This window comes from Clavelina lepadiformis, chromosome 4 (genome assembly GCF_947623445.1).
Source record: "Clavelina lepadiformis chromosome 4, kaClaLepa1.1, whole genome shotgun sequence".
Classification (NCBI taxonomy): Eukaryota; Metazoa; Chordata; class Ascidiacea; order Aplousobranchia; family Clavelinidae; genus Clavelina; species Clavelina lepadiformis.
This window is the reverse complement of record NC_135243.1, coordinates 17631668-17748880: the sequence shown is the minus strand read 5'-3', so window position 1 is coordinate 17748880 and position 117213 is coordinate 17631668. Positions and strand designations below refer to the sequence as shown.

The 117213-nt window shown below is 36.3% G+C and overlaps 11 protein-coding genes, 1 long non-coding RNA gene and 1 pseudogene across 23 annotated transcripts in view; 5 read left to right on the top strand and 8 right to left on the bottom strand.

Annotated features, from left to right (window-relative positions):
• LOC143451436 (U4/U6 small nuclear ribonucleoprotein Prp31-like) overlaps positions 1-3205 on the top strand; it is a 5855-nt gene extending 2650 nt beyond the window's left edge. The window contains exons 7-10 of the mRNA XM_076951976.1: positions 177-299; positions 1979-2194; positions 2372-2537; positions 2918-3205. Coding sequence (XP_076808091.1) covers positions 177-299; positions 1979-2194; positions 2372-2537; positions 2918-3048 — 636 coding nt within the window. The 3' untranslated portion in view covers positions 3049-3205. The remainder of the gene's footprint in view (positions 1-176; positions 300-1978; positions 2195-2371; positions 2538-2917) is intronic.
• Positions 3206-7953: 4748 nt separating this feature from the next.
• On the top strand, positions 7954-10318 carry LOC143451980 (uncharacterized). Its single transcript, XM_076952773.1, has 3 exons — positions 7954-8430; positions 8680-8862; positions 9150-10318. The coding sequence occupies exons 1-3, from the start codon at positions 8005-8007 to the stop codon at positions 9942-9944; spliced, it is 1404 nt and encodes a 467-aa protein (XP_076808888.1). The 5' UTR covers positions 7954-8004; the 3' UTR covers positions 9945-10318.
• Positions 10319-17434: 7116 nt separating this feature from the next.
• LOC143452253 (uncharacterized) lies at positions 17435-19376 on the bottom strand. Of its 5 annotated transcripts, none has more exons than XR_013114974.1 (7): positions 18905-19376; positions 18698-18821; positions 18529-18620; positions 18342-18447; positions 18147-18224; positions 17832-17907; positions 17435-17572 (listed from the first exon to the last, which is right to left on the bottom strand). It is a non-coding gene; the product is annotated as an uncharacterized LOC143452253 (long non-coding RNA). The 5 variants fall into 5 exon arrangements; XR_013114972.1 differs by having other exon boundaries at positions 18147-18261; positions 18905-19333; XR_013114973.1 differs by lacking the exons at positions 18529-18620; positions 18698-18821 and adding an exon at positions 18822-18867 and having other exon boundaries at positions 18147-18261; positions 19009-19359.
• Positions 19377-25681: 6305 nt separating this feature from the next.
• LOC143453012 (uncharacterized) lies at positions 25682-27597 on the bottom strand. The gene is made up of 4 exons (XM_076954162.1): positions 26828-27597; positions 26585-26783; positions 26299-26494; positions 25682-26142 (listed from the first exon to the last, which is right to left on the bottom strand). The coding sequence occupies exons 1-4, from the start codon at positions 27595-27597 to the stop codon at positions 25682-25684; spliced, it is 1626 nt and encodes a 541-aa protein (XP_076810277.1).
• A 1699-nt stretch (positions 27598-29296) lies between these two features.
• Positions 29297-29902, bottom strand: LOC143453011 (general transcription factor II-I repeat domain-containing protein 2-like). Its single transcript, XM_076954161.1, has one exon. It carries the CDS (start codon positions 29900-29902, stop codon positions 29297-29299), a length of 606 nt encoding a protein of 201 aa, XP_076810276.1.
• A 1319-nt stretch (positions 29903-31221) lies between these two features.
• LOC143452932 (uncharacterized) lies at positions 31222-34942 on the top strand. Its single transcript, XM_076954091.1, has 9 exons — positions 31222-32299; positions 32387-32530; positions 32845-32901; positions 33535-33570; positions 33862-33948; positions 34012-34074; positions 34168-34256; positions 34559-34685; positions 34811-34942. The coding sequence occupies exons 6-9, from the start codon at positions 34024-34026 to the stop codon at positions 34904-34906; spliced, it is 363 nt and encodes a 120-aa protein (XP_076810206.1). The 5' UTR covers positions 31222-32299; positions 32387-32530; positions 32845-32901; positions 33535-33570; positions 33862-33948; positions 34012-34023; the 3' UTR covers positions 34907-34942.
• Positions 34943-47653: 12711 nt separating this feature from the next.
• Positions 47654-51707, bottom strand: LOC143453010 (major facilitator superfamily domain-containing protein 6-like; annotated as a pseudogene).
• A 3711-nt stretch (positions 51708-55418) lies between these two features.
• On the bottom strand, positions 55419-61740 carry LOC143453460 (major facilitator superfamily domain-containing protein 6-like). 3 transcript variants are annotated; one of them, XM_076954800.1, is made up of 11 exons: positions 60327-61740; positions 60109-60195; positions 59773-60021; positions 59567-59649; positions 58876-59080; positions 58488-58645; positions 57309-57391; positions 56941-57109; positions 56545-56725; positions 56136-56260; positions 55419-55997 (listed from the first exon to the last, which is right to left on the bottom strand). In XM_076954800.1, exons 1-11 carry the CDS (start codon positions 60358-60360, stop codon positions 55968-55970), a joined length of 1404 nt encoding a protein of 467 aa, XP_076810915.1. In that variant the 5' UTR covers positions 60361-61740; the 3' UTR covers positions 55419-55967. The 3 variants fall into 3 exon arrangements, with proteins under 3 accessions (XP_076810915.1, XP_076810912.1, XP_076810913.1); XM_076954797.1 differs by having other exon boundaries at positions 55421-55997; positions 56102-56260; XM_076954798.1 differs by having other exon boundaries at positions 55421-55997; positions 56102-56260; positions 58876-59077.
• Positions 61741-67924: 6184 nt separating this feature from the next.
• Positions 67925-71861, top strand: LOC143453547 (splicing factor 3B subunit 6-like). Its single transcript, XM_076954928.1, has 4 exons — positions 67925-68075; positions 70235-70353; positions 70515-70653; positions 71416-71861. Exons 1-4 carry the CDS (start codon positions 68046-68048, stop codon positions 71503-71505), a joined length of 378 nt encoding a protein of 125 aa, XP_076811043.1. The 5' UTR covers positions 67925-68045; the 3' UTR covers positions 71506-71861.
• Positions 71862-71952: 91 nt separating this feature from the next.
• On the top strand, positions 71953-73551 carry LOC143453545 (DNA-3-methyladenine glycosylase-like). Of its 2 annotated transcripts, none has more exons than XM_076954924.1 (3): positions 71953-72322; positions 72430-72572; positions 72686-73551. In XM_076954924.1, exons 1-3 carry the CDS (start codon positions 71974-71976, stop codon positions 72902-72904), a joined length of 711 nt encoding a protein of 236 aa, XP_076811039.1. In that variant the 5' UTR covers positions 71953-71973; the 3' UTR covers positions 72905-73551. The 2 variants fall into 2 exon arrangements, with proteins under 2 accessions (XP_076811039.1, XP_076811040.1); XM_076954925.1 differs by having other exon boundaries at positions 72699-72862.
• LOC143453546 (PITH domain-containing protein 1-like) lies at positions 73307-77279 on the bottom strand. Of its 2 annotated transcripts, none has more exons than XM_076954927.1 (5): positions 77008-77279; positions 74215-74311; positions 73931-74113; positions 73710-73818; positions 73307-73514 (listed from the first exon to the last, which is right to left on the bottom strand). In XM_076954927.1, the coding sequence occupies exons 1-5, from the start codon at positions 77009-77011 to the stop codon at positions 73413-73415; spliced, it is 495 nt and encodes a 164-aa protein (XP_076811042.1). In that variant the 5' UTR covers positions 77012-77279; the 3' UTR covers positions 73307-73412. The 2 variants fall into 2 exon arrangements, with proteins under 2 accessions (XP_076811042.1, XP_076811041.1); XM_076954926.1 differs by having other exon boundaries at positions 74186-74311; positions 77008-77278.
• Positions 77280-81838: 4559 nt separating this feature from the next.
• On the bottom strand, positions 81839-100992 carry LOC143453543 (uncharacterized). Of its 4 annotated transcripts, none has more exons than XM_076954918.1 (8): positions 100827-100992; positions 90518-90665; positions 90094-90263; positions 85962-86084; positions 85609-85893; positions 84928-85115; positions 84420-84516; positions 81839-83533 (listed from the first exon to the last, which is right to left on the bottom strand). In XM_076954918.1, exons 1-8 carry the CDS (start codon positions 100963-100965, stop codon positions 83100-83102), a joined length of 1584 nt encoding a protein of 527 aa, XP_076811033.1. In that variant the 5' UTR covers positions 100966-100992; the 3' UTR covers positions 81839-83099. The 4 variants fall into 4 exon arrangements, with proteins under 4 accessions (XP_076811033.1, XP_076811034.1, XP_076811035.1 ...); XM_076954919.1 differs by having other exon boundaries at positions 81839-83530; XM_076954920.1 differs by having other exon boundaries at positions 81839-83500.
• On the bottom strand, positions 94778-96950 carry LOC143453544 (uncharacterized). The gene is made up of 5 exons (XM_076954923.1): positions 96585-96950; positions 96031-96119; positions 95669-95797; positions 95387-95488; positions 94778-95293 (listed from the first exon to the last, which is right to left on the bottom strand). Exons 3-5 carry the CDS (start codon positions 95729-95731, stop codon positions 95123-95125), a joined length of 336 nt encoding a protein of 111 aa, XP_076811038.1. The 5' UTR covers positions 95732-95797; positions 96031-96119; positions 96585-96950; the 3' UTR covers positions 94778-95122.
• Positions 100993-117213: the final 16221 nt, after the last annotated feature.

The following is a 117213-nucleotide window of genomic DNA, read 5'->3' as shown; positions in this document are numbered from 1 at the left end:
CTGCATTTTTATTTCGTTTGCTTTAGAAGTTTTTCAAACCTGAACAGCCTCCATGAGCTGAAATGTTACTCTGTTTGAGTTCTGAAGACTGTGACTGGAGTTGCTTCTAACACTTTTGTCCACAATTAGTAGTAGCTTAATATTTTGTTTTGTCATGTTTGTTACTGCCTTTGTAGATTACCCTTGCAGCTCGTGTCGACAGTTTTCACGAAAACCCAGACGGCAAAGTAGGATTTGATTTACATGAAGAAATACAGGCCAAGTTTGATAAGTGGCAAGAACCGCCTCCTGTCAAACAGGTAAAATTGCTGTTGAGCGAACGAAAACATATTATATAGCTGATATTTAATGCCTCTTGAACAGCTTAAAATTGGATTGCTATTTTTTTTACTCCAGATCTCAATCTTGTCTGAAGTTTGCATGTAGCTTACCATGTAAAACTTTTGTGCAATTAACAAAGAACAAAGATATGTTTTTAAATGCCATATTAACATTCAACAAAGTTTTCTTCAAAAATGTATGTTTCTCTTCAAACAATGTCTGGCAGATTCGTTAAAAAAAGTTTGCTGAATTTAATTAATATACCAGGACATTGATCACCAAACTCACTCTTTACTGCAGGGCAATCCTGCACCTCACAATTTTATTACCATATTATTAACTACTATTGTTATGTGAAGTTATTATGTTTATGTTTTTAACAATCCTTCTCATGGGTTATTATTATTTTGTAATGTTACAGGAGTTAAACAAGGCGTGTCTTTTTTTACAGCTAAAGTTATGAGTTGATTTATGTACATTAGTTTTGGATGTGATGTTGCTTCAACCTCTATATTCTAAAGTTATAGAATCCCCAACTGTGTGATATTATTATTTGCTACCAAGTTCAAATAATGGCTGCCCAGCAGTGTTTCTCTACCATTCTGAGCCACAGCCTAAATTTTAACATAAAAATTTATGCCTTACCAAATACCTGTGTTTAACATTTCCAAAGTACGTAAGTTATTCTTGTTCAAACCTAACCACAAACTGCATAAAAACATTCAAAACTGCCTGTTACTGTGAAATATCCAATGAAATATTTGTTATCTGAATGCTAAATTTATTTGAAACACTATGCAACTCCAAATCCATTTGAAACACTGCATTCTAATATCCTTTTTACTTTGCCTGGCTATGTTTTTGTGTGTTGGAACAGTAATTATTCAGTTTGTAAATTGCATGTAAACCACTACTGGTATATTTGCAAGGATTTTTTTAGTGGAAAGTTGGCGACGTGTTAACCGTTTCTCATGGATTGTGGTGTGATTGTGACATTGTTTTCCTTTTTAGTATGTGCTATGCAATAAGAACAATGAATAATGCAAATACTTCCACTTCTTATGTATACTTTACACAATAATGTAGTAACTGCTTAACATGAATACAAAAAATGAAATGTTACTTATGTTAACTTATCTTACAGATGGCAACCCATCAAAATATCTTGACAAATTAATTTGGGGTCGTGACCCAGGATTTGAGAAGCACTGTTGTCAGTGTACCCATTAAAAGTATATTTTTGTTTTGCATCTTTAAAAATGCGTTCACAACGTAGAAGTTGATGTTACAATAACACAATTCACAATTCAAGCTGATCGTGTGATTGAAATTGGATTTCAGAATTTTTATGAAAGCTTTGCCGGTTTTTGTATTGCAAGTTTGTGCTTGCTAGTACTGCTGGCATATAGATTACCAGTACTTGATCGCAATGTGAGGGCAAACTGAAGTTAATGAGTGTGATGAAATTTTTTTTATATTCTTTAATTGTAGTTTATACCGTTACATGTTGTTGACTTGACTTAACTCAGAATTTGAAAAAATTGAAAATAATTTCACAGTTCACCACGAATATCTATATAGCAATTGGAAATATATCAACTGTCAAGAAACTATCAAACACGATGTCATGTTTTCTCATCATTGTATGTCTTACTAGGTAAAAGCTCTCCCTGCTCCTGCTGATCCTTCAAGGAAGAAGAGGGGAGGAAGAAGATATCGAAAGATGAAAGAGCGCCTAGGAATGACAGAAATGCACAAACAAGCGAATAGATTAACATTTGCCGAAATTGAAGAAGATGCTTATCAAGACAGCATCGGTTACTCTCTGGGACAGTTAGGAAAGTCAGGGACAGGAAGAATAAGAGCTGCACAGGTTAATCTTGACAAAACTTTTTTAATTTCTTTACACACATGTTTGATGTTTATAAACTATCCGCCGACCAGTTATCTTATTACTTTCTGTCCTAAGCCTTTTGATTTGCATTAAGTCAACCTGTATATTCTAAATTTCTCACATTTAGTTCAATGTTTAAAATATGACCCTTTGCAGGTTGATAACAAAACCCAAGTCAGAATATCAAAGACGTTGCAAACGAAGCTGCAACGCGCAAATCGCGCTTCAGGAAGTTCTACAGCTGTTACCTGGGGTGGCAAGTCAACCGTACGAGATCGTGGTTCTGGTATCGCGTCTTCAGTCGCCTTTACGCCCCTGAAAGGTTTGTTTTGTCTTGCGATGCTTTCATTCAGGCGCCTATCTTAGTTTCACGAAAAGGAAAATCAACACCGACACAAAATCAAAAATATTGGAATAAAGTTATCCCCGGATTAAATAGATCAACAGGATCGTAGTTAATTAGATATGAATGATTAGACATAAAACATGGAAACTTATTACTTTGAATTTTTTCAGGCGTTTTGAACTTACTGCGTTGGTAATATTATTCTGTTCTTCATTTTGAGTTTTTACCCAATTTGAATCAAAAATAATCATTTTGCAATGTAAAATGAAACAGTATTTAGTGCCCGGTACGACGCGCGTCGTTACTGTATTGATGGTATACTTCCACTTTTATGAAACTGTGTGTTGAATGTTTAGGAATTGAAATAGTCAACCCGAACGCGGCAGAGAAGAAGGCAGAAGAAGAAGATGGCTGTAGCACATACTTTTCAAATGCAGCGAATTTTGTTAAACTCAAACCTCGTAATGTAACCACAGGTGGCGCGTGAACTTTGAAGGTGCCGTTAAATTTGTCGAAAGAGATGCCGAAACAGCTGTGTTCAAGTTGGAAGGAGTGCATTCCACCGTTTCGAGGTGGAATGCAAATTTTTGGATCATATTGCGTTGTTTTTCAATTTTATATTAAATAAACTTCTGCATAGTGTACTTAGTGGAAGTTGTATGGACGGTTAAAGCCGCGTAAGGTTATTGGCTACAAGTTGATGCAGCTAAAAGCTGTGCAAAGTTTAAGTTGATCGTGCTAACATTCCTTCCACAATTTTCTCACGCTAGTATGAACTACGAACCCGTGCACGAATTGTTTGGGACATATTTCAAAGGTCCTTTCCCGTTCTCAAGTTGCCGTTGTTAACTCGAGTCGCTCAAATAGAGCAAAACGACCGACTATCGGATAACTTTTCAAGCGTCACCAAACTTCCCGAGACTTGTTGGGTTGCGCGAGTCAGGCGAAGTATTTTTTAGCAGAAATCCACCGGCCCTACTATTCATGCAGCGATGCTTTGTTGAATTAAAAAGTGAACTTAAGGTTAGCGCAGTATAACACACTAGCTTCAAAATCGCAAGTTTTTGAAGTGGTAGTTCATATATCGATGTTTAGATAAAACTTGATATGACAGATTATGAAAGACGAGATAAAGAAGTTGCAGTGTACAAAGTATCGACTGAAAGTCTTTCTCGCCTTGTGCCCAATTGTTTCGGCTCAATCGATTCTACAATATCATGTTCGAGCAACTCTCGTATTTTGTGACCAAAATCGTGTATAATTAAGTTATTATCGGGACCCAAAAAATTGCCTTACCGTGGCCGGAGTTGTTGCCTTTTCTAATGTTTTCAAACAGTTTTTTGTAATAGAAATGTTGAAAATGAATTGTCGCTCGCTAATCGCTATCCATTGACAAATATGAAACCACGATACGCGTTAAATACTTCAAACTTCACGTTTGTGCAATATTAAAATTTCTCCTAAGGCTAAATTCTTTTCATATATGCAAATTAGAAGATAACTAATTGTTGCCTCAACAGTGCAAGTTCATTAACCAATGTAGATACGACGGACATAATTTGTTGATTCAGTTCTAGTGCTACAACTAGTTTTCAAATAAAAACTAACAACTGGACAAAAAAGCTGCAGATTTTTTGCAAGGTATGTATCCATTTGTTCTGACCTCTTGGAGAAAAACGCTGTTCCCAACATTTTGCCCTCACTTCGACGAACAAGGAGTTTATACCAAAAGTAATATCGGTCTCTCTTTAAACTAGACCTTTACCACAAAATGGTGCGCTTACGGGAGTGAAGACTGTTATGAAAATAGAGCTTATAAGTTACAACTACATTGAAAAAATTAGATGCAGTATTCGCATAACAAAATAATCGTAAACACTGGAATAAAACAAAGCACCGGATAAAGCTAACAACCACGTCTCGAGTTAGTACACGTTAAAGTAGACGTCAACTAGATCTTTTCATAAAATTATGTTCACAACACTTTGAACTCATTGCTATAATGATATTATGTTGTTTTGATATAAATAGGAGTCTCCGATGTTTAGGAAATGTTGCGTGTCCAATTTGTAGGTATGTGAAAGGACGTTGCTGAGTGAGGGAAAGGTGATGATTTCACTGTTGTAACATTTGACGAGAAAGATCGCCAGTTCGGCTTTTTCTTGCAATAATTTAGGCAGGATTGTGTTTCACGATTCACAATCCCGGTCACGTTTGCATCTGACGATTTAATTCTGACCAACAGAAAAACTATGCGTTACACCTTAAGCATGCCAAGTTTATGACATGCTGCTATATGTTTGACAACAGGTGACAGGTTCAAAATTTCATATAACGAATTTCCCAAAACAACCTTTCAATAGATGTCAGAAACAGGCTTTTTTGTTGGCATTTCCTTTTTGTATCGCACTACTGATGTTTCAGATTTGGTTGCTTAGTAAAATCGCCCTGTTATGTTTTTGCACATTGTATTCTGAAGAATATTGGTTTACGTTTTTGCTTGTTTCAATTCGAGTAATGTTATAAGGCAAAATAAACCAAGTTATTGTATTTAGTTTCATAACAACAAAATTTAGTTATTTAGCGTTTATTAGGTTTTGTTTCTGAATCGATAATAATTAAATAGATGACACAACCTCAACTACTACAGACTATTAGCAGACCACAACATAAAGCAAACAAAAATCTGGTTCAGCATTTACGAACTGTTAATAAAATCCTGCGGGCACGTTGGTGTTGATACAACAAACGCCAACTCTCATTGGAGAGACTATTTATATCCTTGGTTGAAACGGATGGAGAGGGTCTTGCGTTTTACAAATTGGTTACTCACTCGAAAAGGCATTCGCAGCTACACAGTCATGCTGCGAATGACTGCAGTGTCAAGCACACCTTAGCTTTGTCTAAGTTACATTACAAGTTAGATTTGGAGCTGCAGTGTTTCAAAAAAGCTTTTCGAAAGAAGTTGCCGTTTCAAATATGCCTACTTCAGATACATATTTGTCTAGGTTTGTGGTTAACTTTTGCGGGCTAAGTTTGCCGTAAGAAGCAGCTGTAATGGCATTGATTTTGTAAGCAAATAGCCCATGTTTGTGCTTTGTATGTCATACTTTGTAAATCAAGAAGTACGTTTAGCTTCAAACATTCTGCGAATGAAATAACATATTCCGAATAATTGTGATTTTTTGATAAAATGAATTAATTATTTTTAGAATAAGTATTATTGGATTCAAGGTTATGAAATACACATCTCGGGTTGCCTACATGCGTGTTTGCTCTTAAAGTGAAACTCCAACAATTGTATGTGGAAAGCTGACTTTTAAACTCTTTCCAGGGTTAACTAAACTAGTTTTATAGCCGATTGGGTAGTTGGTGTTGAAATGGTGGTATTAATATTTCAAGGAGAACAATTTCTATGATAAGGCGTCTGTTGAATCGTAAACTGAAATTTCTTAGAATGCAAGGCAAATTTTTTTGTATGTGCTGCGATGGAAAAACGTATGCTCTTAACTGAGAAATCATGGTTTTCTATAATATAGTATCTAATATATTATTCCTATTAATACTGTCAAGTGGTTTTAATTTCTATTCGCATAAACTAAATCTAATAAACTTTCTTGCGTTTGGGAATTAAAAGACTTTATTATTATAACTCAAAGGAAATGGATTACAATAGTGCATGGATTTATCAATTTTTGCGTGATGCCTTGCTAGGAAAAGTACATTGATATTACTGGTATACCTGTCTGATGGCACTATAAACATTGTAGGCTGCACTATCGCTTAGGATTAAGTGACATCAAAAAGAGAATGACTATTTCACCGTTAGTCAGTCAAGTAACCTGTTGGATATGCGGTTAGGTTAGGGAAAAATCCATGCAAGAAGTTGATTTTAGCTATTTAAGGTTTTAATGGAGTTTGATTTGGATTAGAAGCTGGATTTAGGTTAGGTTTAGGTTAATATGTTATAAAATTTAAGTTACGTTAACAAAAAACTGTGAAAAATAGATTAGAACGCACGATTGCTTCTGGTGAAATAGCGACAGCCCATAAACAGTGTTGTTGCTATGTTTGCAATTGTAGACTATAAGTGGATATATAAATATATTGTGTTGCTGAAGGGATAATGATGTAAGTGCGCTATTTCGTATGACTGGACATGATGTTTATAAGAAAACGTTTTGATAAATATCCTTCCTAATCGTAAAATTTTTTCTTTCTTGTGATCATAAAAACAATTAAGCATTCTACTTTGAAAAACACCAAAACATCAAAAAGATCACAGTAGCAAACTTTCAGTTCTACTACTAACTAGAGTATCAATTTTACGATGACGATCCCACGGTCATAATTAATTCCACTAAATAAATAAAATTTATATTAATGTGGTGAAAAGCGTTATAACATATCTGGGCTTCGCAAATAAGCTGACAATCAGATTAAAGTTACCTACAAAAACGATCAGATGAAATTAATCTCCAACAACGCAACCTGCCGATAAACTAGTCACTCTTTATAATTACCTGGTTAAAAGTTTTGCATAAACACAAAGAACGTTGTTAATTCGATGAAAAATTTGAAGTTTTCAAACAAAATTAAATCCAGGAAAAATAGTTTGTTGTATATGTTTCACCTTGCGTTGGTGAAAGAAAACGTCTCTCCAAAACCCCACTGCTGGTTTTGAAAATCGGAAGCAGAAAATTCGTTATAATTATAACCACTCATGTAAATTATTCTATCCTGTGCGTGTTGAAAAATAACTATTTTAAAAGCGGGTCTTCCATCATCGTGAGCAGGCAAACTGATTATAGTTCGCGGAATGTTTTCTGTCAACAACTGCTGACAACCGTTCGTCTTTCATCAACTGGCAGACTGAATTAGTATATAAAGATAAGCTTAAAACTTGAACAAACAGCAACAGGTATTGTGGTATTGAAATTTGGATGAGTGATAATATGCTGCAGTTGTACCATGCCTTGTGTTTATGTCGAGTGTTAAATATACTTTAGCCGGGGCACGAGCTTAAAGGTGGTTATCGATATGTAAAAGCGTATGGGTTCATCAGGCATTTTATTTGATATTAGGTTTTACACAAATAAACATTATTTTTTGTCATTTTTTTTGCATGATTCGTGTTTATAAGATCTTTACAATACATACTGGAAAACGTTTTGACAAGAATATGTGTGGTGAAAATCAATCAAAACAGAACATTGTTTCTGCTATATTAGGCTTACGCCCTACAGTATACAATGATCTGATGAAAAAACTAGATATCAATTTGCACTGCCTATCTATAGCCTATAAACAGTTTTAGTAAATGAATTCATGCGTAAAGTATTTACGACGGTAATGCTTACAAAAACACTGAACCAAAAGATCAAAAAATGTTTCCATTCCTACATTCCAGGTTCAAGCTAAATTATTATTATTATTTGAAATCATGTTCCGGAACACAGTTGGATTCTTTATCCTTTGCCTGTTTTCGTTTACTTTTGCCAACAGAAAAACTTTATCCGAAGGTTTTAAATCAGATTTTTCCGATCACGAAGTTGATCTTCCGATATACGATGGCGACTACGAAAATTTTGCCAAAATTCTGGACGAAGAAATGAAAAAGCAAGATGTAGCTCAGACGTCATCACGTCAGGTTGTGATGAGTGCCATATATGTGGCCATTGCTTTCTTTGGCTTTCTGTTGCACATTTATGCTTTGATATCGACACAAAAGTGTCGCGCAGTCCAATATTCTCAAAGACTTTTCATGCAAAATATTTGCATTGCTTCACTGCTCTTGATTGTCACTCTTGGGTTTTCGTCGTACCATCGTGCTGCCGACCAGTGGCCCTTTGGATCGGTCATGTGTAAGGTGGTGTAATTTTTCATTTCATTATACTTGTATAGGTTAAATTTCTGGAATATTTTGTAGTTATTCGTACACTCTACTTTACGGTTAACGGCGGTAATTTTTAACCGTAGCCTTTTGTATACAGTAGTTTAAGTGTTGTTCATTTACAGTATATCGGCTGAATGATAATTGCCACAAACATATGTGAAGATGTAGCCTATTTCAATCATTGTTAAACAACGTAAAATAATATTTTTATGTTATTTTAAGATTGTCAGCTGTTTGAAGAGCTTGAGCATTTTGGCGCAGTCGTTTTTCGTGACTACTCTTTGCACTGATTATGTTGTTTTGAAAAGAAAACCTCGGTTTGCCGAGACCAAGCGGACCATATTGGAGATATCTGTGCTGATTTTTGGTTGGGTGTTTTCGGTCAGTTTTGCCTCGCCCATATTGGTAAGTTGCGCTTGTTTGCTTACCTACGAACGCGAGGTGTCAGGTTTGCCATGCTTGAAGCGAAAACTTGCTAGACAAGTTTTTTAACGGTTACGTTATTGAACGACAATGAGGCAGAATAACGTTCTTTTGTGGTGTTTTCAACAAATATCCTCAGAGTAGGTGTTGACTATTTTTAACTGAGTTCTCGAGGCATGTTTGTATTTGCTGCGGCATGTTTTTTACCCTCTTTGCTGATATCGTATTGGTGCTTTATGTGTTAACCGTTAAATCCTTACTTGTTTTAGGCCTTTGCGAACACTATTTCATTTGGTGATGATGAGAACCAAACTGAGGAAAATTGTCAGCTTGTTATCGGGGACGATTTGCAGTCAACTTCGGAAGATGTTGATATCTTTATCCCGGTACAAAAATGGAACATTACAGAGAACGAGTATGCGTACGGATATTATGACAGTACGGACATTTTTCAACTTGATGACAACCTTGGATGCAAGTACTATTACAAACGGTCCTATTTCGTCTGGGTCATTTGCGTTTTTGTGTTATCCTACATCGTGCCTCTCTTCATAGCATTCAGCTTGTGGATTGCTCATAGAAATATTCCATTTATCCCCAATTCGATTAGAGGCCAACATAAGAAAACAATTACTAAGAAAACAGCTCCGGACGCTAGACACAAAGTTAACTTCGCTGGAGGTCTTGCGGCTGCGGGAACCTGGGTGTGGTTAATAGCTTTCGGCTATTTCTTATGTTGGTTACCGTTGCACGTTTACCATATTGGACGCATAATTGGACTTGATATAACTCCGAATTCGTGCAACGATTTAAGAGACTACAGCTTTGTCCAGGGAAGCTTGTCATGTATTTTGCTTCCAGCTTTCATCATCTCTTACACAAAACCAAACAGATGTCGAAAAGCGAATGATGGAGCGGGGTCATCTTTGACATCATCTCTGTCTTCAGGCGGTTCAGGATCAAGCCATAAGCTTGCCACTATAAGTCCAAGTAACAGCCACCAAGAAACCAGAGAACTGCTAAGTGGAGATATAGCAAATTGTGCAAGAAAAGCAGAAAATTAACAGAAGAATTGTTGCAACAATGACTTCCATTCAGTGAAAATTGGCTCATTTTAGAATTTGTAAAGCACTTTAGGCAGGATCTGTCATGTAAGCATGATGTACAAGGTTGTGACATTGCAGTAAGAAGGATGAGAGGCACTTGATGGAATGTTGCTCCTAATTTTACGCTGGTACAAAATGAAAGAATTTAATCCTGTTAAATTTCTTGTTGAAGAAATAATTTCGCTTCTCCTTTACACTTTACAACGGTAAAATTCAAGCATTCCTTAAAGCTAAAAGCACGTAAATGACCGAATAAAGATACAAATCAATGTACAAGTTATAAGCTTATACTTTCAGCACGAAATATCAAATATAGACTAACAACAATATGACTTACTTTGTCTGAGCATAACAGCAATAAAATGTTTAAACATTCTAGAAATATGAATGAAGTTGTAAGTTTATGTTAAACCTTTACATTAACACTGTCAGAGCGTGTGACTGTTATGGGTAAAAAGAGTGTTTTGTTGCTGAATTCCCTCATCTTCATCCGCTGTCGATGTATCGCCTATTGCGCTTAACTCGCGATTATTTGTTCTGGAAATTTTACCTGGCCTCTGGTTTTCATCGCCCTCTTCATCTAGTTTTTAGAAGCAATTATTAACTGTGCCAAATTTCTCACAGATACAAATAAGTGGAAGCTCGTTAACTCAAAATTAAAGAGATCAATACCATTTTAGTTATCCGAAATTAGCAAAAATGGCGGAAAAGGATCAGTGACCATGAAAACGGAGCCCATTAACGCAACCTTCGGTAATTTTCCGGACGGTGCCTTTCATGTCCTTCCAGAAGGCCGCGCAAAGGGCCGCACCTCTTCTAGACCGGGTCTCAGTTTGGTCACCGTCCCGACGACGGCGACCCCGCCTTCGGTTTCACTGAGACCTGGCTTTCGCACCGCGGTTGAAGTGAAGGACATCCTTGCGACTGTCTTTCCGGGCACTCTGTGCAGCCGTCCAGCACTCCAAATCGGCAAAAAACTTTGCGAGGTCAGACGATCCCTGATGGTAACCGTTCACAATTGTACGGAGCGAGTAAACCGGACTAACCTAACTAGCCTATACACTTTAACTAAGTGTTTATACAGGGGAGGAGATGTTGCATATGAGTGATCACACCCTTCGATCGGGCAGAAAAATGACAGGTTCCCTACACCGTAGTACCGCGCAAAGATATTAATGTACTTACCTCCGACTACTTACCATTTATGAAATATAAAAAGCAAAAGGTGTAAAAAACAACAAAAATTCAACTTTTAAAAAATTAGGCCTAACCACCGTTTAAGATCAACAAGCACAATGTACAAGTTCTCAAGCAGTTACAATTGTATAACAGGGTGGGAAACAAAATTTAAAAAATTTAGGCCTAATTGTTGATTCAGATAGGTGGGTGTCCAAGTCGAAAATTGTTTTAAATTGATGTTTTTCCAGGAGATTATCTCCCGGTTTTGGTTATGAATCAGGGATGGAGATTGGTATTTTTGAAGTAGTAGGAGGTATAGAAGTTTGGGGGTGGAATCTTCAAGTTGAAAGTTGTTGTTGCAGATTTCATTGTACGAGAGTAAAGTTTTTTTCCCATGTTTTGTTTGGATTGGGTCGGTGTTTCACTGTGTTGGAGACTAAGTTTGGATAGACTTTCATTAATTTTGTTCCGATATTATGTATTGCCCACTTGACGAAAAAGCCGTCTTTATTGTTGTCCGAGGTTATGCGTTTCATTTTATATAGAAAGGTGGCTTGTATCCTGGAGGGAGCATGTAAGATTCCGAGACCTCCTAGATTGATGGGGGAGATCATTTTGTTTCTTGCTAGGGGTTCTAACGTTCTTGGATACCATAAGAATTTGAAGATGATATTGGTAATTTGATTGAGGATTTTGGTGGGCGGTAGGAATAGGGCCGTTCGGTTGATGTGGGGTAGAAAGAGGGAGTTGATTATATATTTTCTTCCGAGGATGGACAATCTTCTCATTTTGTGAAGATTGTTTAATTTTTTGATGGTAAGCAATGTTTTTTCCCAATTGAAGGTAGCGTCGTCGTCCGATTGAGAGAAGGTGGTTCCAAGTATTTCTATGGTCGAGCTTATGGGTATATGTGGGAAGTTTTGGCTGATTTGGCTTTGAAGAGTGTGTGTCGTGACATAGAAAGTTGATTTGTTCCCCCTTTTCCTAGGGGACTGTGAAATATTTATGCTGAGTTGACTTCCTTGTTGTTTTTTGGTGCGTCTTTCCGCCTCAGAGGTTTCAAGGGAAGTTAACTGATTGAAGGTCAGTCGAGCTGTCCGCTCCGGTTGAAGCTGATTCCTGTTGATCAGATTCGGATAGGTCTATATTATTAGTGTTATTGTTATTTTGATTTTCTTTCCAGTTTTCTGAATCGTTGTTGTCTGGTTGAAGAGTGTGCTTCTCGGATTGGGGGGGGGGGGGGGGGGGGTTGTGTTGGTATTAGACACTGGTACCGCTGAGAGCCCGGTCATCTCAGGTTGAGAAGGGGGGTCATCGGTAGGTCCTTGCGAGGGGGTTGATGATGGGTTTTGGTTGAAGTTCTGCTGCGATGTATTCCGTTGACCCCACGTTGCGTTTGCAGGGATGGCTGATTGTTTCGGGGAGGAAGGTGGATTTTTATTTTTTATTTTATTGCAATTTTGAATGCGATGTCCGTAGCTCCTACAATAGGCGCATTTAAGAATAGGTGATCCCGGAAGGGTCACCGATACTGGCTGGCTGTTGATAGTAATTTGCCTAGGGAGCAAATCCTCATTGAGTTGATCTATCTGCAGATGCAGATATTCACTATGAAATTGTGGAAACGCCTTATGAGAGCCGAATTTGAAGCGGCGCAGTATGCCCCAACGTTGGGAGCGAACCAGGTATACAATCTCTTCATCGGGGATGTCGAGAGGGACCGGGTACAGAGTGATGGTAGTTGGTGGAGGAGCCGGTTCGTCAACCCACATGCGAAAAGACGCACCAATTTTTTTTTTTTTTACATACATTAATATATTACAAATTATTTCATGGATATACACATAATTCACACACAGACATCAAGAATTGTGCAATTCTAACACATGATTAAAAGTATTTTCAATGCATTCACACTCGCGTCGATGGCACGTAGCATAGCCTCATGGCCTGAAAGCCTTTGATGTAGTGACTCTATAGCTTCGCTGACGTCCTTGAAGAGTTTTTCACTTCTTGTTAAGATTTCTTCTCCAACAATTTTGAGATTCTCAGACGTCTGGTTATGTGATTGGATATTTTTTACAGCTAACTCGCCGGCTCTTTCTGCATTGGCGAATGCTGCTGACTTCAAACTTTCTATCTCTTCTTTTATTCCACCGAGCCCATTAGCAATCTGGTCTATTCGTCTTCCAAGGTCTCCGAGTGCTTTTGTCCCATCCTTGGCTTCATTGATGACCTTTTCCATTTCACCAGCTGCTTTTTGCCTCCTAGTCATTATTATAACCTTATTCAAATAGAATTTTTTGCATTTCATTTCTCATTTTTTGGTGCAATCAGTTGTCGTTGAGAGTATTTGGTTAGCATTTTCTTAATGACGCCTTTGGAGGCGTCATCAGCTTTAAACGTTATTGAGTAAATTTTCTCTTTGTGGTCTATCTGTGCCATTCCGAAAATGTTATCGGAAATCGATGAGAATGGACTGTCGTCAATAAATAGCTCCATGAAGGAGGTGATATCAAAGGTTTCGGTGACCTCATTGCTGTCGAAGTGGCACAGGAAGGTGCGGGTTTGCTTGAAAAATACCATTGCAGTTAAAATGACGCAGCAGTAATTCGCTGAAGTTGGCAGAGCAATTTATTTGGGAAATTGTGATGATCCCGACAAAATTTAAAAAAAACAGTGGCCGGTTACCAAAGAATTAATTGGGGAAATTGCCATTTCGGGTTAACCGCGTGTTTGGCTAGAAAAGCGCGAAAAACAGCAAAAAATACACTATAACAACAATTTGAAGTAAGTTTGACCACTATATTGAGTTCCGTGACCTAAAAACTATAAAAAGTAGCGCTGAAAAGCGTAGTTAGGTGTGCCACTCGGGCTTAGCCTACTGAGCAGGAAGTTTCACAGAAACACAAATATCTACAATTATGTTAAATTTTAGACAAAGTGTGGGTGGTTTGTGCTTGTGGGTTTGTTGATTTGGTTGCTGATTTGTATTGTACGATTTTTTTTAGGGATGTGCCAAGGAGGGCATTTCTGTAGGAAATGGGAATTCCCTGGTCCAATCTGTGTAGATTGCGATGGTTGGGCGTTTCGTTTGGGATTGGGACATTGTTGGATGGTGTGTCCTATCGCCTTGCAGTGATTGCATTTGTTTCGTTCTCTTCTTGGTATTATGATTTCTACTGGCTTTTCGTTTATTGTTATTTCTTCCGGAATGTTTTCCTTCTTGATGTCTTCAATGAGGAGATGGAGATAGGAGTTGTGAAACTCCGGAAAATCTCTGTAGTGACCAAAACGTTGACGAAGGAGCTTGACCCGTTGTTGTTTTGTAACGATATTGGCAATTTCATCCAGCGGGGTTTCAAATGGAATGGGGTGGAGGGTGACGGTTGTTGCTGGAGGTCTGAATTTTCTGGAGAAAATTTAGGCCTAATTGTTGATTCAGATAAAAAATATATATAATATGTTCAGACCACTTGGGTGTAATATGTGAAGCAGACAGTTAGGTATTAATAATTGAATAGTGTCCGCTACGCGGTTACTTAGCTGCTGCGTGGTCTACGTTTATCAATTTGCGAATATTGCAATGATATCTCAAAGCTGGCAAAAATAAAAAATTGAGCCGGGAATGTATGTATATAATGGTTTTGGAGGATGTGTTGAGAACGGCATTTCTATAGGAGATGATTCCCTGTCCCGTCGGCTCGGATTGTGTTGGTGGAGTTGTTTTTTGGACACTCTTGGATGTTCTGTCCTATTGCTTTGCAGTAATTGCATTTGTTTCGTTTCCTTGTTGGCATACCCTAATTATTTCAACTGGCTTTTCATTGGTTGTAATTTTTTCGGGAATATTATTTTCTTTGATGTCCTCAACAAGGAAGTGCAGGTATGAGTTGTGAAACTCCGGGAAGTCTCGATAGTGACCTAATTGTTGACGGAGAAGCTTGCCCCATTGTTTTTGTGTGACGATATTGGTGATTTCTTCCAATGGTGTTTCAAATGGGATTGGGTGGAGGGTGATTGTTGTTGCTGGGAGCCTTGGCTCTTGCACCGTGATGTCGATTTGAGTTCCATCATGTAGAATGTAGATGGATGAGTTGTTTTCCTGTATATCTTTTTTTGAAGAAGTGCATTTGTTCTGGCTTGAAGGTGATGGAGTAGATTCTTCTGATATGGTTGACCTGAGTTATACCGAAAATTTCTTTTTGTGGCGTAGAAGAATGGTCCTTCTGCCCGGAACAGGTTCATGAAGTCTGTGATGTTGAAAGGATAGTCGATTGGGCATTGTACGTCGAAATGAACGGCCAGAGTTGCGTTTAGCCCTCAACGGCTACTAGCCGTCATTTTGACCGCTTATCCGAAAATTTGTTTTTTATAGGAATTGTCTTGCGTGCTTGCAGCCTAATTATTGAACTAATAGTTGTATGACATAACTCCATCAATTTATCCACCAAAAGTATTTTTATTTCAAGGAATCGGCAAAAATCTGGACAAGAAATTGGAAGATTTTTCACATTTGCGTTGTCGCACATCTAATACACTCAAAAAGCTCCGTTGCGGTACACTTATCACATACGGATTTGCTACATTCCAAACAACGCTTCTTGGTTTTGTTTTGTGTGCAGTTTGCAGCTATTTCACACTGTTTATGCTTCTTGGCAATTCGGTTTTCAAGAGCACTCGGCAGTGTGTGAGGTCTTGCAATCGTAGCGTTGCTGCTTGATCATTCATCGATGTAGTATTCACGTAGTTCTGTAGCAAGCTTAAAGATGAATTCTCGTCTTGATACCTTGTCAACTGTTCGTTTTTTGTACAGCACATAAGCATTGATTCCTGCTAAATCCACCGACGTGTACCTGCCTTGACTGAATACTGCCTGGCCATTTCATCAGCCACGTCATCACCACATTTGGTCTTGTTATAAAATTCAACTGTTTCCGGTTTCTTTTTGTCAGATGTGCCAAAGTCAACAGTATGGTGCAGAGAACTAAGAATGCAAACGCTTTTCTTGGGCTTAGACCGCCAGCCAGAACTTTATGCCACACTGTCTGTTTTGTTTGGCATATATTGGGTGAATCTACAACGAGCTTTAGTTGGAAACAGCTGTTCATCAATCATAATATTTTCCGCAGGTTTGTAACAACTGATACTATTGTTTACAAATCTATTCCAAATATCCGAGATAAGAGCAAATTTGTCAGTTTGCAAACTTGCTGACCTTGTGCTGCGCAAGTCGAAGCGTAGAAAACGCATAATTTCACGACAACGATTTCTCGACATGGTTTGTTAAAAAAAGGATACGCCCCATTCTTTTTTCCAAAAATTATGAAGGGGGAAGTTTTTACCACCATACGCTCCTCGTACATATAGCAATGCTATAAATGCATTCAGCTCACAAAGTGATACCTCCCAGTCTTCATTTCCTAGGACCCTTTGAGCTTCCACATTGGTACACTTTTGAATGTGTTAGACGCAGTGCTTTTCAACCTTTTTGAGAACCATCCGCACATTTTTTTTCGCAAAAATTTCATCCGCACTTTAAACCAACCGAAAATTATTACACAAAAGAAAATGAAGAGACAGAAAAAAAGTGCACAAAAGAAGTTATTATATTCATTTAAGTACCCAAAGTGTAATTTACATTAACAAAGTATAGCCTACTGATATTGTAGCACATATTGATTTGCTGATAGTATCTTTATTTTGTAGTATTGTTTATTTTTGCCCCTTGGACCGTAGGACATGTGCAGGTACGGACGGTAGGCCAACTTGAAAGTAGGCTATGGCAGTTGTTGACAACAAATCGTGCGTTCACTGAAGCCGTAATTCTTTGTTTATTTATTATAACTTTCACCAGCTTTTCTTCTTTATTTATTGTAAATCGGAGTTCCCTTTCATGAACCTCTTGGGTGCGTATCTTTTCTTGGAATGATTTTGAATAAAGTTCTTAAAGGTTTAGCATCAACTAAGGAACATTTTAATTTTGATGCGAAAACCTTTTGTCGCACTGTGTTGTATTGAAATGTACCAAGTTTGTTTGCGGTCTTCCATTGGAACAACTATTTGTCAACTATGCAATTTCATTTTAATGGATTTTTCTGTTCAGTACGAGCACTTTGCAAGCACAAATGGTATTTATGCAGTTTTTTCTCTGATGCATGTAAAATATTTCAACTTTATTTCCTGTTTGCCTCGTTTATAAACTGCTTATCTTAGGTTTCTGTGGATGATGTTTATTAAAAGTTATTTCGAAAAAGAATACAATCAATGTGATAATACAATAATACAACAAATGTGCATATGAATCAACTTTTCTGTTAGTGATGCTGACATGTAAATGTGTTCTTTAAACAGCAACCTTTCAGACAAATCTCATGGCACCACCTTCTACATTCTTCATAGGACACCTTAGAAAACAGTACATAGGATTACTTTTTTGCCATCACATCTCTCAATGTATTTATCCTCAAAAACCTGGAAATGCAAGCACTGTAACCTTTGCACTAATTAATGTTCATAGCAAAATTGATCGCTCTTATAATTTACATGAATTGAATTTCACACTTTCATTAGCTTAATGGATTCTTATCACTATCACATTACACAACTTGTTCAAAAACAAATGCGCCAATGGCACATTTCTGTCATACTTCATAGGAATCATACCCAATTTATTGTGTCTCCATGAAATGATTTTGGTGGTTTTGCAACATCAGACAGTAATTTTCCGAACAACTTTCATCTAACAATGTAATTGAAACATGTCACATTAAGCAACAACCATGCTTTCCATATTATTGTTGTAATTCAGCACAGGTGTATCTAATTATCTACATTACAAGAATGTTCCATTATTGCGTTAGCATTTTGTCAAAATGGTCGACACTATGTACAATGATTTCTAATTCTATGTAAAATAGGAGAAAAGCACTGCAATAGCACCATTAAACCCTAGCTGTTTGAACTTGAAATAATGCTTACCTGTCATGTTGAGCAATAAGTTGCCAAAATTCTCTCTGTACAAAGTACACGATGTTGAATCCGCTTTGAAATCTGCGTCTTCAAACAAATTTTGGCACAAATAACGTTCTGCTTCCTACAACAATTTAATGGTTTAAAAATATTCTGGATCCAAAGTGGATTATAGAAAACTAAAACAGTGTTTTGAAACTTTACCATTAATGCAAGAGGGCCACAATTCATAAAGTCCTTTTGTTCGTTATGCTTTCTGCAGCAGTATCTCCACTCAGATGTTGTTTTTCAATAGTGTCGAAAAAATGATCTATTGTTTTACAAATAGAATTACTTTTTGCATAAATTTATATTTATGAAACAGGCGCTAACATGACAACTACAGTGATACCCAAAGTGTTTTTTTATTCGAGGAATATATTCCATTGGTTCTTTTCCAAACGAGTCATAAACGTAAATAGTTTTAGTGTCATTGCTTTTAACCTGAAAAGTAAAATTGTAATTGGTTAGCAGTCAGCCAGTAAGTTTCCTCATTTCAATATTTATCAAATTTTACTGACCATCAACAACCAGTGGTTTTCATGGACATTCACCACAGTGATAAATGACTGATCAATCATAGCATTGGCCTACAAAAATTTGGCAAAGCTCGTCTTTGAAATGTTGGTGCAGCCCACATCTTACCTGAAATTTGAAATGCGATCCTACATTTCAATTTGACACCCTTGATCTAAACAAACATATCACATACAGTCATACAGACATACCAGTAGTTATGGTTTTTTGCACGACTGCTTCAATTGACTTGAGGTGTCAATGTACAACATCACAACTAAATGTGTCTCTGCATCACAGATTTTCCACTACATACCGGATTTTCCGAATCTTGCAGCCTCAGCAACAGCATAGCTGTATAGGCAGCTTCTAACAACATCCTCATTTCTGCCTAGGCCTAGCCTAGCTTATATACATTTTTCGCTCCCAAGTTCCCAACAGCCAACGGCGAAAAACCAACAGTAAAAAAATAAAGGCTGCCGACGTCACGAACAGCAGGGTGGTATACCGATAGGCAACCACGTGAGTCACGGATAGCAGGTTGCTCATGAAAACCAGCAGGCTGCCATTCGTGACGTCACAAAGACATTTTAGCATGTGCTCAGTAAGCACTCCTATTGCTAATATGAACAATATAAATTTACAGGCACGAAACTGCCGACTCCGACTAAACAAGCTAAGCTCAAGTCCACAGTCCGTCTGCAAAAAAGCTTCAGTGAATTATCCAGTGCTAATTACAGTGCGCCAGGCCTGGTAGTGTATGTAGATTAAATTGCTGTATAACCTAGCATTTAAATTAATACTTCAATGTACGTTATTATTTTGGGAATACAACCCAGACAAGAGGTAAGAAAGTAAGTAGGCTAGATAAATTCGGCCAGATATATATTTTTTCACAACTAACGAGGTCTTCACGTAAAATTTAACAACTTTCAAAACCTCTTCTCAATCTGCTTAACCAGCCTTGCAAACCTATGCTGCCACCCATTGCCAGCATTAGGCTAAGGCTAGGCCTACCTCACCTTGGAGTAAATTTGTCCACTTCACTTCACACGCATATTTCTGAGTTAAGAAGAAAAAATTAAGCCGTGCAGCTATTAAAAATCAATGAACCTACCACATGTTATTAAAATTAGGCTAAGGCTAGGCCAGAGTAAATTTGTCCACTTCACACGCAAACTGCTACCTACCACATGTAACTTAAAAATCACTTGTCAAGGTTTGACATTCACAAAGGCACAAAAACATTGCTAAAAGAGCTGTTCTATACAAATCTGTAAGTATTTGCAACCTTGCTAGCCTAGCCTGCAGCTTGTTCTACGTAGTGCAGATCAACATCAATCCTGTAATTGAAAAGTCGAGAACAAATTTTACCAATTGTTTTATTGTGACAGAACAATGAACCAAATTAACAATGCTTGGTTGTGACAAAAGCACAAGTCCCACAGAACAATACTTCATTAAGATAGATATAAATACTATAGCTCAGGGGTGGCCAGACCTGCTTCATGCTCGAGCCGCATATTACCAATTCGAGCTTTAAAAGAGCCGCAACACAAACACAACAAAAAATACGAATTTATTCACTCACAACGAAGTGTAGCTATTGATAAACATTAGTGCTGCGTGGTGATACTATGAGTCTCCACCTGGGCTTCACCAACTCTTTTTGCAATTATTAGTGTAACCGTAAACGAGACTTAAAACTAGGTCAGCCCTGAGGTACAGCTTCAAACTGACAGTTTACTTAACTACAGTGTACAAGTTAGCAACACTTCTGTACAATAATGTCCTTTTTGGATTGTAATTTGATAATTACTAACGATGAGTCCATTGTTACTACCTGTGATAGAACGCATTGTTTCATAATCTGATCAAACAACTCGTCTAGACCGGGAAAATGCATGTCTAATTCAACAATGCAAATTCATTAAAGAGCCGCAATTAAAGGCTCAAAGAGCCGCAGTTTGGCCACCCCTGCTATAGCTTGTGTGTGCATTAGAACAACAAGATAGATTCTGCAAGAAAAAAATCACAATAAATAAGTTTGTTTGAATAATTCCAAGTCAGAAAAAGTAAAAAATATGCACAATTTTCATCCGCACCGCGTTTGTCATCCGCACTGCAATTTTTTTCAACCGCACAAGTGCGTACCGTCCCACAGGTTGAAAAGCACTGTGTTAGAGCATATGGTTATCAAAAAGAACTTGAAAAGCACCAACGGGGAAGTCTGCCATTCTAACAGCAAAGCGTGATAGACCTGATTGCTCCGTAAGAACATCCTCAGCTGCACGCTTTCCTCGTGCTTCTACACCGAATTCCATAAATTCCCATTGTGTGCCATGTTATGCTGTCTCGTTTTTGATTAGACTTACAGCAGCACCCAAACAAGAATCACCGTTACAGAATGTAGTCGAATGGGATTCTACGTTAGTATCAGCAGATTGTGAATCACCTACTCAGGGGTGTCAAACTCAATCGCACCAGGGGCCAAAACTCAAAACTTATTTAACGTCGCGGGCCGTAAGGATAAAAGTTGATTGAACGTTTCGTGACACGAGTACATGAATTGGAACAGTCAGCGAAACAGCACCAAATTTTTGTTTTTTTTGACGGTTTTGGCTGGGAATAAATCGATTTATTCTATCGTATGATGAGGCAACTGTTGTGCTGCTGAATTGTGCGATTTGTTATAATCTTGTTTCTTGCTTGAAAAAAGTAAGTTATACTGCACAATGATCTCGCGGGCCGGAAATAGTTCAATGTATAAAATAGCATTGCGGGCCAAGTTTTATTGTGAAGCGGGCCGGATGTGGCCCGCGGGCCGGGAGTTTGACACCTATGACCTACATGAACAATGGGTTGTTGTGTATCACTAAGTTGCTCAGTTTCTGCATCGTCTTTCATCTCATCTGAGGAGCAGAGTTCCCAATATTAACACGTCGCTTTCATCAAATTCACTTTCCTCTCCAGAATCATGCTCGGCTATTGATCTGAACATAGCAGAAGCTTGTTGGGCAGTGAAGCGCTTTCGTCTATCAGACATGATGCAATAAATTTGACTAAGTTTTTTTTTTCTCAAGAAACTTATTTCAACTGTGGAACCAAAATGGGTCAGTACTAACTGGACATGTCCACAACTCTTTTATAAAAAAAAGTAATGATCGACTAACTTAGGATAAAGGCGAATTGCCTGTGTGCTCTGCTGCGTTTTCTGCCTGAGAGAGCGGCTTTATGCCAACTAAAACTCAGTTGTCTAGCATATACTTGAGTAAGGCTGCCAGGTGCTCTAGTTTTTTTTTTAGATTCTAGCTAACCTACAAGACTTTGTAAAATAACTCTATGTGTTTTCCACAAAACCTTTCATAATTTGAAATCAACCTCTTTCCTGTACTAACTGGTTTATCAATTTGAAGATGGAGATATTCGTTGTGGAAATGTGGGAAAGCTTTGTGGGAGCCAAACTTATTGTGGCATAACAGAGTACGGGTTTGTTTAAAAAAGAACATTTCTGATTAGGATTGTTGTGTAATTGGGGATTCCCCACAAAATGGCGGGAAAATGGTAGCAATTTAGGCTTAGAGCTGTGGGGTCTAAGAAGCCTTGAAAAGGTACTTAAACGTAGAAAACTCAGGTTTTCTAAATATTACAATGTTAAATCAGCGTTTCCACCAAATTTCAGAATTTGGGACAGGGCAGAACCTGAGTTTCGAAGAAAAAAGGAAAAGCCGGCAAATTTTGCCGGTCTTTTGGGTATAGCTATTATAAGAGCTTTTTGCTAAAACCTGCGTAAACTTTCAGTGAGAAAGTTGTAGATATTCTGTTCATAAAGATTTTAAACTATAATTGGCTGTCTAAAGCTGTCTGATCGTTGAGTTTAGCTAAGATATAGATCGAGACCTGAGGAGCTCGAAAAAATACGTCCGAAAACGACAGATTCTTCAGTTGATCTTATGACATTTAATAATTCGCTTGTGCACTACTCGTGTGAGGTATTACACAATGAACATATCTGTCATAAAGACCGCATATACTGGCGGTAATTGTTTGAATATGAGCAAGGACGATTGATGGTTGGTGATTTGTTTTGCTTCTGCTTCGATGGATGAGTTCTCATTTCTCAAATTTGCGTGACTATGCTGTTAGTTGCTTGATTCTGTCTAACTTATACAAATTATTAAAAAGTTCCCATTTCATTTATTATAACACAAAGGCTTTCGCCTTTGGGCAAATCTTGCTGAATGTTACATCGCGCTCAGTAACACGTGAGACGGTAAAAGGGAAGACCGTAAACATTACAACAGTATATATATGTGGCAAACTAGTTCAAGCGAGGATATTATCTGACGTCATTAAGGAGAACGCAAGTCTGATAAACAACTGAATTATAGGATTCTAAATTAAATTCCAAATAGCTCAAAACAACTCGTGAATCGTGACGTAATCGTCACAATCTTAGCCTTAGGCTGCAATATGCGGCCATTTTGTTGACCAGCAAAGTTTATACGAGATATTACAAGTGGCGTAGCAGCCAGCTGGCGGTTCTGGCTCTGCGCCAGGATGCAAGGGGGCGGAAAATGAGGCTGCACAGAGAATTTTAAAAAAAATGGAGCGATAAACAAGCTAATTTGTTACGATTTGGTCCCGCAGATCAAGGAAACTGTGGAAGGTGAACCAGTGCTGGGCATTTAGAAATGACGTTTAATTGTAAACGTTTAAATGACAGGTTGTGGTTAAATTTATTCAAGTGTTAATTAAGACTCGAAAATGAAACGTGTCAAAGAGAGTTGAGCTTTTTTTAAAAAGAAAAAGAAAGCAAGAGAAGCAGAATTAAAAAAGCACAAGGGAGCTATGCTAAAATTTGTGACCTCTTCTGGTTCAACTCTTTCTTCAACATTACCAGAGAACGATTCAAATGAAAACCCTGACAATAACGCTGAGCTCCAGAGGGATACTGAAAAGATCAGCTTATCAGCAGAAACGCAAGAAACAGGGTCTATCAAAAGTAATACCAATGAAATCAATTATGCATTGTCCGTTATAGATGGAGACGAAGGTGCAAATAACGACGAAGCAGTTGCAGTAGTCAACAATTTGCCCAATGATGTGGCCTCTTGGCCTAAAGTTATAGATCACCATTTGAGAGTTGAGCTAGTCAAAGCAGGACCAGAAAAGTATCAAAACAAGGTCGGCCCATTAGCTTCCAGCAGCAGAATAATTAAAGTTGGAGATTGCACTAAGCTTGAACGAAGAATGGTTCTTTTTAATACTCGAAAACGGTGACAGAATTTTGAGAAGTTGGTTATTATTTTCGAAAAAGGAATCGGGATTGTATTGTTATTGTTCCACTTTACTGGCTATGCTTTATTTATCACAAAATATTTCAATAATTTTTGGCATTTAAATCCACGCATATTTGAGCATGAGAATTCCAAAATCCACAAGAATGCATGGAAAATTGAAAGAACTTGCAATGAGACTACAATTGCAACAAACAATTGACAAGAACATGCAGAAACATATGGATGAAGAGCGAAAAAAGTGAAAAGTAATTTTAGAAAGCGATGTTGATGTGATATTATTTCTAAGTAAGCAAAACCTCTCTTTTCGAGGACATCGTGAAGTTTTTGAATCCAACAACCAAGGGAATTTTTTGAGACCGTGAAGCTTCTGGCAAAATATAGTCCCGTACTCAGCAAACACCTTTCTGATATTCGTATTTCTAAGAAGATGACAACTACTTATCTTTCTCCCACTATTCAAAATGAGCTTATTTTGCTTCTCAGTAAAAAAGTCCAAAATATCGTTCTTAAAGAGGTGCGCGAAGCTAAATATTTTGCGATTATTTGCGACAGTACTGCGGACATATCACATACTGATCAAATGACTCTTATAGTCAGATATGTAACAATCAAAAAAAGTATTGCCTAATTGAAGCAATCGTTTTTGAATTTCTTTCCGTTGAGCGGAAAAACGGCAGCTGAAATTTCTTAATCTATTCTAGATGAACTTGAACTAAACAACTCAGATGCGATGATGTGTAGGGGACAAGACTACGATAACGCATTTACTATATCGGGAATTCATACTGGAGTTCAGCAAAAAATCAAAAACATAAATCCAAAAGCAATATTCGCACCCTGTGGAAATCACACACTGAATCTTGCAGGTGCTCATGCCGTCGGATCGTCGCAATTAAGCGACAAATTTTTCGCCGTTTTAGAAAGATTGTATGTTTTTTTTGCTGCCTCTACGCCAGGACCGGATTAAGCTTTTTATGGGCCTGGGGCTCTATGATAGTCAGAGGCCTATTTTTTATTCTATTCGTTGTACTAAAAACTAACCACAATTGAAACGAAAAACAAATATTAATATATAAACAAAGTATATATTTACTTTGTATGCACACATTCAAATGACGCATTTTCTGGATTTAGACAATGCAAAGCTCTTAATTATGTCATCGGTGTCTATTTTTTGCAAAATGTCGTTTTCGATGCAGAGTATAGCTAAGGAATTCAACCTTTTCTGCCTCATAGACGAACGCAAATGATTTTTTACTCTTTTTAGTGCTGAAAATGAGCGCTCGCCAGAGCAATTAGAAATCATCAGACAAAGATAAAGCTTGAAAACAACCGATACATTAGGAAATGCATGCGCGAATTCATTTTCATTTATGAATTTAAACATCTGAATTTCTTTGCATTCACTGTTGAAATGGTGTTGTTTTATCAGTGTAGAAAAATGAATCATCTCCTCAGGCAATGACTCCTCCAGATCATCTGGATAATATTGAAGTAACGATTTCGCACTTGCTTCAATTCTATCAGAAACGAAAACTTTCTTTGGAGACCGTCGTAAGCTTCTAGTCGGGTTTTCACAGACGAAAGAATTTGGTCAATGATCGGCAGATATGAGTCTACTTTGAATCTGCTCGATGGATCAAGTGATGTGTCTTCAGATTCACCTTCGCTATCCAACCCTACTTTTCATCTTTTCTTTCTTGAAATTTCTTCAGTGTAATGATGACAGCCACTTAATGCTTGACCTCTTCCTTCAAATGTTTGAAATTGGGGTCTGAGAAGTTGAATAAAGTTCTGTAGACCCTGAAGCAAATTTGTTGCCTTATTCAAAGTCATGTTGCTGTCCTGCAGAGCCTGACTCGTCTTATGGAACCGTTCCATTATGCACGACCATACCTCGACTAAAATACCAGTTTCAAGCTTTTTCATCGATGAAACAAAACCCCTGGCTGTTTCTTTAGTTTGATATGTTTCATCATTGTCATCAGATATTGCCGTCAAGACTTGAAGAACCGCTTGGTAACCTTTTCTTAGTGCATGTAGCGCATCATATCGCGCCTCCCAACGTGTATCAGACAAAGGCTTAATTGTTGGACATTTAAGTGGTTTCAGTGCATCAACAAGAAGATTCCACCTGTGTGTTGAAGCTGAAAAGAATACATAGAGTCCTTGAACAAACATGAAAAAACGAACCGCGGATTGGCAACACTCAGCAGCACATTTTCCCACAAGATTCAAGGAATGTGCTACGCAAGGAATATATTCTGCTTGGTGGTTGCGTTCTTTTATTATAGCTTGCATACCTTTATATTTTCCGCTCATGTTAGCAGCGTTGTCATAAGATTGTCCTCGGAGATCTTTCAAACTGATCCCATTGTATTCTATAAACTCCAAAAGTATATCAGCCAATTGGCGACCAGTGTGTCCACGGGTGGGCATAAATTTGACAAATCGTTCCACGGGACCATCAGGTGAAACATCCCGAAAAATTATTGTTAACTGGTTAACATTTGCAATGTCAGGTGTTGAGTCCACGGACACTGAATAATACTTTACTTGTTTTGTTTCGGAAATAATAATATGTAATACTTTTGTTGCAATTGCGTCAATGAATTCCTCACATACAGTCGATGAGAAATACGAAACGTGTCCCTTGCCTTTGTTCACTCTCTTTTGAATATGCTCAGCAAGGAAAGTATCGTATTCTGCCAACAACTCCAAAATTCCAAGGAAGTTACCGTTTTGTGGAGAACCAACCCTCTCACTACTTCCGCGGAAGGCCAGCCCTCTGGATGATAGGAATTTTATCACGCTTAAAACTCGAGCTAATACTTTGCACCAATATTTTCTGTCAGATTCTTTTTGCTCTTCCAAATCTTTGCAAATGCTTCCTTTTTTGCTCTTCGAAAGAAATATGTTGAAAGATAACTTAAGTGTTTGTTAGAAGATTCGTGCCTGGCCAGGTCGCGTGGTGCATGTTTCCAGTCGCCATAACCAACTGATGCCAGCTGCAGCATGATTTTCTCAGAATCAGACGCAAAAAGTTTGCAAAAAAAGCAGTAAAGTTTCTTGGTTGAAGGCGAATAGCACAACCATTCGCGTTTCACTATTTCGCCGTTCAATTGTTCTCGCCAAAATAGCGATTTAGAACAACGCCGTTTAAATTTATCGCCAGTAATACGTGTCTCTGAAGTTGAAAAATCTGCATCAAGATGTTGAAATTCTAAACTTCCTATTTGGCAGCAGTAATCTCTCAGCTGGTCAGAAATTCCTCCCCAGCATCCAACATCCATGTCGTGTTGAATAGTTTCTTTTACCCCATGTGTTTCATCCTCAGCAACATTAGATGACTTGGTTTTTAAATTTGGTTCCGATGAAACAATATTTATATGTGGCTCTGCAATACAGTCACTCGAAGTAGATGGTCGCAAAGCAGTTGCATTAGGCCTACAGGGCGTCGTTTCTGCAATGTTGCTTTTCGGTTCGCTTACAACATCAAAAAAATCAGTCACTTTTTTTGAACCTGCTACAACTTTTTTCAATTTAGCTTCTGCTTCTCTTCTAGATTTCTCCTTTTCCCAACCGCTTTTATACTTCTTCATTTTTATTTTTAAATTAATTTAGCCAAGCTAAAAACAAAACAACTAAAAACAACATGTTGCTATACTCTAGCCTACACTATAGCAACAGCTACTCTAGCTACGCCTAGAGTCTCTAGGCGAGCTAGATTTAGATGACCCTATAGTGGTCTTTCGCTACTGCCTGCATGCGCAATATTGTTATGTGCGTTATTGCGAAATAAACTTGACTTGACTTGGCTACTAACAATCCTGCCTAACAGCCGAGAAAAAGCGATTGTTGCGTCATAGTGACCAGGTTGGGTTTTACAGTGCATGGACTGTGTTTTCAATAATAGCTGGGAGATTTGCATTAGCCTAGGCTACCTTAGTTGTTTCATTGACTTAGTGCAGTGGTGGGCCTACATTTGGGTGTGGACCTGGGGCTGCAGCCCCATCAGCCCCCGCCTTAATCCGGCCCTGCTCTACGCATAGATGGGATGTCCTTCTAAACCAGTGGTGACGAACCCGTTCGCTGTCGCGGGCCACTTCATTAGTTACAGCTGAGTAAGCGGGCCGCACAACTTTTAAGTCATATGACTATGTAGTTTTTTTATAAACGATTAGAAATAGTTTATCAACAATTAGGAACAACAAACAAAAGTAATAAAAATCCCATGCGAATCATACAGTTGAAGCTATTTTATGTAGTATTGAAACATAAAATAACAAAAAATAAAAAGAAAGATTTAATAAAGTTTCTTGCTTAGTGAGATTTTTGGAAATTTTTTCTCTTGACTAAGCGTTCAATATTAGGTCGAACCGACGATGTAGCAACTCTCAACTGCATACTAAGATTTTCGTCTGTTAACCTCGACCTGTAACGACTATTTGTAATGTTCAGTTTAGAAAAGAACTGTTCGCATAGGTACGTGCTGCCGAAAACAGATAACCATTTGAGAGCGAAAGCTCTCAAGTTTGGAAACTCTTCCTTTGTAAAATATACTCGATAAAATTCAAGCAGCGGCTTGTTCAGGTACATCGCTTTTAGCGCGTCATCACTCTGTAGTTTTATCAGTTCAAGTTGGAGCTCAGAGGGTGCAGAAGCAGGTGTAACATTAAAGGGGATAGAGAAGATATCAAGCTCCAGTTGTTTGCTTTTGATATCCTGAAATCTAGCTTTAAAGCTCTCCAAAAGACTTGAACATTCCAAAGCATACTGAGTACATGAAGTTGGATTGTGTTGTTTTAATGTGGGAAAATGTGTGCAGTTGTTATCTTTCAACTGATTTTCCCAAAGGCTCAGCATTGACATGAAAGATTTGATCTTGGAAAACATCGTGTGCAACAGTTGATTTGGCCCTTGGAGTTGTACATTTAATTCGTTTAAATATTTCGTGAAATCTACCATAAATCCTAAATCGCACAACCAGTTTTCATCTTCTATCTCAGTGAGAGGACACTTCTTCAAATTTCTAAATTCAATAATTTCTGGTAGAAGAGAATAAAAGCGTCTGAGCATATTACCACAACTTGTCCAACGAACAGTACAGTAATAAAGTAGATCATCATAGTCAGCATCAAAATCTTTGAGAACTTGCTTGAATATGCGGTTGTTTAGATCCCTTTTTTAATGAAGTTAATACAGTCCGTAACTACCGATATCACATGATCAAACTTCACCGATTTTGCACAAAGGATTTGCTGGTGAATAATGCAATGGCAAAATACCAATCCATCATGTCTAATTCCTTTTGCACCCATTTCCTTCTTCAACAATGATACCAACCCTTTGTTTCCCAACCATTGCTGGTGCGCCATCAGTAGCAACACCACACAGCTTATCTAATGGCAGGTTGAACTTGCCTAAAGCTTGGAGAAGCTTCTGCAGCAGATCCTCTCCACGAGTAGTTCCGTGTATCGACTCGAGAGATAATAAGTTCTCTTCAATATGGAAATCTGATGTTATCCCTCGAAAAAAGATTGCCAGCTGCGCAATGTTCTTGATGTCTGTTGTTTCGTCGAGACACAAGGAGAAGTTAACGAATTTCCCAGCTCTTTTTTTGAGATTATCTTCAATATCTTGTCCCATTTCTTGTATGCGTTCACAAACAGTGCGCCGGGATAAACTCAACTTCTGGAACAAATGAACCGACTTAGGAGCCAACTTTTCAGCTGCTTTTACAAGTATTTCCTTGGCCCTTGTCCCATCGTCATACGGCTTGAACTTGTTAGCGATCATTTCCGATACTTCATTACTTACAGTGAGCACAGCATCATTTGTGCTGCAAAAGGAAGTCATGACACTTTGCTGAGCATGCAAATCTTTCTTGAGTTCTTTTATCTTCATTTTTCTGAGTTCCCCATCCAAGTTTTTTTAACTCAGAGTGGTTGGTCTCGTAGTGACGTTTTAAATTTTCTTTCTTCATGACTGCTAATTCCCTTTTGCACTTCAAACAAAATGGTTTTTCTTTTTTCTTGATAAAGAAAAACATATCAGTCCATTCCTCCTGAAATACCCTTTTCTCATCTGCAATCTTTCTTGTCTTTGCTGAAGACATTGAAATTTGTATTAAATTGTTAAATTAGGTTAAAATTTTGCAGAATAATGAATATTATGTTTAATCTGTAAATTAGTAAAAAATTGGCTTTAAAATGTTTAAAAAAAAATAAATTAGTAAATGCAAATTTTCACCACGCCGACCTGACAACTTAATACAGAAACAGAAATAGGCTAAGCCTAACGTACTTAACTTCAATTAGCCTAACTCAATTAATTAATCAACAACTCAATTCAATCAACAAACTTCAAACTAGGTTGTAGACTTGTAGTCAAAGCTTTTCAACTGACACTTCACAGACTTTACCCTTGCCATGAGAATGCAGTTTTCTATTAAAAGAATCATTCATTATGCTTTCTTTGTGACGTGATAGTAAATTTCACTCGTGCATTTCACGAGTACCGTAGTTGAAAGTATAACTATAAGACAATAGAAGTGTGAAAAAAGGTTTAATTGCGCTCAGCGGGAGTCAGACTCTACGTAACAAAGAATGTTCAAACTTATTAAAAAGTGTAAAACGCATAAGCAACGATACTCTTTTAACCGGTTAACCGGCAGATTTATATCCGGATATATATGCCTTGCATGTATGGGCGTTTGGTGGGCCGCACAAAATTGTTCAATAGGGGAAGTGATTATTTAATGACTTCGAACCCAGGTCATGAAAATTTGAAAAGACGCCACTATTCTAAGGTCACGTTCCATAGGAGCCAACCCACAACTTACAGGTCACATCTTCTACAGGCCACTATTGCAACCCACAATGAAAAGACAGGCCTCACAAATGAAGCCTGGGTCGAGATTGGAAAGGTCATGGCTCGTATATAATGAAGCCTGGGCCGAGATTATAGAGGCCATGGGTTCTGTAGATTGAAGCCTGGGTCGAGTTTGGAAGGGTCATGGCTCGTATAAATTGAAGCCTGGGTCGAGATTGGAAAGGTCATGGATCATATATAATGAAGCCTGGGTCGAGATTATAGAGGTCATGGGTTCTGTAGATTGAAGCCTGGGTTCTAGTTTGGAAGGGTCATGGCTCGTGTAAATTGAAGCCTTGGTCGAGATTACAGAGGTCATGGGTTCTGTAGATTGAAGCCTGGGTCGAGATTGGAAAGGTCATGGCTCGAAAATAATGAAGCCTGGGTCGAGAATATAGAGGTCATGGGTTTTGTAGATTGAAGCATGGGTCGAGTTTGGAAGGGTCATGGCTCGTTTGAATTGAAGCCTGGTTCGAGTTTGGAAGGGGCATGGGTCGTTTAAATTGAAGCCTGGTTCGAGATTGGAAGGGTCATGGCTCGTATAAATTGAAGCCTGGGTCGAGATTACAGAGGTAATAAGTTCTATAGATTGAAGCCTGGTTCGAGTTTGGAAGGGTCATGGCTCGTATAAATTGAAGCCTGGGTCGATATAAGAAAATTGTGAATTCGAATAGAATTGAGACCTGGAGTCGAAGTTAAATATGTTGAATCAGAAAGCAGGAGGGTTAGTCGAGCTCTTTTGCTGTTTTTTTAGGACTGGCAGACTGCTGACGCTGATTATTATTGTTAAAGAAATTACTGTGTCAGTGTGTAGGCATTGAATATTGAAATTTCACTATTGAAATATTTTAAGCCATGGGTTTTGATTGCATTGAAAGTTAGGCTAGGCCTGTATGAGGCGAAATTTTTTTTAGGCAATCTGAAACGAATATTATAGGTTGTAGCTTATAGTAGGATACCGGTACATACTGGTATGTGGTCCCAAAGTTGCATACTGACATAATGTTTTCATTGACTACCGTAACCTGGTTGCCGGGTATTATTTGGGTGATAGGTTAGCTACTTTATTAGTAGTAATAGGCCATACTGAAAAAATGACTGATTTACGGAATCAGCCTTTCTTGTACGAATGATGAATGCTTTTTATATACTGATCAAAATTTTAATATAAACAAATATTTTTAATAAAATACAAAATTATTATACAATCCGATTTTAAATAGATGGAGTCAAAAGAGAATTTCTCTTCGGTGTTTTGGGGCCGAAAAGATGAAATTTTTGAAAAAATAGAAAGCTTTTCAGGAAAAAGTTGTATTTTATGCAATCCAGAAATATCTGAAAATTGTAATTCTTCTAATTAGAATATTTCAGATCATTTTATAAAAAAGCATTTCAACCACGCCGTGGAATTTGAAGTAAAAGGTAGAAAGGGTAAGTGTGCAAGTATTTCTTAATTATCTTGATAATGTATAGTTAGGCATTGTTAGATTATAAAATGTTATGTTTGTATTTGTTAAGGTTTTTCTCTTCCTTGCCGCAAGCAAGAATGCCTGAACAGAAAAAGTGAAACTGAGGCTCGACGAAGTCATTTTCATTGCCCTTTTTGTCTTCATGTGTTTGGTCGGAGTAGGCCTCTAAAACACCACCTCGTTACAAAAAATGGTAAGTTAATTACTTAGTATCTAGTCTATGTATAAACATATTTTTGTTTATGAAGATTTATGAATACTAATTATGACCTGGTAGCTTTTTGCATTTAGTCATTTTCAAATTTCATTATCTGGGCTAACAAATACTGCTCAGTTTTAATGGATGTACTGTAACTCGGACTCTGGAAATGATTCTAATATGTCAATATAACCAATGCTGATATTTTTCTATTTTACTGCACTTATACCTTGTGCAGTATATACAGCTGCCTGGTCAGTACTGATAGTTTTTATGTGGTCATGCTGTAAGAGCTATTTTTATGCCAGGGGAATGTGGATCAATAAAATCGTCCAGCGAAATACAACTGCCATCTACATCAACAGGTATATAAATGTTTTGGGCTAAATATCTTGTATTATAAACATAACTTTTCAGTTTGTAACTGCTGAACAGATAGATTATAGTAATAGCTGGGTCAAGGGTGGGCAGCTATTTTCTGCTTAAGGTCATCTGATAAATATTTAGCGACTGCTTTGCAAAGTCAGGCCGAAAAAGTAAATAAAAACATTTTAAGTTTTGGTTAAAACATTAGTTGTGAAGCACTACAAAGCCAGTAAATTATGCAGAATGCATGCATACTGAAATTATCAGCATCCTCAGATACAGTATGTTATAACATGAATTAAATTCTCACACAAGTTTATAGAGAGACAGAGAAAATTTATTTCACCAAACACTGCACAAAACTTACACAATTGAAAAGACGTTATATGTCTTCTTCAAGGAAGCAATTGGCTCGATGATGTTGTGAGCATGAGCAGCCCTTGTTCTTATAGTCATTATACGCATAGGGCTATACTACAATGTTAACCTGAACAGTACTTAGGCATTTTTGAGAAACCCAACCCTACCCATGACATGTGCAAGCTGAAATTTTCTGCTGATCTAATAATTTTTCTTTATGGAATAGGTTGTATGTAAACAGGCTAAGTGTAGGTATATCTCTTTATCTTTAGGTCATTGATGCGGCACTAGAAGCCCTATGTATTGAGGTATGCTTTGATATTTTCATTTATATATATAACTGTTTCTACTTCACATTAGGAAATATTCCTGTTCACAGCTTACAAATAAAGTAAAATTGAGCAAAAACAATATACTGTACTTTGAACTTGATTTTAGCAGCACAACTGACATGTTGTATTTGAATTAGTGTAGTTAATGTGCTGTACTGTAAAACATATATAAGGTATTCTACCGCCATACAGTTGTTATTGGTTTACTTTGAAATTGTGTGTATTTCACGTTTGAATTCACATGTGGTTTAAAAACTTCTTTCAAAGAATGAGGATTGGAATACTGTTTCATCCCAATATGGTACTTTTTGGTTTCACAAAAGAAGATTTACCCGCAGAAATAGTGACTGGGTATGTTAAAGCCATAATTTGCTCCTTTTTACTTTGACATGTTGTTTATGAAGTTTGTTTTTAGGTACTGCACGTTTCATGAAACCAGTTATAACTATTATAAATACTGGAGCACACTGGGTGTTTTTGGTGAGATTCAAATTCAATGTATTAAGATTATTCGTAACACTAGCTATCTGCCTGACAACTATCACCATGCAGCTACCATTACATTATTTGCAGGCAATTGATGTTGCTAACGCTGAGGTTTTCATATATGATCCACTTGGGAGGGAAAATACCATCGCTCCAACCATTACAACTAATTTAACGTAAGCTGAAGCTGTGATTAAAACATTGGCTTGTAATCTGTCATGGAACGGTGCATGAAATTTGCCAGTGATTGACAAAGAAGTTTTATTACTATTAAGAAATACGCAGGTGGTATACCGTGGACATATAGGATTTTTAATGTAGCCAACAGTGAGTCAATAAGGACATTTGTGCTTTCACAAATAAATTTCAATGTTTGTAATATTATCACGCCTATCACTCGGGCTCACATGAGCTTACATTTCGGGTTCGGTACTTTACAAGTATTTATACTGTACTGATATATTTCAATTCTAAATAGATCCTTCCAGAAGTTTTACAACATGAAATTGCATAAACTCAATGCATCTTACGAAGATGCAAAAGTGGTAATACACAGCCACAATATAAAACAAGATACCCACAGTTGTGGGCCCCTCTCTATCATGGTAAGTGTTCAATCATACAAGATGAACCCCCTAACTCATATCTTGTACATTGTGACAAAATATTATAAACTTGAAATTGCTTCTATTACAGCAATATCAAACTGTTTTGCTTATTTATCTTTTAGTATGCATGTGATCAATGCTGCCGCTGGATCCACGAATCCTGCTCCGCTGAACCGGCAGAAAACGAACAGTTCCTATGCAAACATTGCACAATTTAATTCATGTACTGTAATAAAATTCTTTCCAGTTCTTAACCTGTTTGTGGTACAAATATAAGTCAAGCAAGCGTTCACTGTAAATGATTTATTGAATTGAAGCATATCAGCGGAAAGGAGGGTGTTGAAGAAAGTACTTTTAAACAATTTCCTAACTACAAAGACGTTTATCTGTAAATGTGTTTTCTTTAACTCGTGCAGTCAGGAGACTTCCCAATTGAACGTGGGTCACGTGAATGATTTCACAATCCTAGGAGCAACGTGAAATGGTCTGCATCAAAAATCCTAACATGCAGTAATAATGTATGGTCAAACCACTCCATTTTTATGTTCTTCAATAGCTTACTAAGCAAATCACTATATACCTGTAAAGTACAACTAAGACAGTAGGGTAATTAACATGTGAGGAGAAAAAAAGGAATTGGTAGCAGGCATTTTATCAGAAACACCACAAATAAGTAGTTCAACAATAATTTTATCATGTACTTGCATAATGTATTGTGGTTTTGCATAACTCAACATTCCTGTGGCACTCAATTTAACTTCGTGTGTAATTTGTGGGGCTTAATTTCCGTAATATATGGAAATGTATGATAATTTACTGCACAACGCAAACTTAGTGATACAGGATTTAATTAAAAAACATGATCTATTTCATTTCAAACCAGCCTTTTAGGCATGACCTCTTTATTGTCGATCAAACCTTTAGTAAAAAAACCTGTGACCTTTCCAGTCGTAGGCTACATAGCCTAACCCATGACTTCTGTAATGTCGACCCAGGCTTCATTTTATATGAGCCATGACCCTTCCAATGTCAAACCAGGCTTCGATTCATACGAGCCATGACCCTTCCAATCTAGACCCAGGCTTCAATCTACAGAACCCATGACTTCTGTAATCTCGACCCAGGCTTCAATTTATACGAGCCATGACCTCTGTAATCTCGAACCAGGCCTCATTATATACGAGCCATGACCCTTTCCAATCTCGACCCAGGCTTCAATCTACAGAACCCATGACCTCTGTATTCTCGACCCAGGCTTCAATTTATACGAGCCATGACCCTTCCAAACTCGACTCAGGCTTCAATCTACAGAACCCATGACCTCTATAATCTCGACCCAGGCTTCAATCTACAGAACCCATGACCTCTGTAATCTCGACCCAGGCTTCAATTTATACGAGCCATGACCCTTCCAAACTCGACCCAAGCTTCAATCTACAGAACCCATGGCCTCTATAATCTCGACCCAGGCTTCAATCTACAGAACCCATGACCTCTGTAATCTCGACCCAGGCTTCAATTTATACGAACCATGGCCTCTGTAATCTCGACCCAGGCTTCTGAATTTCAAGCCTGGCTTGCGAGTCATAAATGGATCACTTCCCCGCCTCAAATTGTTTGGCGGCCCGCAGGTTCGTCACCTCTGTTCTGAACTAAAGCATGCGCCAATCGCGCTGAAGCAAGTGATTGATAAGCGATGGAGATCGTCACGCTGCTGTAAAGGCCCTTCACGTAGGTTTTGATGAGATTATGGATGCTCTAGATTTTAGAGGAAGAACGAGATAGCCTAATCTTGTTAAATATTCTGTGGATGCAGTGATCAAAAAATGCACAGAGCTAGAGATTCCAGTTGAAGATCGAAGAGTTCGCAGAAAAAATAGAGTGCCTGGTGAACACGCAGAAGATGCATGCTTCAAGCATTGGACAGATTTAAACTTGAAGCTGAAACTAGGCTTACCGGCATACACCACTTGAATGATATGTTTGGATTTTTGAATCCTCATGCGCTGCTGCAAAGCGAAAGTCACAATGGATTCACCAACGCTTTTAAAAGCACTTATGACGAAGAGGTGAACTTTTTGGAGTTAGCTTTGGAAATTGACAGATTTAAGAGGCTGGTGCGAAGCAGTGAAACCACGTTTGATGGTAATGCTACAGCGTTTGATGTTTTACAGTGGCTAGCTAAATCACAACTACAGTACTTGATACGACACCATATTTATGCTTGTGTCTGAAATTTTAATCTTAACATTGGTGTTTCAATGTTTCAATTGCGAGCTCTGAGAGGAGTTTTTCACAGCTCAAAATGATAAAGTCCTATTTACCTTCTACCATGAATGATGATCGGCTATCAGCTCTATCGATTCTTTCTATAGAAAGAGACCTCGTTCCGAAACTTGATTTTGAAGATATTATCGCTGATTTTGCTTCGGCGAAAGCTCAAAAAGTTCAATTTTGAGGCGGCTGTTGATCTTTTATTTGCCTAATACATTTGTTCTCCATTTTTTGTCTTTTATTTTAGGCCAAGGCTGAGACAGTGAGGCTTCTCTCTCAAGCAATATAGAACTTTTGAGACGCGGCACAATATTTGTAATTATTTTTATTGAAAAAATTGCTTGAACATGAAACTATTTATTTATCATGTGCCACAAGCTGTTGGTAATGTAATGCAAATATTTCAACAGTAATGGACAATGTACTATTCTTTTACTGGAGAGAATCTAGGGTCAGGTAAAAAAACACCCTAATGCTTCAGTCTCTTTATCATCGACTTGTTGAACTGCAGATACCATCAACTTTTTGGTAGAGGACGTCAACTTGCCGATTGGTTCACCTGACGATTTTCATAGGGCGGAAATACTGCTGGCAGAGTAATCACGAGTGAGTGTTCTTGTTAGTGCAATATGTAGGTCAATGTCGAAGTCACTGATAATCTCCAGAGTCTAATTGCTATGGGGTACTACCCAACATTTTTATCACTTACATTCACAGGCATTCCGGATCGTAGCTGCGTATTTTTCATTCAGTACCAACCCCTTTACCTTCCTAAAAAAGATTATTTTGAAAAAACCAAGATATGTTCAATGTTGCATTTCTGACTTGGCAAATGTTTGGGCAGAAATCATGTGGGTCATTGCAGCACTTTTTATTTTTACTAGAAGTGAACATTTTTAATTCTTAAACTACTTGATGGAATGATATAAAAAAAAAAAACAATAGGCGAAATTGAACTACTGACAAGTTCAACATGGCAGGTAAACAAAATACGCAAGGGAGCTTATGACCTGACACCGGTAAAACAATTTACCATCTGCCAGGTGTTCACTCATTCGGAATTAATGGTGGGGCGGTCTAATGTGGCTTAATTTTGTTGAATTCCTATTCCAAAACAAAAGTGACATGTATGCAAAGTACTTCTACAAATACATTGTATAATGTAGGGTTGTGTTAAAACTGTAAATTTCTCTGGAACCACTGCATCAAGTAGGCCTAAGGTCCCTAAATGACTGGTATCCTGTACGGTTTAAGGTAGTGGTTCTCAACCGTGGATCAGGATTGTCCATTGATAAAAGAAATAAAACAACCAATTTTAAACTGATTTAGAACTTTATCACTTTTGTAATTTGCATCAGTGTAACGTAACATGGAGTAGGCCTACATGGTCTACTTTACTACTACTCGTTTTAACACCAGTTGTATGTGAAAGCTAAGAAGACTTTTAACCAAACATTAACGAAATGTTACTGTATAATGGAGTCTAGAAAACAGGAAAGTATTTATGCCTTTCTTTCAAAAGAAACCCAACAGTGAAAATGAAGTTGGTGGTTTTAACAGGACAGAGGAAGTACCCTGTACTTCAGTTTTACAACATGGCTTTAAGCGATCATGCAATGCTGACATGTATTACGCAGAATGATCGTAAGTATTTAGGGTTTGGCTTTACTATTGCTCCTAGCAGTGAAACTGTATCACTGCCCATGTGCTTAGTCTGCACGAACATACTTTCAAACAAAGCAATAAAACCCTCATAGCTCACTCGATATTTTCACGCCCTTCATACCAACCTAGTTAGAAAGCCTCTGGCGCATTTCATAGCTCTACTGAGCCAAACTGAAAGAAAGAATTCAGCATGTGCTTGTTGGTATTTTTGGATTCATCATCAGCTTTGAAAGTGAGCGAGAAGATTTTTTCTCTGTGGTTAGGTTAGGTCATTCCAAAGATGTGTTGATACAAAAGACTGAAGTGACCATCATCGATAAACAATTCTATGAAGGAGGTGATATCGAAATCTTCTGGAACCAGTTTCTTGTCAAAGTGACAAAGTAAAGTTCTTTTTTGTTTGAAAAATACTTTTTGGTATGAGCATCCAACCAGGGTTGGAGATGGGCCGAAGCAGCAGGTTCTGCAATAGGAAATTGAGGTCTGCAAGTAGGAGAATATCATTGTTGTTCACTTGGTCGTAGATTTAGAGTGTCTTTGTCCATGTATAATTTGGATTTGGCCAGTATTTAATTACATTGAAGAATGAACTTGGGGAAATTTGCATCAGTTTTGTTCCTATGTTGTGTTTAGCCCAGTTTGCAAAAAAAACTGTTCCTGGTATTCTCCGAAGATAATCATAGGCAAGAGGGCTATCATAAACGATGGTGATCTATTCCAGGGCTTCCCAAACTTTTTTGCTCGCGACCCCTTTCAAACTTCTGAAGTTTTCCGCGACCCTTCACGTTTAAATTGATTAGCAGTGCGAAATATACCTTTGTCATTAGTGACATTTATTGAGATGCAAAGACTGAATTCAAGCAACCAGTACTCAAAGCCTACTTACTACTTTACACATATGTAGGCCACTGGAAACAAAAAAGCACACACATTTATTCAGTGTGATTGGTGCGACTGCTTTCTGCTACAAAGCAAGTCCAGCCGTGGCTCAACATCTACTAATGCTGGTCTCAAGGCGGTTTTAATGTTGATTAGGCTGGAAAGATATTTTGTTTTGATTGTATTTTGTACTTCGTGTAAAATTGGTATACGCTCTGCGACCCCTTGCGGGGTCGCGACCCCCAGTTTGGGAAGCCCTGATCTATTCTATCAAGGTGGGTGGTAATTTCATTTGGTGAAGAAGGTGTGATTTACTTTATCAAAGGCTTTTGTAAAGTCCAGTTTCAAAATGGCAAGTCCATCTTGTTCTTGTTCCACGGCGGCTGGAATGTTGAGTAGTAGGGTTTCAAGTGATCCACCAGGGATTCCACTTTGTTGGGTTTCCAAAATACTAAGTATTTTGTAATCCATCTTGAGAATGGATATCTGTCTCCAGTTTTTTATTTCAAGATTTAGGGATAAGACGGATGATTGCAGAGCGTTGTGATTCGGTAAATTTGGAGTTAAACTAGCAGTTATTGAAATTTTCTTGAACGAAGGGTGATATAATATCCAAGAAGTTAGATCTATGAAAATATTTGGTTCAGCAGTACCGTGCTCCAAGTAAAAGTTAAAAACAAGAATTAGGCCTAAATATTTGTTAGGGTGAAAAGAAACAAAAAATATATATGTTTTGTACAGACCACTCCGGTGTAAGTTATATAGCAGCTAAGTAAGTATTTTCTATTTCAATTTTAGCGTTTGCAATTTGTGTCTGAAATTTTTCCAGTATGCACATTTCAGAATTGGTTTGCCTGGCATAGTTACTGACACGGGTATGCCGTTGATGATGATTTGCTTGGTTAGAAGGTTTTCTTTTTTGGTCAATTTCTATATGTATGTAGGCTACTCATTTTGGAACTGTGGAAAAGCCTAATGCGATCCGAATTTGAATCGACGGAGGGTGTCCCATCCTTGAGAGGAAGTACGAGGTGAATGACCTCTTGATCCGGGATGTCTAGGGGGAGAGTGTAAAGAGTGATTCTTAGGGATAGGGGAGTTCGTCGAACACCCACATTTGGAGGACAGTATCAATTTTGGTCTGTATAGGTTTTCGTTGGGAGTATATTTTTAAAATTCGTTTGATAGCATTTTAGAGTCATCGTCAGCCTTGAAAGTCATGGCAAAGATCTTTTCGTTGAAGTTGGGTTGGGTTATTCCGAAGATGTTATTAGACAGGGAGTTAAAGGGACCATAATCAATAAACAGGTCCATAAAGGAGGTGATGTCAAATGTCTCTGTAACTTCTCTCACATCAAAGTGGCAAAGTAGAGTTCTCGTTTGTTTGAAAGGAACCATGGTGAAATGCTACAAACACTGCAGCTCTAATTAAAAACCCAATAACCTCTCACCTGTTGAACCAAGCAGTAAATTACCGAAGTCCATTAGATAATTTTTGCAGGAATCGCTATCAGTATCGAAGTCGATCTGTTGATCGCAAGAATTTTCGTTAAGGATTCTTTGAGCTCCCGGAATATGCGACTTGTAGATACATTAGCAATTTTTCACAATTGATTAAAATCCAATTTTATTTTACGAATTTACACAATTGTACATTGTGATGCCAAATAGTTTGAAATAGTGATTACTGATTAGTGATAATATACTTAATCTTCACAAATGTGGTTACATCATTTCTAAAAATACCTTTAAAGCAAGTGGGCCACAACTCAAACTGTCTTGTTGCCTTTCATGTTTTATATGCTGAAACATCCATTTACCCCAAGTGCCACGAAAACATTTGCCATTAGCACATAAAAATTGTAAATAGCCTACACTTACAATATTCAAAAGTTTCATCGTATTCACTGTTTAAACCGTCCATGGACGTTCTCGAAACGACTGCTTTAAACTTATCCTTAAGCCGACCCATGGACGCTTTGTTGCAAACCAACGGATTTAAACCTATTTCAGCAACCGTCCATTAACGATCTGTGGATTGGGTCGTGTCCAGGTTTTATCCGGTCCCCCCTTCTAGTGCAGCTTGGATATTGAGCAGGTTGGTCTCTAGTGAACTTTCGGGGATTCACATTGATGGTTGGCTAGAATGGGGTTTATTGCAAGTGGAGCAATTATGTTTTTAATAGATGTTCCAAGGTGTCAGATATAAATTGATGATTGAGATTGTCAAAGGCTTTCTTGAAATCGAACTGTAATATTGCCAGCCTTGATTTGTTATCTTTAGATTGCTCAATTGCTGCCTGTATGTTAAAATGAATCTTTCGTATGTTTCTTCCCGGAAGTCGTCCACATTGTTGGTTTGGAAGGATATGGTATGAGCCTGTTTTTTTAAAATTATGCTCAGTATTTTGTAATCTGTGTTAAGAGTGATATCGGCCTCCAATTCTTGATCTCCTTTCTATTTCCTTACTTTGGTATTAACGTTATCATAGCCATGTTTTGTGTTTCAGTGAGTTCTCTTCTCATGTAACTGTTGTTATAGATTTCTTGAAATATTGGGATTAGGGTTGTTTTACGTAGAATTCCGAGGTTAAGCCATCAGTTCCGGGAGAATTATTATTATTTAGATTCGGTATTGCTAATTTAATTTCTTCTTCAGATATGAACGGTGGTGTTGTTTCTTCGGTGCTCGTTGTTATCGGTGGAATGGATGATAAATATTCTTAGCATTCTTCCGTTGAGTATTGGATGTCCTGATTCGAGAGGTCTTGGTAAAAGTTGTGAGCAATTTGTTTGATTCCTTCTCCGTGTGTGACCTTTTCTCCTCTGTCATTAATTAAGCATTGTATTTTTACCTGGGTCCATACACTCTGGGCCAGACGACACCCCGGAGGGCGAACTTCAGAGTTTCCAACGGTTTGTCCACTCAGGTAGGCCGCCTTATCGTTGGCGCTAACAGTTGATAGACGACCGAAACGTTTCGCATAAGCCGCGACGCTATTTGATGCCACGGTCGCGACGAGGTCATCTTGTGACGTCAGCACCTTGAAGGCTTGGGAGATCTTGAGGAGGTCGTACTACTTGACTACCGAGGTCACGCCCAGGCCTCCTGTTTCGGGAGAGTCATGGAATACCTCCCTACATGCCCGCTTGGGCAATCGGAACGCCACCTTCAGACAGTGCCGGACAGTATTATCAAACTCCTGTAGCGACCCACGAGTGAACGACCGCAGTCTCAACTGAAAGAACACGGACGGAAGTACAATGGACTTCAAGGCGACGAGCTTTTTGGTGAGGAGTCAAAAAGGATGTGAACAGACGTCGCACCCTCCTTGACGGTTTCCAAAAAGGGGGTATTAGCGTTCATTGCAAAGGAATGATCAGAGAAATGTCTAATCGGAAGGTACGTCGCTTCTTGAATGGTAACAGTATTGTGAGAATTAATATATAGTCTGTCTATCCTGGACGCAGAGTTGGATCGGATGTATGAATATGTTCTAACGTTGGGAAAGAGGTGCCGGTAAGTATCAGTTAAGTAAAATGTATTGAGTATGTCCAATAGTATCTTTTTATCCGTTCTCGTCTGTTTTGGGTTGAGTGAGTCTATATCGTCAATAACAAAATTAAAGTCACCCCCTACAATGATGGTGCTGCCAGTCGAGGTATGCAGAGGTTGTTGTAGGAGATCCAGCAGATTTCCTCGGAGTCTGGAAGCTTTAGCAGATGTCCCGGAAGGAAGGTAGATGTTATATACAGTGATGGTGATATCCTTGATTCGCATAGAAATGTAATGCAAACGATTTTGGTAGATTATAGTGTGCTGCACTGAGGATATTTTCAGGAGGTTGGTATTGATTAATATACAGGTGCCAGCTTTAAAGTATTGATTGGCTTCATCAGTAGCGGGGAAATTAACGAAGGCCTGAAAGTGATATTAACTGGCCCATGCATGAACAGTTTTGTGACATAGTCGATGCGTTTCCTGTAGTAGAAGGAGTTGAATTTATTTGATACTTATGCATGAAGGCAGGTAAAATTTTTAAGGAGGATCGAATCCCATTACAATTGAAAGAGCATACTTTAATCGCCATGATTACGTTTTACAAGAAGCTGAGGTATACGGTTATTGAGTGTCGGTGAGAGAAGTTTTGGGTTTCTTTTGTCCATGTTTAGATTTAACGATAGTCCAATCCAGATTTGTTTCGCTATTTGTTTCGGAGGAACAAGACAGCAATTTCCTCTTATCACCAGATTGTTGCAGATGGTTGTTATGAAAGGGATGATCGGGCTGTGAGATTGGGATGGACAAGGGGTTATCCGAGTCGTGTAAAGCAAGTTCAGCTACAGTTTCAAAAGCGGAAGACGTCGCATCATTGGACGAGAGACAGTCAATGTCATCAGATTTATGAGTGTCTAGGACATCAAGTTGGATATCGGAGTGGATTTGTAGATTGTCTTCTACTCGTTCATCAGTCTTTTGGGCAGGTGGATGTGGTATTTTTGGATGAAAAAGGGGATATGCTGAAGGGATTTGGTAAGACCATTACAGTTTATGGTAGCTAGGGTTAAAGAGTTGTCTATGTTTTGGATTGTAGTCATCGGATTTAATAGTCTGATACAGATTGTTCTTGGTATGAGTGTTTAAACTCGCTTGCCTTTGGGTTTACTCCCATGTTTGGTTTTAGTTGTTGTTTTCTTTGAGGTTGCTGGATGGTGTATGGGGGAACGTTTCCCTTGAGATCCTCTCAGCCTCGGAGGTGTCTAGAGAAGAGACAGTCTGAAAGTCAGATGAGCTGTTGGACTCCTCTGTAGTGGATGGGTTTTGGGTTTCCGAATTTACGATGGCGGTGGTGTCATGATCTTTGGTCATTTTGGAGTTTGTTCCGGTGTGGGGGTTCCTTGTTCTTCTGTCATTGGAGGCGTTGCTGGAGGGTTGGGTTGATCTGTCGGAGCAGTGGATGATGGAGAGGTTTGATTGGGTGTTGTTTGTTGATTACCCCATGTTGAGTTTGGGGAGAGTGCTGAATTGACTGAGGAGGAGGGTTGATTTTTATTTTTTTGCAGGTTTCGATTCGGTGACCGAAGTTTCTGCAGTATGCGCATTTCAGGATAGGAGTTGCCGGAAGAGATATTGATACGGATTGCCCGTTGATAGAGATTTTATTAGGAAGCAGGTCTTCCTTTAGTTTGTCAATTTGAAGGTGAAGATACTCATTGTGAAATTGTGGGAAACCTTTGTGGGAGCCAAATTTGAATCTTCTTAGAATACCCCAGTCTCTGGACTGGACGAGATGAATGATCTCCTCATCTGGGATGTCGAGGGGGACCGGGTACAATGTGATGGTGATAGGTGGAGGAGATGGTTCTTCTACCCACATGGTGAAAGAAGCACCATTTGCTTTGGTTATTTGCTTGCGCATTGAAAATTTTGTCATCATCTGTTTTATAAGATGTTTGGATGTCATGATGTCATGTCATTTATAAGATGTCATGTGCTCGTAGACACCTTCTGTGGGTACAAAACCCTTCTGCTCCCCTGAGGTCGAGATCTTTCCAAAAGCCGTACGTCAACCCATCCGGGCCAGGAGCCGGGCCTACATTGAGATTGACCTCTTGCGCAGTGATCGGTGCTTCATCATTCAGCGTGGACGTGCCAACCACATCATCTATCACCTGATACGTCTGGGTTTCCATCTACTCGGGCATCGCCGGACGGACGTAAATCCATGCGGAATTTATCCTCAGTGACTTGAGGGTCTATTTCACAAATTCTAAATTTTGTTTTGTCTATGTCACAAATTCTAGATTGATTGATTCTGAAAACGTACCTGGGGATAATAGATACATCTTCAACAAACAACTCACGCTCATTTTCGGACCTATTGGAGGCTAATAAAGATTTATATAAATATATACTCCCGACCTCGCCTATACGAAATAGCCTACAAGGTTGTCATAAATTAAATGACTGGTACCTTTCTGGAGTCACCTTACAAGTTTAACTGATTCTACCTCATTCATTAAGCTTTTTGAATTGCTCAAATCACACTTGCTTAGTTCTACTGTTGCATAACGATTTAACTACAAGTTATGCCAGAATGGTGTCGGATTTTTAAATGTAAGCCGGTGCTCAGGAAAGAGTTTTAAAGTAAAGAGATATCAAATTACAGAACGAACATTTAATGTACGAAGTCTCTAGTTCATATAAGAACCCATTAACAAAATCAGCTAAAATGCAGTTTTTTTCAACTAAATTGTCGATATTGGGACTCCAAATATACCTTTTGAGTTAACAAAAAATTCGAGTTAAATACCAACAAGTAAATTGTTTACCTATTGCCTGCATTGTGATCGATATAATTCGTCCGGAATCGCAAATTTGGTTCGCGGTACCCGAAAGCACAAAATAAGAAAATTGGAGTCAACGAGCTTCCTTCCATAAATATCAACGCTAGTGCAAAAAAATTGTATAATTCTTGCATATAACTAACTCACTTGAAAAGGAGTTGCTGCGAAAAAATCTCTGCCCTAGTAAGCCAATCAGAAGATACAAAAAACTTGACGACAGCACCAACACGAACGATACAAAAAACATTTGCTTGCTCCCAAATGCTTCAAAAAGATATCCACCAAGGAGTGAGCGAAAGATGAAACCTTAACAGATCAAACAACTTAATTATACAGACTGACGAACTTTAAAATCTTACGCTGCAACAAATTTTCAGTGACTACAAACACGTCTCAGACAAACGCTTGGTAAACAATATTTGCATTTGGACCTAGAAAGTAATGTACAATTTAACCAATAGAATCCCAACGTCTATATTAACTCGAGCATGGAAATCTCTGACGAATTGTCCTTCTCATTCCACTTATTGTAGTGGGGGTCGTTCTATATACCAAAATGTAGCTGATGTAACTAAGGTAGCTACTAAATACCGAAATGTAACTAATGTAGTCAAGGACCTATATATTCATGAGCCATCTCCCCCAATTTTAGAACAAGAGGGGACCTAACAGCAGGTTAACAAACACGAGAAATAGATTTGGTCAATGAGTGTGAAAGAAGTCCGGTCGCGAGGTGATTTATAAAGCGGTAACTACTGTAGTACAAATATCTAAAAAAAAAATTAATTTTTTTTCATTTCATATCAAAACTTTTGTAACTTTAACTAACTTATACTCTTTTTACTGCGATTACGTATCATATAATTAGAGCTGCATTCTGTAACCGTCAACAGAGGTGGACAATCGGTATTTTGTAAGTATACCATAGATAACTGTACCTAGCAAAACAAAAAACGATAGTGGCGATAGTCGACATTATTTCAAAAAAGTAGTTCCGTACTTTGTTGGTACCGGAACTTTTTGTATAGCGGATTCTAGTACAGTCAGTGCAAGTGCGATTTTTGCCCTTGTTAAGGTCCTGCTACAAGTTACCGCAGGTCAAAACATATGTGAACACTGGACAGTGAACTGCTTTGTTGCGGCTTTATTAGGCATTTGTAAAAAAAAGAATCACAAACGCTATGCATTCAATTATTTTTAAATTACAATAATTTATTAACCTGACCCGAAAAACGTTTCGTAAGCTTGAAACCATCGTTTTCTTGTATCGTTTCATAATGTATTTAGTTCTATAGCGCATTACAACTTCGTTGCTTTATCACTTTGAAATATTTTATAGGTATAGATATGGTATATACATATGCATATCATAGTATATGCATGAACTTGAATACATATCGTCGACTATATGCTTAAATGCAATGTAAATATTGTGCAAATACATTTTGGTATTTTGTAGCTACATCGACTGAGTACATTTTGGTAAATAGTATGGTCCAAGGATCCAAACGTCTATAACTCAAAAAAACTCGAGTATGGAAAATTCTAGCGAAACCGGTCTTCTCAGTTTCACTTATAGTAGTGGCGTTGGCTGTTGCACTTTCAACAATAATTATTGTTTATTTAGTGCTATATCGATCTGACATGCATTGTACAGTACAATGCTTTCCACTTGAAAAGAGGAGATTCCGCTGCACTAATTTTACTAGTTTCAATTGTTTTTACCTGCTGATGAGGTTTGTTAAAATATATTAACAAAAGTAACAAAAACATACCTAACCCATGAGTTGTGGCGTACATTACTGTATTCCCATTGTGGTTGCTTCCAGTTTCTTCGGGCTTATACATACTGTATAAGAACAAGCAACTGGCCACATCAACCCCCAATTGATACCCGGCATAGCTTCCAGAATTATAAATTGCCACGCTTCATTTATTACCGTTAGGACATAAAGAGGAATCTAAATGGCAATTGTACAAAAAAAACATGTAAGAGTTTTAATGCAATTAAAACTTCAGCTATAATTTCACAGATTTATCTCGCATTATGCGTTCTTGTAGTAAAAAAAAATACTTTTGTGAAATATATGAATAGTTTAGGAAATTATACCCTCTTAACTTTACTATTAACAAACTAGTATTTTGTGCCATCGCTTTTTTATTCATCAACCTTCACACTTTATGTTGTTTGAAATTTACCGCAAATATTATTTAGCAAAATAGCAACAAGGACAAGTGACCACATTTTTGTATAAGGAAACCTGATCCAAGAAAAAGTGGAATGTCAACTAATGATCCACATAAAGATGCAATTCCCAATTTTGCAGATGAAGCATTCAATTTTTCTTCTGCAAGCCAATATCCATAACTGAACATATAAACGTTCTCTAAATTTGAGTGGTTACGTATCATGTGAAGTTAATTTTTGCTTAATGTAACAGTACAAGCAGAAACTACAAAATCGTTGAAGCCTATAACACAGACTATATACTAACAGTTGAAACCAAGAGTTACTAGTTATCTGCAGTTAGAGTTAACCCGGGTTGTAGAAAAACGAAAAAAGCTCCGACTTGTACGAAACCGAGCTTTCGAACTTGAAGCTCTTGTGAGTTATAACGTTATAGCTCTTCGAACCTATAACGTCATAATAAACAAACAAACTGATTTCTGAAGGAAGAAAAGTCTTTATCGATCTATTGTTGGCTAGAATACATTCAATGTCTATATGTCCTCGACATGCGTAGTTCTTTGATGTGATTTGTAGTGATGTAGTCTTTCTATAATTGATGTAATTGATGGAAGATTACAAATTATTCTCGGCAGCGAATATTGGTACAATTCATTACTTATCACTTTTGTTTTTAGGTCGAAAAACCAAGCGTTCAGGTGAAACCTGGAGTAAAGCTAATGTTCGTGAATCGTGAGAACACTTAAAAACGATGGCATCCGTGTCGAGGTTTCGGGTTCGGCACACTCCTATTAGTTATTACCTCAAAGTAATGGATACAACAACATTTGTATCAGTTACAGTACAATTATATAACAGCAGTTATATCGCAGATAACATAAGCAGGTACGAAGACAATTCAATTCGGACTTTTTTGCCCCACTAGCCTTTACATTGCCTATGTCCTTATAAGTTAGATTTGTCTAAATGAATTTTTTTCTATGCGTGGTAAATAAAGGTAAATACTTAAGAAAAAACATAACATTGACAGGCTTACCTGAATGATACTGACAATGCGTAGCCATAAAAGAATAAAATCAAGACCAAAAATGAAATAAATTTCTGATTCGTAATAGCCTCCTGTCGATACAGAGAAATCTCTTCTAAGATAGAAATTATTTCCCTTCATTATTATTATTATTATTATTAAAACATTATTTGTAATAAATTATTTATTATTACTTTTACTGCTATTGAAGTATCCACTGAACAACAGAAATGGTTTTTGTTGTTTGTTTTTGAAATGGCTTCCATACCGAGAAAAGAAGAAAACGATAACTTGCAATAATCATAAAATATAGCCTACGCCTCTCAAACAGTACACCTTTGACAACCATTTAAAATCTCACCTTAATATCTAGAAGAGAAATTCGCTCGCTCAAGCGATTGGCAACAGGAAGATTAGAAATAGCAACAGCCGATAGAATCCAAAAGAGCCACGCCCCTCCAAACGAAGGAATGAATTGTACGTTGGATGTAGTGGCATCGGAAAAGAAAGAAAATACAGTACATCTAACAGATAGCAAAATAATTTGACTGAGTTTAACTCGATAGGGTAGTATTATTATGCGTAAAAATAAAATATTTAAGCTATATTGTACACGTTATACTGTCTATACTGTTTTATCATTCTAACCAGAATTTCTTTAAACAGGCAACAGCACACAATTATCCTACCCTTCAAATAACCACTCAGCAAAGACATGGCACCAAATCCTATGGATCCCCAAAGCCTTTGCAGTCCGTATTTATGCTCGTCTTTAGCACCGAGTACTTTGTACGTTGTAGCTTCAATAATTGGTACAGGACTTGTGTAAAATAATGCAGAAAGTGCAATAAGCGATACCAAAATCCAAAATGTCAGGTCATACGGCTCCATCCGTTGCTAAAGTAGACATAATTTTTTTTCAGCGATACTCTTTTATTTTTACAACTACGGCCAAAAATAATCTGGGCATGTGACATTGAATTAACAAGGCAATATTTGGATTACGAAATAGCCATGATGACTTAAGTTTCATTTTCATAAATGCAGTCCCCGCATTATTTCTTTCAGTAAAAGTATTTATAATTTTATACTGCACATTGTAAATGCACATTAATAAAAAATCCTTTTATAGAACTTATTATTTATACAACATATTAATATGCAGTAAGTATGTTTCTGTGTATAGATATTCTTATTGCACCTATAACCACAATAGTTGCACCCGGAATCGGGATGATTTTGTGGAATGAAAATTAGAAGTTGTATTAAATCAGAATTGAAAATTAGAAAAATAAATTTAACTGTTAAAAAATTAAAGAAATTAAATTCAAAAAGAAAATTAGAAATTGTGTACGAATTGCAGAAAAAAAGTTTGATATGAGTCACATAGTATTAAGGTTTTTAAGCGACCAAAATTATTCCGAAGTTAGAAATGTTCATTTCATCTGGCGATTTGTTATCAAGATTTGAGGTTTGAGTCTGAATAAGAAGGATAAATTTGTGAAGAAAAAATTGTAGTGGTTTTCATAAACATGTTAAAACAACATGATTGTGGATTTAAAAGTCTGAACTTAATTTTTTGATTTAGCAACCAGTATTGCGATTTGTGGCCAGATGATGAAGCGACGAGGAAAATTTAAAATGCTTTAATTCTCCCTACGTCGTACATAGACATAACGTCACCATTTTCGAAGAAAAGTGTCGTAGGTTTAAATTTATGTTAAGCGGTTCCGTTTATTTGTGATTTTCGGCGCACCTGTAGCACTTGGCAGAAGATAGCCTGAGCTTTAGGCTATACCGTAAACATAAAATACCTTTTCAAATGATGTCTGGTTGGAGTGTGTTGATGCATTGGTTTGTTGAGCAATAATGTTGAAAGTTTCTACTATCGCTACCTGATTTTCCAACTTTGCTAAATGAAATATTGAGTAATTGTGTGCACAAAATGCCTAAAGTTTTTGTTTACTCCTATATGTTAGTTGAATCAGCCATGTTCAAGTTAATTGTTCAAGCTTTACCTGACTCTACCACCTGGTGATAGGATTGTGCAGGAACGCTTAACGAAGATAAGGATGTGAAAGAAGCTGCAAGCAGCAGCGCTATCAGCACAGTTTTAGGTCGACCCGTTTTGTCGGAAATGGCCCCAAATTCAGGTGAAGCTATAATGCCGACAGAACGATGTACAGCCAAAACAATGCCGCTTTGATGAGTGGACAAGCCAAGATGTCTCATGAACACAGATAAAAAGATCCAAAAGCAAGCTTGACCTATGTAAGTAAATGACTCAGTAGAACTTAATCGAAAATTTTGCTTTTAATTTGTAATAAGCCTGCAAATTTGCGTACCGTATAAGATATAGTGTATAAGAAAAGTAGCCTATACACATGAGGTAAAAAACAGCACCTGCCAAGTAAAAGAAGTACAGTGCTTTGATCGGAAGGTAGACTGTATTTATGCTCAAACATAGCCATAGCTTAGTTGATCCTATATTTAAAAATAACCATGAATTACTATTATTTACGCATAACAATCGTATAGCTCATACCAGCAAAATTCGTCTTTTAATTTCAACTAATAACCAATAACTATATTTTTCACCTTTACCTGGACTTTTGTTTTTATCATAACTTTTCTTCATCACAGTATATGATTTATTATAAACATAAGCAATAAATAAATTATATCTTTAGTTGAGATATACAGTTACACTGGTAGCTCCCTATCCTGATGCAGAATGTCCAATCCAACAACTAAAAACTGCATTTAATTTCCACATGTCATAACAACTGCGATAAGGTAGCAAAACACTCATTCTGTGATAACAAGCATTTGAAGTCAGCGCTAGACAAAGGTGTACCAACATTGTTCAATGATGATCAGCACATTCCGTGAAAAGTCATTTATTAACTGAAAACACACACTCAACAAAACCTTGGAAGTCATTAAAAAAAACAGAAAAGGTAATAGTAAGCAATCAAGTAATAGGCAGTGACAATGTTTATGTTGATTAATGAGTGCCATTAACAACGCGTCATTTATTAAAAGTTATTTAATTATTATTATATATGCACAGGAATTCCGTGAGACACAAGAGATAATTTGACAATTAGCACAAACTGTTTCGTATCTCGCCCCTCGGGTTTTTCGAAAGGTCAACAGTCAACACTATTTCCACGGAAGAAATCGTGCATTCAAAGCTATTTTTCAGTTTCCTATTAACCTAAATTCTTAAACAGTAGCGGATTAAGGTGGGGGTTGATGGGGCTGCAGTCCCTGGGTCCACACGCAAAAAAGGCTCACCGGAATACGTACGTCTTTATAAAAAAATACTGTATGCATTTTTACCACAAAAGTTTGTAGGTGTGTAGTTTGTTTGTCAAATATTTACTTGCTTGACGTACTATCAGGCAAATCCTGTATGGCGAAATGCAAATAAAACATGAAATATTCAAAGCAGACAGTATTAGTATTACTATTACAGTATAAAAACAATAGTTGAATAACGTAGCACCTTAAAAGTTAGTTTGAATTTATTTCTATCAACTTTTGCATACTTGAGTTTGCTTCGTCGGGTGACTATAGGAAATAGGCTTACATAGTTGTTTGAAAATTTTACATGCCTTAATCGTGTTCTTGTATTAGTCGAAGTGATTGCTTTTTCAAAAACCTTGACATTATGGGACATATATAAAGTTTTTCAATTGATTTTTCATTCGCAATTTTACAGGAAATTGTTCGGTGACCGTGGAAATGCAACTATTGCAACAACAACGATATCGTAAACAAATTAAATTAATATCGCAAATATAATACACAGCGTAGTCTTGATTTATCTGAAGTGACTTATCAACACCTGTTCCAAGTAAAAATAAGTAATTGACTGCTAGATATTTTAATTCCTCACATATACAGTTTATAGCTTATTTTGACTTGACTCACTTATTGTAGTTCAGACCTAAGTCTGCACCGGTTATGTTAGTTTTCACATGTTTGCTTAGAAGTAAGAGAGGAACTATAATTTTTAACGCTTAGTTATAAATTTCGTAACCTAAACAAAGATTGCAGTACTTAAAAAATACTTTTTACACTTTACAACGGTAAATTTTGTGCTGGTGTTGGAATTTCTGTGATTTATTTATTGATTCCTGCCTATCTACCTTTGTTATATTTGGACTGAAAACAGTTTTTGCACAACTGAAACTCGGAGATAATTCACTGATCATACGGAGCAAGCCGTCTAACGTTTTCGAGTCCTTGCTACAGAGCGGGCATTTCCTGATCGATTTGGTATTTCCGTTTCCATTCTGTGTTTTTCTTTGAAATTGTCATCGAAAATGGTACAAAGAGTATAGCTATAAATCGTTAATGATCTAGTTATTGCTATTTGCTGTCGTGTCTGCAGAAGATAGACAAAAATACCAACCTATGTATTGCAGGCCCATTTTTACACCACGTTTAATCTCATGATTAGCGATGAACTATCATAAGCTATGAAAAATATCTTGTTTAGGCTCCGTTTGACTTGCATTTATTAACTGCATGTTTGTTTTGCAAAATTAGCTTTGTTTGGAACTTAATTTTTTAATATCACTTGTTTTTTCTTAAATCAAACTTGGTTCGTGGCTTTCATTTGTAGCGTGCGCTGCATGATGAAGTCAGGCCACTAAGCATCATATTGAAGTAGAAGAATAGCTAATACAAGAATTAAACTGTAGAAAGAATTCGTGCATAAGCGCTCACTCCAAAGTATAGAATGTTGAGCAACATACCGAAAACTTAGCAAACAAACACCTTGGTTTATTAAAAACATACGTTAGGCATATGTCAACGAATACTGTAATTAGTTGATTCTAATTAACAAAGAAACAATAAAAAATTGCGTGGGCAGGTAATTCTCCTGCAGTCGCAGTTCAAATTCCTAAACCAATAATAATAGAGGTATAACATATTTTTTTCTATTAAACAATCAAAATTTTTATTATGATTTATAGGGAATGTGTTGATTAAATATTTAAAAAATAGGTAATTTGTATCACATGTTTGGTGAAATACTGTTTGTGAATATTCTGTCTGCATTTTGGTTTATGTTAAATGGTAGAGACAAAATTCCGCCTAGGTCCTTGGTACCTTTTAGCCCCAGGTCCATCACAGTCTAAATCTAGCTCTGAACTTAAATGCCATAACATAATAACCTAAACCTAACCTAAATCTTACACCGATAAAACCTGAAATAGCTAAAATCAAAACATCAATTCACAATACGACGGTCATGTTAATTTTGAGGCTGAGTGTCCTGATCTACGTCGCTGTAACATTGGATACGAAAACCATCACCTCATGATGCAACGTATATAGGGCTGGTTCGTCAAATGTGCTTTCCTTTGAAGAGTTTGAGTTTCCTTTATTGTACAAGTGTATGTAAAGTGAGTTTAATTGGTCTATATAGAGAATTAGTTGAGTGGGTGACTCGTATGTCAATTAGCTGTGGTCCAGCCGAAAACGTTTATTAAGGTGTGCTTGGGAGCATCCGAAACGTTTCAACAAAACTTAAGTAATCTTGTGGTGAACCTGTAAGGCGGCGTATCGGATACGCCGTATCCGTTATCCGCTTAATGCATTCTGAACAATACTGTATGTTAACCAAGCTTAAGGATTGATGTTGATATACTGCATTATTTGTTCATATCAAACGGAATATTGTTTTTTGAACACATTGTTTAGGGAAAACGTTCTTTGAAAAACTAGACTGATCGACAGAAAAACGCAATGCGCGGGTGGTAGTAATAGGTTTAGAAAATCTGGAAGTAATTCAAATGGAACGCGCACTGAACAAAGCCAAAATGTATCACAGCGTTAAAGAGTAAAACAAAAAATATACATCACTATTAATATTGAAATAGTATCAGATCTGCACAGAATGTCTGTTAGAAATAGGGGTTAACTATAACAATTAGCATCAATTCTCTAAACGGTCCGAGTTTTCTTATCAAATCGTGTGGTGATGATGATCCCTGCGCCACTAATACACGATACCATGAAATACAGTATAACGAATATCTTGCTGCACGTTTTAAACCCTCTAGGTTTTACGACTTCTTTCGCATTCAGAGTTTGTTAGTGATCATGTTTTTGTTGCATTATGCTGTAACAAGATTAGCGCCAAGTTATAAACAATTAATTAAACTTTCATGAATTAATTTATTGATACGTGGTCATAGCCCAAGCCTACATAGCAAACTTCACTCTTGTATTCTCAACTGGCCACCAATATTTTGCCCTACCTGGAATTTTGTTCTTGTTGTAATTTCTTTTTTACATTGCAGTATATAGTGTATTTCTGACATGAACAATTGAAAACAAATTTCATTAAATTTGGTTAACGTTAACACTGACAGCTCCATTTCCTGATAAAAAATGTCCAATCCAGCATCAATTATGAGCTATTAATAAGTTCTATACATTTCATACCAACTTCGATAAAGTGACAAAAACACACTGCCAGTGATCACAAACATTTGACGTCGGCGCGCTATAGACATGTGGGCATATAAAATCTGTGCTCAGTTGCTACTAGCAAATGTTTGAACAAAATCCAAAATATTTAGTAACTGAAAGTAATTTACTACACAAAGCCTTGAGATCCATCAAAATAAACAAAAACAGTAACAGCATGCAATTATTAAAATCAAAAGTACACGTGCAAAAGAAATGTATACTGGCGCAATACTGAGGTCAAAATATTGGCACAAAATTGTATCTTTTAGTTTGTACTATCAGAGCGCTCGAGTTTCATGGGTTATAAAGTTTTGCTGCTGTTGAATTTTGTCATCTTCATCCGCTCTATGTGCGCGATGTTCTACAGGACCCAGCTTATGATTACCTGATTTGGAAAGTTTTTTCAGCTCTTCGTTTTCATCGACTTGAACGTCTTGGTGTATTAAAACAATTATTATAAAAGTTGTCGCCCAAATATAAAAGCAATATTTTGTCTTCGTCCAATTTTTGAACAAACAATGAAAAGTTAGAACTCACTGGACAAAGTGTCCTTTTGGAAAAAGACTCTCACCAGCAAAGTAATCAAAAGATACAAAACACTTGATGACAGCACCAGCACGAACGATATAAAAAACATTTGTTCGCTCCCAAATTCCTTAAAAAGATATCCACCAAACAGCGATCCAAAGCTGTATCCTAAAAATACGAAATAATTCAGCTATGCATAACGACAATCTTTAAAATCAAAGTTAGTAGTATATTTTTATTGTTTTATGTCGAAGTTGGCTCCAACGCAGTTTTTAGGTGATTGATTTTAATTTTTGAGCTTGCAAAATCTGTCCTATATGCAACACAGCATACATATCGTTTATGTGGTTTGCTGAAGAATTACCACTGAGCTAGTTTTACAGCTTTCAAACTTGTATACACCTGGTGATGGGGTATGATAAAATATATAAACAAAAGTAACAGAAACATACCTAACCCATGAGTTGTGGCGTACATGATTCCCATTGTGGTTGCTTCCAGTTTCTTCGGGCTTATACATACTGTATAAGAACAAGCAACTGGCCACATCAACCCCCAATTGATACCCCGCATAGCTTCCAGAATTATAAATTGCCACGCTTTAGTTATTATCGAAAGGAAATAAAGGCGAATCTAAAGTGTAAATGTATATTAAAATAACCAGCTTGCAACTTTTTAGGGAAACTGAAATGTCAGTTTTAATTGACACACTAATCGAGTATATCTTGCAAACAAATTGAAGAAAGTTCTTTCGCAAAACATTTGGTGTTCATCTGGAAATTAACACCATTTAAACTTTATTATTAGAACACCATTTTTTCGTATCACTTAATGAGTTTGAAATTTACCGCAAATATTATTTGGCAAAATAGCAGCAAGGACAAGTGACCACATTTTTGTATAAGGAAACCTGATCCCAGAAAAAATGGAATGTCAACTAATGACCCACATAAGGATGCAATTCCCAGTGTTGCAGATGAAGCATTCAATTTTTCTTCTGCAAGCCAATATCCATAACTAAACATAAAGCACAGCATATACAGCACAATACAAATGATATGCAGCTGATATGCAGCTGCCAATATTGGTTTATAATTGCTTTTAAGCTCCAAAGCGAGGAAGATAAAATCAATATTTTGTGGACAGTCTTATAGGTATTTACATAGGCCACTGCAAATGGACTTTAAACGTTTATTTATATTATTGATCAACTAACCTGTATGACAGTGATAGTGCGTAACCATAGAAAAACGCAACAAGCGTTAAAAAAGACACAAATTTTTGGCTTGTAATGACGCCCTGCAAAAAAGACAAACATTCTCAAAAATCAAATCGGATTGGTAAACATTTAAAAGATGATAACAGTTAAAAATGTGTTTAGAGAAATTGCTAAACCAAAGGGTAACTATGTTTTTTGTTGTTGGGAGTTTACATAAAATCTTGTTTCTACAGTGACATTATACAGTACAGTATACACACGTACGTACTTACAAGCTTTGCTGAAACGAGTGGAGTAAACATTAAAATACTGAAGTCGCGATATTCAACACAAGATTTAGACTAAACCCAGTAGAATTGGCACCACATCAATCAATATTTGAGTTAGATTGGTACAATCTGAGCCTAAAACTGTTCAACTTGTGGCTTATTATGATAGTGTTCAATTATGAGAGCATATACAAGGCAAATAAGAGCTAAAATAAACCACGGCAAATAGGGGATGAAATGATCAATATCGGCAGCACAATTATAATTGATTAATCAAACATGGCAACTTCCAGGATAAGTGTTTACAAAATTTACAATTTTGCTGCCTTTTCTTGCTGATTTGCTGGTTTTTGAGTAGCAGCTTTGTTCAGTTCGTCTTAAACTATGATTATTTGGCAACATGCCCCTTCTCTTTCTGCATTGCGCTGTATAACCGTAAAATATTCCTTTCTAAAACAATGACATACGAACAAAGTGTTGGGAATTACGACTCATACGTACTGCAGAACAAATACAAGAGCCAAAACAGTAGAAAAGACTTTTTTATTAATATGGTATAGTTGGTTCTTTGAATAATGAAATATTTTCTACTGTTTTGGTTCTTACAGTATTATCGTTTTACAAATGACGTGCAAGCACACAACACTTTGTTCAAGAAACATGGCATACTAAGCTCTTTGTTTGATACTGTACCTGTTAAAATGACGTCATAATAACATTTCCTCAAGGTAAAAATATTGCTCGAGAATATAGACCTACTGTTCGGTCACTTCCATGGATGCTCAAACGCTTTAATTATGGATCATTCAGAACATAACGTAGAACGACATGTTGTCAATGAAACATACGCTCCCCTCCAAAACAAAAAATGCATGTTATACTTAATTACAACCATTTAAAATCTCACCTTAATGTTTCGAAGCAGAATTGGCTCGCTCAAGCAATTAGCAACAGGAAGTTTAGAAACAACAACAGCTGATAGAATCCAAAAGAGCCACGCCCCTCCAAACGAAGGAATGAATTGTATGTTGGATGTAGTGGCATCGGAAAAGGAAGTAAAGAAATCTAACAGAAAACTTTGGTAAGAGTTTTTATTTTTATTTAGATACTTGAAATGAGTTAGCTCTTATCGCGTAGGTAACATATGGCAGCTTTTTCCTGTTTTTGTTTGTGATCAAGAGATTATGGCAGCCTATACCGTGCGTATTGTCCTGCCTGTGGTTGAACGTTTTTGATTTCACCAGGTTTGTCTTAGGTTATATTAACAAGTAACAACTTTAAAAGAAGAAGACTACCTTTTAAATATCCGCTAAGAACAGATGCAATACCAAATCCTATGGACCCCCAAAGCCTTTGTAGTCCATAATTATGCTTGTCTTTAGCACCAAGTATTTTGTACGTTGTAGCTTCAATGATTGATATTGGGCTAGTGTAGAAAAATGCAGCCACTGTAAGCAGTGATAATGAAACCCAAAATGTAATGTCGTACTGCTCAGTCTGCTAAAGCAAGTGGAAACTCTGTCAGCAATAAAATTTTATCGTTACTGTTAATGGTTTCAAAGAAAAAAAAGGCTATTTATAGTACAGTAAAATATGCCAAGGTTGGGCCAGTAAGATAAGCTCTGTTAGATTGGCAACGCATGTATTTTTATAACAATAACAGTAACAGAAAAATATTACTATCTCAGTACCAATAACTTCAAAAACTCATAATTTCATAATACAGTGAGGATAAGTTAGTTGACGTTTTTCTATGTTTCGATACAGCTATTTATATGCTATTCTTATTCACGATGTTAGTCTTATTTCATCCAATTAAAATTGCATTGGGCAAGAAATCCCTTTAGTAAAAACAAAGATTTTAAATCTACTGTAATGTTTTTTATAACATTGAGCAAGGTCTATGTAAATGTAACAATATGCGTGTATACATATATTACGAAATTATGTCTGCATTCAACTTGTAAAAGTTATAGCTTGAATTACCTTCACTTCGATGGTCAGGTTTTTCATGTTTTCAGTTGTTATGTTATATTTCATTTCCTTCGTATTGTGGGTTTCAAGTCTTACTAAAGGTAGAAATAAAAACATATTGCAATTTATAAAAGCAACACACATAAACAATTTTTTAGAAACTTTATCCAGTAGTCGAACCGCCATGGCTACGCACAGATCTATACAAAACATTTTACCTGACTCTACCACCCGCTGATAGGATTGTACAGGAACGCTTAACAAAGATAAAGATGTGAAAGAAGCTGCAAGCAGCAGCGCTATTAGCACAGTTTTAGGTCGACCCGTTTTGTCGGAAATGGCCCCAAATACAGGTGAAGCTATAATACCGAGAGAACGATGTACAGCAAAAAGAATGCCGCTTTGTTGAGTGGATAAACCAAGATGTCTCATGAACACAGATAAAAATACCAAAAAGGAAGCTTCCCCTAAACAGAAAATGATTGGATACATACTAATTGATTTACGGAGTGAAGGCATATACTAAAAGACCGCAATTATAACAACACAAGCACCTGCGAGGTAGAGAAAGTAGAGCACTTTTAGCGGAAGGTATGCTGTGTTTATGCTGAAACATTGCTTCAGGTTATTTGAGCCTATACCTAAGAAAAACAAAGTTAATTATCAAACAGATTACTCACCACTATAGTAATTAACGTACCAACTTCGTAATTGTTATAGTGCTGCCACAACTTGACCATGCATAAACAGCAATAGCTATTACTCGCCCTACCTGAACTTTCCCTTTCGCCATAAGTTTCTCCCATTACAGTATATGGTGAAAGTGTCTTCTACCAAAAATTACTTATTGATCAAATAAACCACTGACTTAGCCAACTTGTAGTCAGTCACCACTGTAACCTGAAACAAATGTTTAAACCCAGAAGACAAGAGCGAAAAATGAGTCCTTCATGCCAATCCAGTTATACAGTATGAGGTTACCAAGAGCTTTTGTCGAGTGGTTTCAGATATCTGCGCCAGTGTTAACACAACACAGTATACTATGGCAGTGCGGTTATTCCTGATGGGTCGACGTTTTGGCTATAGATGGTTGACGAGAGATAGTTTATCTGACAAAACTTTTCGAGTTACAGTAAACAACTAGACATTTAAAGCCCACAGAATGTGATTCTAAGCCATAGCATGCACAAAGTACGATCAACATTTTTTGCATAAACATACTTTTCGTTTTCAAGCGATTGTTCTGGACAAACTAATTGGAAAGCATTGGTAGCCATTATAGCGAAACTTAAATCTACCCAGGTTCAAGCATCGAGACGTTTATGAGAACATTGAAATCACTCACTGAAAACCGGTTTAATTACATTGATTGCCCGACACAACCAATTGCATGTAAACAAACTTCATTTGCCAATTGGCGGTTTTGTCGTTAAATGCTTTGTCAACTAACAAGTTATCTAACCTAAAAAATCTCGGATAAGTACTGGTAATTTATATTTGCAGGAGTTTGAATCAATTCACAGGGCTCCATTGCTTTGTTAACAACTGTTTGTCGCTACCAACTTGTCACGTTGTTAACATCATAAATTCTGATGACATAATGTAGGCTATCTGTCTTCCAATATTATTTACCTCGGTAAAATCTTATTACTTTGTTGCAAACATATCGCTCAAAATTTATTGCCTTCTTCTTTTCTCCATATTAGGTATGATATTATTAAAATTTGCTAATCTGCTATTTTAATTAAATCATTTATCAATCAATGCGACACCTACTGCTAATTGCTGAAGTAGTGTGAATTAGAAGCAAATACAAATCTTGCTAATTACCTTTTCCTTCTTAGCATATGAACCGTGTTTCGCATAAAGGTATACCACTTTTAGTGTTTCCTTTATTTCTCGTACTGGTCCCGACTTCTTACATATGCTGTTACGATTATATATACCAAAGGAGGGCAAGCTGCGGCTCGCCGACATATTTTTTGTGGCTCTTCTAGCTGAATAGTACTATCCAAATTAAATACTAATTATACAATATTATATATTATATTATAATAACCAAATTGACAAACACTCCTGATTTTGCGGCTCGCTGGTGTTTATAGTTTTCCGCAAGTGACTCTTTCATTGAACAAGTTTACCCACCCCTGATGTATACAGAAGACCTACAGTCTTTCCTTTAATAAGAGAGATGAGTAACCTATAGACTAGATCACTAGAGTATAGACAAGAAGTGACGTTACGCTATACGCGCCACGTTACGCGATTATTGATTGGGAGTGACTATTTCATCGTAAGTAGGTCATGCCGCTTGTTGTGAAAGATAGGCGGAGAGGTTAGGAGAAACGTCATGCAAAAGTGTATTTAAGGTGTTATTGGAATTAGATTAGAAGGTAGATTTAGGTTACTATGTTAAGTTAACAAGAAACTGTGAAAAGTAATTTTGAGCATAGATACTACATTAACACAATATTGCAGGCAAGGTTGTCTACATTAGCATTTGTCACAGTTTAACGGGGCGTTGAGTTCATTTCTTGTTCACTACATAAAGTACTTGCTGATATCGTTTGATCCCTGTAAAAAAGGATCTTATACTTCATAGCCACAATCTGATAAGTCTTGCACAATATATACCAGCACAATAGCACATTATACCAGTAGTAGTTACTAGGGATGTGCCGCGAGGAAGATAATTCGGGTTCGTGCGAACCCGAATATCATGAAGGTCGACACGAACGAATCCCGAATCTATTCGTATTAGAACCAAACAATAAAATTTTATCCGAAATTTGTCAAGTCTTGCTTGTAACATGATGTAATCGATAAACAAATCGGTTTCTTTTGAAAAATAGTGTTTAAAAAACGATTGAAAAAGCAAAATCGTTAAGAAAACGACCTTCATTATAAGTACTGCTGACTCTAGTTTAGCTTTGTCTGGAAACTAGATCATTATTTTTAACAAAAGTCAGTAAATTTATAAATAATATTGTATTCGGATTCGCCATTGTTGGTATTCGTGTTGCTCGAATCTTCCATAAAGGTGATATTCGGCGAATCTATTCGAGTTTGGGTTCGTATCGGCCCATCTCTAGTAGTTACAGACAGAAGCATTTATCACCTCGCCAGACGGAGAGACACAGAAAGAGCCAGATGAGCTTACTACGCTAGTCATGGTGTTTGCAACTCAATAGACATCTTATAAGCAGTGGTATTACTATGTTTTTGATTATGCGTGATATTGAGAAAGTGTACAGCACCTACAATAAAAACCTTTTCTTGTAAACTATATCTGTTGTAATATTAAAAACTTTCGGCTGACAAGAGGTTGGAGAATTCTAACCGCACGCAACAATAGAGTCAGAAAATTAATTCAACAGGTAAATTAAGTTAACATAGCATAAGTTAAGACAGATAAGCTCTGCATCTGCATTAATAAGCTCTGCAGACCTTACCTCGCTTGAACTGGTATAAGAATTTGGAAAACACATACGTCAGAATTCAGACGTCAAAATCAACCAAGATGGTGCAATGTTCGGAGTTCAACAACGAAATATAGCCTACAGAAGAAATTTATGCATTACAAAAAAGTTATGTAAGCATATAAATAAGCGATGCATTCCATTTTCAAAGCAACAAAAAACAGAAAATAGAGAACTGAAAAGAGAAACGCGAAAACTAACTTAAGTAACAATCAAAGAGATGATTTATGCTGGAAGGAATCAATTATTATTTCGCGAGTCTGCAAAGTTAATTTTTATATAGTGAACTGAATACATTCAAAGCAAACGTAAATACCTCGATTATATGTGATAATATTATAAATTAATGTAATATAAGATTGTGTAAGTCTGTAAGACATAAAATTCTCGTCTATCGAGTCAGCGAAGCATAACACTGTGTGACGTATTCGATTACTTCCTGGTTATTGTGTGTGCACTTTGAGTTATTCATTCTTGCTTTTACGATCAACGCCGTAACATGTACGTCTTTATGCTGTTGCTGTCCCAATGTTTTATTTAGATGTATTCGTTCAAAGAAGCTTCAATATAATCAGTATATACAGTTGTCATGCTTGTGTTACAATTGTGAATTCAATTTGAAGAAGTTCAGTATCAAGTTAGACAAATTTGTTGTCACCTTCATAAGACAATAATTCGTTAAGGTGAACAATTAAGTCCAAGATTGAGAAAAGCATACAACGACCTTGGAGACTCATATATCATCAAGCGCAATAAACAATTCTATTAACAAACATTGTAGTGAAGTGATCAACCTTACAGGTTAAGGTACGATAAACAACGATTTCATTACATATTATCAGGCGACTGGAAGCTGCAAATAAAAGTGGTGTTCTGTTTGCTGCTGTGTTGTTCATTTCTTTGCAGGCAATCTAATCGATAAGTAAGTGTGCGTTAAATTGCATTTACATATTGCTATAAACGGAGCAATCAAATTTCACGGTCAGAAGAGAGAGACTCATCAGCCGACAAAGACGATAGCTAAATCAAAGACAGCTATCCAACGTGACGATTTGTGGATACTGCTTAAGTCGTTATGGGGATGATGGTGTGGATTGCTTTTAGGTTGGCCTAAAGCCAAGGCTATTAGTCTTTCCTTTAGACTCCTATAGACAATTGTCTTTGACTCCGTTGCGTTTTCTATTTTCTGCTTGTCTCTTTAAGTCAGCACAACTTCATAAGGTCTAAATTGTTATATTGTCCAAATAGTCGTAGTCAAATCAGAAATAATTTCATCACCGTTCCACATTAGAAATAAACATTTACTTCCATTGAATAATGAGTAAACCAAAATAGTACAACAGATCCAAATTGAAACAGAGAGGTGCTAGCCAGTCCTGAAGAGACAAGCCCTCAGAGACTAGCCAGCCAGCCAGAGCAGAACCATTTGAACCAAGCTTAACCTTTTATATCATACACCTCAACCAATCAGCTAACGCCATGTTATATTTATCATTGCTACGTATGTATGTGTAATATCTATTATTCTTCGTCATCCAAACATTTCATCAAGTACACTTCAAACTTTACGCCGTAAATACAAGGTACTTGAAATACTTATATCTGCGTCAAATATGTCGGTTTAGAATTCCTTGTTTGAATAAGAGCTTAGCACGAAATACGCAGCTTTGCAAACATTACATTATCTAAACTGGAGAAAATACAAAAACTCATGCAAAATGCCAATTTGTATAAATTATTGCAATTATTATCACGAACGCCACATCGTAATAAGTCATAATGACATCATAATTACGTCAAATACGACTGAGCAAAATAAAACTTCATACTATCTTGCATGTTTTAAGCTCTAGGGCAGTGGTTCTTAACCTTTTTTCTATCAAGCCCCCCTTCAATAATGGTCATTTGCCTCGCGCCCCCCTAGATTTTAAATAAGTATCATACTAACAAAATTGCAGTTTTGTCTGTTTATTGTACATATCAGTGAGATACTTGACACTGCTTCTTAGCGACTAGATTTTTAATGCGAGGTTTAACTCCAGAGAGTGAACAACGTAAGTCTCCTTCAACACTCAGCCTGTTTCTGTACTTGGTCTTGATAGCAACGAGAGCAGAAAATGCAGCTTCACTTCAGATTCAGCTTCAAAAATTGAAATTGTTGTAGAGCTCGCGCCCCCCCTGAGAGATGCTTCACGCCCCCCTGGTTAAGAACCACTGCTCTAGGGCTTTGCCATTTTTTCCTGGTCGTTAACTTTTTGTTAACATGTATTTTGTTGTGCTATAACTACAACGGTTAGCAACGTAATTTTCGCTCCGCACAGTTAATGACGAAATATAAACAAAACAATAATACAATACAATACAATATTAAACTCTTGGCCAACCTACTACAGTACAAGTATTTTGGCGCTTGCTTTTTTGTAACGCTTCAGGAGTGACAGAACTGTCTTATTCTAGAGTCTAGACTCTAGAGACTATTTTGCTAGCGCCACAATTAGTAGGCGCCAGTCACAAGTAAAAAGTCAGGTTAGTACAGCGCGATTATTTTGTTTGGCGATTAGGCCAGTCCATGACCAGAACCCAGAAGGCTACTGTGCGCAAAAATGCTCAGACGCAACGGAAGTATGCGCTTAGGTGTACAATTAGGGTTAGTTCGGATATCAATAATATTTACTATCCAGATATTTCTGTTTTAGCTAACTATAGATAATAAACGGTCAGCTATAGCCTATATGCTCTAAGTATACAAAACAACATTTTTGTCCTAATTTTCAGTAAAACATAATGTGTCGATTATAAAAACGTGCAAGTGTGACATAGTTTTGTTGTGAAAAAGTCACATGTAGGGTAGATTAGCCAGTACTGTATGCAAAAATATCCAGTAAGCGTAGATTTACCAAAAATTGCTAATCAAAGTTTTAGTTTTAGGCTAATTATTTTTAAATGAAATTTTGTATGTAACATTTTAAAACCCTTTTCTGTTAACATTTCAAGTTTCTACCTAGGAATTTATCCTTCTTTTTCATCAAGATAATACTAAAAATATACAATATGTCAAATATGGCCAATATGTCAAATATATGTATTACCGGTATGGCTAGAAAAAATATCTATCGTATCATGTTTGAGCATGCTCTAACAAGAATAGCAACTTACTTTTCGCTCCCTACAGTCAATGGGAAAAATTAACGATACGTTTTGAAGGCGCCTTTGCTTAAAATCAGCATACAATACTTAAGAATAAAGGTTATGGTTTCTGTTTGAGACATATATAATGTACTATACGTATGTTTATTTTTAGAAAATGTCTTTTTTATGGCAAAAGGTCGGCAGGGCTTTAAGCCTAATGAATATATTTGATGTTTATTTAATTAAAATTAACCAAACAGTAAACAGTAAAACTAGCTCGAATAAGTGTGAAGGAGTGTCCAAATAGATTTCACACCAAACTATGCTAACGAATTACGCTAGTAGAGGCCAATTACAGTGATTCTAAGTTGCAATGATAACACAGAGTACTGGAATAATGCTTGCAATGCAAATGGTCTAATACTTGGTTGATTATGCACACTTGATTCAACCTGTCCCTAATATCAGTATTACAAATTTTGGCTTTATATTTATCTGGCACACTGAAAGCAAACTTTTCAGTAGAGTATTGTTATTTAGCAAGTTACTAGCAAAAAAACAAAGTGACGCCATCTGTTAAACAACACAAACATAGACATCGTAACAATAAATGAATTATGTGAGACAAACAAAATCTTACATATCTATTATAACTATTATGGGTAGCACTTATTTAAAATGCGAAAATGTAAGTTGTGATTTGTGAACTCAAAGGCAAGAATTTAGATTGGCCAGTTATTTGTCATTTCAATCAGAGCATCAAAATCTCGAAGGCAATGGTATGATGATGTTTGATGCACAGCCATAGTTGAATTCACGAACTTTGTCCACCAAAGGCCAACCGCCAAAATAATTCTTGCCAACATCAGTATTACATCAAAATAGTTTATCAATATAATTTACTGTGTTTAATGGACATTAGATAGAGCGTGTTCATCCTATTTTTTCCCATGGTTAAACGCAAATGATTGAGTTGAAAGCAAGTTTCAACTATGATTCAACTCCAAGCCATACAAATCGTATTCGCTTGAACATCCACACAAGATTTTAACAAAGTATAATTGTGAAGAAACAATAGCCATACTCCAGCAAAGGTGTTTATACCGTTATTGGAAAGTTTGCTTTCTGTGTGCTGGATAAATATGCCAAACAAATGTAATGTCAAAATTTGTGCCACGCCAACGTAATACTTATAGAGTATATGGCAATACAGCAATTGTACACCAGAAAATTGGTTCATAAGCGAACATTCTGCGCAGGATTTACAAACTTTCTAGAATTAAACTAAATTCAGTAATATATTTGTAACGACTTCTTACTGGTAGGCTGCTGCATGCAGACTGCTCTCACGTGCACCGCAGAAAACTCGTGAGTGCCGGATGCCAGGTTTCGTGGTAGAAATGTAGCCCTGCACAATCTAAACTTGCCCCAGTGGTTCTGTTCAGCTCTGATTCAAAATTTGCATGTGTTTAATTATTATGATCTTTTCCTTTTCTATTTGGGCCCCGGGTTTGCAAGTTTGCTTATTCAATGACTTTTCCAAACGATCTATGTATAAATATATTTATATTCATATTGTGTTTAGTTCTAGGGGCTACTGATTTGATATATATAAGCCTTGCGTGTAAAATCTTTTCTATTGTGATATATAACCTACATTATGTACAGGCAAGTACAGCCTAATGAGCTAGTTGTGGTATGTGTGGTTTGCTGTTTTTTGTAATCTATTTTCATAGATACATAATATATAGATATATATACATACCTTCAAATTTTCATACAGAATATAAATTTCTTCGATTTATCCTAAGCATTTTGTTGCAGAAGTTTTTAATACATTGTAAAAGTTCTTTGTACGTTGTAAAGCTATCTGTAATACCAAGATGGCTATGCAAGCTGCTCGTCGTGCCAATGTAAGTTTTTGTATTATTATTGTATCGTATGCGAAGCCATATGTCAGTTATTCGTTTGCTATAGGATTAATAGTTACCATTGTGAAAAAGGTGTGCAGGTAGCATTTATGTTGCTAGTCCGTGATCGCTTTACCGGTAGTTATAGCAATCATTCATTTTTGTATGCTATGTTTTGACAGTCTATAATATATATGATATCATATAAAATCTACCCTTTTGTACATATATATTACTTTTGCATTTACTAACTTATGCTAATGGAAAACATTTAAGCATTAAGGGTGGGGTGAATTGAACCTAAATACTTGACTGAGTATTGGTGTATTTCCAATTCTCTGATCCATTTGGTTGTTGCCAAGTTCATATCATCGTACATGGTGCCTGGTGTTGTTGTATTTTGAATATCTATATGCGCAAACACTTTGTGAAGGCACATTAAACACCATGCTGTGAAAGCACACCACATGAAAACAAAACTTTTCAGCATCAGATTCCATAAAATTTCCTACCATTTAATTTACAACAAATAATAATATGCAATTATTAGGCTACAGTTACACACACCTCTTAAATTTGCAACAAATGAATACGATCAGCTTTCGAAAATGCGCTGTAGTGAAAATAGTTATTAATTGCTAAACAGAGTAGTAAGTCAGACTGCCAGATGTTGTGGTTCTGCGTTATATAAATGCAGACACATTCAATATACTGCACTCTATATTGCTTACTTATTGATCGGAATTGTTTTATGTTTGGCCCATATTTAGGTATAACTTAGTTTATTTCCATCTACCTCTTTCATCCGATAACAATCACCAGGCGTTAATATATTCACACCCAGGTGCAACAAAACAATTCTTTGATCACATAAGATGAGTGAGAAACTAATTAAAAGATACAGTAGAATTCGCCTATATCGACAGTTTTTTTGATCCCCCAGAGCATTTTGTTTGTTTATAGTGACAGTTGTAGCTCTTCTTTTCACTCAGAGACTTAATCCCACTTATGACTTTTTGACGTTATTATATGACGGTTTAGGTTGCCTAGTTGTATTTGAGGCAATTATGATGTCACTATGTCACCTTACTGTAGTAACGCCATATTGCTCCGCATCAATACCATCTGCGTGCGTATTACGTGTATATACAACTACCATTAGTTTTTACGATCTTGTTTGTGTTGTTCTTTGCCGTAATGTATGCAAAAACATAAAATTAAGCGGCAGTGCTGATTAGAGTACACATTTAACCCTTACCAAGCCCTTACATTGAACTAAAACCGGAATGTAGGAACAATTTATATTGATTCAACTATATCAACACTTTTTCTTCATCCCCTTGAGGTGTCGATATAGGCGAATTCTACTGTATTTTGAATTTGTGGTGTAGCTAGCAATGGACAACTAAATATTGTATCAGACCGGTATGGTGTTATGATTCAAAGGCTTTGGCTGATGATAATACTGGCTTGCATTAACCAAAAGTAACATTTTGACTATCCTATATTAAAATCATTGTTATATCATAATTCACAATATATACCCCCAACATAAGTGCCACTTTGAAGGAAAATCTTGTACATACTTCTACACCACATAGTTGAAAACATAAACATTTGTTACAAAATATTTTTTATTTGTGATGTTAAGCAATAACCAGAACAATGATGTAATAACAAATTTTGAATGACTAACACAGATGCTGTACATAAATATGCATTTAGCTACTAGTCTAATAAATATTAGTGAGTCAATTTCAGATTAATACTGATTCAAGTGAGTGATGCCTCAAAAAATAGCGATTCCAATTCTTGAAATTTAATATACTAGTCACTGTTCATAGATAAGTTGTGTGCAACAGTTCGTTTTGTATTTTTTCATAGCATCTAATTCAAACAGGGGTTACTAACAGAATATTTAAATGTGCTTTTTCATCTTGAAATAAACAAATTTCCAGTCAATTTAATTATTGAACAACTGACTGACTGACTGAAATTGCAAGCATATGCATTTAAATTTTATTACAGATGTTTTGATACTGATTCTTAGAGAAGCATGATTGTTCGCTCTCCCAATACCGATTATAATCATCATCAGTTAAATATATCATTTCCATAATTTTGATAAGCCTATTAACTATGTATCCGGTGATATGTTACAGGTTCGGTTACCTCCTGAAGTAAACCGAATTCTGTATGTTCGGAATCTTCCATATAAAATCACTGCAGAAGAAATGTATGATATTTTTGGAAAATATGGAGCACTCCGACAAATTCGAATGTATGTTGCTTTTTTATTTTGTGGCTATGTTTATTGTTTTGCAGTATGGGCTGGTTCAGGTTGTAGCTTGTATTTTTAATGCACCCATGAATGCATTGTTTCCAAAAATGTCTTTATTGTGTGTGAAGATGTATTTTAATAAATATTTTTAAACCTTTTAGCGGCACAACAACCGATACAAAAGGCACAGCCTACGTGGTATATGAAGATATATTTGATGCCAAAAACGCCTGTGACCATTTATCTGGATTTAATGTGTGCAATCGCTATCTTGTTGTTTTGTACTACAACCCTAACAGAGTAAGTTAATCACTAAAGTAAGCTTTGCATTTATTGTGTCTCCTGTGCGCTTATAATATTTAGATTCACTTTATACACGAGAGGTTGCGCTATCTCGGGATATTTGTTAACTTGGTAAGACTAGTAATCCAAACTAATTATCTTATAACTGTTAATATCGTTGGATCACTCATTTTTTATGTTGTATAAAGATACAGTCAGCTTGATTAGAACGATGCGCTTGCAGTAATGCAACATGGGGTTCATATCCAGCCGTACTACTATTTTACAGTAATGCCCTCGAGCAAGACTTAAATGATTCTTGCTCCAGGCCAGTGGTGCTAGTGAACAATTCGACTTCAAATTTTGACTTTATAACTTAGATATATATAACAAAAAACGTTTGTGTCTATCTAAACTTGTGTAAAGAACCACAGTGGGGTTACACAAACTATTTTCCCAGTGCGAGGACAAAGATTCTGATCCCACCATAGCATATTTCACCAAAATTTTATTTTTTATTATTTAAACCTTGTATTGTTGCTAAGTTTTCATTCTGTCTGTGATAGATCCAGTAGTTGTGCTATATGTTCGCTATTTTGGATTTATCATAGTGCTGTCTGATCCAATAGCATTTACATTCATTTACTTTTCTGGACTTGCAAGAGATATACTTGCAGTCCAAATATTTGTTGGGTATATAGTAAGTTTTATTGCATATTTTTGCTTTCAAAGTGTGTTTGACAAGTTGTAATTAACAACTTTTTTTTATGTTGCTCGTAGCAATTCAAGAAAAGAGATGCCGAGAAAAAGCAAGCACAGCTGGACAACATGAAGGCTAAATTCGGTGTTAGTACCGATAATAAAAAATGATAGCAGTGCCAGTGAAGTCACAGCAATGGACAAACTTGGTTAAAGCTAACTATCACGTTGTATAGAGAAGCTGACATGAACTTGATACACGCCAATATTATCTGTTTACTTTTGTGATAATTTGTCATTGTTTTGTAAGAGCACAGTAACCAATGTCTTTGTAGTATACATGCTTTCAGTTTGTATCATTTTCCATTACCCCCATTACTACAGTATACAATGAACATACAGTACTTGCAGAAGTTATATTTTTATTGACTTGAATTCATTAATCTTTCAAACTGTGCATATATTATTATCTTTTAATTGGTGATTTCAAAATGTCAGTTAATAAAGAGTTATGAATTTTCACATCATTCACCAATTTGTGATTGCTAATTTATTGATATCTTGTGCAGTTTGAATCATGAGTTTAGGGTGAAGTGATTTTAAAACAATTACTGTGAAAATGCCCAGTGATATTTCACCATGAGTAAGCGGGCTGCCACAACCCAACGAGCAAGTAAATACTTCAAAGCAGAGGAAGGAAACTCAGCTAAGTGTGAAATGTCAAAAAAACTTTTAGGGAAATTTTTTGAAAATGACTGCGAAAAAGTGGCAAAAGCTTTACTTGGAAAATTTTTAGTAAGAAGAATAGGCGAAAAGAGAATCACATGCAAGATTGTGGAAGTTGAATCATACTTTGCTTCAGAAGACAAAGCATCCCATTCCTACAATGGACAAACTCGAAGAAATGAAGCCATGTTCATGAAGCCAGGAACATTATATGTTTATGTGACATATGGAATGTACCATTGCACGAATATTTCTTGTGGAGGTATATGTATTGTGTAGTTGTTATATTGTTTACTGTTACTTGCAATCCATAGCAGTAGTTAATTGTGGTTCAGTTTCATTATATAATATCCATTTTCTATAAATTAGGTCCTGGTGATGCTGTTTTAATACGGGCTGTCGAACCAATAACAAATACTCAAATAATGACACAATGTCGTTCAAAACATAGTAAATCAGCAAAAGAAATTGTGGGCACAAATATTTCTAATGGGCCATCGAAACTCTGTCAGGTATTGACAACAGTAATCAAGTTTAGTGTAATTTGAATGGGACTTTGCTGTAGTAATGTAGTACAGACTGTAGTGTTTCTGTAGAGGGACTGTTTTAAACAACTGTTACACAGGCACTTCATATAGAAAAATCAATGGACAAATTGAATTTGATGACTTCTGATGAACTATGGTTGGAGAATGGTGATGCAGTACCTGAGGAACAAATTGTTTGCTGCAAAAGAATAGGCTTAAGTAAGAGGTCCGGTGTATGGCAAAACAAGCCATTCAGGTTTTATATTAAAGGAAATAAGTTTGTAAGTGTTAGAGATAAACCCGCAGAATCCACTTAAAAGTCATTGCAGTTAAAGCTTCTGATTTTCCTTTTCCAAAACTATGTTCATTGAACGTTGTCTAGCTTTTAGTGTACCAGATGTAAAATGCCTAATCAACTTTTTCGTACCACATTATTCCAGCGAAATTACAGTATTTCGATGTCATTAATTGTGAGAACACAGAAATAATGTTTTAAAACCAGATATGTCACTCAGGCATAAATTTACATTTTGGTGCTGGAATGCAGCATCTCCTATATTTATATTTTGAAGCTAACGGAGTAGCTTGTTTACAAATGACAATTTTTGCTCTGATTTCGTCTGCTGGTAATCTAGTAGTCTTTTTTCATACACAGATGTTCTGCTCTTGTACAGTAAGTAGTCTACTATTTTGAGATGGTAAACTTTAGCATTAAAGTATTCTGTGTGCATCAACTTTATTATGTCAAGGCCAAACAAGTTTTTTACAATCAAAAACAAAAATCCAGACTGGGAAAAACTCTTCGCATTGGTGTTCCCTGTATCTTTAACTAATCATGTGACTAGATGTATCGTAAAGTTTATGTTTATGATCAGCTGGGTTGGCTGCTAGTTCGTAGTTTGTTATTAAAACTTCTTGTCTTTGAGCCTGAAAATGAAAAACACAAATAAAAATTTTAAGATATCATTTATATAATCTTTTTATGGCAGCAGGTGAAATGGCATAGCATTTTGAGTTTTTTTTATGAGTTGAGTAAAGAAAGTAATTAGTAATCAGTAACATAGTAATTAATATGAAGCAAATTTATGGCTTAGGTCATGTAATTGGTGCAAGATGGGTTACCTGCTTATAATCTCCCTTTAAACCAATGTAATAAACTTTTGTGGTTTCGGCACCATAATTATCGGGGAAAAATATACTCAAATGATGCACACTGGAAAATCTTGCGGTCCTAAAATTAAACAGAAAATTTATTAAAGAATTGCCTTTGACTTTGAACATTTGGTTTCCTAACACAACAGCCATAGCCATGATTCATGAATTCTATTCTGAGGTCGGCTTACTTGGTAGGGATTTGGAGAACATCTGTGTAAGTCTGTGGCAATTCAAAAACTTGATCTGGTTGTTTGCATGTCTGATCCAAATCCATATTAGGTATATTTTTAAATAGTTTCATAGACTTCGGATGTGAATCGTTTTCTCCTCCAAGAAGTGCAACTGACTTCAATTTGACGCTTCCAGTAAATCTACAAAGCAGATTGTAGATTTAACATAGGCAATGAGAATACATAAATATGCAAATAGCAAAAATCAAGTACGGTATATTAAACAGAAGCTCAGGATCTACATCACTCTCAGTAAATTGAGTTCGATCCAAACGATCATTCCATGGTTTGAAAACTTTTCTAGCAGAACCATCTTCCTGTTCATTAAGGCATTGCACCCTGAAAATAGATCAATGGGTTTAATAAGAAATCATTAGATATTACATATGTTACTTAATAACAATATTTAACATGATGTTGCATTATTATAGTCTTTAGGACAAATTACCAACCAGTCAACCGTATAATATCTACCACACTTACAGAAGTGATTTCTACATGTAAACAAGCAATTTATATACATACATATGTATACAATAGAATTCACCTATATCGACACCTCAAGGGGATGAAGAAAAGGTGTCAATATAGACGAATCAAAATAAATTGTTCCTAAATTCCGGTTTTAGTTATATGTAAGGGCCTGGTAAGGGTTAAATGTGTGCTCTAATCAGCACTGCCGCTTAATTTTATGTTTTCACGTAAACTACGCAAAGAACAACACAAACAAGAACGTAAAAAATAATGGTAGTTGTATTTACACGTAAAACGCACGCAGTTGGTACTGATGCGGAGCAATATGGCGTTACTACAGTAAGGTACAGTGCATGTGCGACGTTAATTTTTATACAGTGAACTGAATGCATTCAAGGCAAACAAGAATACCTCGATTCTATTATTGGGCGACTGGAAGCTGTAAATAAAAGTGGTGTTCATTTCTTTGCAGGCAATCTAATCGTTAAATAAATGTGCGCTAAATTGCATTTACATATTGATATAAAATGGAGTAGTCAAAAGCGAGACTCATCAGCCGACAAAGACGATATCCAAACCAAAGGCAGATATTTAACATGACAATTTGTGGACACTGCTTAATAATTATGTCAAATATGACTAGGCAACCTAAACCGTCATACGATGACGTCATAAAGGGAGTGAAAAAGAGCTACAACTGTCACTTTAGGCGAACTCGAATGTATGTAAAAGATAGGATTTTTGCCGGGACCAACGAAAAAGTGTCGATATAGGCGAATTCTACTGTAATATTAATAAAAAACTTGAGAGTGAAGTTTAATGTAACTTTAAACCTGAGAAGCCAGATATTTTTAAACTAGATTGTCAAACTAAAGATCTGCCAGAGGAATTTAAGACAGCAACCTAATGTGCAAAACAGTATCATTTGCTTGGATAGTAATTAACCAAGTAGAAAAGGATTCGTAACAATAGATTTTATATGTCTTTCTACCTCAGTATTTTATGTTTGGTTACTATGCATTTAGTTTGCTTGTGACTTTGATCTGAATCGACAAAAACTAAAGGGTAGTTAGCTGAGACGCACATTGTCACTTTATATCAAATTTGGTAAACTTTAAAAACCTGACATCAAGATTTTAGCACTGAAAAATTTTTACAGTTGGTGACAAACAGCAATAATATGTTGTGGCCAACAATAGAATTATTAGAAAAAAAAGCAAACAATTTTATGGCAGTGTTTTTTACCATTTTTATACTTTTAATTGACAAGAACGAGCTTACAGTATGATTGGCACTAACAGTGCAAATGCAATAATCAAACAGGCGGAGAATTATCGCTATTATTACCCCAGAGAAGTGACACTTTTATGTTGCGCAAGTGATCTTTCAATTGTTATAGTTGATGTTGGCAAAACTGTGTTAACTTCAATAGCATTTTATAAGCAAAGACAATAGGGTAGCGGTTAACTATAATTTAGTATACAAGCACACCTGAAAAAGCAAGCTCAAGCTTGCAAAAGCATAGGGTAAAGAAAAAAGGCTGCAAAGTGGCCAAAAGTGTCTTGGTTCCTCAGAAAAGTTTTTTTTTCACAGTTTACTATTAGGCTTTTTCTGCATTTCTCTCCCTAGCACTGTTCAGTTTTCACTAGAACTTAACCCTTAAACTGGAGCAGGCATAACCTGTACTTTGGTTAAAGGTCAAGTCGACAAAATAACACTTGTTCCACATTTTTTCTTTATTATTTTGCGTCGCCTATAACATGGGTGTCCAAAATACAGTTCGATGGCATACTTCAACCAGCCACAGTCTGTTATTTATTGGCCTGCAGGCTGCAGCTATCACCAAGCTCAGGCTTAACTTTGAACAAAAAATAAACAAATATGAAACTAACGTTGGAAGTTTAAGAGTTTCAACAAATTATCTTTGTTAAACGACTAACATAAAACTACCTTATTTAGGTGCAAATTAATTTTCTACTATTTTACTGGTAATTGTTAACTTGCATGAACTGGTTCATTTTGTAAGGTCACCTAAATTATGATAGGCCATGTTTAGCATCAATGCTCCCAATAATAACGCTGCACTATTGCCATCCTGGCACCAATTTTATGAATGTAATCACCAAAAATTTACTACAAATACAAACAACGTCATTGTGTGATGACTTTAGGTGAGGTTTAGTAATTACTGTCAAATATTTTCATTTACAATTAACAAGTTTTATCGCAAATGCCAAATATTAATGGTCTTCATTGCTTTGTAAGCAAAGCAGCTCTCTTCAAATAAGCCACATAGCGAGTAACTCAGCCAGTGGTTAACTTTTTAAAGCATGGCTTGATGGCCCTGAGCAGTGAAAAAGTTTGGAGACCCCTGGTCTGCAACACAGTTTTTGATCATGTTTCATGTAGTCTATATTAAGCTCCAAAACAATGTGACACATCAATTTCCTCAGATTAGTAATTAGTTAATTGCTATCACAATTGTAAGAAATTTGGAAATACCCTTTTGCAAAAATGCATAAATTGACTAAGCTATGTATATAAATATATTTATATCATACCCATCAAGGTTGATCTTCAAATACAAACTGAATTCGGATGAGCTATCCTCTCCACCACAATCATGTCCATGGTCGTGATGATCGCACATAATAATCGAAACAATGCAGGCACAGTATAATAGATCTTGATTTGATTCCAAAACAGTATGTATCACAAACTGGTGTCACTTTGGTAAACTTTACCAAGTTTTGGACACTTTTTATGCTTTGTACAGCTTCGCCTAATAACCTAGTTTCTGCCTTCCGGTAAAGCTCTGCAAGAATAGTAAAATTGTCACAGATGTAATTATATAACTAAACCAATACGAAAAAATAGTACTAACATTTAACTTAAATAGTGATTAAATGATGTAAGCAATCTCTGTTCATCCACTGGCATTAGATTGGGAAAACATCGTTATTACGGTACATGTTGCAGTTGCATGGGCAGAGTCAAGCCTGCAGACATCTTCTGCCAATGGCAAACCGTTCTTTCTTACAATTTTGTCGAATCGCTTATTTTTCGCTCCAATAACTGCTGGGAAGTGAAAAGAATGATGCTAACCTTGTTATAAAGAAATATGGCCCTAACCACCGACGACTGGAAAAAAGGGCAAAACTTGAAACGTGATAAATATTAACTGTACAGTGTACACTTATGTTACAATGTTATGTACTGCACGGGTACCTCCAAAGTATACTGGTTCGCTTGGAACACTTGGACCGCAAACTTGAATTGAAAGTGTTTTGAAACCGTGCATTTAGTTAGGTGATTCTACAGTATTTTAAACATGATTTTTTAAACTTGCAGTAAAGAACACACAAATCTTCGCATAAATGTTTAATAGGCAAATGGTTATGTTTTACGTCTTTGTGGACGTAACAACACACAGCGATTAAAAAAGTGGGTGAGCAATAAAAAATTACACTGGGCTGCGTTTGAAAATTTTTTCGCAAAGGTCAAAGATGTTTAACTGTTTCTGAATCAATTTTTAGCGCTGAACTCAAAAATGCAACTAGTTTTTTTCAATCAGGTCAATTTCTTTCTTTATCACATTTTTATTTATGCTAACTTTGGTCATTATTGTGCACAAAGAAACTAATTTCCGTGGTAGCTTCATAGATATCCTATAAAACAGGATATCTAAAAAACAGGTGTTAACAAACAATAGATATCCTGTTTTATAGGATATCTATGGGTAGCTTAGTTGGTCATGCATGTTGTCGATTTTCGCAAGTAAGAGGATATTTTATTTTAATGCAAGGTTTTTGCAATGACAAGTATTTTAAATACTACAAAAATACAATGAAACAGTTGAAATAAAGGCACTTACGACTAACCAAGAAAGCTTCCAAACACATAAATTTGTGCAACGGCGCTCAACCTAACAGCAGAAGTTTCTATATTACTTATTACACTATAGTATAGAGTATAGACACCTAATCACTTAACATCACACATTTCTTTTAAATGCTGAACATTCGCCAAGATTAGTGGGAGAAAAAAAAAACGAAGTGTTCAAAAATATGCCTAACACAGAAAGCGTTATGCGGCACATGATGATCTTCCGGCGATAAATACAATAACAATATAAATACAAATAATTTATGCTGACAAAGAGTGTCGCTTCAAAGATTTTCTTCTATGTGTGAAATTGGGAAGATCTCTTTTTAAGCACTAACAATAATCTGCAAGCATGTTTACGTCCCATTATCCTTGGTACCTTTCTTGCACCTGGCGAAGGTCTTGGTGGAATCTCTCTCCCTGTTCTTTGCTGTAGTCACTACATTGTCAGGAAAGTAATCTGAATGTGAGCTCAGAAAGTGCATTTTCACAGACATCCGGGCTCCAAGGGATTGAAAGCTTTCAAGCAGCTCTCTAACCTGTCCTTCGTAACCAGGACTTATATGCTTTCCAAGGAAGTTTGAAATTACTACTCGAAAAGCTGTTCATGCTCTTTTTTCTACTGCACCCATACGTAGGCTTACCATACGTCCCGTTTTAGCCGGGACAGTCCCGCTTTTTAAGGCTTTGTCCCGGCGTCCCACTCAGTCAATCCAAAGTCTCGCTTTGGCATTTAGTCAGCCAGCATTGTCCCACACTATTAGCATGCTGTGACAGGTCTGTTTAGCCAACTTGCTGAAGAGCAATGCTCGATGCGTGTTCTTGTTTCGTTGTGTTAAATGTGGAAGTCGTTGTTACGCCATTGTAGCGGGTAATTGGTCCAGTAGTGAGTTGATTGTTAGCGCATTCACTAGTTCAGTAATAGCAGGCTAGAAGGAGGAGGTGATCTTTTTGCAGTTAGGTTATGGAAAGAACTTATTTCGTTCCGGTACTTGTTTGCATTTCCTTCTGCAAAAACCATTTGAATGTGAAAGTCCTTACCACCTGCAAAATTAACACTGACTTTTCCTGTTGTGATTTTTATGAGAAAATATAGTCGAATAAGGACTTCTTGAAGAAATTATTTTCTACAGAAAAGTATGATTGGACGATTATGTAAATTTACAAATGCTTGAACATTGTTTTGTTTCCTAGTAAAATGAATTATTTCAGTTTTTCTTGGTGTCTTACTACTTTAGTTGTCCCTGAGGATAGGAATCCAAAATAGTTGCATACTCCTAGTAAAATATGAACCACATTTATCTGATAAGGTTCGTTGTTCTGAAGCGTCCCACTTTTCAATCACAAAAATATGGTATGCCTACCCATACGGTAGGCCTACTATTGAAAAAAAAGTACCGTATCTCTGTACCGAATTACTTTATTCAAGAATCTTCAGTCGGTCTCGGTACTTTTCACGTGATAATTTCAAAATTTTAACAAGTATGTTTACAAAAATACATGTTAATAATCCTTAATACAAATTTTAGCATTTCTTGATCTTTTATAATCTAAAAACGACAAGTAAAACTGTGTGACGATTACGTCACGAATCACGAGTTGTTTTCCAAAATGTTTGAAATTTAATTTAGAATCCCGTAATTCAGTTGTTGACCAAATTTGCGTTTTCCGTAATGACGTCAGATAATTTCCTCGCTTGAACTAGTTTGCCACATATTTATACTGTTGTAATGTTTACGATCTTCCCTTTTCCTTTTTACGTGATCGATTTCACTGGTTACTACAGCGCTATGTAACATTCAGCAAGATTTGCCCAAAGGCAAAAGCCTTTGTGTTATAATAAATAAAATGGGAACTTTATAAGTTAGTAATTTGTATAGACAGGATCAAGCAACTAACAGCATAGTCACGCAAATTTGAGAAATGAGAACTCATCAATCGAAGCAGAAGCAAAACAAGTCACCAACCATCAATCGTCCTCGCTCATATTCAAACAATTACCGCCAGCATATGCGGTCTTTATGACGGATATGTTCGTTGTGTAATACCTCACACGAGTAGTACACAAGCGAATTATTAAATGTCATAACTGCAAGCGATTAACGTCAAATATGTGTTGACCTGAAGTAACCTTTACTAAGGGCATAATAGCGGTAAACATAGCATTTACTGCAGCATCTTTTGCACAAAAAGTACCGGAACCGAGTACCGACAAAGTACCGAACTATTTTTTAAAAATAGTACCGAATACCGAAACCGTCGGTACGTTTTTTTGCCAAAGTACACGGTACTTTCAAAGTACCGACTGCCCACCTCTGACTGTAAAAACCAGTTCACATGTTTAATTTTGCAAGTACAGGTGCTTTTGTTGTGTTCTTCTCATTATGATATCACTGAAGTTTCATCAAAACTTAGTTCAATTGCTAAATCGTTTTTATGGAATCGCAAATCTCAATCGCAAGATGCTAAAAGCTGAAGTTGTCGAAAATTTCAAATGCAATTTGCTAATAAACTAGATCTGATTGAAAAAAATGGGTAACAGTTTTGGAATCAGCATCAAAAAGTAGGCTACAATAAGAACCGTCAACACTTCAATAACCTTAAAATTTACGCATCACATTGTTATGATTGTTGATAAATGATAAATGGTGTTCGTACATATGGTGAAGCACAACTTAATTGGGAGTTAATAAACGAAATTGCATAGACCATGTCAGATCAACTGTGGTGCAACATTAGTTTTGCAAACAGCTCGAAGCAGGCGCTACGATGTCAACATATTCAACGTTTAAAAATAATCTTAATCTTAAATAATATTTTAATATATTGAAATATTAAACATTTTAAGGTACTTTTGCATTGCGAATTAAAGGTCTATATGGGAAGAAGTTATGAGATAACACAACAAAATTATGACGTAGTAATCTATCAATAATGTACAGCACTCGATCCTAATATGGGAATGGAATGGTAATGGAGACCGATCTTAAGTACCTTTCTATAGATTTACTATTAGCTTAAGTGTAAAAACACGAATTATTAAACCAAGCCCTTTTCAAAAAAGGTCCGTTGTCAAACATTGGGGTCCCTTGACAATAGGCTACAAGGGAATAAATTACCCTGTATATTGTCAATTTTGAAATGTTAAGAACTGTCATCATTTTGTTTTAAAATGTTTTTTGAAATTTCACTGTAAAGAAATTGAGCTCTTAACGCAGCTATAGCGAAACCAAGGCATGCTAAGCAGTTTTATTCGATTTCGGGCTGCTACTCCTGCAGGCTGCAACCCAAACCACCAGCTTTTTTTATACTAACTTGCTAATAGCGAATTCCCCTTCCGCGAGTTTAAATTTGACATTATCATACGTTTTTAGGTGAAGTCTAGCTGGGAAGCAAAGAGATTTAAATCTTAAATCTCTTTGTGGGAAGTTGTCTGATGTCGTTAAATGCTGTGAATAATGAATGTGGCTATCTGAAACAAATTCGGAATTGACTAGTCTGTGGCAGAAAGAGGTGTTTATTGTAGGTACGATACTAGGGTTCTACATGTTAATAATGTCAATAAAATATAGTGTTTTCCAGTAAAAAACAACTATAAGGCCACAACAACACACGAGCAATACCATTATAAGTATAACTTTGTAATGAAGCGTAAAGATGGTTGACTTGATCATGCAAAAAAGACTGTGGGAAACTACCAGAATCTTTTTTGCTTTAACCTTCCAAATGTATTCATGGACGCGAAAAAGAGTACATGAGACATTACACTGTGATGAAAATTTAAGGTAAGAGGTAATTAATTAATAGAAGATTTGTGTAGAGAACGGAAGCTAAAGTATGGAAGAATGAAGAAGGCGGTGATATGCGAATGCAAAGAAAACATGACAAAACGTATTTTTAGAAGAAGAGAAAAAAATCAAAGGTAGGCTATAAGACTAAAATCTACGAAACCACAAATACAACAACGTTAAAATTAGACAAATACCAACGTCCAACGTTATGTTTATTGTTACCTAAACTGAACATGTACAACGGCATTGCGTATTTTCATGACACTGAATTAAACAATACAAGACCACTTAAGGTTTGCAATTACTGAAAATAATAAAGTAGGCTGCAGGTAAAATGATAGTTGATGCTATTATAATATCACATTCATATTATAATATCAATTGTGGACTTGACAAAGACGTAGTTCAGATCGTTACTGGATAGTTTGAATGGTGTAGTTTTAAAGTTATCTATAATTCCAAACCCATAAACAAGCTAAAGGTTTATTAAACCCAAGTTCTTAGTTTAGCCATATACAGTTAAACACGAAACAAAATTTGAATAATAGAAATACGGAAGAAAATGACGACAAAATAGCATAGACTATAAAATTAAACATTGGTTATCGAAAGATAGAAAAGTAAATTCTTATGAAAGGGGAATTTTGTCTTCTGTGTATACCAGACTCGAACTGAGATGAAAAACAACCAAATCTAAAAATACACAAGTTAGCGTTTATAACAGCTATTGCGATGCCAGATATACTGTATAGGGTTGATATAAGAAATAAAAAATAGGTCCTGCATTGAAAAACGTGCTTGAAATCGGGTTATAAAGAAGGTTTCCATCACATAACCCCCTCAATTGAAGATGCATGAACTTAACGAAGTTCGACTCACATACAACATTTTACTGCAAAGCATATAAAAGGAAATTACTATATCGCAAATGACAGGAAATTATTATTATTATTATGATGATGATGATGGGGTTGGAATTAATAAGCAAATTCTTGTTGCATGTCACCAGTAATAAATGTTGTTTTTGTTACATATACCCCCACTTCCGAATCGTTTGTTGTCACAACATCACCGAAAGGATACTTTTGGGGGAGATACCAGTGATTATTATCAGCCGGTTCTGATGGCCAAGTATCAACAAAGATGTCGCCGCTGCGGCAGACGTTGTCGTTAACCAAAAAACCTGACGGTATTTTTTGTATAATATTTTCTGCTGCTGGCTGCGTTTTTTTCGATGATTCCTCATAAAAACTTTTATTTTTTGTCACGACTTGATCGATAACTTCAGCTTCACCGGATTTTGTAGAAACCACTGAAGCATCCACAGATTGATCGATAACTTTTTCACTTCTCGCACTTTGGTTTCTTTGCACTGTTCCTTGGGAGGTTGGCGTGTTGTCGCATATACCAGCAACAAAATAGAAATGAAATAAGTTTTAATTAAAACAGAAAAAAAGCGGCGATAGAAAGACACTATACTAATTAGATTTTATTTGGGTAAACAATCCCAAGTTTTCAATAACCAAGTAGGGTTTGGTATGTGTTTTGAAATTTACTGAGCCAGCTGCATTTTCAAAATTGGAAAGAAATTCACTTAGAATACTTATAGATTTGAAACTAAATGTATCCCAAATCTGCGCGTAGGTTTTTACATACCGAGTTCTTTTTAAACAGTTATTAAGATTTTAGATCAAAAGTTAAAATTCAAAACATAATTCGTCATACAACGAGAACCATACATAGCCTATGCCGGCCTATACTATTTGTCTTGTTGGTTTTAACAATTTTGCGCCACATTTATCCTGTTGGCCATCGCTAGTTACAATAAGATTGATTTCAGTTACTATAATAAAGGCTCTATTAATTTAAACCTCAATATGCCTTTTTATATTGTCACCGACACGAAATATTTAAGTAATAGTATATTAACGGTATGTAAGGGGTTTGATTATGTTTAGGATATTGTAATCATACTGTAGGTTTTAGGTTACATACAGGCATACATATACATATATATATATATAACCTGATATAGCTTTACACTTACGTAGAATTTTAATTTACAATAATAGATCACTCGGTATTAGTGTGTTCTTTGTACTCGCAGTAATAATTACTTTTAAGTTTAAGCAACTTTTCCCCCGTAAGGGCGTGTAACATAGCTGGAAAACGTAAGGACTGTCCAAGTGATTACGATTATTCTATGTCGAGCTTTTAACCAGGAATTAACGACTGTTTGTGGTAACTTCTATGCTGGATTACCAGTTGTATCAATGTGACGCAACATTAACACTTACTTGCTTTCCCGCGAACCAAAAAAGACGACAAGGCATCAGGTGGAGTTTCTATTTCCAGTGGTGAAATAAAAGGAGTGTTTCGTTGCAATAATTGTCGCTGAAAAAAACGCATGAAATGTTTTAAAAATGTTATTGTAAAAGCATAGAGGTAAATTTTTATTGACTTAGTGTTGCTTTTTAGAAGAAGTGTAAGCCATCTCCAGAAAAAGGAAAGAATACTTATGTAACCAAATCAATTCTATCGATTATACTGTAAGGCTCGGTTTACACAAGGGCAGTGAATTTACGAAAGTTGCCAAAAATCAAATAATGTAGCTTTCAAGAACGAATTGTTAAAATTTGTTAAAAATACTTGAATTCAAGTAAACAAGCAAAAGTTATTTCTTATAGAAACAGGCAGCACGTTTTGCACAATCACTGTAAGATTGAAAAATATGTTACGTCGTGTGATAACACTGGAGAAAGGCGGCTTTAAAACCCGGAACATACAAAAACGTTTTTTACTTACCACGCCATTATATCCTTTTTTCTTTTCTGCTTTTCTCTCTTTTTCTGTTTTTATCCATTCGCAAACTTCAGATCTTTTCAATAATGTGAGCAATATTACAACTCCAACGAGTAAAATTGCAAAAATAATGACAAGAATAATTGTTTTTTCAAGTGTTCCATCTGGATGAACATTTGTTTCTTCTGCTTCTATTTAAAAAGGAAAAAGATTAAAGCGGAAAAGTTGTTACAAATGGTCCATATGTCGGACTTTGTTGCTTATAAAAATACTTTTGTACAAAAAACTGAGCATCGCAAACATGTTAAAATAACACAAAAAGTCAGTAATAAAAAACTATATCACCAACCCTTGTAATAAAAATATAATGTTTTAATGAAGTTTCCGAGGTAGTAGTCCTTTTTTATTTTTCCACAACGTTTTATTTTGGATTAACGGTGTTGCAATCTTATGTGAGTTGCATCACCATTGTGTTTGTGTTTACTGTACATTATTTTCCTACTGCTTATTTTATTAAACATGATTATCGAAATATGTCGTGTAGAAATTGGGCTTGGTTTCTGATGCCATACAATAACGTAAATAGACTTTGAACGGAGGTAAAATATTCTGGAAATTATAAATCACTCAGCAACTACGGTTTTCAACTAAAGTTTTCTTTTCGTAAAGCTATTATCAGATTACTTTGTGTAGGTTCAGATTTCATGCAAATAAGTGCAGGATCTTTCCTGGAGAATGAATTCCAAATGAAACACACGAAAACTGCGCCCTTGGCAGGAAACGTGTAATCATAAATAAAGTTCAAATCGGATTTGTTTAAAGTTTCAGTTTCATGGATTTCACATCTCGTTTTATCCAACACAAAACGAATTCCATCCTGAACCTTCAGTGCAAAGTAATTCAAGGGCATCGTGTATGTTGCTCGGTTAAACAACGAAATGGTTTCTTTTCCTTTGTATTCTTCCATACCTTGAGTAAAAGAAGTTTTCATTTCTTTTATTTGCTACCACACTAGCAATGCAACCTGGTCAACTTACTTCTGTTGAAATAAAAATACCATAAGCTATCGGTATTTTGTCTCAATTCTTCAGCTGTTAAGTTACCATAACTAAGATCCACAGTTTTTTGAGGTTCTGAAATGGCAAATTTCATTCCAACACCTGTGAGTAAAGCAAAAAACATAACTATGTTACTATCCTTATGACTAAGTTAATATCATTCAGTATATTGTGTCACGAGAATATCTTTTTACACCTGTTTTATAAGCACTGCATTTTAATGTTGGAAGTTGGAACACCCGATTTGTAAAGCGCTAGTTTACGGTGTAAGCTGTTTATGACTACTTAGTGTTTGCTTTATATTTACTACCCCGTAAACTGTTAGGGAGTTTTTACCTTGGTGTGTGCGTGCACTGTTTTTCTGCTGCATTATGTTTTTCAGTAATTTCGTTGCTTCATTTGTGTGTGCTTGCGTATGCTTGTCGGTTTTCATGACTTCTCTCGCACTGTCGCACTTCTTTACCATTTACACGTGCAGGGTTTTTCTTAGCTTGTTTCTTGTTCCGCGTCACCGCACTACCCCTGTAGACCTATTTGGTAATTAACGCCCCACGCTTATTTTCTTGCTATGTGGCCAAGATTAATTCTGTGTTTGGTGGGTTGCTTGGCTGACAAGTTTTTGGGTGGAGTTGAGTTAGTCTACGTTTGGTTTTAATAAAGAGAAGACGCTTGTTTTTATTCAAGGAAGACTCGTAAAAATAAGAGAGTCTGGCTGATTGACTAGCCGTTAAAGCGGGGAGCTTACCTGGTCAGAAAAAGTTTGGTTACATATTGTTTGTATCAAAGACGCAAAAAAATGAATGTCCACGTCAAAGTTTCACCTACATGAAATTTCGTAAATCAAAAATTTATATATTGTTCGAACATGGAAGAATTTGCGTCTGAACGTTTAGTCAATTCAATTATTCATAGAAGCCTTTGAGTTTATACATGGCAGTTTTTTCTTTTTGGTTGTTGAAAAACTGAAGCTAATAAATGCTTACTCTAAATGAAGCCACTGTTTATTACATGGTTTTGAAATCTTGCATATATAATGAGTTCTGGTGGTAACACAATTAAGTTCGTTGCTGCAGGGATTAGTATGGAAGGTGATGATTGAATTTCAATTTTAATCGATGTCAATGTTGGTTTAGATCGTACCAGTTACATTGTAAAATATTATTAACCTCCTCTATGGGCTATTGCCTTGCCGTGGCAGAAAAGCTTGAGTGCCTCGTTGAAATTTCGAGCTATACTGGAGGAAACGTCGTTTCCATAGGGCTACCCATACCAGGTCAAGTCGAAAGTAAGAGGTCAGACTAAAAGTTGTCCGAAAAAAAGAACATAAATACGCACAAGAATGTCAGTCATACGGCATCGTTTGTCGCGCGGGTTAACAATGAACGCGTTCGAGTTTTAGGAAGAGGGGCTCCTTCGAAAAGCAAGTGACCATCTCCCTCAGCAGCCGCCCCTAAACGGATGCTCACCAATGTGTTCGCTGCATATTTAGGGAGGTGACTGGGGACAGCCCAGTGCACTTGTACTCTTGGAGATTCTATTCGCGTATTCACTCACGAATCACCAAAGGCTAGCATTCTGAGATTGGAATGCATTTCTCTCACAAAAAAAACGTAAGAACTAATTGTAGAAGCCAAACGGTATCGCTTACATACTGTAGGGATTTCTTCAACAAAACTCCGTGGCACCGGAACTAGTCAGCGGGCTGATAGGTGCAAACTCTTCTACTCTGGCGTCAATCCAACAGTGTCTGCCCAGGCGGGTGCGGAAATATTCACATTTCCTCGGCTGGCAGATTGCGTAGATGGATTCCGTTAGGAGGTTGATTGTGTATGTTGAAGTTTAAGTTAAAGGGACAAAGCCTGCTTTGTACACAGGTATATGCCCCAAAATCAACATCGCAATATCTCCAGTTTTTAGATGAATTGGAGGCTGCCCTACAGAGGTTGGCACCCAATGAATCTACACTTCTATTGGAAGACTTCAATGTACATGTTGGAACTGATGACCATACATGGAAGTGTGTGACTGGAAAGCATGGCGATGCAGACCTTAACGGGAATGAAAGGTGTCTCATGCAACTATGTTGTAACAAAGGTCTTAGCATAATGAATACCTTTTTCCAACACAGAGATATGCGCAAATATACCTGATACAGGGATAGTGCATGCACAACAGCGGTTGCTGAAAGATATTTGTATTCTTTCAACCGACCTTTTTCTTCTGTGGTAGACGTTGGAGTTAAACGAGTGAGCTGAGCTATCTACGGATCACCATCTGGTTGTCTGCATCTCCTGAAACCTTTGGCGCCCCCAGGATCTTATAGAATCAAGTGGGAAGCCTTAGCAGACAAGGATGTACGAAAAACTTTTGCTGGCAACATGTTAACCAGGTTCTAGAAATTTTTAGGATGCACTGAGGACATTGAGGTGGAATGAACGCTATTTAAATCCGCGGTCCTAGCATCTGCTACCTGTGCTTACGGATGGAAACGGCTCGGAATAGTGAGAAAAGAATCCCAGAGTGGTTAAAGAAGCTATTTAAGCAAAGAAAGCGGCCTACAAAGCCTGGCTCCATGGCAGATCTTTGGCTGTTTTGCGAGCTCGGTACACTGAGGCAAAAAACAGCTGCGGTAAAGAGGGAGTGAAACAGTACAAAGAGCAAACCTGGAAGGAATTTGACAAAAGTTCGAGTCAGACTATAGAACGGCTAATAAAGTATTCTGGCAAACCAACCGAAACCTGTGGGGCAAAAGATCATATGCTGCAATGTCTGTTAAAACCAACTGGGTGGCCTCCTAAGCAAAGAGAATGATATCTTTTGGTAGATGAAGAGAATACTTTAAAGATCTATTGAACCCTCTCACAGAAACACCAACTGATACACAAACGATGTTTCATAGAAGAAAGTTTTCTCATTGAGGCCAAAAATACCCAAGTCGTAAGATCTCTGAAAGCTGATAAGGCGACTGGGTATGATGAAATCCGACATGAAATGTTTAAGGTCATGAACCAAGGAGCAATCCTCTGGCTGACTCGTGTGTGTCAAGTGACATAGAGTTCAGGTAAAACACCAAGAATTTGGCAATTGGTTTTTATCATCCTAGTACACAAGAAAGAGGGTTCTAACTATTATCGGTGCATTTCTCTGCTTATTCTACCTGGTAAGTTGTATTCCAAATGTCTTGAAAAACTAGAATGTGAAATAGTTTAGGGCACAAAGTGTGTTTTTTGTCCCGATCGTAGCACAACAGATCACATTTTCACTCTTAAGCAAATTTTCAAACATTCTTGGGAATACGCAAAAGATGTCTACCCCTGTTTTGTAAATCTCGAAAAAGCGTATTATCGAATTCCTCGAGATAAGCTCTGGAGAGTGCTGCAGAAGTACGATATTGACGTTGTCTTACTACCAGCCATTAAACTATGTAAAACTGCCCGATAAATTTTTTGTCCGTTTGAACAATGTCAAGTCAAAACCTTTCACTATGGATGTTGAACTCCGCCAGGGGTATGTGCTGTCACCTCTCCTTTTCATAGTTTACATGAAGCGAGAGCTTTCTAAGATCGCAAAGCTCTCAATTTATAAGTCAGTTTTCCTTCGAATACTCACTTTTGGTGATGAATCTTGGATAATAACCGAAAGAGTGCACTCACGGGGGCAGGCTTCAAAAATAAGATTTTAAAGAAGGGTTTGCGTAGTAACGCTACTAGATGAAATGAGTAACACCAAAATCCCAAAATGTTGAACCCCGACTTCTTCACATTGAGAGGTCCCAACTACGCTGGTCTGGTCATGTCACTAGAATGCCTCAGGACTTACAAACCAAGTCATTCTTGCAACACCAACCGGTAAAAGACCAACAGGAAGACCAAGATCCAGGCGGTACAATTACATGATACATCGCTGAACTGGCCTGGTCACGACTAGGTATTCCTTTGGCCGAACTAACAGACGTGGCAAAAGATCGCGCACTGTTTCGCAAGCTCCTAGAGCTGCTGCCCCCAAGACCCTCAAGAGAGTAAAAAGTGGGTTTCGATAAGAGAGAGAAAGAAAGAATATTATTAACATGTTTGGATATTTCTGCTATTAAATATATGCTTAATTCACTTACAGTTCGGATATAATCCCTGGGAATATTCGTACGTCTCCATCCTTTTATGGAATAAAATGCGAATGTCTACATTAAGGTATTCGTCATCAGTCGTTTGACCGTTATAACATTTCTTTGCAATACATTTTTTTTGAGAAAGCGGAACATCTACACATCCTTTTATCGGAATCCTGAGAAAGAAAAAAGGGCCTGGTTTTTTGTAAGGCATGACAAAGTAAGCCATACATGGCCATTATTCTAAATAAAATTAGCTATTCCATACCATTTCTCTGAGTAAAAGGGACTAAATGTAAAATGGAGAATTTTTTTCTTTTTAAATAAACCTGCTGCGCTCGATTGCTGTGGTTTCTATATTGACAGAGTTTTAATTAATTTTTATTTCAAACTTATATTTAGCTTTGTATCTGAAGCCTACGTTTCTTACCATACGTTCCGCGAAGTGACTTGGTACAAGGTCAAATTGTCAGCAGCTTTAACATCGTATGAACCATTCCACGAATGCTTTACGCAACCAACAGTGAATTCTATATCCCAATAATTTAAACCAATCGGTGCTCCTTTCAATTCTTGACCTGTTAAACCAACAAAAAGCTTTGAAGTCGAAAATTTCAGCCACGTAATAAATAGAAATATTCCACACTGGTACATGGCTGTAAACAAAAGCTACATATTTTAAAATCTTTCAGCTATTCCAATGCCGAAGTAATCCAAACAAGTAGAAAGAACCCTATGTGATCAAATCGTTTCCGTAATTTTTCAACATTTGATTTAAAACTGCTGCCTAAACCAATAACATATCATATCGTGAAGGCTTGATATAAATCTGCCACCATGTTTTAAGTGCTTTCGTGAACAATAAAAAGCACAATACAGGTACTAGAAAGCACTGCACTGAATAAAAAACAGAATAATAGAGATAATTGAAACAGTTAAAATTAGCGGTACATTAATTTTTGATATTTTCTTGCGTAAATTCACGTAAAAGTTTTCTTCATTCCAGTAAATGAATTTGCATCAGAAAAATGATGAAATTGCCAAAAACACACAAAAACTTATAAAGCGTGGTCTATAATGTACCTGAAGCAAATAAAGCGTACTAATTCTTAAACTTTTTTAACTTTATAATCAGTCAGTATATATAATTGACCAAAATGTGGTTGCATAATTGAATGGGTGCATGGTTAAGAAGTAAAAAATTCGGGCTTTCATAATTGCATACAAAGATAATTAATAGGCCCAATGGTTTTGTTTTCACAGCATACGCAAGACACGTCAACGAAATAAGGCAGCCAGCAATCATAAGTGATGAAAAAGAAAGATTTAAGCTGCACCTTGCACACCATACAATTGCGTAATTTGCGTTTGCATGAGAACTCATGCAATCCTGTTTATTATTAAGCATTTAAAAACAGCTTAGTGTTTAACTTTATTTTTGGTGTACCGACACTTAATCACGCGACACTTAATCACGCGACACTTAATCACCGACACATAATCACTAGGACACTTAATCACGCGACACATAATCACTAGGACATTTAGTCACGCGACACATAATCACTAGGACATTTAATCACGCGATTTGGATACTTAATCACGCGACATTTAATCACGCGACACATAATCACTTGGATGCGACAGCACTTGGACAGCGCCTTTGTCTATAGCAGGGGTCGGCAACCTTTTGCTAGTCACAGGCCAAATGTCGAGTGTACAACTCTTTGGCGGGCCGGAACTTTCATTTATACTATAATTCACACTCACTTCAGTATATTACGCTACATTGCTGCAATCTCAATCATACCAATCACAAAAAGAGCAAAATATATGTATTCACACTTGAATAAGGTCCATTTGAAATTTTTCGGGAATGGTATTGGCGTCCACATCAAAAGGAGTACTGAATAGCCTGAATTTATTTTGTAGAGAACGAATGTCGGAAAAGCGTGAGGAAAATTCAGTAATTCAAGCTCGTGTGCATCTCTCTGTGGGGATGGCGATGTGGATTGCTTTTAAGGTTGGCCTAAAGCCAAAGGCTATTAGTCTTTCTTTTAGAACTCCCCGACAATTGTCTTTGACTCCGTTTCGCCGGCTTTCTCTATAATGTTTCTTTAAATCAACACCAGCTTCATAAAGTCTAATTGTTATATTGTCCGAAATAAGTTGTATCACATTAGAAACATTTTCATCATCTTTTCACATTTAAACAAAACTATAACTCCAATTCAGTAATGAACAGTCCAGAAGGTAAAACTGATATTATGTGTAGAGACAAGAAGAGGAGATTTTAACCAAACCTTAGTTTTTATAGAAACACATTAGCCAATCAGGAAATAACATGTCATTTTGCATTGCTACGTATAACCTATGTAATATGTAACATTATTCTATTGTCACCGAAGCTCTTGATCAAAGTACCATCAAAACGGTTCTGACGTGAAGAAAAAACTTTTTACCTATTACCTTTCTTAAAACAAAGTTTTGCAAAAGCGAAGTACACCACATATACGCATAGATGGGTATCGCGACAATTCTAATGATAATTTAAATTAAACCGTCAAATTCAGAAAACATTGGTTTAAAGTTGACTTCCACCAGCTAGAAACTCTTTGTTATTTAGCCAGAAATATCACCAACACGATGACAGTCATCGTGTTGACACAGTTGACCGTTATCTGTCAAGCGAGATTTTAGTTTATCTTCGTGCAGTTGCTTACATTTCCCATGCATGACATTGTTACCTAGCGTGTACGGTAGCCGATACTGTAAATGTGTGATTAAATGTCCTAGTTATTATGTGTCGCGTGATTAAATGTCCTAGTGATTATGTGTCGGTGATTAAGCGTCGCGTGATTAAGTGTCGCGTGATTAAGTGTCACCAAACCTTATTTTTACATCAAAGCCTCTCAATTTGCTTGCTCAACTTCGACAAGGAAAATCGGTTTTGCACAAACAGTCGCAATCGGGATAATGTCTTGTATACACGGCTGAGAATTATTTGCAGAAAATTCTAAAAACGGCGACAAAAATTTACGCTAAGATGCCCTAAGTTTTGCAAGATATAAACAGATTAATACAAAAAGTGACAATTAATCTTGTCAAAGTGGCACGAAATTTCTGATTCTTTTTAAGCATTTAAGATTTTTTAATAATTTTTAGCATACTTTTAGAGATTTACAATTACATTTGTCTGTTGGGCGTTATAACCATGCAACACTGGCTGTGCCTACATAGGTAAGGCTAGGGAAATTATACAAAACTGTTTATTTATATTATCGTATCTACATCCCATTTCAGTAACGTTATAAAGTTGTTACGCAATACTTGAAAGTTCTAAAATCACCAATTAACGAAGTTCTCCAAATAAATATTTTGAATATTAATAAAATGATACCCGAATAAAAATTCTTTGCCTTCTCTCTTTGAAACTACGGACCAAAACAGCTGAAATTTCCCTATTCAGTTTGAATTCACTGCAACATAAAAAATCAACCGAATTAAATCCCCTGCTCTAAGTAAAGAATTATGAGACGGGGTACTTGTTGATTTCTGAACCTTAATTGCATATGTTGGTGCTTTCACATATTGCCGCTGCTTGGTTGAAATTAAAAGGCTTCAAGATAATGCCGAACGGTTAGCAATACTCAAAATGATATTGAATACTGTACTTGCGAAGTTTGAGCTAACATTATGAGTACAGGTGATAGAAGAATGCGATAAGAGCATTGCAAAACAACTGGTTAACGCAAAACAATGTCATTAATTGTACTTCACTAAAACAGCCGATGCGGTCATTTTGACCGTTTTGGAATTTCAAGGCGCGATATTTCTTGAATTTTCCTAAATAATAAGCAGGAATGCTCACCCTGAGTATCAATCCAAAGACTGCTTTCAGAAATATTTTAGAGAGTGGTTTACCTCAAACGGCCGTTAACGGTCATTATGACCGCTATTGCTGTTTTCTACAACATCTTGGATTTCGCAGGTATCAACGCTTTTGTGCTCTATAAAAAACGAACAAGTAACAAGGTTTCAAGACGAGATTTCATCTTCAAGCTTGATACTGAACTACGTGAAGACGACGTCATTAAGCAGAAACGCTACGATTGCTAAACCTCACTCGCTATCGAGCGCTCGTGAAAACAGTAAGTCAAGAAGCGTCAACAGCGTGAAATACCTGCAAACTGCACGTAAAACAAACCAAGAAACTTTGTTTCAAGTGTAACAAAACCGTCTGAGGCCAGCGGATCGCCACGGAACTTTCCAAATGTGTTAGATATGCGACAAGGCAAATGTGAAAAATTTTCCAATTTTGTGTCTAGATTTTTGCCTGTCCCTTCAAATAAAACTGTTTTTCGTGGATAGATTGGTCGAGTTACATGACTTGAGCATATATTCAACAATTAAGTTGCAAACACACTACGAATTTACACTGTTATTTTGTTAAACACTTTAATTAAACACGAAAAGTGAGGCCAAAAAGAAACGCCTAAAATGGTTACATGTTTAAATCGCACATGTTTATTCTGTTTTGTGTTTAAATGTTGTACGTGTTTACTAACTAGGTGTTTATTATCTTTGGTGTTTATGTTTAAATGTTGTACGTGTTTACTAACTAGGTGTTTACTATTTTATGCGTATTGTCACTTGGCAGTCAAAATTTCCAAAATAGCGTTTATTACAGCAGCGCAACAGAAACAAGGCAGGTACAATCACGGGCGCCGGAATTATTTTTGGCAGGGGGCAAAATTCGAAAAAAGGATACTTTTTGAATGTCATTTTGGAAAATAAAGAAAGAAAAGGGGGCGATGGCCTCTCTGCCCTTCCTCTTCCGGCACCCGTGAGTAATAATAATTGCTGCAATAAGTTTAGTGTAAAATCATTACTCATAATGTTCCATGTTCATATTGTTCACATACTTCTCAAAGAAGACGTATTTGGAGGACTTATGATAACCAGACAGACTATCCTTCAAGAGATGAGCTTGTAAAAAACCCAAAATAGGGTAAACCTTTGGGTATTGCAATTGCTAAGCATAATAACAACCGATAAGTTGCATTAAATAGCCTAACACCACCCTCGAATCGTTGTTACATCTGACGTGGATTGAATCAGCAACAATCATGGTTCCGGCTTCGTTGTAAGAAACAAGCAAACTTGGCGGTGTTTTCTTTCTGGAGTTTAAAGTAATCCGTAATGCCTAAAAAATTAAAACAAAAATGTCAATGTATACAAATTGTTCTGTAAAGCCACATGTTCTGTTCAATTGTTCTGTAAAGCAACTACAACTCACATTAACAGTCTGCATTGCATGAAAAAGATTTGTTTTGCGGGTCGGCCAAAGTTGTTTTTGTGACCTCAAAAAGAGATTAAGTTTTTTCTCTGATGATGGATCCTATGTCAAAAGTTTTGTTAGATTTTTACACTATTAATAATAATGACTCTATTTTTCCCTCAATATATATTAAGTGTCTCAAGATCTGAACACATTATTCCTCAACAAAGCAATAAACTAATACACAAACAACCAAATTAGATTTTTGTTAATTGCTGGATGAATGCTCAGATTGCTCACCTCAGTCTCATGGCATTGCCGCTCAACATTGCTGTCACATTTGTTGTCTAGTGTGGTTAGCATGCTTACGCAAGCCTCTTAAATCGTATTGTAATCAAATTGATAAACGTTTCTGAATTTTTCCTCAATCTGCATAAGTTATCATCATATCAATAACCATGTTGCAGCCTCTAAACATGATCTACAACTGTATTCTCTTAAAAATGCATCAAAATCTAAAACACCTTATCATAGTTTCTTTCAAACACTGACAAAAGGCATTTGTCCTAATAATGAAAAATTTTCAATGATTCCACTAATGCATCCATCTTTACATTAAACTAATTGCTTCTTGGTGAAAGACAGACATTGGTCTTAAATACCTGTTTTAGTAGACCGTATTCCCATTCTGATTCTTCCTTTTCTAAATGTTGTCTAATAACTTCAGTAGCCTTTTTTGTCCATTCTGAATCTACAGTGATTACAAATATAAAACTAAACAATATATATAGCTTTTAAAACAGTAGTGTGATGTAATTATTATTTAAGCTTTTTGATAAGGTATCAGAATCTTTCTTCTTGGCCTGAGGAACGTCTTTAGAAGACTCGGACTCGGCAATGATTCCTCCACTCTCTGCAGTTTTCCACAAAAACTCAATTTTCATTTGCTTATAAATTGAATTTTATAACGTATTGACCAACCCTGACACTGCTTACCGGGACCAGAAGAGTAAAGGTTAATAATGCCTTACCCAAGAACATTACAAAAGTAGTAACACTGGACATTTGCAATAAGTCCGCATTGTTTGAACCTGGTGCTAAGCCAATCCACCACTGAAGCAACACTTTTTGGCATGCACAGTATATTTTAAAATTAACTCAATATTGTTAATAATATAAATTTCATGTGGATCAAAAATATATAATTCTGCATCACCTGCCAGTCTTTGTAGCTGAAGGAAACCTAATGATGAGGGTTGTTTACTATGTGATGGCACATAGGTGGATGGCTTCTCTTCAACATAAGTTTCTAAGCTTTTCCAATAACTTTCTACAGAAAACGCCTGAAGAAACAGCTTAGTATAGACTGTTATAGCCTACTGCGTACAAAAATATTTTATAATGTAGGAAATTTATCATTACAATTATTACAACAATTTTCTTACTACTAAATTATCAAAATCAAATGCTTACCGAAGGCCAATGCCTTGCCCAAGAGCATTAAAACGGTATGGCACCACCGGGTATCGAAAACATGCTATAAGTAGGCCTATTTGTTATTGTCTGTAACTCTGTAAACCTTTCTGCCTGCATGGAATATAGGCCTATAGGCAGGGTTGCCATACCGTCCTTATTTATAAGATTTGTCCTTATTTTAAAGGTCCGTGTCTTAGAAAATATGTTTGTCCTTATTTCTAAGAAATGTCCTTATTTTCACTTTCGTCCTTATTTTTAGGGCGGAGGTGGGCACTTTTGTCCTTATTTTGGGCATTTTGTCACCTTACGATACCATTTTGTACCAAAGAGATACCAAAATTATGAACATGCAGATGGTGTCTTGTTTTTTTTTTTTTTTTTTTTTAGGAACATTGGTTGCTTTCTCTTGTTGTACACTGTTTAAGGTGGTATTCCTCGTTCGTTTTCTAGTCGTCCTTATTTTTGAGTTGAGACTGATGGCAACCCTGCCTATAGGCCTAGCTTGTAGTAACAAACCTGAACCATACAGCGAAATACGTTACACCAGGCTACCTATATAGGCTACAGAAAATAAACTGTGACAATAAGCTACAGCCCTACGAAACGTCATAAAACAATTCGCTGTCTTTATGTAAGCTGATTAGCTGAAAAGAGGATTCAGATTTTAGAGATAGCTTGTAGCTGCCTGAAGGAGGAAATGCGCGCCCACATTTTTGACAATGGTAGAACTTAACATATTATTTCATAGAACTTAAAATAATTTTGAAATGGTAAACTTGCTGAATAAAAAAAACAATTGCTTGTTCTAATGTAAAAAAAAATACGTTTAATGTAATGTTATGAAAGTTTTTTTTATTTTAAAATTTTAGATTTTGAGTTATTTAAACATGGAATAAATAGTTATAACCTACTATTTTCAGATACACATTCTACATTATATGAACAAACGTTATTCAGACGTTCCACTAACTGATGGTAAACGCTTGTCATTTACCTTTCAATCAAACGACGAGAAGAGAACGCCCACGTTAGGCCATGCCCGAGTAATTTTAAACTTTGATGGGCAAAGTATGGTAATTGGTTTTTCACCCTCCATTCCTGGGTGAATGGCTTTACTTGAAAACCAATCACAGCCAGTGGCGTAGCCGGAAAAAATTGGGGGGGGTCAAATATTTCATGAGATTATAAAGAGAACTATACAAATTGTTGGTTTTAAGACACCGCCACCCGATGTAGAAACCTATAGACACAAAATATGGGGGCGGGGTGGCCAAGGCCCCTTTCACCCCTTTGAAATATAGCCTACAGTAAGGCCTGAACAATACAATTTTGTGTTCAGCCACTCCATACAGGAAAATTTTTAAAACGACTTCAAGTTGCCAACTTTAAACCTAAGAATTGAGTCCGAGATACAAATTTATACTGAACAATAGCTCGTGTAATTGGGTAATGCGAACAAGTCTAAAGCATATAGTACCGAACTGTTTTTGATAGATTCTTTCCAAAGCAACTTAAAGTATAAGATATAATTCAATAAAACTCATCAAAATAAACACATTCCTCCTAAACACCTTTTTGTTTGACACATTTTGTAATCTTTGTGTTATGTGTTTAACATTTAAACGCCTAAAGCGTGGAAAAAGTGTAGAATAGGCATAAATCATTATTAAACGTGTCATGGATTGTGGTGTTTAACCCATAAAGTGTTTAAATTTTGTCAAATTAACAAAATCTATACACTTAAACACATAATTAAACACTTTAACATGTTTAAAGAAGTAAAATTGTGTTTAAATTTTAAACACATGAATGACAGTGTACTATCAAAAACGCGTTTTCGGAGAAACGGTCAAAATGACCGCTGTTGGCCTTAGAGGGCTTATCGCAAATCCGGCCGTTCAAGTAGTAAAGGAATGGCATGACATTTTCCACTAGAGAACAAACCTATATTCCGGTAAATATATTGGTTAACAGCTCACTTGTCCATTTGACATGGACTATTCCCACACCGGAAAAACAACACATCACTTTGATACAATAATGATAGAGCACACATATTTTGGTAAAGGACACAAAACGTCTGAAACTTTAGTCAGCGTTTCATGTCAAAATAAATGTTTTATTATGAGTCAATATCTGCCTTTGTTGCTACAATCTTAACTATACATGACATTTGAAATTTTCATTCATTTTTATTCAAAATTCAATATTCATTTGATATACTACGGCGCGAGACATAACCTATACAACTTGGTTTTCGTCCAGCACTTATAACACGCACTTAACAACCGGGAAACGCAGAATAATTTAGTTACTCATTTTTTTTGCAAATAAGATATAGTTTGGCAACCTATTGCGTAAAAAGTTAAAGTTTTATTTGTTAATCTCATTACTAATGTAGCATTTCACAATTAGATATCCCAGGTTTGGCTAGTTTAATTTTTATAAAATTTCTTTAATATTCTTTAATATTGCATCTCAGAACGTTACTTTGGGAAATGCTCCTTTAGAATATAACAAAATTCAATTACTTAAACGGAATTACATGGATACAGTACAAAACCACAATACTCCATTAACCGAAAGTTTTACGTTTCCATGCTTGTCATTCATAACAAAACAAAACATGGTTTGAACAGCGAGTGTTGACGTTAACATCATGTTTGCAATAGACTCCAAAGGCAAAAATTCATGTTTGTTCATTTCCTTTTTTTAATGTTTAACTGCCATTTAATCATTTTTTAAAACTTGGCAAACTTTTTAGACAACGCGGTTAACATAAGTAACGTATGGCCGTAGTTATAATTTTCTACTGAACTATGTGATAGTATGAAATAATTACGTTTTCTTAGTTTCATGTAAAGTAATTCATCTACGTATTTAACAATTTAGCAAAACGATATATATAGGTTATGTAAACCAACCGATCTACAGGTTTTAAAGGTTTGAAACGGGTACACGTTCATCAACAAACGCAAATCGTTTACTTATTAAAGATATAACTATCCATCAGACATTACTTATCCACTTCCTATTTCCGGGATGATTGACCCCGTAATACCCAGCGCAAATGCCAGTATTATTTTTCAATTTTTTTCTTGAAAGAGAATTTTCTAGTGAGAATATATCACGAAGCAAAACTTTAGTGGAAGCTGATCTGAGCAAAGTTTTTTATACGGTTTTTGTTGTTATTAATATGACATTATACAGTATATTATCGCTATTAAATTGGATACTATAAACTTGCAGCAGCGGTCCCTGCTATCAGGCAATGCATCGGGACTCATGCTTGCTTTGGCTTGTCCTGCATGTGTTATTGGCTTTATTGCAATAACGGCAAAACGATGGTTACTGGCGACCGTTCGAAAAACAAAAACACGTGCGACAGCAGCAATGAAGAAACCAAGAATTGTTGCAATTTTGTCATTTCTGAATGGTAGATTTTACCGATCGTGACATTAAAACATTTTAATACTGTACAATTTTAACATGTGGTAACTACTGGTATAATAGCATCGTTTTGAGTATAGACTAGTTTTAATTTCGCTCTAGTCTTAAAGTTTAAAAACACATATTTTCAGCAAGCCAAGTGTTGCCGAAACTCTGGCCGGCCAAAAAATATCCATTCGTGCATCAGGGAATTACAAGGAGAAAGCAAAACAAAGAATTGAAAAGCTGCTCGTAGTGACGTAAAAATTACTACCAATTTTGGCTGTTATACAAAAAAGGCTGTACAATAAAAATAGTTTAGAAAAATGAAGAGGTTTTACTAAATTTCAAATTTGAAAGTAAACCATGTCAACAATAATTTTCACAATTAGCATTGAAGTTTATGACAATTGGCTATCGTTGAAGAAACAACGGTATTTGACGTTTTTGTATCTGAGTTGTGATCACCAAATGAATATGGGAGTGAACTGAGCATCGGACACACTTAAAGTATCGCAATAACTATCATAAAAATATTAAATAAGATACTCACATCCTGGTTTGCTCCGATAGCTGGGACACATGACGTTGCTTGCGTTGCTTTTATGTATACATGGGCACAAATACAAGCTGTTGATGGGTAGAAAACCCACACAAAAACTTACTAGCAAAAAGGTAATGCGAACTTGCATGTTAAAATAAAAAGTTCATAACAATGAAACCCTGCAAAACGTTGCAAACATTATGTCATAAATAATAAATGCAACACCGACATACAAGCGGTGGACAACACGTCCGAAATATATAAGCAAGTGTCATATGACCAATTTTTGTTTGAAATCTACCTGTGCAACACAATTGTGAAAACAATTTGAACAAAATGCAAGTCACGCATGTATGAAGTACATTGTGGACTTTCCTTTTGATTTGAGTTGCTTGCAGTCTGAACATTTTGATTTCTTATAACATCTAAGAACTCTATCATTTCATTTTCAGACTAGAAGCACCACAGCTCGGTTAACACAAAGACTCTTTGCGAGGAGTTTTTAAGTTTGATTAATGATTATCACTAAGGATGCCACTATATTAACGGAAAAAAACTATGCTATTTTTCACAGTGTCTGTTAAATGCTATAACATAACAATCGAACGTTACTTCTAATCTAAACCTAAATCTAACTTCAATGAAGCCATAGATAACTGAAATCAAATTTTTGCATATCCATTCTCCTAACCTAACCAGTAACCATGGGCTTTAACCATGGGCTGTGTGACCTACTTTCGGTGAAATATTCACTCTGTAATAGCTTAACCAGCTAGCTCGATTGCTAACGCTTGTACATTGAATCAAACAAGCGTAATATCGATTGCGGGGATGTTTCTGCATTGGCTCAGCCTCAAATTGAACCTAAATCTAATTCTCTGTATTTGTGTTCGTAAAACTATTGTTAAAACAAGCAACTGAATTCTATGTCTGCTCAGATACGCTCAAAACGAAATAAAGCTCGATATTGAGGAGAATAATAATCCGCGTAATGTTGCTTAATCAAGATGTATTCAGCGTTGTGGTTTAGCCAATGACCATTTTCATCAAACGCTATCTTGATACTGATACTGTGACAAATTATAGTTTTGAATGTATGTTTTTAATACTTTTACGTATAATTTATTATATTTCACAATATAGTCACGGTTTAGGCATTTGTGCATGATAAGAGTTATTGGCTGCGCACTTTCAGTCGTGTACTTTTATGACAAACCGAGTTGTGTGTAATTTACCACATATGGCATTTGTAAGCCTGCTTTAGCCACTTACTCTAGTGTGATGTTTACATCCTTTTTTCCGCTGTTTTCACTGTATCATTTGAGATTATTGTATCCGCGTTTTTGAACCAGCCCTACTCTAGGCAAGAAACGCTTTTCATTTGTGTTTAATCATCAGTATTTTGGGGAAGTCTACATCGAGCGCTTGTACGAGATAGCCGCAATTTTCTGGACGCTGTAGTTTCACGCTGAAGTTATGTGAAGTGTTTTTGATTTGTTGAAGAGAGCCAGTTAAATTATTTTTATATAAAACCGAGCAAGTAAGGTGACTTAATGCCGAGGAGACAGTTCTTCGGTCTAACGACTGTCCTTTAAAGCGGGATATCTTGAACCTATAGGAATTTGGCGTGACAATATCAAAGTACTGGAAGTGTTGATCAAAGTTTCAGAATTCCTTAAAGACTATAAAACCGACGTCCGAGTTTTCACTTTTTTAGCTTTTGTCACACATGAGTTTCTTATTGAAATCTAAGTATGATAAAGTTATAACAGGCAAATAATTGTGACGGTCTGTGTTGTTTAACGCAACAAACCAAAACTTTTCTCGTGATCTCTCTCGTAGTCATCTTAAAACACTAAATCATTAACTTTGGTGCTACGACCTCTTGTCGAGTACGATTATTGTTTTGGTATGACTGTCACGATTACACCAAAAAGAGCGTAAGTTCAACATTATTTTTCGTGGATTTTTGTTAACCTAACATAAATGCTATAACATAGTAACCTAAACCTGACTTTAATCTAACTTCAATTAAACCCTGAATCGCCTAAATCGACTTTCTGCATTCCGATTCTCTAAACCTAACCGCTCACCTTTAACTAAAGGGCTGCGTGACCATACTTATGGTGAAATAGTAACTCAGTTCTGGTTTAGACGGATTTGCACGTAGGTCTGTACTGTAAGAAACAACAACACAAGAGCGTAAAAATTTGGCGGAACGTGAAACCTTCGTGGTTGTCTTCGCTTCATTTACAATACCGCTGCTTGAGCAGGCAAACAATAGCCATGACATGGCCGGAGATAAAATGATTCACATTGTTGGTTTTGTAAAACTTAACAGCAACTGGGATTACCGCGGCCAAAATGTCTTCGGGTTAATAAGACTTTTTTTCCACAAAACACATGTAAATTCAAATTGCACGTTTATGATGAAAAACACTCACAAGTGAACATGACCCATTTACCATATTTATAAAACAAATACTTTATTAAAGGATTTTAAACAACCTAAATCCGTCATTAAGCAATTTAACTAAAGTAAAGCTAAACACCCGAATCGCAAGTTCAAATAGATTCGATAGTTAACCACCTTTAGTGCAAGCAAATATATCACCAACCTTTCCCGTATCATTAACTTCTTAGCGTGATATTTATCTCTACGGTTTATGGAACAGACTGTATGAAAAGTTCACCAAGGCTGACCAAGCATGAATAGGTATAGGATAGGCTAAACTCTCACTTTCTATAATACACATTTCATAAAAACCTGTAGAAGTCGCTTTCCGAATAGTTGTAAGAAACTATGCTTGTTTGAATAGTGACCGGTTATATAATACATTATATAACTTGGAAAAAAAATGCATTTACTTTCGTAGTAACTATTGCCTGCATACAAACAACGGAGATCTAACAGACCTGCGCCAATGCGACAAATGCGTTGCCTTACAAAACAGCATGTCTCTATACGATTGAAAATTAAGATGGAACTGTCAAAATCCGTAACACCCGATTAGCCGATGAACCTTAGAATTTTATAATAAAGCTGACTGCTGGCTTTGAAACCTATAAGGTACAGAGATGAAAAACACTTAACATTTTTACAAGCGAATTAAATATAATTTTTTAAGAAAACTGGTTTATCGGTTAAGAGTTTTCACCCAACTTTGCGTACGGCATATAGGCCCTAAGCAAAAAGGCAACCTTAAATATAAAACGCAAAAACCGAAGTTTGCAATAAGAAACACTGATATTGATTACACACACTTCGAAACAGCAATGCCATAGCACTGCAAACACTAGCATGCTACTGCAAAGATTCTTCGCAGGGCGACAGGATAGCAGGAGAACGTGGAAAAACGGCGCCACGTAAAACTTAATTAATTAGGAGAATATCTTAGAAGCACATTGAACCACGTCTCGTAGAGATGCAATGAACAGTCTGGAAATAGCACAAAACGATTTGTAATACATTTGTTTCTTTACGTTTTATTCACTTTAGTTGCGGATTTGGGTTGACAGAAATTGTTTATAAAACATTTGGTTCCCTATTTGCATTTTTAATGACTTTAACAAATCGGAGTTTTACATACAATTTATGTAACATTAACAGAAACACTGCACAATTTTCATTCATTTTTATTTTGTATAAACTTCTTACTTTTTTCCAAGTTCAACTGCCGTTAAAACATTTGCCAAAATCTATCACAAACTTTCGTTTATGCAGTTGGAGTGTGAGCTTGTGAGCTTTATCAAAGACAGTTGGAATGTCAGCTTTGACAAACTCGTCCTAATTTCATAACAGTGTGCTTACAGATTCAGCTTAGCAAAGTTAACAACTAAAATCAAATTTTCGTATCCATTAAAGCTTTGTGCGGGATTAATAAATTAATCTTTTATTAAGTTTGTAATGATTGGTAGCTCAACATAAACTTATGTGTCAAATTTCCCCGTACGTTTGCTGTAACGTCTTTCGTTGCGTGACTTGAGTTAAAGCATTTCTCCTTTGGGACTTCATTAATCTTTTATTAGTTTGCATGCTTATTAGTGAGGATCTTTTTGTTGTATAGTATAGGACTTTATTTAGATTATTGCGCTCTAACTAATCAGGTTATCGAATTAAAATAACTAATCCAGAAAACAAATTGGAAGCGAAAATGAAAGTTGGACGCAACAGCAAAAAGAAACAACATGAACCATGTTTTCAACCACACATAAAGTTTCATGATGACGTTGTACATTTAATTTGATATACTGTAGTAATTTATCTCTATTCGCCAGTATATTTAGCGAAAAGACTGTATGTAAAGCCAGCAAGTGATAAAGGCGCCACAGTCCACATTTTTTCGGTTAAGCATGGAATCGTTACGAAAAGAAGACAAAAGTTGTCAACATACTGTATACGCGAGAATAAAACTCTACTTTTCCAAAACCACATTAGGATATAGTAATCAATACCTGCTGTACGGAAATAAATTCTTCCATGGCTAAAAGGCTTATGTAATTAAATTTACTGGGTATTAAAGGTTAATAAACCAAAGTTTATCGCAGCAGAGTAGCTTATCTGGCAAAGTACAGAATGATGATTCTCTCATAGGCTATCTATAGTATTTGACCGTTCCGAAAACTCGATGCCAAGCAAATTGAAAAACCAAAAAAAATTAATCCTATCTTTTTTAGGTTAGCGAGTTTTGTATACTTTGCATGTGATATTACCGAACCCGCACAATATAGTGTTCAGTTGGTAATTACTCGAAACATGATCGGATTTTCACATATAATAGAAGAAAAACGTTTGGCTTTCGGTTTGCATTTGCAGCATATTGTAACTGTTTCGAAGCGTATTCTCTGCGCAACACACCTATTCTAAGAATTAAGTTATACATTTACTATTGATTTTCTTGCCTGCCGCCGCCCTACCGCTGTGCCGAACTGACCGAAAGAAATTCCGTTGAGGAAAAGCAAATATCGCACCTGTATATAGGCCTAGGATAAATAAAATAAAAAATGATAGATCCTGACCTTGTCTACAAGGCGATTGCTTAATCGTTTTACTTATTCATCTGATTATTATTAAATAAAGATATTTATCGATATCGCAAAAGCAACCAAAAAAGCAACAAGGGAAGCGGTAACCAGCTTCACTCCAGTAAAAATGTAATAATAGCTGTGCGGCACTACTATTATTTAAACTGGGGCGGATACGACTCTGATGGAATGTTAAGCAGAAAAGCATATGGTCAATACTTATGCGCTTAACTTTCCCCGAAGTCCCAGTCTGCCACAGGCGCGCGTATCTTCCCACTTCAAAGGCATCAATTACTATGAAGTTGGCAGACTATAGGGCCTGTACTGACTATGGTTGAAGTGGAAAAATAGGCTAAGTTTAAAATGACTGTCGCATGATAACAAAGTGTTTTTTTTACTTAATTCAAAAGTTCATGCTTATACACAGTTAAGCTTTTCTGCAAACATTTAAGCTTTTCTTGTTTTTCGTTTATTTATGCATAAGTTTCTAATAAGTAGTGCATTGACGCCAGATGTTGGTTATAGTTTTGGAGAATCCTTTAGCCGCGCATATACTGGAACAGTATTATGCTGCAAGGGTTTGTGGAAAATTTTCAAAAATTTCAATCGGAATTGTCCAACTATATTGGCTCTACAATTACTGCAATGCAACAATGTTGTGGACTTAAATTACTAAACAAGAGGCAATGTATCCTATAACGATGATTTAACTTAAGTCAGTCGTCCATGGAACAAGTCCAGGTTTTCGTTTCTGTTATTGTAAACATTTTGTAAGTTTATATACTACCGTACTACACTATACTAAAAAGTATAGCGGACCAACAGTGTTCCTAGAGTCACTCCTTTGTTATGTAAACCTTTTGTTCTTTCTGTCACATTTCATCGCTCGGAGAGAAGATGCTGCAGACAAAGTCTTACCCACAGCGTTCAATAAAAAGTTATTCAGCCAAACTTTGGAGTTGCCAAAACTAATGATACAAATAAAAACTCATTAAATGTTTGCCTTAGTTCCTATAGCCTACTCTAATTGTACTAGGACGTCTGCTAAGTCTTGTCATGTTGTAACTGATTAGTCATTAGTGAGCTGAGTGGTATCGAATTACCGGAAGCATTAATGAAAATTACTTTAAATTTTTGCTCCAGTACCGTCATTGTTCTTTTACTGTTACAAACACATGTGACGCGTGATTTTCATATAAGTTGATTGCGAAAACAAAGTACCGTAAAAACAAACTATGCGCTAAAAATAATATAGATAGCCTACTGTTATGAAGATATGTGCATCCAACAAAGTCTCAAACCGCGATGGCTGCGCATTTTAAGGACTGGCGATTTCTACATCCATCGAGCGTCACAAGCGAACCTGGATGTGGCTATTTTACTTGATCTTTAATGCCTTTAAAAGTGTCACGGAGGCTCAGTCCCATTCATTCGCTGCTCACAATGCAGAAAGTACAAAAGCTACAAATGCCATTGTTTTATCAACTGCAGCCTAGTTTCATAAACTTCAATGCTAATTGTTGAAGTTATTTATACAGTTACTCTCACATTTGCAATTGCAGTAAGGAAAAAACTTTCATTTATCTAAAATAGTTTTTGGTTGTACAGCAGCATTTAGAATTGGCAATGGTTGCTACATCACTGTGACTTTCCACCTGTTGGTTTAGCTTGCTCTTTTTAGTTCTCAGGACTAACCTGATGTGCAAAGTTTCAGTGAAATGTTAAATAAATAGATGAAGTCGTTGAATTGCTTAACTGAATCTGAGTAAAACTAGACTTTAAAGTTAATAATCATGTACCGACAACTTAGCAGAAACACTATAACCCCGCTGTGTTACTTATACTTACTGTGTCATTGTCCAAACACTCTACAAAATTTGAAAAAATGTTTAAATAGCAGTTAAACATTTAGGAAAGGAAATGAACCAACACGAAATGTTGCACTTGGAGTCAATTGCAAACATGATGTAAACGTCAACATTCGCTGTTACAACAACAAGGCATTAATTTGTTATAAACCCCAAGCATGGCAATTCGAAGCAAAAAGATTAGAACCAGAGTGGATGCAAACAATTTTCTTTCGGCTAGTAACTGTACTTATTCTCGTTGCAAGTCAAAAGTGTGGTTTTAGTCGTTTTGCTTCTTATTTACCTTTGTTATGTATGGGCATTTTCTCAAGTATTCAATTCTTAGATAATGTATTATAAACGCGTTTTGTAACCTATGCCAATGCATTAACACTAAACAGGTGTATACTTGTCAAATGCATTTCAACTGAATTTAAGGAACAGAAGGCTACCTGTCAATTTGAATTTACGAGTCAAAGATTAGGAAACATCGGGATGGGGTTTATGAAAATTACTTTGTTGTTTTCAAGCGCGTGTCATATAAGTGGTGGACAAAAAAACTTACTGAATATTATTTATTCATTATATAAAGTGTACCTTTTATGTAATAACAAAATATCTCATGATAAAATATTCACTAATCTTTTATAGCAATATTGCAGCCTAACTGTTTCTCTTAAGGTAAATGACCTGTGAACGACGTCAACTTTTCCTAGAAGTGCTTGGTTTTTACTGTGTTTCGGTTATAAGAGTTCGCCCCTAAACGCTTCATTTCCAAGTTTTACCTCATACAGGTTCATATTACTGCACATTGTACAATAACGTTTGTGTTGGTACCATGAGAAAAGAAATCGGACCAACTACTTCAGATGGCTCATTGATTTTCGTCTCGATTTCGCAATTTTTGTTTTGCTTTAGATTTTTAAAGTTCAATCATTTTGATGCAAAAATGAGAAACTCATTGTATCATTATATAGGCTGTACCTGTGCCGGAACATTAAATCTCCCCCTTGCTGTGAGAATGCAGACAAGATTTTATGATGCGTTGCTTATAGTTGCAGTGCAGACAACATTTAGCTGTAGTAACAAACAAACATTTTAATCTACTGGTGAATTCACTACAATATGCATTTTGTTTTCCATTTCATAACGTAAAGTTCGGGAAATCGACGTTATGTAGGTTTTCATATATAACTGTGTATAATTATGTCGATGCACCAAAAGTCATCGCGAACATTTTACGTTTATTGATGAATTCGGAAGTTGTTTTGTTCCATTTTTTTGCTTGTTTTTAAAAAACCCGGTGAATTATTGAGGATTTTTATCAAAACGAGGTGCCGTTTAGAAGGTTGTCAGCTCTACAAATACTTAATTATTTGTTCATAAAGATAGTCCGAATAGCTTGGCGCGTTTAGCACGAAATGGTGTGAGTATGGAAGTGCGATTTGACTTGACATGTTCATACACTTCAACAGAACAATTTTTGGTAATAATAAATAATTTAATCGTTTGGCTAAATTGCCCGATAACAGAATTCTATTTCAAACAAAATTCAAGTATAGTAGTGTCATTATAGCAAAGTTTCCTGCATTTTAAACGTTTCTTTTTAACAGAAACGGTCTTATTGCGTTTTTTGGTGCGGTTTCAGATATCAATTGATTTGACTTGACTCGAGTCTTATTTGCCTAATGACTCGACTTGACTCGAGTCAATTAGGAATTTTCATAAGGCTCGACTTAACTCCAGTTTTTAACGATAAATGACTTGACTTGACTTTCGATTCGAGTTTGGTAACTTGGGTTCGACTTTGCCGTGTTGGGTTGGGAGAATTTAAAGAATACCTCAGTATCATAATGAAGGGCTTTTGCTACAGCTGTTTCTTAGTTTGCCAATTTTACGTTTCAGATATTTTACAGTTTCAGGTTCAGCGATTTAAGAACTGCTGGTAACTTTGAAAAGTATCGCTTAATATGATATTGAAATAGTCAGTGCTTAAAATACGCAGCAATCGAGGTTTTACACTTTGTTCGATGCACAGATCATTACAACAATATCAGTACTATTTTAGTGTAGCTTGTTTTTACGAAACTATGTTGCTGCGATCAGCTTATGTGCAAAACGTGTGCAGAAAAAATAAAAGAACAATGACAGTCTTGGAGCAAACTTTTTAAGCAATTTTCATCAATGCTTCCGGTAATTCGATACCACTAAGCCCATTAATGATTAATAGTCAGTTCCAACATAACAGCATTTAGCTGATCTATTTCTAGAACTATAGAGATCTGTTAAAAGAAAGCGTTGTCCTAGGCTCCTAGCTATTGCCAAGTCCTAGAGGTAACGGTTGCCGCATCAACCTGGCTAACTCAATTATGGCTGCCATCCGGACGTTTTATACACTGAAAGGCAGAAACACGTAAGCCAAATCGAAACATAGCTGTGTTCACAAAATGTACTTATATCAGAGTGAAAAGATAAAACAACTACTGTCTTCAAGCCAGCCAAATGTAGAATGACCAGTAGTTCAAAGAAAAAGTTACCATGCGCTCGGCAATTATCACGCCACTCAACAAAATCACCATGGACCAGAGGAGAAATAACAAGTGGAACGACCTGAAGCATTAGGCTCCCGAATATGGGAAGAAGAGGAGGGACAGAATAACACAGAACAATTAAAACTTTGAATAAAAAATAAATACTTCGATGAGACAGTATGTAAAATAATACAACATAAATAAAATGATTCCAAATGAAAATACCTATTTAAGTGCAGTGAAAACGTTCTTTACGAAACTATAGGTGAGAATCGCCCGAAACCGAGGCAATAAATGTAACGCAAAAAGTATTCTATTGTGAGTAACGTAAACACGTATAAGGTGAAATATTATGTAACACAAACTACATGAGAATTACAAGTGTTTCTATTACAGATGCAAATTTTACGTGATTTTGATAAAAAAGTGGGGAACAGTTGAAACTATCTTGAAAATGGATTGCAGTCGTTTACATAAACTTTATTTTAGTGAACTTGATGCTAATGTAGCATATCAAGCAAGAAATCGGATAAATTAGATAGCCTAAAAGAAATGCCTTCTCGACACTCAATTATCTCTTATAGCGCCATTTGGTATGACCAAAACCATTTGCTTTGAGTTGTTTACCAGTTTGCAATGCAATTTACACGTGAATGTGCTGGAAGAAACGCATATAATCAGGAAGGATGTGGTTGAACCACAACTTGCGTCATCATGCTATTCATAAGTATTAAATGCACATTTTCCATACGCTGATTTGCTGCAAATAAACACTCAAACAACGATGCTTAATGTATTACCAATAAAACAGTTTTGCAAACTTTGGCAGGTGCTGTAGTTATAGGTTTTACAAGTTGGTCATGCAACATGTCTTAATACTGTTAAGATTTTCTGTCGGATTTCTACCAGTCAAAGGCTTCCATATTTACTGTCCATGTTCAGGTAAATGCAACAAACAACGCCATTTGCCGCAGCTTCGTGTACGGACCTAGATGTGAGTCAATCTTTGTTATCCTCAATCGTCTTATCATCGGAGCAAATCCAAAAACCTGTAAATATCTAAAACAGAATAATCCCAAAACAAAAAATTGAATTGACAGTAATCCTGAGAGTTTGCGAGAGTAGGTTCACAGTTGATTAAACAAAGCTTTACAAATTACATTACATGCATTATTTGAAAAATATTCTTTTTACGTATATAGTTTGGATTAACCCGTTGTAGGAACCCTTCACAAATATACTTCATAGTTCACGAACCATCTTAATTAATACTTTGATACCCCCACATTAACTTTTGAAAGTAAAAGGTTTGATTTGAAAATAGGTATAGCGCACTTTCTCTTTTGCAACATATAGCGCAGAAGATTCTGCTCAATTTCATATGTCTAGAATACTTCATAAAGTATAGGCTAGCGCTGTATGAGTGTACACAAAGCAGTAAACAAGGTTTGTTCAACTACGATACAGTGAGGAGACAGACATAGGCTTTGCATTTTTTCGCTTTCTTTAAAAAAAAACAAACGTTTTTTGTTCATCTGAATACCAGCTGCAAATTACTTATGCAGAATACAAACTTGCATTAAAACCATTACCTTGTAGTTACTGTTCTATGTACAATAACTAATCAGCGATACAGTTTAAGTAAGCAAAACTTACAGCTTTATATTAATTCATGTTAAACTATGGCTCTTGAAGGACAATAATGTTCATTTCAGCCTCAAAATATTACTAAAATGATGATAGTTGTAACAATATTATACAAAAGCAAAAACAACGCAATGGTGCATGTAACAGCTCTTATTTTCGTCGCTTTTGTTCTTGCATGTGATACCAGCCAAATGCTGACTTGCTCTCGCTCTGGTGACACCTTTCAGATATCCTCAACAAACGTTTCGCCACTTGAAACGCCACGGAAAGGATCACCAGGCAAAGGAGGTTCTTCTACTTGACCCAAGGGCCAAAAAGGAGATCCAGGCGTTCCCGACAATAAAGTCGTCCAATCGCTTAATGGTTTTTTAAATTTGCATGTTATGTAAGTTGAACTTTGAAAGAGCTTTTACTGCAAAGAGCTATTGATTCTGTGCCAAAACCACAACATATTTAACTATTAACGAAATCAACAAAAAAACTTGCACAACTGGAGCAAGAGGTACAATTACTTCGCCAAGTTAACAAACCTTTTAGCTTTGAAAAACAACTTGATTGATATTCCACGTTTACTAAGCCTACATCATTTTCTCTTTATTGTGATTTCTTTTCAGATACTCTGGATTTTTGAACTTCTGGCTTCAATCAATACGGGGTGGCAATCAAGATTTAATGGTTATTAATACCGACTGACCACAGGAAGTCTATCTTGGCAGCAGAGTAGAAGAGAGTGTTAGATGATGAGAGGAGATCTGACATTCGCTGGAGCTAAAAATTTCAATTACCGGCTATAAGTGAATAATAAACAATACTAATTTGATATCAATAACCACTGCCATAGCCTACATTTCAAACGATTACACAGTACATTAGGAATCACATGAAATAGTAGATTATTTTCCTGTAACATGTTACGGTAGTGAGGTTAATCATTTCATTAAAATGTTTCACTTTCGTATACTGTAGGTGCTTCGTTGTAAACTATTTTTATACGAATGATAAGTTCCTTTTACATACGTAGAAGTCTTGTGCGACTACGAAATATTGATCCGGTCTGGAAAGATTTAAGTGATTCGGAGTATGAGGGTAAGTGGAGATGGATCTACTGTTACAAATGAAAGCGATCATTGGTACCCTGGTGAAGCTAGTGGAGATGGAGACTGTGGAGAAATCTTTACTGGAGCTCATTCTTTTAATTTAAACCAACAGTGAAAAGTGCACTCGGTCAGAAGTGGCACTGTGTGAAAGAAGAAATTCTTTGGTGTGAATTTAGCTAAATAAAATAATGTATATTGGTATCTTAACTTACTATTCAGGAGTTCATTAAACCAAAGTTCTGAATTCTCTCCCTTATTAGGAAACGTGATTATTATTAATTGCTTATCCTTCTTAATACACTGCACCCTGAATTGTCAGGAAACCTCATCTCTCACAACGTCTGGGTATAAAATGTTTCGGATTAATGCGTTCTCAGTCACTAACTCAATGTATTACACCAAAAACGATTTTTATTACTCTTTGATATGTAAACATTTATGGGTATTTTTAAAACTTAACTTTTATTGTTATTGGTAGTCCGAAACTAGTAGTTCATATACACTGTAGACTAGTTATGTAGTTTATGATAGCTCCCATCGATTCTCTTAATGTGCTTAATTGCGTTTGATCTTGTGAATAGAGTTGTTAAATACATGTAGTTTACAGTGCTTACCAGTGACATAGATACGTTTTTTCAAAAGTGGTTTCGATACAGTATTTTTTCACTTTTTCTCCCCTACCTCCTTCCCTTGCACTCATTTTTTATTTCTTTGTTTCTCCTCGCCCACCTATATTTCTTTATTTTCACTAACGGCAGACGTTTCGTTCTGATGCCGTGTGGTACTTCTGGACTTAAGTACTGAACAATGGACTTATACCAAGATTATGGTATTTATACCAGACGTCTGGTACCGAGACAATTAGAAATAAGAATAAACTGTAAAAATATCTTGTCACCATATCTTGTCATCATATCGGCACCAATAATATGTCCCAAAGTTTCTAGACGTCTAGCTGAGACAAAATAACTTCGGCATATGTCCATTGTTTTCTTAGGTGGGTAGTACCGAATATTACTGTAATGCGGTACTTTTTCAGTACCGATACCGCTACCTTCGGTACTTTTTCCAAATGTACCGAGTCCCTGTGCGGAATTATTTTTTTCAGGAAATGTAAGTCGGTCCCGGTAGGCCTACTCGGTACTTTTGAAATGATTACTCCAAGGTTTTGAGGGGTATGTTTTTAAAAGTTTATTTTAATTGAAATTCAATGCCAATTTTATGGCTTTTTGGTCTTTTTTAATCCACAAATGTCTAATAAAGTCGCAAAGAGTGAGTTTACATATTTGTTGACCTAAAATAACCTTTAGTGGAGTCATAATATCGGCAAAAATTGCACTTGCAACGGCATCCGTTGTACAAAAAGTAGTGGTACTGGAAAAGTACCGAACTACTTTTTTGAAATAGTACCGAATACCGGAAACGTCGGTACATATTTTGCCAAGTACCTTTACCGATGGTACTTCCAAAGTACTGACTGCTCGCTTCTGATTGCAATTGTTTTACGGTTACAGTATTTAATTCATGTGTAAAGGTACCACATGGCCCGACAGCGAAACATCTGCCGTAAGTGAAAAAAAAGAAATGCACGGCACTTCAGAAGAAACAAAGAAATAGAAAACGAGAGCAAAGGAAGGAGGGAGGAGAGGAAAAGAGAAAACACATTGTACTGAAACCACCATTGAAAAAGCGTATCGAATATCACTGGTAACCGTTTACAGTAGCACATGAGAAAATATCTACAGAATGGTAGTTTAAATCGGTACTGGACCTTATCAAAATTCGAGGCAAGGCAAGCAAACTTACTACTGTATTTCTTCAAGTGATCTTTGCTCCTATAGCCTACCTTATCTAATCGCATTTATTCTTTCAGACTTTTATAATGAGGTTCACTTTGGAGAGATAAGGCAAATCAGCCATCAAAGACCACATACACCAATGCATCAACTGCGCAACGTCAAAAATCAATTTTACAATATTAAAAATCGTGCAACTGATATAAGGCCAAAATCCATGAAGCTTTAAAAAAATAAAATAACCCAACCTTTAACAAACAGGCTTTTTATAATGGAGTATCCTTTCTTTTAACAATATTCAACAATATTCTGACCGATTAAGATGGCCGTAGGCTACGTATGCTCTTCCTGTCCTCGAAAAGGCTTTGTAAACTACTGTGAATTGCAATTTCTCATCGTGTTTTATTTTATTGGGTACTTTTTGTGTTATTTATTTCTTAAAGTGTATTTTCTTTTGATAGCATGCTGCAATTTTCCGCTGCACCCTACCAGCCTTGTATCTTTTGTTTATATGCTAATTAGTAGTTGTCCTGGTAATGATTTGCATATAGTCAGAAAAACACATATTAATTTTCCAGTTTTTTATTAGTTTGACCGTTTGGGCTAATAGCCCGACATTTTAAATGTGGTCAATGCGATTACCGCATCCTCAACTGTTGAAAAAGTAGGTGTGTTTAAGACAGAGATACGGTCCTTTTTAAATACCTCGGAGACAAAGTGTTATAGCAAGACACTTGTAAAACTAGTTTTAAACACACCTTGCTCAAGGGTAAAGATTATAATCTTTTAACAAATAATTATGGAAGTAATAAGATTTGCAACCAAATACGGGCATCGTAATGTAATTACAACAATCACTGTGAGTGTTACGTCACAATACTATTGTTATTCAAAATTTCGTTTGATTTAACCGAAATGCTCAGAAAAAGCATAATTTGATCATTATCCAAAAGTAGTCAGCAGTATTATGTTGTCTACGTATACTGTAGACCAGTGCTTCTTAAACTTTTTTGGTTTTGTTCACCCCTAGCATCCATCTCCAGATTTCATTCACCCTTGTCCCATGATATGATAAAACTATCCCGTCTATATATAACAGCACAAAATGACTTAGGTTGTTTTGATTTTTGTTAAGAAAAACTCAAGCTAAGTTTTACCATTGCACTATTGCATCACTTCTGTTTGATCACCTGACGGTTCACCATTATTCACCCCTTTTGGTTGGTTCACCCCTGCAAAAATTTTATTCACCCTGGGGTGAACCATTCACCCGATTAAGAAACACTGCTGTTATAGAGTATGTTTTTAACTGTAACTGTCGTGGTATTTGAAAGGCAGTTCATCTTTCCCCACCTTATAAGTTGTTACTTTCTTGGTCAAATGTAGCCTACCCTATAGTAGATGCGTTTTTATGTATTGACCTTTGACAAAAATGCATTCCTTTATCAATTGTAAAGCGTTTACTTCTCGAATTTAATGTAGACTACTCTATAAAAAGCTGGTTATTAAATTCAATGTGGTGTTCGGTCAAAACCTTATCAAAGTCAATGTAACTATGGCGATTGTAATAGTGAATTGTAATAAGTTATTTAATTGGCATTTTCATAAGCGATTGTGTGTTCTCCAGTTAGATGAAATGTAATATTTAGAAAGCTGTATTATCCTTGGTTCATCATGTCATTCAAACATTGAATTCCTAAACCGACATATTTGACACTGTATTTGAGTGTTTTCAAGTAGCGTCACATTTCAGAGTGTATGAAGTTAGGTGGTATTTGTGGTAAAGAACCTTGGTGACGTAGAATATGTTACATTTTAAATATTATTGTAAAATACTATCTATACATAACATGATGCAAGTAACATGTCTTTCGCTGATTGGCTCATATAGCGATATAAAAACTTAAGCTTGGTTCAAACCGCTTTCTTTTTCCCTTCTCGCTTATTCATCATTCAATTCAAGTGATAGCTCTATTCGGATTAAAAAATTGGATATGGAATTGTTTCTGATGTGACTACGACTATATTTTGGAAAATGACAATTTAGACTTTATGAACGTTGTGCTGACTTAAAGAAACAATCAGAGATAGCATATTCAACAGAGTCAAAGATAAAATAGTCAAGGAGTTCTAAAAGAAAGACTAAAGCCTTTGGCTTTAGGCCAACCTAAAACAATCAACATCGCCATCCCCATATAACCACCATTTGCATCATTTATAGTTGATTGTATTCCGTTATATCATGATATTAACCGTTATAATAGTTGTGCTGCAAACAAACAAGACCTCAATTTGTAATACAATTACTGCATTCATTTTTAACAAACACTGGTTGTCAAAATTTTATTGTATATTTCAGAAAAAATATGTTTAATGATATTGGATGAAGCATGATGTAGGCCTACTCTCTCGTGCGTAAGTCTGTAGGTCTGACTACAATATATAGACTCTAA

Excerpts from the sequence above, each read along its gene's own strand:
- LOC143451980 (XM_076952773.1), top strand. The coding sequence starts at position 8,005 with ATGTTCCGGAACACAGTTGGATTCTTTATCCTTTGCCTGTTTTCGTTT. Across the intron at positions 8,431-8,679 it reads TTGGATCGGTCATGTGTAAG|ATTGTCAGCTGTTTGAAGAG; the intron begins GTGGTGTAATTT and ends TGTTATTTTAAG. Across the intron at positions 8,863-9,149 it reads GTTTTGCCTCGCCCATATTG|GCCTTTGCGAACACTATTTC; the intron begins GTAAGTTGCGCT and ends TACTTGTTTTAG.
- LOC143453012 (XM_076954162.1), bottom strand. The coding sequence starts at position 27,597 with ATGAAGAAGTATAAAAGCGGTTGGGAAAAGGAGAAATCTAGAAGAGAA. Across the intron at positions 26,784-26,827 it reads ACAGAAAATATTGGTGCAAA|AGGGCTGGCCTTCCGCGGAA; the intron begins GTATTAGCTCGA and ends CCTATCATCCAG. Across the intron at positions 26,495-26,584 it reads TTGACGCAATTGCAACAAAA|TTAACAATAATTTTTCGGGA; the intron begins GTATTACATATT and ends AATGTTAACCAG.
- LOC143453011 (XM_076954161.1), bottom strand. The coding sequence starts at position 29,902 with ATGAAGATAAAAGAACTCAAGAAAGATTTGCATGCTCAGCAAAGTGTC.
- LOC143452932 (XM_076954091.1), top strand. The coding sequence starts at position 34,024 with ATGAAACCAGTTATAACTATTATAAATACTGGAGCACACTGGGTGTTT. Across the intron at positions 34,075-34,167 it reads GAGCACACTGGGTGTTTTTG|GCAATTGATGTTGCTAACGC; the intron begins GTGAGATTCAAA and ends CATTATTTGCAG. Across the intron at positions 34,686-34,810 it reads GTGGGCCCCTCTCTATCATG|TATGCATGTGATCAATGCTG; the intron begins GTAAGTGTTCAA and ends TTTATCTTTTAG.
- LOC143453460 (XM_076954797.1), bottom strand. The coding sequence starts at position 60,360 with ATGGGAGAAACTTATGGCGAAAGGGAAAGTTCAG. Across the intron at positions 59,650-59,772 it reads TCAGCGGGTGGTAGAGTCAG|TAAGACTTGAAACCCACAAT; the intron begins GTAAAATGTTTT and ends TTCTACCTTTAG. Across the intron at positions 58,646-58,875 it reads TCTTAGCGGATATTTAAAAG|ATTTCTTTACTTCCTTTTCC; the intron begins GTAGTCTTCTTC and ends GTTTTCTGTTAG.
- LOC143453547 (XM_076954928.1), top strand. The coding sequence starts at position 68,046 with ATGGCTATGCAAGCTGCTCGTCGTGCCAAT. Across the intron at positions 70,354-70,514 it reads GCACTCCGACAAATTCGAAT|CGGCACAACAACCGATACAA; the intron begins GTATGTTGCTTT and ends TAAACCTTTTAG. Across the intron at positions 70,654-71,415 it reads TGTACTACAACCCTAACAGA|CAATTCAAGAAAAGAGATGC; the intron begins GTAAGTTAATCA and ends TGTTGCTCGTAG.
- LOC143453545 (XM_076954924.1), top strand. The coding sequence starts at position 71,974 with ATGAGTAAGCGGGCTGCCACAACCCAACGAGCAAGTAAATACTTCAAA. Across the intron at positions 72,323-72,429 it reads CACGAATATTTCTTGTGGAG|GTCCTGGTGATGCTGTTTTA; the intron begins GTATATGTATTG and ends TCTATAAATTAG. Across the intron at positions 72,573-72,685 it reads GGCCATCGAAACTCTGTCAG|GCACTTCATATAGAAAAATC; the intron begins GTATTGACAACA and ends ACTGTTACACAG.
- LOC143453546 (XM_076954926.1), bottom strand. The coding sequence starts at position 77,096 with ATGTGCGATCATCACGACCATGGACATGATTGTGGTGGAGAGGATAGC. Across the intron at positions 74,312-77,007 it reads TTGAAGATCAACCTTGATGG|GGTGCAATGCCTTAATGAAC; the intron begins GTATGATATAAA and ends ATCTATTTTCAG. Across the intron at positions 74,114-74,185 it reads GAGCTTCTGTTTAATATACC|ATTTACTGGAAGCGTCAAAT; the intron begins GTACTTGATTTT and ends TCTGCTTTGTAG.
- LOC143453544 (XM_076954923.1), bottom strand. The coding sequence starts at position 95,731 with ATGCTAACCACACTAGACAACAAATGTGACAGCAATGTTGAGCGGCAA. Across the intron at positions 95,489-95,668 it reads GGCAATGCCATGAGACTGAG|GATCCATCATCAGAGAAAAA; the intron begins GTGAGCAATCTG and ends CTTTTGACATAG. Across the intron at positions 95,294-95,386 it reads ATGCAATGCAGACTGTTAAT|GCATTACGGATTACTTTAAA; the intron begins GTGAGTTGTAGT and ends TTAATTTTTTAG.
- LOC143453543 (XM_076954918.1), bottom strand. The coding sequence starts at position 100,965 with ATGCAAGTTCGCATTACCTTTTTGCTAGTAAGTTTTTGTGTGGGTTTT. Across the intron at positions 90,666-100,826 it reads CTATCGGAGCAAACCAGGAT|GTCAAGAATTGAAAGGAGCA; the intron begins GTGAGTATCTTA and ends TTGGTTTAACAG. Across the intron at positions 85,116-85,608 it reads GAAATCTGAACCTACACAAA|AAGCAGAAGAAACAAATGTT; the intron begins GTAATCTGATAA and ends CTTTTTAAATAG.